The sequence below is a fragment of the Pleurodeles waltl genome, chromosome 4_1 (assembly GCF_031143425.1).
Source record: "Pleurodeles waltl isolate 20211129_DDA chromosome 4_1, aPleWal1.hap1.20221129, whole genome shotgun sequence".
Classification (NCBI taxonomy): domain Eukaryota; kingdom Metazoa; phylum Chordata; class Amphibia; order Caudata; family Salamandridae; genus Pleurodeles; species Pleurodeles waltl.
The window spans coordinates 475,241,027-475,385,205 of record NC_090442.1 but is presented as its reverse complement, the minus strand read 5'-3'; positions in this window follow the sequence as shown (position 1 = coordinate 475,385,205).

The following is a 144,179-nucleotide window of genomic DNA, read 5'->3' as shown; positions in this document are numbered from 1 at the left end:
TTACATGGACAATGTACAACCAGCTTACATTAAAAGTATTTTTATTAAATTCAGATTGGGGATCCTGCCACTGAAGTCCTTTATTTCAGGCTGGAACAAGGCCAATTCCACTCTGGGTTTTTGCCATTTTAGCCCAACGCAACCTGAGACCTTGGCCCACTTTGTTTTTTTTGCCCTAGATATTTGATCCCTAGGAGGAAGTGGATTATTCCCCTATGCAGACTGCTTGGAATAAGGAATTATAGAGAATCTCTTCGGATAATGATAAGCGATTCAAGTGATAAGGTAGCGTTCGCAGTAGCAAGGTATCTTCAATGTGCTTGGGCAGTAAGATCCAGAGAGCCCTCATCTGATTGACTTGTAGCCCTAGAAAGAGGTGTGACTGACTATTGATTTGTTAAGATGGCATAGACCGACAGGTCATTAACTGTGTGACACTACAGATTGATCTTAATTAGTTTTATTCTTTTAAGATTTAATGTATTTATGTATTTATCAATTTGTAAATGTCTTAGGGCTTCGGATTGCTTACTAATTGTCTGATATTTTAGAGCCCTTTTTAAGCTAAGTCTTATTTTTAAGACTAACGTTTACATGTATCTATTTTCTTTTTTCTTTGAATGTTTTTATGGCTTTTTATTAGCTGAGATGGCATTACAGATGCCATTCAGAGCATCTGTTCCACTACTCTCTAGTTGTGCTTATTCAGAGGTCAGTTGCAAATTAAGCTAGTAGTTAGGCCCGGAGAACCATTACCAGATGGTAGACTTGGCTGTATGGACATAGAGCTAAGGCCATCACCCGCGTCTTGGGATAGCCGTTGCTCAACAAGGTAATTTCTTTAGAAATTGTACCCACTGCCTGGGCTAAGTAAGAATCCAATGTGTTCCTGTTAGAGATCTAGGCAGCAGCATTCTTGTCCACATAGAATTTTCACTTGCCCATACTTCTTAGTTTTAATAGCCACAGTCTAACGCACTAAAGTGTTAACAGATAAAGAGTGACCGGGCTTTAAATAACCATGCACGAAGCCTAGCGCACTAGTTTAAAAATGCTCATCAGTCGTGCCCTGGAACAAACTCAAGAGGTATGGCCCAGCTTGGCTTCTTCTAGACACTGACAGGCCCGCCCTTGGCCTATGCTTTGCTCAGGCACAGCCCGCACATGTCCCGCGCTGCGGGAACAGCATGCACACTATAATTTGCAAGTTAATCACAGGTAGCAGCAATTGACAGGGCCCTCCTTCTCAGACCCAGCAAAGATGGGACACGTACTCCCACTCAACTGGTGCAATGCTGGCACTGCTGTCAGCTTGGATCCCCAAGCTGCGGGAGCAGTGTGCATGTTATATAGCGCAAGTTAGTCACAGGTGGCAGCAATTGACAGGACCCGCCTCCTCATCCCAGGGAAAGCTGGAACACATAGTTCCTCACCACTAGTGCAATGCTAGAATGTACTTTCCAAAATTGGCAAAAAGGTCCTGGAACATCAACCAAACCAAATGAGGATTTTTTCTTTGTTTATTTATTGTGGATGTTATTACTCAAATTCCTTTATGCTGCAGATTCGACCGATAAGTGGTGCCAATGTATATTTTACCCACCGTCACAACCTGACCATTCTGCAATATCTGTGGATTATTCACTTGCAAATACCTGGATTGTGTTTGGCGGCCATCATTTCAATCTGTGTGGCATTGTTGCACATGTTTGATTATCAATCCAGGTGAAGTAATTACCTCAGCAGGACATTGAGCTCCGTGTTTGTGTGCAGCGCTGTCTGCATTGATCCGTCCTAATGTTAAAGTATTTACTTGTGATGTAATTATGCATTTAACATACTGCGTGCTTTTGTCATGTGTTTTAAACAACATGCCACCATCTTTACTTGGGAAGTCTTCTTCAGTGAGGAACATTTGTGACACTGCCTGCAGTTTAAAGTTTATTTGTTATTGGGAAAAGCTCTTACCAGAATTTCTTTTGAGAGTTTGGCTTATTTTCCTTGGGCATACCAGCTTGTCACATCTGAGTTACTCATTTATTCACCCTCTCAAATCTGTGGGAAAACAAATATCTCTGTGATTTTCGATGGCTCTTTCAGGGGTGGAGTGCAGACAGTAGACAAGTCCCCTGTGGGGCACTGAACTAGACTACTGTTGTCTTTATTTTTTGTTTTATTCCCACAACGTCTTCTGAGAACTATTTACTAGCTCCACCACAATCTTTCTGGCCTGCTGGTTGTCAACAGTGTGTGACGTGGGCAGAATGCAAAGCATATTTTCTTAATAACCTAGAAGCCATTGATGAAGATGGTAAAATGGCCCCTAATCAGAAGAAAACAATTTGTTACACTTAATTGGGCCAGAATGATGAAAGGTTTATGAACATATGTCTAAGAATATAGGAAGTGGGGATACGAATGTGTTTGTGGGAGCTATTCATGATTTTAATACCTCTTTTACCCCTAATATTTGAATTGGGATTATATGGTATTAATCTTTTAACCAGACAGAGGAGAAAAATGAAACAATTAATGAGCATATAGCTGGTCTCAAGAATTTATCACTCAATTGTAATTTCAGCAACTTATATGAGAACTTATTGGAGATCAGGTTGCTGAGCACTGTAGAGATCAAACTATTCACAACTGGATGTGGATAAGTGGCGATGTAGAGCACAAAGGAATGTTGGTATTAGAAATGGGGTCTCTGGTTGGCAGTCAGTTTGCACTCTGTCCAAGCAGGGACCCTCACTCTAGTCAGGGTAAAGGAGAAACACACCTGGTTAACCCCCGCTCACCCACTTGGTAGCTTGACACGAGCAGAAGGGCTCAACCCCAGAAGCAATGTGAAAAGTATTTGTACCAACACACACAGTAATACAGTGAAAGCACTACAAAATGGACACCACACCAGTTTAGAAAAAAGGTAATACTTATCTAAACCAAACAAGACCAAAACGACAAATATCCAACATACACAAGTCAAGATACAAATTTTAAAAAGATTAAGGCCCTCATTACAACCCTGGTGTTTGGTGTAAAAGTGGCGGTAATACCGCAACAGGCTGGTGGTAATTACCACCAAATTATGACCATGGCGGAAAGATCTCAGATAGACAGCCACTTTACCACACCGACCACCAAGGCAGGAACAACAGGATTCACGGCGGTAGCTGCCTACAGCCAGGTGGAACTCAATGTTCCGCCCACCATATTGTGACATGCCAATCCACCACTTTTTCAGGGGCTGTACCAACGACATCAAAAGCCTAGCAAAAAACACATCACAGAAGTGAAAGGACTCACCATTGGAGACACAGGGAATAACCACGCCACCATGGAGCCCGAGCTGCATGTCTTCCCCATGGTCTTCTATGTGTTGCTCCACCACGAACACCAACGACAGCGAAGACGATAATGGTGAGTACAGCCGCATAGCACACAAGGGAGGGGGGAGGAAAAAGAGAGTGACACACACATGGACAACACACACCTAACATACACACCCCATACGCACAACCAGATGCACAAGAAAACAAGTTAATCCCCCTAAATTGACTGAATAATGCAAGGACAAAACGAATTTACTTAAGTGAGTGTAATAAGATCAACACAGTATAAAAAATAATTTAGCCAATGTAACAGATATTTCCAAATGTACAGAACAAGGGACACTGCTGAGTCCTCAGTTCACGTGGGCCACGGCCCCACTTGTCACCTGCATCAACACGGAGAGAACACTGCAGGGGCATCATTTGGGAAATAGACAGGAACCTCAGGGGGATGGGAGACGCGGGGCACCTCAGCCGGCAGCCGGATCAAGACCACTGGTTCTGGAGGGGGCAACATGCCCTGTGCATGGTTCTGGGGAGTGCAAGGCCACAGTCTCTCAAGTGGGTGATTTTCCCACATGCTCTGGAGGGGGCAACATGCCCTTTGCTTGGTCCTAGGGAGTGCAAGGCCACAGTCTCTCAAGTGGGTGATTTGCCCACATGCTCTGGAGGGGGCAACATGCCCTGTGCTTGGTCCTGGGGAGTGCAAAGCCACAGTCTCTCGAGTGGTTGTCTTAGCGACTGGTTCTGAAGAGGGCATTGTGCCCTGTGCACTTGATCCTGGGGAGGTTGTGGTAGGTGGTTGTCTTACCCACCGGTTCTGGAGGGGGCATCATGCCCTGTGCTCTTGATCCTGAAAAATGCTACAGACGATTTTCTGTCTAGAATGCCTACAGATATTAAGAAAACTACAGAAAATGACTGGAATGATTTTTATTTTGTTTTAGTACACACTCAAGGAATGCCTGCTTTAATGACTGTAAATGGAAAGAGGAGTGCATGAAAAATGTTAGAGCAGGTGTTTTTAACTCAGAAAATAATGAATGAGTGTTTATGTAATTTGAATAATGAGTAATGTGGAAAATGAATAACGTTCAGAAAAACAATGCAGCGTTTGAAAATGTGACCTCGGAGAATGGCCACTAATGTTCATGAAAGGTACAAATTAATGATTAATACTTATAAAATATGGAAAACACATTAGGTTAATGTAATACAATGTCATATTAAGGGTTATAAAGTATGCTTTAGCTTTATTAACTGTAGGCCTTAACTTGGCAAGTGTCTTGCCCTAGTTTTGCCACGCCTCATGCAAAAGCTGTATTTCTTAGTGGTTAATAAAAATGCTGACAGAGTGAACTAAACTGTGAAATGTCCATTGTCATGTTTAAGGTGCTTAACTGAGATTTCTGTGGGAACCAACCGACAGAAGATGATGTCCCTAGCAATGTAACAACTTGTGTGTAATGTGTGTGAGATGTACTTTACCAGGACGCGAACAATGAAGATGCTGACTGGAGAGGAAGGTGCAACAAAGTTGTTACCTGACGGGCCGGATGCTGAGGACATCGTAAAGTGGACCATTCAACTTCGTGTGAAGAGCGAAATATTAGAATTCATAGATTTGGTATAGAAATATTATTGGGTAGTGTATAAACATATGATTGACTGACCGATAGGGAATTAGGGGATAGTTTAGGTGACTTTGATATAACAACGCAACAGATTAGAGACCTATGCAGATTTTTGGAGAAGAAGAAACTTTAGAAAAGACTCAAGTTTTTGTCATTGGGCTCATACTCTCTGACTGAGAGCCTGATGTTTTGCTGATCGATTGATGACCTGGGGACGAAGACTGATTCTGCTTGCTGACCCATATCGAGGATAGGTAGATATGACAATGTGACTGCTACGCATTTTATGCCTTTCTTTCTAGGTGCCAACCATGTTATTTTTTAGAAGACTCATAGTTAGATGTTTTTCTAAATTGTTTTACATGAAGCCCACATGCTGATGCTAATCTGATGTTCGTTGAGGGCACTCAAACTTAACTGACGAATATAGGGACTAATGATTGACGAGTTATCTTGCTGAATTCTATCTATCATAGATCTTTATTGCAGCTGATTATGCTATTGATCTGCACCGCAACTTTAGAATGTGTTGTGATTCAAGCTTTGATTAGATTGTTTTTTTATGCCATTTTGCTCAACCAGTATTATTTTTATATGTATTCCATTTGATTTTGAGATTAATTTACATGACTTTAGCATTGTTAATATAAGGGAAATAAAAGTACTATTTAAGGTTCGATGCGCTAGCAGATATGGTAGCGGACTAATGGTTGTCTCTTTAGGAGCGCATCGTAGATGTCTGATATGGATTGATAGGTGTTAACAGTTGTGGTAGAGAGACTGATGGATAGGTGCCCCTAGTTATGGTGATAGTTTAAAAGTTGATTCTTTTGAGAATTCAGTATTATTGAGATTTTGATTTTGATTTTCAATGATGATATTTGGAGGGAAAATGATGTTCCCTTAAGCCTAGAAATGACTTTCCCAGATCCTGGATCCTGTTAGTGGTGTTGGGTATGTTCCTAGTGTTCCAGTGATAGGGTGAGTGAAATAGGTTGCGCTTGCACAGCTTATGCAAATTGCTGGTGAATTGTGATGTATGCAGGTGAATTGTGATATATGGGAGAATTTAGGGAGTTTGCGTAATCCAGATGAATTTTTTGTAGGAGTGTGTGTACTCTGCAGTATGAGACTAGGGAAGTCGTCGAACATCACTTGTGTGTTGCGCTTTGTGCTAAAAAATTGTCCACGTGGTTGTTGATGTACGGACTTGCATTGGTCTAAGACTGCGGAGTATATTGAAAAGTGTATGAGACACTTGCTTATATGTTGCAGTTTGTCTGGTTTAGTAGGTTTATCAGGCGTGGTCAACAAGTCAGTGTGTGAGTTAAGGTGGGTGAGAGGAAATTGCGACTGGGATCTGGTGAGTCCTATGTGCACCAGGACAGACCCATTGATCACTTGAGAGTAAAATGTGCGTCATTGGAGCCGCTCTGGGATATGTTGAATAATGAGCACGGATCAGCAGCCGTCCGTGAGCGGCAATTGATCACGAACATGGGTGAAAGGAATTTTGGGAGTAAAAGTAATTTCCTGATTTGATTTGAATAAACAAAAAGTAGAAAAGATAAAGTTTTTCAAGGCATTGAAAAGTGCCCTAAGGGCAGATATGTACATTAGAGCGAGTGTAGGAGAGCCTACTCTGCCAGAGAATACACCTGCTTACATTGTAATGGAAGAGAGAGGTGTCGCGCCGTGTCTTTGACTAAAGCAGTCGTGCAAATTGACAGAGAAAAATGGGAGCTTAGCATTTCCTGAGAATTGGACGTTCAATTTGAGGATTTTGGAGCAATTACGGATGGCGCTATATGAATCGAAGCCCCTTCCGAGACCGGCACAGTTTGAGGCGTTAGCAGATTTGGAGCTGGTAGCTAGACAGCAACCGCAAATGAAATTAGAGAGAAGAATAAGAAGGGTAGAAAAAACTTTAGCGGAAGCAAGATGGGATTGGGAACAGAAGAAGTGGAGATCAGTGACTTTGCAGGATGTTAAGTTGTTTCCAGCTATTACGCAGGAGGAAGGAAAGAAAGCGACTAGAAAGACTAATAAAAGTCCGTCTGAGAGTAAGGAAGCTAGAAGGTTTTCCGTAGTGGAGGAGGAATCAAATGCCGAAGATCTTGTTACACAGATACAGAGAGACTGGCCACCACAGTATACGGTGCATGAGAGTGGTCCGAGAACTAGTGCTGATCCGACAGCCCCAGGACAGGCAATGGGGACAGTGAGTCCAGTACAGGTTAATGCCAACCTGACACAGAGTGCGGTGCAAAGTCGTCCCAATGTGCTGACTACGTCAGTAGTTCAGACACAGATGCAGCCACCACAGATACAGAGAATTTATCTTGATGTGCCTATTCTTGAGATGACTTTGAACTTAGTGGTGCCTACGGAGCAGGTGGTTCCGAGATGAATGCTGGTCCAGACTGAGCCGACTCCAATTTTATTGCCCCAAGTGCAGCCACAGGTAATGCCAACATTTACGCCATTGATAGAGACACAGTCAGACTTGACTCCGGTAATGAATCAGAGTATGGGAGTTACTCTCCCACAGAGTGTAGGTGTCAGAGCAGCCCGGATGCAATATCGCTACCGATTACTGATGGTCCAGCGGTACCATTATTTGTACAAAATAAACAGATTGTGAGTGAACAGGGAGAAATGTCTCAGGGTTTAATGAGGAGGGGACCAAGTGAACAAGTTCAGATAGTTTCCTCCATGGGTCAGACTTTTGATGGATCAAGATCATTGTTATATCTTAGTCCACTTGTTGCACTACCAGATGCTGTGACTGGACCAAATGTAGGTCAGAGCTTGAAATTTTTGACACCACAGACACTGAATACAGTGGTACAGCAGGTGCCACCGGTCCAAGCGAATAACATTTCATTACAGGGACTGACAGTTCAGCAGTTGACTGAATGGTTAGACTAGCTGAATACCCCACAGAATGCTTCTAACGGTGAGGAGCAATTGAATTGTGCCAGATTAAGCATGGAAGCAAGTGAACTAGTTGAAGGAACAATGGGGGTGAATAGATTAGAGTCCTACACAGAAGCAGAGTTGAGATACTTATGCCCCAGGATTACAAAATAGGTGGGCAAGGTAAACAGAGATTAACAGATTTGGCAGAGAAACATGGCATAGAAATTGAGAAAACTAAGCATTTGAAGAGAAGTTACAGATTAGATTTTGAGGCAAAGGATTTTAAACCCTTGACCCTGCTTCTAGAAGGCAGGTCGCTCCTCTCACCGCTGCCTCGCGCCGCCTCCACTCTGCTGTTTCGTTTTTGTTTTTAGGCTTCATGGCCTTCGTCCGTTTCCCAAACCCAGCGGCTGCGTCCCTGCGGCCCCACCCCCCTCCCTCCACCTCTATTCTGTCTCCTTTCCCGCCGCTGAACCCTGCGACCCCACCCCCCCAGCCTTCCCATTCGCTTAGCCCTCCCTCCTCCCAGCTGCCACTCCCTCCCACCTCCTCTCTTATGGCAGCCGCGGCGCGAACGCGTGCAGCTGGCACGCCGCTGGCAAGCCCGTCTGCGCCCGTCCACGTCTGGACCGTGCCCAGCGCCACTCCCCCTGGCCCGCAAGGCCCCCACACCTCCCCACGCCACTATACTGCCAGTGATCTCCATACCCTCAATCCAGGACGCCCCTCCACCTGCTTCCAGTCCTCCCCAAAGAACACCAAGGGACCTTTCTCCTGCCAAGCCTGCCGCTTCACCTGTACCCTAAAGCAACACGACAAAACCTGCTCACAACCACCTCAGCTGCATCCTACTCAACACCAGCTCCATCCACAAACACGCAATAGAACTCTGGGACCTACTGACCTCAACCTCACCGAACATCGCCTTCCTAACCGAAACCTGGACACACTCGGCCTCAGAACCTGACATAGCCATAGCCATCCCTGAAGGCTACAAAATCACCAGAAGAGACCGCACCAACAAACCAAGAGGAGGAATCGCCATAGTCCACAAAAGCACCATCAAAGTCTCAAGCAGCACCCATGATACCCTCAACATCGCCAAGCACCTCCACTTCAGAATCCACATCAACGCCAACACCACCCTCAAAGGAACTCTGATCTATAGACCCCAGGCCCCTGCTCTCAATTCTGCAAAGCCATCGCTGACATCATCAGTACCAATGCCCTCGACTCCACAGAATATATCCTCCTTGGCGATCCGAACTTTCACCTAGAAAACAACAACGACGCCAACACCACTAACCTGCTAGACAACCTCGCCAACCTCGGCCTCAAACGACTTGTAACTTCACCCACCCACTACGCAGGCCACACACTCGATCCCGTCTTCTCAGCCAGCAACCACATCTTTATCAGCCACACCACCGAACTCAGCTGGACAGACCACCGCTGCATCTACTTCTCCTACCAGAAACCAGTCACCCACCACCACCGCACACAACCCCCCCGACGCAACTGGAGCAAAATATCAACGGATCAACTGATTTCCACTCTCGCCCGGGACCCACCCCCGAGACCCCAGGCCCCAACACAGCCGCCACCAACCTGAATCGCTGGATAGAGGTCTGCGGCAACAACCTCGCACGGCTTGAAAAAAAAAAAAAAACACCCTCCACAGAATCAAGGCCAGCTGGTTCACCCCACACCTACAGGAATCCAAACAGCTATGCCGCAGAATGGAAAAAACCTACCAACTCCAACCACATCTCGTTCAAGGATGCCATACGCAAACATCACCAACTGATCCGCACCACCAAAAGGACCCACTTCAAAAACCGCATTGACACCAACACTCACAACAGTAAAGAGCTCTTCGGCATCATCAAAGAGCTCTCCACTCCCAAAACCTGCTCCAACGAACCCCTGCCATCACAGGAGTTCTGCAACTCACTCGCAACCCACTTCCATCGAAAGATAGAAGAAATCCACAACAGCTTCAACCCCCAGGCCCACCAGCTGACTACAAACACCCACGAACCCAACACCAGAAGCAACACCCACCTCCTCCACACCTGGACCCCCATCAACAAAGAAGACACCACCAACACCATGGCCTCCATCCACTCCGGATCACCATCAGACCCCTACCCACACCATATTTTCAATAAAGCAAATATCATCATCGCTCCCCACCTCTACAACACCATCAACAGTTCCTTCGAGTCAGCCACCTTCCTAGAAAGTTGGAAGCACGCAGAGGTCAACGCCCTGCTGAAGAAACCCAAGGCAGACCCAGACGACCCCAAGAACTACCGACTGATCTCCCTCCTCCCATTTCCAGTCAAAGTCATCGAAAAAATCGTGAACACCCAATTATCCCAGTTCCTGGAAGACAGCAAGGCACTCGACATCTCCCAATCCGGATTCCGCAAACACCACAGCACCGAGACCACACTCATTGCTGCCACAGACGACATCAGGACCATGCCTGACGAAGAAGAAACAGTAGCACTCATCCTCCTGGACCTCTCCACAGCCTTTGACATGATATGTCATCACACTCTCCACACACGCCTCCATAACGCTAGAATCTGCGATAAAGCACTCAACTGGATCTCATCATTTCTTTCAGGCAGAACCCAGAGAGTCCGCCTTCCACCGTCCCTATCAGAAGCCTCCAGAATCATCTGTGGCATCCCCCAAGGATCGTCACTTAGCCCCACGCTCTTCAACGTTTACATGGAACGACTCCTGGTGGCCCACCTTCCTAGGATCTGCACCATCTCCCACCACCCATGTACGTAACCTGGGATTCATCTTGGATTCCACACTCAGCATGACTCAGTAGATCAACGCCATCTCCTCTTCTTGCTACAACACCCCCCGCATGCTCCGCAAAATCTTCAAGTGCATTCCAGTCGAAACCAGGAAAACTGTCACCCACGCCCTGGTCAGCAGCCGACTGGACTACGGAAATGCCCTACATGCAGGAACAACAACCAAACTCCAAACAAAGCTGCAAAGAATCCAGAACGCCCACGTCGCAACCACATCACCCCCCACCTCAGGGACCTACACGGGCTACAAATACCAAAGAGGATCACCTTCAAACTCCTCACCCACGCACACAAGGCCCTCCACAACACAGGCCCAGCCTACCTCAACAACAGACTCACCTTCCACACCGCCACCCGCAACCTCCCCTCCGCCAGCCTCGCCCTCACCTCCGTTCCCCGCATCCGCCGTACCACCGCCGGAGGAAGATTCTTCTCCCACCTGGCCGCCAAGACCTGGAACTCCCTACTGCTCCACCTTCGCCTGACCCAAGACCTCTTAACTTTCAGGAAATGCCTAAAGACATGGCTTTACGACCAGTAGCTTCCCCCCCTCAGCGCCTTGAGACCCTAACGGTTGATTTGTGCGCTTTATAAATCCTGTGATTGATTGATTGGTTGAACACATGAAGTCAGCCAGAATGAAGGCTCACCTTAAAGAACTATTGCAGAGTGCTCAGGTTTGGGGAGCCTTAGAGAAGTGGGAAGGCAGATGGGTAAAGAAAAGAGACAACAGGAAAATAGATTATCTAGAAGTGACTGATAATGTAGAGCAGGACAAGGATCCAGTGAAGAACTTTCCAATGAGGGAAATTCCAGGGGGACATTTTGTTCATGTTCCTTGGAGTATGAGTGACATTCTATCATTTAAGAATAATTATCCAAAATTGAGGGAGAAGCAAGTAGATTGGTATCAGCAGACAGACAGGTTTATGAAACTTGCAAAGTGTCTGTGGGAGGACTTGAAAACATTATTGGAGATAGTGGTTCCAGCCAATTTATGGGTCAAGTGTAAGAGGACTGTAGACTAGCCAACAAGTGAACCGGAGAGAGATAAGAATACAGACACACCGTCTCCTGAGATAATGAAATATTACTATAAGATATTTGAGTTTCTGAAAACAAGGATTTCACCCAAGAATATTGATTGGAAGAGGATTGACAGGATAGTGCAGGAAGCAAAAGAGTTGTTATGTGAGTACTATGAGAGATTGTTGAAGGCGTTCAAGGAGTACAGTGGTATAAGAAGCAATACAGCCAAAAGACATGTTGCATTTTGTGTTCAGTTTTGTGGAAGGACTGAGACCTTAGATAGGTCCGATGATTAAGAGTCATTTGATTTGCTGGCAAGCAAAGCCGATTGATGAGGTGTTGCAGTATGTGAAATACTGCAGTGATGAATTTGAGTTGAAACAGAAGTTGAAAGAGAAGGTGATGGTGATGCATATTAAGGTAGCTCAAACAGGAGTGCAAGGAAATTTTGAGCAGCAGATGCTGCAGCCGCAGGGAAATGCCATGTTTCAGCCTCAAATAAGAGGGAGAGGTTGTGAAGGCAATATGAGTTGTGGTCCAGATTTGAATACTGTAGTGGTTCAAAATGATGCTCAGGGGATGAAGAAGCTATTGCTGTGTCACATCTGCCGAGCTGTAGCACATTGGAAGCGGGAGTGTTCCATGATGGTGCAGGAGGGTGTTGTTCAGCAAGGTAATGACATCAATTGATTTCAAAATGTGAGAGGACTGAGAATAAGGGGTCCCAATACAAGTTTTTAGAATAACATAACTCAAGTGCAGAATTTCCAGCCTATTCAACAGGTGCAAATGCCTCGTGCACAAGTGTCACAATTACAGTCAATGCAGCAGCAGGTTCCTATGGTACCTAGACAGCAAATGCAGATACCTTAAGCCCAGATGGAGCAGCAACAGATGATGCTTTCTCAACCGGTCACATGTCACAGACAAGACAGAAGTAATAACACAGTGCACCAATTCGCGTTACACAGTAAGAATGAAATAAATGGTGAATGGATGAAGACAGTTCAGATGAGAAGCCAAGGGTGCTTGCAACTTTTTTAGAAGTAGATCAGAGAGGACCCTATGTGAGGGGAAAGGTTATGGGTCACAGAGTTTCATTCTTGGTGGACACGGGAGATACAAACTCTACAGTGAGAAGTGCAGAAGTTCCAAATTTGCCCCTTTCAGGAAGAACGGTTCCGGTTGTGGGGGTAGCAAACCAGTACTTGACAAATCCAATCACAGATCCAGTTCAAGATGAGATTGGCAATTTCCAGGGACTGCATACATGTGTAGCCTGCAATTCGAGTCCAGTATCCCTGCTGGGAAGAGACTTGTTATGTAAGACAAAGTTTTTGACTACTTGTTCAAATGATGGAATTGAGATTCAGACAAATAGTGATGATGAGGAATACCAAACCCCAGAAACTGAGTGTATTTACAATGAAAGAGCTTCATTCTGATTTGCAGGTAACAGTACAAAAGAACATGTGGGATCTGACAGGAAAAGAAATAGGTCTGATTAAAGAAGTGGTGCCAATTAATGTTACTCTAAAGCCGAATGCAGTTTTTCCCCAGCTTCCACAGTACAAAACGACACAAGAAGTCTTGATGAAAGTGGTTCAGATAAATGCAGATTTTGTGAAGCAGGGAGTTCTAAAGGAAGTGTTGAGCAGCCCATGTAATTCACCGATAATGGGTTTGAAGAAGACCTGTGGGAAGGTTCAGATTGTTCAGGATTTGAGAAAGAAAAAATTAGATTGTAGTTAAGTGGTGTCCCATGGTGCCCAATCCATCTGTGATAATGTTCCAGATTCCATGTGATGCAGAGTGGTTTACAGTTGTTGATTTGTCACAAGTGTTCGTTTTCGTACCTCTTCATGAGGATAGCCAATTTCTCTTTTGTTTCAAATTCCTGGATTGAGTCTATTGCTGGTTTAGGCTTCCTCAAGGGTATGCAGAATCACCTTCCTTGTTCAACCAGATCTTGAAAAGGAATTTGGAGTCATTAGAATTGCCTTTCCAATCAACTCTGGTACAGTAAATTGATGACTTATTGATTGGGTCCAAGACAAGGGACGGGTGTAAGTATGACTCAATTGCCCTGTTGAATCATTTGGGAAAATATGGTCATAAAGTGTCACCATTGAAATTACAGTACTGTCAGAAGGTAGTGAAGTATTTGGGTCACCAGATTGAGAAAGGGTTGAGGATAATATCCACAGAAAGGATTACAATGATACTGCAGATAAGTCCCCCGACCACACAGAGAGATGTCAGGATGTTTCTGGGAATGGTGGGTTATTGTTGCCAATGGATACAAATTTTTTCAGAAATTGAAGACCACTGCAGAAGCTGACCCACAATGATGTTGCAGATCCCATAGTGTTAGATCAGGATGAAATGAGAGTGTTCACTGAGCTCAGAGAGAGTTTGTGCAGAGCTCCATTGTTGGGTATGCCTGACTACACGAAGCCTTCCACATTGTTTTGTCATGAGCGTGATGCATGGTCATTGTCCGTCTTGACCCATGTCCATGGAGGTGCTCATCGCTCAGTAGCATATTTTTCAGCTACTTTGGACCCAGTTGCAGCAGCCTTACCAGGTTGTTTGTGTGCAGTTGCCGCAGTTGGTCAGAGTCTTTCACAGTGTGAAGGCGTGGTGATGGTATATCCCCTGACTGTAATGGTCCCTCACTCAATTGAGATTTTACTGACCCGAATGAAAACCCAATACTTGACTGGTGCTAGGTTAACTAGGTATGAGACAAGTATTTTTGGGGCATCAGAGGTAACACTGAAAAGATGTACAGTGCTGAGTCCGGCAACTTTACTTCCAAGTGAAACTGGAGAAATTGAAAAAGAGGAAGATGTTGAACATGATTGTCTCAAAGTAACTGAGTTGTGCACAAAACCGAGACCTGACATTAAAGATAGCCAATTGGAAGAAAAAGACCAAATTTTTATTTTTTATTTTTCTTGTCTGAGAGAATACACAGGGACACTAAAAGAGCAGGATATGTTGTGTGCACAATTAGGGGTGCCTTGGAAGCTTCTAGACTTCGAGGAGTGCGTTCTGCTCAAGTAGCGGAATTAGTTGCTCTTACTAAGGCGTGCCATGTTTCTGCTCGATTGAGAGTGACTATCCACACGGATAGCCAATATGGATTTGAAGTAGTTCATGATTTTGGTCAATTGTGGTCACAGAGAGCTTTCCTGACCTCTTCTGGATCACCAGTGAGAAATGGTGAAAGAATACACGTAGTTGTTATATGCAATTCAATTACCTGAAGGAATTGCCGTGGTAGAATGCAGTGCACATTTAAAGTCGCAGGACTACTTGTCACTTGGAACTGGATATGCGGATCAAGCTGCAAGGTTTTGCGCATTGAACTGTATCTCATTCAAGGACAAATGGGAATTGTTACCTGAACAAGAAACCACATGTACAAGTTATGCATTGAAAGTGATTGACACTTTGGAAGAATTAAAATCTTTGCAGAGTAATGTTGACAAAGAAGAGAAACGGTCATGGAATAAAATGAAATGTGTTCAAAGACAAGATGAATTATGGGTTTCTGAGGAGGGTCAATTGATTTTGCCAAACAGCCAGTTTTCTCAATTGGCAAGGTACTATCATGGTCAGGCACACATTCGGAGGGATGCCATGGTTTGTCTGTTCAAAATTGATTGGTCCAACCCTAAGTTTAGACAAGCTGCTAAAGCAGTTTGCCATCGTTGTGTCATTTGTCAGCAATTAAATGTGGGGAAAGGGACAGTGGTTAATTTGAGCCACATTGGAAGAGCAGGAGGTCCATTCAGCAGAATGCAGATGGATGTTATTGAGATACCTGTGTGTGGAGGATTGAGATATGTGATGGAGATTGTTTGCATCTTTAGTCACTGGATAGAAGCGTACCCTACACGAAGAAATGATAGCCTCACAGTAGCGAAACTGCTGCTTAGGGAACTGATACCACGCTTCGTGTTTCCGATCTCTTTAGAATCAGTTAGGGGAAGTCACTTCAACAATGAAGTGATTAAACTACTGTGTGCAGCATTGAACATTGAGCAGAAGTTGCATTGTAGTTACTGCCCTGAAGCATCAGGTCTAGTGTCGCAGATGAATGGTACCTTGAAGTTAAGAATTGCAAAAATGTGTGCAGCTACGAATTTGAAATGGCCTGATGCATTGCCTTTGGTGTGATGTCAATGAGAACTAATCCTGATAGGAACACAGGAATGTCGCCCCATGAGATCCTCGTGGGGAGAGCAATGAGATTGCCAGCAGTACCAGCTAATGCACTTGTCAACATTACAAATGATATGTTGTTGGATTACTGCAAGGGTCTAGCTGATGTAGTCTGCTTTTTTTTTCAGCAGGTGGAGGCCACCACACTGCCACAGATCAAGAACCAGGGCACAACCTGAGAGCTGAAGTCTGGGTTGTTGTCCGAAAGCATATGAGAAAGACTTGTTTGAAGCCTTGTTGGAAGGGACCATACCAGGTGGTCCTGACAACTACGACAGCTGTGAAGTGTACTGGGATCCCAAACTGGATTCACACAAGTCACACGAAGAAGGTGGCATGTCCATTGGATCATGAAGAAGCGTTGTTGAGAGTACCAACAACTGTAAAACAAATCTCAGAGCCAGAAGGAGAACAAAGGGGAATTGAAAAGGGAACGGAGCTCGTTAAGGACGGTTCAGTTAGTCCTGTGAGAGACGAGGGTGGAGACCTCCAGGAGAGTATCTGAGAACCTATCTCAACCGAAGCGGCAGGAGAACCTAGTCAAGAGAAGGTTCTCCTGGAAGCAGACGATTCTGAGAGACAAACAGAGCAATTGCCAGACCCAGAAGGGGAAGGATTTGAGGTGGATCAAAGTCAAGGTGATCTGACTCCTCCTGAATCGGTTGCAGGTCCGTCAAAAGAGAACACCACAGAGAAAGATAGGAGCTCGAGTTCAATCTTGCAGAGAATACTGACAGAAGGTTCACTAAAAGGAGATAAATGGCCGCATTTGCAAGTGGAGAAAAGGGAAGGAGGTGGTTGTCGAACCAACTATAGAGGAAGAAGTAGATACTATGAATAAAGAGGAACTAAGTGAAGGAGAGTTGAATGGTGATCGAAAGTTGCAAAGAAAGAGAATAGCAAGTTGAAGATACGCGGTCCTGAATGAGTGTATGCAACTACAAACGAATGGCAACAAGAGTTTATGGCCCTCATTACAACCCTGGATATTAAAGTGGCGTTAATACTGCCAACAGGCCGGTGGTAAAAAAAATGGGATTTTGTCCCTGGCGGTAACTGCCATCATAGACCGCCACTTTAACACACTGACCGCCAGGGTGGTAACGGCCGCTGTCACAATCCCACCCTCAGGATTATGATCCGGCCTACCGCTCTGGTTTTCGTGCCAAACTTACCGACACGAAAACCATGGCGGTAGGCACTATAAGTTACTAACTATAGTTACAGCAAATGTTGTAAGGAGGTCCTATGTCTTTTTGTTATGATAGGGAAGTTCCAAGTCAATATTTTGAGGTGACGTGAAGAAGACTGATGTACTGAACTGTTAAAACAATCTGAGAGAAATATTTTTGAGAAGGAGACTGTTGAAAGTAACTGGAAAATACATTGATAACCAGATTTGACTTTTGAAACCTGATTTTGACAAGGAAGAAGGGTTCCTGGAGTGAAACTGAACTGTTGAAATAAGAGCTATTCATTTTTTAGTTTTGATTTTGCTGCAAATTTTCCTAAATTCCTTTTTGATTCTTTACAGATCATGGCTGATTTAGATAGACAGGTCAGAGATGCTAGTTGCTGTAAATATATGAGCATTGGTTTGGCAATCATGTGTGGGATATTGTTTATGGTATTGATTGTGGGTATGTCTGTTCTTGATGTGAGAGGAGCCAACCATACTTCTGCCTTTGAGACTCCTACAGTAACGGCTGTAGAGATATTTAAGTTAGATGAGAAGTATTTGCATGATTATACTAATGCGCAAGGAGAACTTTCTTCTAACGTTTTTTATTGCTTATTGAGTTAGTATGTTGAGACAATGGATGTGAATGATTGTCTTGAATGTATGCAGATTCCGACATCAGTCGAGGAAGGAGTCACCTATCATAACTTACGATTAACATATGGGATAAGTTATGGTCTGCTACTAACAAGGTTCTATAACCAGGAGTATATTCAGTATTTCTATTCTAATCATGATGTTGTGTTTTTGTTTGCTCCTATCATTAGGTGCTTGAGTAGAATAGCTAAGGATAATGACATAGGCCCTCATTACAATCCTGGCGGTTGGCGGAGAAGCGGGGGTCTTACCGCCAACAGGCTGGCGGTAAAAAAAAATTGACTCATTACCATGGCGGTTACTGCTATGGTCATCCGTCACTTCTCTGAACCGACCGCCAGGGCGGAGACGACCGTTGAGCTGGAGACTTGGGTCTCCAGCCCGGCAGCCATCACAAGACCGCCGGCGGTTCATGACCAGGCTGACCGCCATGGATTTCATGGGGTTGGGAACCGCCACTATCAGTGCCAGGGAATTCCTTCCCTGGCACTGATAGGGGTCTCCCCCACCCCCCACCCCGAGTCCTTCCCGACACCCCCACCCCCCTACAAACCCCCCAAAGGTGGCAAGACACCCCTCCCCACCCCCAACATCACTATACAGACTCACACCCGACATGCACGCAGACACCACCAACACACATACCCGCACACACACCAACAAACATGCCAACAGCCACACACACAGTCATACACGCACACCCACATTCAGACATACACGCACACATCCATACAGACATACATACAGACAGACATGCACACATTTCCAAACATACAACATACCGCATGCATACATGCACTCACACACCCAATCTACATACTCACACGCACACCCCCATGCACGACCACAACATACAACACCCCCCCACCCCTCTCCCCTAACGGATGATCAACTTACCTGGTCCGTTGATCCTCCGGGAGGGAACAGGATCCATGGGGGCTGCTCCGCCGCCAGCACCCTGTCAACAGAACACCGCGATGCCGAATCACGTAACGTGAGGTGGGCGGTGTTCTGTTGACGGGGCGGTGGAGGTGGAGCAGCCTCCACTTCCCCACCGACCGCCAGTATGGCTGCTGGCGGCTCTCCGTCCGGAAAAGGACAGAGGGCTGCCAGCAGTCATAATTCGCCGAGCGGAAAACCGCGCACTGGCGGTCTTCAGCACAGCGGTCCCTCTGCGGTCTTGAGAAAAGACCCCCAAGGTTGAAATGACCACCATAGTGTTAGTTAGAGGATTCTTTGAACCTACTTTGATGTTTGGCACAACATATGCACACAAAAACAACCTAACATGCTTGCTTACACCTTTAGAGAAGAGCTTCTTAGATCATACAGACGACAGGAGAAAGGCACTAAAAGAGAAATTAGAACAAGGCTTAGAGAAAAGGACTTACAAGAATGATTATGCTTATACTGCAATTAAAACGCAAGGGAAATTAGCCTTAGATGCACTACACATAGGGAAGCTTTGTATATACAGGCCAAAGTCACGCACTGACACTTTATTTGTGGGTACAAGTGAATGCAGGCATGTGTTTTTGTTTCTGAGTAAATGGACATTTATGTTGAATGGGCAGGACCCTGCGATTCCGGGGCTATATTATATTTGTGGACTTAATGCTTATCACCGTCTTCCAAGGGGATGGTACGGACATGTTATTTGGGGATAGTTTTCCCAAAGATTTACCAGATGGAGGATTTGAAAAAGTTTCCGAAAATGACAGAATTACATCATAAGAGACAGAGGAGGGAGTCCTCTTCTGCTATAGTGGGAGATATATTTGGCGCGGTGATTCCTTCAGTGGGAGTCATCCTGAATTCAATTAAGATTCCAAAGTTGTCTACTATTGTGGATAACATGCTGACACATTTCTCGGGGGCTATACTCCTGATAGATACTGAATTAGCTGCGGATAGAGCTATGACTCTTCAAAATCGTCTTGCTTTAGACATTCTTTTAGTGAAGGATGGCGGAGTCTGTAAAATGATTAACTCTAGGCATTGTTGCTCATATATTCCAGACAATAGTAAAGAGATAAAAGACTTAGGGCCATATGTACGAACACATTTTCCCATTGACACAGAATGGGAAAAACACTTTGCTACATCTGGACCTTACTTACTAATCTGACTAATGCAAGTAGTGATTTGAAAGAATTGAAAGAACCAGGTGTTTAGGAAAGGTTTGGCAAAGGGTTTGCTTCAGTGGGAAATTGGTTCAGCAACATTTGGAATGGGGTACTTTTGGAAATATTACAGGGAATATTAATTGTCGTGGTTTGTCTATTAGGGATATGGGGATTATGCAAATTATGCAAATGGATTACATTGGAAAAGTCTAAAACTAATCAGAGGAGGGAAGGAAAGAAAAGGGAAAGAATTTACAGGGAAAATTCAAGGAGAAAACAACATTTTGAAGAAATTTAATTATAAAATTGTGGGTGGTAATTGGTGTGATGACACATTTAGTCATCAGAGGAGGGATTGTTAGAGCAGGTGTTTCAACTAAGAAAATAATTAATGAGTGTTTATGTAATTTGAATAATGAGTTATGTAGAAAATGAATAATGTAGAGAAAAATAATGCACATGTTTGAAAATGCGACCTCGGAGAATGGCCACCAATGTTCACGAAATGTACAAATTAATGATTAATGCTTATGAAATATTGAAAACATATCAGGTTAATGTGATAGATATGTCATATTAAGGGTTACAAAGTATGCTTTAGCTTTATTATTTGTAGGCCTTAACTTGGCAAGGGTCTTATTCTAGTTTTGCCAGACCTCATGCAAAAGCTGTTTTTCTTAGTGGTTAATAAAAATGCTGGCAGAGTGAACTAAACTGTGAAATGTCCATTGTCCTGTTAAAAGTGCTTAACCGGAGCTTTCTGTTGGAACCAACGGACAGGAGATGATGTCCCTAGCAATGTAACAACTTGTGTGTAATGAGTGTGAGATGTACTTTCTCAGGACGTGAACAATGAAGACACTGACTGGAGAGGAAGACGCAACAAAGTTGTTACCTGACGAGCCGGATGATGAGGACATCGTAAAGTGGACCATTCAACTTCGTGTGAAGAGCAAAATATTAGAATTCATAGATTTGGTATAGAAATATTGTTGGGTAGTTTATAAACGTATGATTGACTGACCAATAGGGAATTAGGGTATAGTTAGGGGGAACTTTGATATAACAAAGCAACAGACAAGAGATTTTCAGTTTTTAGGAGAGAGACTTACGCAGATTTTGGGAGAAGAAGAGACTTTAGAAGAGACTCAGGATTTTGTCATTGGGCTCATACTCTCTGACTGAGAGCCTGATGTTTTGCTGATCAATTGATGACCTGGGGACGAAGACTGATTCTGCTTGCTGACCCATACCGAGGATAGATAGATATTGCAATGTGACTGCTATGCACTTTATGCCTTTCTTTCTAGGTACCAACTGCATTGTTTTTTCTGAGACCTTGTGGTATTGTTTTATTGTAAATAGTATTTCCTTTTATTCTTTATGTTATTGTACTCTTTTCCAGCTGTCCGTGCTCCAGCAATTGTACTTGCTGGAATGTTGGAGAGATTGTGGAGGTAGCTGGAATCAGGAGTGGCTGGGGTTTCATGTCCCCTCTCATCTGAAGAAATAAAGAAGACTTTGCTGCAGTATTTTCTGGTATCCTTGTGACATTACTTCATTTTTGGCGACGAGGCTACGAAGAGTCGGGTTGACTTGGACTCCCAGGGATGATGCTTGGAAAATCCGGTCACCCAGTATCGGAAAACCGCTCTGCGTGGGGTTTGCGTCGTTATCAGCCTCTGTAAGCAGGTGTTGCGCATCGTTTCTCCAGCCGCGATGCATTGATCTCCCAGCCCTGATGTAGGTGGAGCATCAATTTTAGCCGCAAAGCCGGTGGCGCAAGGTTTATCAGATGCTTTGCGGAAGGTGCGTTGAACATTTCCCTGCACGGCGTTCTGTACGTCGACTTTCAGTTCTTGTCTGCCAGCTTCCCCTTTCAAGGCCCAAGGACTGAAGAGGGCACAAATTGGCAGGCCAGGAGTCTCAGCAGGGAGTCCTGATGCTGGCATGGGAAGACTTTGATGGCCCTGAGACTTCAACAACAGGAGGCAAGCTCAGTTTAAGCCCTTGGAGATTCTTCTCAAACAGGAATGCACAACAAAGTCTAGTCTTTGCCCCCTTTCACAAGCAGAAGCAGCAACTGCAGGATAGCCCAACAAAGCACAGTCACAGGCAGGGGCAGCACTTCTCCTCAACTCTTCAGCTCTTCTCCTTGGCAGATGTTCCCCTTGAATCCAGAAGTGATCTTGAAGAAATCCGAATTTCAGGGAATTTGGGTCCACTACTTATACCACTTTCTGTCTTTGAAGTAGGCAAACTTCAAAGGAAAGTCTCTCTTGTTTGCCTTGTCCAGGCCAGGCCCCAGACACACACCAGAGGGTTGGGTACTGTATTGTGAGGGCAGGCACAGCCCTTTCAGGGGTGAATGACCATTCCTCCCCGCCCTCTCAGCACAGATGGCTCATCAGGATATGCAGGCAACACCCCAGCTCCCTTTGTGTCACTGTCTAGAAGAGAGGTGCAAATAGCCCAACTGTCAAACTGACCCAGACAGGGAATCCACAAACAGGCAGAGTCACAGAAGGGTTTAAGCAAGAAAATGTCTACTTTCTAAAAGTGGCATTTTCAAACACAGTCTAAAAACAACCTTTACCAAAAGATGTATTTTTAAATTGTGAGTTCAGAGACCCTAAACTCCATATTTCCATCTGCTCCCCAAGGAAATCTGAATTTTGATTATATTTAAAGGCAGCCCCATGGAATCCTATGAGAGAGCTAGCCCTTATGCAGTGAAAACTGAATTTGTATCTTTTGTGTGTTCTGCTTTTCAGACTGGATTGTTTTTTCTATTTTGAAAGCGGAAGCACCCGGCACTAGGGACAAGAGCTTTTGAAAGTTGGATGGCAAGGAGATACTGATCCCCTGCACTAGTATTTGTACATGGAAGATTGCAAAGACTGGAGGTCACCTACTTCCAATGCGTCTGGTGCCACTCAACAATCAGAGGATTTAACTTACCAAGGAATATGGTGAGCACAGTCCTTTTTTAACTCATACCCCACAATGCCGATGTGGCCCTTTAATGCCCAGAGCATCCGGAGACAGGGGCACCAACTATGAACTTTCCCTGACACACAGAGGTACTGTTTGAACAAATAATTTTTTTACTGTTAGTAATGGTGCAGGCATTTAAAGATGTGCACGCTGTCAACAGCAAGAGAACACTAGCAATAATTTGCGCACGGATATCATGAGAGTGACAGGAATAATGGAACTTTACTAACTTTGATTATTACTGTGAGACTCATGGCGCCTGCACCATAATGAATTATGCTTTCAGCAGTAATTGCAACTACATATCCCATAATGCCTTATGCGCCTATGAAATGGGCTGGAAACCAACAATGTGCTAACAGGTTGATACCACCTGAGCAGGAGAGAATGTTAAAACGTGTTGTGATACCTGACCCTGCTGCCTGCCCTTGAGATTCAAATCTGCCCATCTTGTTTCTGGGAGTTCGATGTTTCTTTGGCTTTTGTGAAACATTAAATGAGAGCTGTGGTCTTAAACCCTGACACCTGCACTAACAGTTGTGTGCTCTGCTTTTCAGACCGGATTGTTTTTTCTATTTTGTAAGCGGAAGCACTCGGCACTGGGGACAAGAGCTTTTGAAAGTTGGATGGTGAGGAGATACTGATCCCCTGCACTAGTATTTGTACATGGAAGACTGCACAGACCGGAGGTCACCTACGTCCAATGCACCTGGCGCCACTCAATAATCAGAGGATTTAACTTACCAAGGAATCTGACAAGCACAGTCCTTTTTGAACTCATACTCCAGAATGCCGATGCTGCCTTTTAATGCCCAAAGGATCCGGAGACAGGGTAACCAACTAGGAACTTTCCCTGACATGCAGAGGTACTGTTTAAACATGTGATTTATTTACTGCTAGTAATGGTGCAGGCATTTAAAGATGTACATGCTGTTGACAGCAAGAGAACACTAGCAATAATTTGTGCAAGGATATCATGAGAGTGAAATGAATAATGGAACTTTACGAACTTTGATTATTACTGTGAGACTGTTGGTGCCTGCATTATAATTAATTATGCTTTCAGCAGTAATTGAAAACTACATATCCCATAATGTCTTGGAGGCCTATAAAATGGGCTGGAAAACAACTAGGTGCTAACAGATTGATACCACCTGAGGAAGGCGGAATGTTGAAACGTGTTGTGGTACCTGATTCTGCTACCTGCCTTTGAGATTAAAATCTACCTATCTTTTTTCCTGGAGTGCGGTGTTTCTTTGGCTTTTGTGAAACATATATTTAAGGTATTTTGTAATGAAACAAAGCTGAATTGAATTGAACTAAAATATATATATATATATATATATATATACACATGGATATATTCTGTCGAAGGGTTCCAAATGCTTAAGTACTCTCTCCTACCCTGGGGACGGAATCCTTGAATGCACTTACCCCATTCTGAGCCCCCACACCCATTTCATGTTCCCTTTCCTCATTAAAAGAGACATAAACTAATTTTTGAGCAAATAAAGGAAATTGAATAATATGTTAAAGGGGGTCAAAAGCTATGCAAACATTGCTGACATAATTAGACCTTAAAAAAACAAGAGAAAAAAGTGCCCTCCAGGAACAAAGCAAATTTAGGGGCAGATTTACAAAAAAGCCTTGTAACACAGCACAGCAACCAAAAGTGCTATGATTTGTTGCCTGAGAGGGTAGAGCAGGATAGCACCATATCTTCAGAGATATGGTGGTGTTTCTGTCTACTCTTGCTCTGGTGCTCTTTGAGCCTGCATTGCACCACACACTCACCCTTGCATTATTGCACCCTTCCAGTGCAAAACGCTGTTCTTAAACTATCTTTAAAACTGTTCCCACACTGAATGTGTCTTATAGTAGTTGTAAAAAAATGCTGGAGCATGAAAACATTTAGAAGAACAAACCTGAAGACCCTATTCAAACAGGGCACTATGAAAACAGGTAGACATTATAGGAGTCCTCTGTAAATGAAGGATACCCAGCATAGGAAAAGTTTCCATATTTAGGTGTCTATGCAACTCAAACAAATCAAGCATGATCAAACATAAGGCTTTACAATGAGAGAACTTCACAGAAGCAACTCGTTTCCATGAAACCATTACAGATTTGAAAAAACTGAAAAGCAAATAAGGTAGTGTTATCAATGAAATCAAAACTTAGGGCCTGATTTATATTTTGGCAGAAAGCGCTACTCTGTCAGAAACGTGACTGACATCCCGTCCGCTGTATTGCCATCCCATTATAGCCTATGGAGACCAAAATATGGTGGATGGGATATCCGTCACAAATGTGACGGAGTAACCCGTCCGTCAAATTCTAAATCAGGCCCTTAGTCAGTCTTCAGGTACTCACACACTGAGGAGTTTTTGTTTACCATTTGATGCCTTCATTCTCACTTTCTGAGCAGTGTGATCCATTTCTCACTTTCCCAAAATTGGGTGCATTGCTTGCGTGTAAATAGTGACAAATGGTAGGAAATACCTGCAAAAGCAATAGGAAGAGAAATCCAAAATGGCTGTGTGCTTCTATAGTGTATATAGCTATTCCAAAAACACATGTCTGCCTCTCGATAAACCAAACTAGACCATCTCATTCACAAAGGAATTTTGACACCTTTTGATATCACCTTTGTTGGGCATTATAGGTGGAAGAAAACTAATGTGTCTGTGAAGCTATCCCAGTTGAACGGGCTTAAGAGGACCTGCCAACTCACATGTTGACAACGTGTGCCACACGATACTGGCTCCTTTACCAGTCACCCGGTGATGAACCGATATCACACTGTGGCAGGCAAGAGTAAGAAACCTCTGCAGAGAGTGTTTCTGACATTGACCAGAGGCTGACCATGGCTGATGTCTAGAGGGGGTTTGCAAACTCCTAGGACATCAGCTGCAGCCCTTGAAACCTCAATTTTTTTTAAGGGGGTTTACAATGGACTTATTGTCAGTGTCCTGGACTAAGCCTTGCCCCTCTCCTTGGCCACACCCTCTCTGAAACACTTTTAGGGCTTGGGAGGTAATGTTCACAAGGTCCCGCCCCTCCAAAGGACCCACCCCTCCTAGTTCCCTCCTCTCACACTGTGAGGTTTTCTTTGGGCTGCTATAGGTCTGCTAAAGTGATAGAAGACAGGCCCATCCTTGGGGTTTTGCTGCCATAGTCAAAACTGCTGGCGTGGCACAATCTAGCACTTCATGAATGCATATATCATATGTGCACGTTATGCTATAACCCTATTAATCTGTGTGGGCCACATTAATTGAATAACTGTAGGTGTGTATATTTACTTGTAGTAAGAACCACACCTGTAACTGAATTATAATACATGTATTCACTCATGATAACTGTACCTGTCTAGTCACCTTCTTTTTCCTTCAGAACAGTGATCTGACTTGTGCTTAGGCATCAGTCACTCGAATTATCTTATAAATAGGTGCATTGAAAGTTTCATGTTTCTTTCTCCTCTGCTCATGTGGCATCAAGAATCGTTTAGTAGTTGTAATAAGGCCTTGTTTGTTTTTGGGACTGTTAGATTAGCGGGCATAGTTGGAATTTGGGAGTGTATGTGCAATGCTTGGGGATAGGACACACCTCATGTACCAGGCTCACTGAGCTGTTGCTGACTTCAAGGCTGTGCATCTATGTACTTCTTTATCTGACCCTGGGAGCTTGGGGAGTCTACCTGCTCCCAGAGAACATTGTCTTCTGATTGGACCATCTAAAAAGAGTTGATGGAAAGAAGCTTCCAGAACCTTCTATTGTGTATCAATTGTGTGTGCCTTAAAAATAGTTAGCAGATTCTATCCTGAGGTCTTTGAGATACCTTTAACTCGGCTGATTTCCCCTGCCCCGGGTGCTGAGCTTCATGACTGAATGGCTATGTCTTCCCTAAGAGCCTTAATTTGGTTCTTCTGATGCTTTTCACTTTTTAATTCTCCTTGCCACTATTGAGGGTTTATTTAGAATAGAGAAAGTCCTTTATGAAACCAGTTCACCTTATAATCTGTGTTCTTTACATTGTTATATTTTGCACCTTTTGATTTATAATATGCACATTCAGATTGCATAATTATATAGATACCTATGCGTTTTGGATAAATTGTTTTACTAAATCATTGACTTGTAACCTTTTACTTAATTTGCTCATAAACGTTCATGGTTTGGTCACCATCCTCTCTGTCGTTTTTTGTGAAGTAACATTGGTTACCATTGAAATGTGTTGTAGATGCTAGCTCCTTTTGTATGCTTTTCTCCCAAGTGCGCCCCTCACACCTCCTCCTTATTGGTGAGCACATTCGCACACAAAATACACGCCCAGACCCGATACTATTTTCCTCTATTGTAAAGTATATCTACATATTTCATACTATAACAAATATTTCATCTTAAAACTCTGTTACGGTGAAAACATTTTAAATCAAAGAGCATGTTACCATGGTTAGTACATTTCAACCTTTCATTTTTCACTCTCAATAAGTGAATGAAACGTATTGCTTACATTTTTTTTTTGTTTTGCTGTTCTTTTATTGAGGAGTAAGCATGGGAAGGTAACATCACACATGGCAATGACATTTCAAAAAGAACATCGCTAACTTTACATACACAATAATAATAATGATGATAATGTGCGCCCAGTGTGATAATAACTACAATCGCCAGATCCAGAAGTGTAGGAGTGTACTCAATGCAGGTACCCTTTACTGCGGGAATGTCCATAGTTATTAAGAACTTGCATACCTGGTTCCGTGAATGTAGTCCCTGTTCAGAACCTCCCTCCGTGTTGGGAAACCGGTCACCATATGGGAGTGTGTCTGAGCAAGCCGGAATAGAGGGCATGCCAGGGTATCTCAAGATACCTCTATAAGGTTCACATTTGCAGAGATCTGAGAGGCCTGTGCATAGTCAGAGGGTGAGCACTCTACCTCAGGGACCTGTAGTAGGTAAGAAACAGGGGACGCAGCAGGCCATGATAACTTCGTGAAAAGAGCCAGGACGTCAGGTAGGCAATAGTAACCATGTAGAGCCCTCATCCACAGATAACGGGGCGTTGAACCGCCTTGTGTGTGTACGACGTTGAATGTGTAATTGAAGGTTCCAAGGCAATTGTGGAGAAAATGGTAGAGGTGGAGGGATGCGAGGAAGAAGAAGGGGAAAGTGCGTCAGAAAGGAAGTAGGGATATGTAAGAGGGGAAAGGGAGGGAAGGGAGTGGTCATTACCAGTGCAAGGGGGGGTTAGAAGGTCTAGGGATAAAGATCAGGAAACCAGGAGCCAGGGAGAGGAAAGAGAGTGTTGCTCCAAAGAAGGGGAGAGAGGCAGGTGGTGAACTCATTGAGAGGGGGAGAAGGAGCATGAGGTTGTAGGGGGAATGGTAGGGAGGGGAGTGAGTGGGAGATATGGTAAAAGAGAAAAATAGCAACGAGGGTAGGGGCAAATGCAGAGAGTAGGTTGAGTGGTGGGAGATCAAGGGGAGGAAGGAGAAGGGGGGAGGCGTATTGGATGAGTGTGGCGTTCAGTGGTCTGCAAGCCTTAGGAAGGGGGTCCATGTTTGCCGAAACAGCTCTGACTGATTTTCAAGGCATAAATCATGCGCTCGTGGGTTGCAGTTTGGAACATAGAAGAGAGCCATTCATCATGGAAGGGGGGAGTTGTGTCTCTCCAGTGCTGTAGGATACAAAGTTTGGCCGTGGCCAGTGATGTATAGCGTAGACGCGCTTGGATTTTTTAAACAATCGCTTTATATTTTAAGAGGGATGTATGGCACAATACTTTTTTCAAATGCACACATTACATTTCTAAAATAAATGCAACCAGCACATTTTATTTACTCAGTGGCATAGCAGAAGGCTGCTTATGAGACGGCGAAAGGTTGTTATTGAGGTGCATATATATGACTCAATAACAGTCTTCAGCGTCTTTCTTACTTTTTTTGCATGTTCTGTTAGAAGCAGATACCCTGGCTGTTAGGCAAACCAAGTGAATGGAAGTTATTTCATTAAAAGAAACTGTCGGCCCCAGCAAATGTTTGCGTGTGTCAGATAAGGTCGGTACTTACATCAGTTATATTCCGATCCAGAAGACAGAGCAGGCAGCCCAAGCCAAATCCTTCTACCATTCTGAATGTAGTGCACAATATTTTTAAAACCTGGATTGGGGGAGATGCTCAGCCAGGACTCTTTTCATGCGGTAATGGGAACTGTATCCTGTTTACTAGGCTTAATTGCTTTAACCAACGCTCGTTACAAAATAAATAATCACTCATAAATTTAATACCAAAAGATGCTACTTAATTCTGTTTTGGGACTTGACTATTGTCTGTGAATATTGCACAACTCTAGTGATTTTAGAATAATTTGCCATTGGGCACAGGATAAGAATGTATACCCTAAGCATACTTTTCTTTACAACTGAAGCGTGGCAGCATGGCTCTCAGCCTTCGACAGGACGCATGGTACCATTTGGAGCAAGCCGGATGATTCTGAACACATGTAACTGGTCCTTCATGATCATGATTAACCACCGTGTAGGTATAATGTGCTGCTCTTCTAGGGGCATATTTTCAAGAAAGTGTTGCATCATATATGTTGGGCCACTTTTCTTGCACCCCCTACCGGCATCACCATGGTTGTGCCGTATTCCCAATGTGGTGCACCATGGCGGCCGTTAGGCCAATAGCATCAACATTTTTGGAGCTATTGTGGCGCTTTGCTACAGTGGCGTAAAAAAGGTTTACTCTAGTGAAGCAAAGCACAGGGAGGCGCATTGAACATAATGGTTGCATCATTTTAAAGCCTCTTCTGACTAGGCAGTAAAAATGATGCATTAAATGAGGCAGTGAAATCTTCTAAATTTCACTGTGCCATTTTTTTGGGCCACCCAGCACCGGAACGTTCCCCTTGCATACATTATGCCTGGTGCGGGCATAATGTGGCGCAAAGGGTTACAGAGTGGTGCAATGCAAGTTAAAATGGGGTGTCAGAAATGCCTACCTAGCGCCACATTAGCGTAAAAAAACTTACGCTCTTGTGGTGCAAGGAGGCACAAGGGGCTTGTTAATATGCCCCCTAATATTTTACCCACCCTGTTGTCAGGCTAGTGACATAAATTACAATCAAGTCAATCCCACATTGAATTTAGAGACTGAACACTGAGAGACTACTGCTGTACTGTGTTACGCATTGCATTGGTAACACGAGGCACAGGAAAACCTCTGGGAGGCTGTATGGCAGTGAAGTGCTCTGGGCTGATGCTGTACATGATCCGTAGCCTTTCCAGTCACCAAACCAGCCCTTGGATGAGCTACGCACAATTTCCTCATGGGCACCTTCATGATTTGATGCAGCTGAGAAATGGTACTCATGGATACTTTGCCTGATGCCAAAGGAATTGAGGGGCATATTTATACTCTGTTTGCACTGAATGTACGTCAAACATTTTGATGCACATTCGGCGCAAACCTTGCCCCATATTTAAACTATGACACCCGACCCGCGGATGTCAAAAGACCTCCGTGTGTGTCATTTTTTGGATGTGGGAAACCACCTTGCGTTAATGACATGCAAGGTAGGCGTTCTCGTCCAAAAATTGACTTTAAGGCCTGTGCACCTTATTTATACTCCTGCGTCATTTTGACGCACAGGAGGGGCGGGCCTTAAAAAACGGCACACAGCCTGATGTGCGCCATTTTGTAACGCCTGGGTGAGGGCAGGCGTTAAGGGACCTTTGGGCTCACTTCCATGGTCTCAGACCATGGAAGCAGTCCAGAGGTGCCCTTCCCTGCCCCCAGGGACACCCCCTGCCACCCTTGCCCACCCTAGGAGGACACCCATGGATCGGGGGACCCATCCCAGGTAAGTAGAGGTAAGTTGAGGTAAGTATTATTTTGTTATTTTTTAAAGTGGCATGGGGGGCCTAATTTGGGCCTCCCTACATGCCACTGTGCACAGTGGCCATGCCCAGGGGACAGGGGTCCCCTGGGCATGGCCATTGGGCAAGGGGGCATGACTGTCATTTCAATGGGGGTTGTGCGTCAAAAAATGGCGCAAGTCCGATTTGAGCCATGATTTTTGACTCAAACCTGACTTGCACAATTTTTTGACGCAGAACTCCCATTTTCCCCTACGCAGGCGCTGCCTGGTTTGAGTCATTTTTTTTTTACTCTGACCAGCCCGCAGCGCCGGCTAACGTCAATCCTTAAATAAGGCGCCTGAATGGTGCGTAGGAATGGCGTTAGCCAGCGGTAAAAAATTGTACGCAAACCAGCGCCGGCACTGCTTTGCGTTAAAAAGTAAAAATATGGGCCTGAATATTTTATGAATTTCTCTTAAAGAGCTGGCTGCATCCTATGTTGTATGTACTGCAAATTGAACAGTTTAGCTCCACTTAAAATGAAACGTGTAAAGGCGGGACGGACACCTTTTCTCCACCTCAACAAAACCCAGAGAAGATCAACGGGGTTGCTCCTCGCCCTCTCTCCCTTATGTGTTGGTCCGTCAAGCAATTTCCAGGGCAGCTGTGTACTCCCAGTTCAGCTGTGGGTACATCCACGCTTTCGCCGTTCTTCCTCCTGCCTCATTCATTAATAATGCTCTGCAATGTCTGAGCCTTATTTGTCACCGTGTGGGCTTGTCACTTAGCGTTTCAAGAGGTGGCTCAGTCTGATCGGCTCCACGTTGGCCACACTCTCACCTCTCGTATTACCCGCTGCCACTGGAACACATCAACGTGTGCCTCAGAGGGACAATAAGTTTATACCCTCCCCCCCCAGAGAGAATCCCTTTCAACACAAAAAATGTTAATTGCATTCTCTTTCTTTTCCATGAATTTGCCATTTCCATATTGATCATAGTCTCACACACTGCATTTCATCCCTGGGTGATCTCCAGGGGATTTGGTGAATTCGGCTTCCGGATTGCAGCAGCAATTGAACTCTGAATCACTTCATCCCTCATATCACTTTGGCTTTGATTCACTGTCCCTCCATGACAGTGTTGTTATAAATAAATCCACATAAGATCCTCATGCTGTCTCCCAGCTTGGTTTACGTGCCCGCCGTTAGCGTTGTTGACATATATAACATTTAGAACGCACAACTGTGTCGAGCACGAGATACTTGGTGAGAAGCAGCACCACATATGTTTTAATAATAGTTTACATGCCTGCGCTCACCTCTGCCACCTATTTACAGCAATAACACATAAAAAGAATAATGACTTTTTCTAGGTTTTGTTTCTTTCTTTTTCTGTTTTTGATCTCGTTCCATAATATCATGCTGTAACCTGCGGATTTTACCCAAATTCCACTTAAGTTTACAAAATGAAGCAATTTGAAGTCTAAGCAGTGCGCACGTGTACTGTAGTCTCAATTCCTATATACAACCAATCGCCAATAAAGCCAATAGATCTGACTTGCATTTTGATTCGTAATTAAAACAATGAAAAAGCCCGAGGCTGAGAAATAAAGAACAAAAAAAAATTTCTGCATACAATGCATCACTGAGAAAAAAAAATGTATATGCGATGATTCAATGCTCTTTTGAGATATAAAATAGTCCCTTGTGCATTACATTGCTAGCAATCTGGTGAAGGTGGAATCATCCAAACAGCTAATAGCATGATGTCAGAGATTTATACTTCTCTGAGCTGAGCCAGATCACACTCCATGGACATTTTGAAGCACTCTTAAAAATAAGACAGGGAGACAGCTGCGCTGTAAAGTGAGACCTAAAACAAACTTATTTTGACTTTTGTTGTCCGATATTTGTCATAGATATTTAGGTGCTATAATTGTTTCAGATGGATAAGTAGTCTATGACCTAGACGTATGAACACATTTTCTAGTTTTCACAGGGTTTGTGAAACACAGTACGTTTTTCGAATGCACTAAATTCATTTAGCGATTTGTAACGTTTTACCAAATCGCTAAAAGGCTTTAGGAAAGCCAATAGCAATTGCTACATAAAAGAGGCCTCTTTAGGGCATCCCTTCCTAATAGGAATACCGTATGGCATGTATTAGTTTTGCGACTGAAAAATGGATGCAGAACAGTGATGTTTTACCACCTACTGAAAGGTAATTGTAGCCCATCTGCAAACGGAAAGGGGTCCTCTGGGAACCCTTTCCCCTTTGTGAATGGTCAAGAACAATTTTGTAGTACTCAGTGGTTAAAAATATATTTTTTAATTCTCTTTTTTTAATGCACAGCGTTTTTCTTACAAGATGACATGTTGCATAAAAAAAAAAGCTTTATTTCAAAGCAATCACAGACATGGCGGTCTGCTGACCGCAGCAAGTCCAACGTCCACGTGATGGCAGCGAATGGTAGATTACAATATGATGCTTTTCTCATTATTATGCATCATCTAGCTTGAATTGCAACCCACTGTGGTTCAGTATTTTGTGAACTGGCCTATTAGTACATAGGACAGTTTGGAAAATACCATAGGATTAAAAAAAAGTTGGTGCACACATTGCAAATAATTTGGTGAATCCTCTCATACTACGTCTGGTCCTATATTCTTAAAATAAATCGTGCAAAACCATTTCCTAGAAGCCTCATTACAGTGGAAGTGGTTAAGTAAAAGGAGCTATGAAAGAAATATGTTGTGGAACAATTAGACTACACAAGGGTCCAGTGCTAAATCCTCATTACATTAAACCCAGTTTTTCTTGTGAATCACACTGACTTGCAAATCCACTTCTGCAAACCACAAAAGATCGCTCGTGAAGATGTTGGTGGCCCTGTGTAAAAAGACCTAACTGAAATGAATGAAAGTTTTGCAGGTGCTCACGTGGTTTCAGAGGAAGATTTTTGAAACAAGTCAACGCATTTGTAAATAGGAATGGGTGATCATTTCCACCCCAACCCAAGGTACAAGTAGATAATATGAATTTATGGGACAGCTAGTATCAACCAACCGGGTACTCGTCGTGCACCCGCAATCCTGTCACCAATGTCATTGTGATCCTTGTCCGTTCAAGTGACAGGAGTTTCAATAATTGTTGCTTTGCACAACAAGCTCCATGGGCGGAAGCCTATTGACTCTTTTAGGCTTCTGTGCACCCAGGCGCAGTGGAGGCAGCTCAAGTCTGCAAGTTACCACTCGAGGCTCAAAGCTATGCATTCGCTAGTCCTTAATATCCGAGGATGCGTGTAGCTATTCGAAACATACACAGCCCAGTCTCTAGAACTGAACAAGCACCGCAAAAACTGGCAGTAAGTGAATAATGTGCTGTGCAATAAACCATGTGACATTATTAATCAATATATATAAAATATCTTGAAAACATATTTTGCCAAAGTAATGTGTTATATTTTACCCATCAGTAACATTTAACGAAACAGTATAAAAATGTTATTCCTCTGAGGTTTTATGAGGAGCATAGTGCCGTGCAAAACAGAATTGTATTGTAGTTGCACTTATATAGCACTTCCTGCTCCTGACAAGGAGCTGAAGACTTTGAGGATAGGTAGCATGCTGCTCAATGGGGTTACAGAAGGATGGAAGTGTACGTGTTATATGGCTTATGTGGCAGTGTAAGAGGCTTGAGAGAGAGGACAGGTGTTAGGCTCTTGCTTTGTTTGTCGCTGCGCCTAATGGGGCATCGGGGCTTAGGCATAAAAGACACGGTTATGTGCGCGATCATGCCATATCTCATGCAACTGATCCTGCAAGTGGTCAGGCTAACAGCCAGATGTGAGTGAGGTCTGGTAAGCGCTCATGCAAGTGTTCAGTTGTCAAACCAGGGGTTATGTAAAATTGCCACGACTAGGATCCTGTGAGCGCTCATCTAAGAGGTGAAAGTGGTACTGCAAACGTGATGGAATTCTATCATGCACACGTTTCCCTACCACGTGATATTTCGATCTGGGACCATTGTTATAGCTCTGTTGGACAAAGGGACTTGGGCAAAAAAAACTAAGCAGACCATATACACCAAGAGCATTTTTAACACAACCTATTCTGGGTATTAAAAACATTATACAGATATACATAGTAAAAATTTCTACATTGGGTACAGCTCTCTCAATGACCCAGTTAAATGCTGATGCTTTAATTATATTCCAGTTTAACTTGGCCTGGGGGAAGTAGATGTAGTGTTAATGGAGTACAACTTTGCCATTTTCAGTAATCCATAGGCCATTAACTATTTAACATACAGAGTAGATTAATTACATTCCAGTTTTAGAGCCCTATCCAGAGATAGAGTAATAATAGTATAATAAAATGTAGGTTGATCAGAGGACTGGTTCATGCAGACATTTGAATTACTTTAAGCCCTGGAAGGCAGAGCAGTTTAAGTAGCGTTTTCAAAGTTGTTAGGTTCATATAGGCATTCTATTTATGTCTATTTATGGTAGACATTAACACAGTGTCCATAGTAAGTAATGGCATTATTTGGGATTCTTCTTTGTTAGGAACAAGATACACTGATTAAACATGCCATTTTGTTGAAGAAGTTGAGGAAACCCAGATAGCTTAGAATACTTTTCCATTATAGCTAGGAGTGTATGATGCGTTTCTTTCGAGTAGTAAGCATGTCTGTATGGTTCTAGCCAAGATCTGGGTTTCATTTTGGGAAGTTTGCAGTCCTATCTGGAGAATGTGAGATAAGTGGTTTGTCTAGCCAAAGTGGTGCGGAATAGGGACTAACCAGGGCTATGCAGGGCATTAGGGTTCTCGCTCATTGTTGTTAGTGTTGGGCAAATCATGCAGTCATTGTGTAGTATTCAAGGAAATAGCCAAGTCTTTGCGGTCCTCTTGAGTTTCAGGTGGTTGTTGATCTTTCTTATATTCATCAGAAGCATTCCCAGCGTGTTAGCACTTGAAAGGAGAAAGTGGCTCCCTGTATGTACTTTTTGTAAGGAGGTATTACCAGTTGTGGTGAAAGTCTGGATAATAGGATTCTATTTCGAGAATACATATGGAGGTTTACTTGTAGGACAGTAGGACCTTTTGCAATTGATCGCCTTACGCATTAAGAAGACAATGGATAGTTACCTAGCTTGCACTGAGGAAATTATGATTTTTACGGCACTACCAGTAGGTGGGAATTATATTAATCTCTTTCCTATTGTCAATTAGCTCCAGAGAAATCATGAAGCCTAAGCAATGTCAGTCCTATAGTACATGGAGGTCTCTTTGAATTGCGAGTTGCTGCAGAGAAGCACACTCTCTCATTCTCTTCTCATAACTTCCACTAATTCACCTTGTCCCGGTACTGTTTTACTCTGTCTTTATCAATTTTTCAGGTAGTCTTTTTTTTCCATTACAAGTTGTAACTTGAATGAGGTTATCTCACTCATCCTTGGCCTCTCTCCTAACTCCTTTGCAAGCCCTCTTCATTTATCTCTCTTTCTCCTCCTTGTAGCCAATCATAGCAACCTATTCTCATTCTGGCAGCCTCATATTTATGTTCCCTTTAGATTCCCTCTAGTTTGGAGCTGCTCCCAGTGTCCTCACTATGCTCCTCCCTTCACCTCTATCTGGCTACTTTGCACCCCTTTTCTCTTTGGCTTTGTTAGACTTTTCATCCTTGGCGTTGTCTCCCTTAACTTTTTGCCTCTGTTCCCCAGGTTGTTGATGTGTGCTGAACTCTGATTTTGCTGTTTTTGTTACTCTGGGCACTTTACCACTGCTAACCAGTGCTAAAGTGCAAGTGCTCCTTTACAGAATGTGTATGTAATTGGCTTATCCATGATTGAAATGTTTGATTTACTAGTAAGTCCCTAGTAAAGTGCACTGGAGGTGCCAGGGCCTGTAAATCAAATGCTACTAGTGGGCCTGCAGCACTGGTTGTGCCACCTACATAAGTAGCTCTGTAATCATGTCTCAGACCTGCCATTGCAGTGTCAGTGTGTGCAGTTTTAACCGTAAATTCAACTTGGCAAGTGTACCCACTTGCCAGGCCTAAACCTTCCCTTTTCTTCCATAAAAGGCACCCCTAAGGTAGACCCTAGGTAGCCCCAAGGGCAGGGTACAGTGTATGGTTAAGGTAGGACATATAGGCGGTCATTCTGACCGCGGCGGTCGGCGGTCGCCGCCCGCCAAGCGGTTTCCGCCGAAAGACCGCGGCGCGGTCAAAAGACCACGGCGGTCATTCCGGCTTTCCCGCTGGGCCGGCGGGCGACCGCCCGAAGACCGCCGGCCGGCCCAGCGGGACAGCCCCTTCAACAATGAAGCCGGCTCGGAATGGAGCCGGCGGAGTTGAAGGGGTGCGACGGGTGCAGTGGCACCCGTCGCGATTTTCACTGTCTGCTAAGCACTGTGGGGCCCTGTTAGGGGGCCCCTGCACTGCCCATGCCAGTGGCATGGGCAGTGCAGGGCCCCCCAGGGGCCCCACGGCACCCGTTCCCGCCATCCTGGTTCCGGCGGTGGACACCGCCAGATACAGGCTGGCGGTAAGGGGGTTGGAATCCCCATGGCGGTGCTGCAAGCAGCGCCGCCATGGCGGGTTCCCTGGGCCAGCGGGAAACCGCCGGCTCCCCTTTTCCGACCGCGGCTTTACCGCCGCGGTCAGAATCACCAAGGAAGCACCGCCAGCCTGTTGGCAGTGCTTCCGCCGCACTCCGCCATGGCGGTCATGGACCGCCAAGGTCAGAATGACCCCCATAGTAATGTGTTTTATATGTCCTGACAGTGAAATATTGCTAAATTCGTTTTTCACTGTTGCAAGGCCTGTCCCTCTCAAAGGTTAACACGGGGGCTACCTTTAAATCTGAATAAAGTGTAGATTCCCTTTGGGAGCAGATGGACATGTGGAGTTTGGGGTCTCTGAGCTCACAATTTAAAAATACATCTTTTAGTAAAGTTGATTTTAGGATTGTGTGTTTGATAATGCCACTTTTAGAAAGTGAGCATTATCTTGCTAATACCATTTCTGTGACTCTGCCTGTTTGTGGATTCCCTGTCTGGGTCAGTTTGACAGTTGGGCTGGTTGCACCTCACACTAGACAGTGACACAAAGGGAGCTGGGGTGTAGCCTGCATATCCTGATGAGCCATCTGTGCTAGGAGGGAGGGGAGGAGTGGTCACTCACACCTGAAAGGGCTGTGCCTGCCCTCACACAATGCAGTCTCCAACCCCCTGGTGAGTGTCTGGGGCCTGGCCTGGGCAAGGCAGGATTTCACATTCACAAGAGACTTTGCTTTGAAGTAGGCCTACTTCAAAAGAGAAATTGGATATTAGAAGGGCACCCAAAATCAAAGACTTTAGAACACTTCTGGAAACAAGAGGAACCTCTGCCTGGAGGAGAGCTGCAGAGCTGAGGAAGAACTGCCATGCCTGTGACTTTGCTTTGTGGAGCTATCCTGCAGTTGCTGCTTCTGCCAGAGTGAGAGGGCAAAGACTGGACTTTGTGTGCCTTCCATCTTGTGAAGAAATCTCCAGGGGCTTCATGTAGATCTTGCCTCCTGTTCTTTGAAGTCTCAGAGACAGCAAAGACTTCTCTCTGCCAGCACCTGGAGTCTCTGGAGAGACTCCTGCTCTGACCAGTGGTGCCCTATCCAGTCCCTGGGCCCTTGGAAGGAAAGCTGGTGGAAATTCAAGGAAATCGACTTCGGATGACTTCGGACCGACGCCGCTGCTGAATCGGGTGACGCCGCCTGCACCCGACTCCGTGATCTTCCCTGGAACGCGAAGACCTTCACAGGCCCACCGAAGTCCATGACTCCGTGGAAGTCGCGGCACCACGTCGTGACCGACGCCTCTCGAAGTGCGTGGATTCAACGTTTCGCACAGACGCCGCGATCCCCGACTTCGCGCATCGGCTTGCTTTCATTTCTTCACCAAGGTACTGTACCTGGGGGTCTACGCGACTCCGTGTCCAGTGCCACTGGTGTCGGATTGTTGGGAACGACTCCGTTACGATGCCGTGTTAACACCTCATCGAAGCATTTTGTGTTTCTAAGTGCTATTTTTGAGTTAATCTTTAAAAATTCACAACTTGACTTGTGTATGTTGGATTTTTGTTGTTTTGGTCCTGTTTTGTTTAGATACATATTTCCTATTGTTCTAAACTGGTGTTGTGTCATTTTGTAGTGTTTTCATTGAGTTACTGTGTGTGTTGGTACAAATACTTTACAACTAGCACTCTGAAGATAAGCCTACTGCTCTGCCAAGCTACCTAGGGGGTAAGCATGGGTTAGCTGAGGGTGATTCTCTTTTACCCTGACTAGAGTGAGGGTCCTTGCTGGAACAGAGGGTAACCTGACTGTCAACCAAAGACCCCATTTGTAACAGGCTTCAACTGCCACCATGCAGATCTAGAGGCCTTGCAATATTAGCAACTCTGTATCAAGTAGCGACTGGGGCAGTGCTGCTCTGATGTTTTTTAACCCTTGTTTAAGAGCAGTATTAGCTGCTGTATTACAAAACTAGGTTGAGGGGAGGGGTGAATTCAAAGGGGTAGTACGTTTACAGGGATCAATTGGAAGACTCTGGGATCTAGGGGTTTCTGAGCTTCTGAGGACATGCTGGGACTAAGGGTTAGTCAATAGGCAATAGGGTTTTACTGCACACCTCTTTTCCATGGGGAACTTGTTCCATAATCCCGGTTCCTGGGCCTTTCTTTAAGCTCAATGCCCAGGTCTGCATTAACTGCCCAGTGTTTATTTTTTAGTACTCTTCCCTTTTTCACACCATAACATGTTTAATTTCTTCTCTCATCTCAATTATTATGACTCAAATAACCCTAAAGATGTCTCCAGGTCCTCATCTTTCCCCTTACCTCCCTTTCCACCCTCTCTGATGACCAAGTTGTAAAAATTATAAAAGTAACCAGCTCACTTAAAGATTCATTTGAAGCTGCCCTTGAGCGTTTAACCATGTCCTGGCTTCCCTTTCTGTACCAAGTCCTGTTCTGCACGGAGGCATGGCTACTTGAGATTGCTTCTGAGGTGATCACACCTGAGGTGCCCGATGGGACCTTCAACCATGTCTTCAACTCACCTAAGTGAAAGTAGTTGTGTACTCAGTCGATTACATTCCAGAAAAACAGTGCATAAGGTCAGTCCCCAGCTTAGGTTCATTTTAGAGAAGATGCTAGGGAGTTCAGTCTCGCTCCTACCTGATAGTGTCGGGGCTCTCACTCACTGTAGTTAGAACTCGTTCTTCTCTTGACTAAAGTTAGTAGAGGCACAATCCCCCTTGATCATCCAACCTCCTCTGCAATAGATTTGTTCAATGGAAGGAATAGCCCCAGGAGAGGAGGGTTGAGGTCAAACCATTAATTAAAGCAAAACCTTGAACCAACAAAGAAAGTTGCAGGTTCACCTGCATGAGAAGGAAAAAAGGGAGCCATTGCCTTCCTTACTCTATTGACTTTATGGTCAGTAGGTCTCCACCTACCACTTGATATGGAGCTGGGTTTATGACACAGTCGTGTAGTGTCCTAAGTCATGGACAGTCTAAGAACATGTTTTTTTCTCTTGGAAAATAAACCATTATCAGATATTAATGTTTTTTATAGCCTCTCAGAGCTCTATTGTCCCTTTGACCAATGATCTTATCTGAACATCAAGAAGGCTAGAAATCAGAACTGCACTAAAACGTTCTGACTGCATGTGTACAGTTCTTTATCCTGCTACTTACTCGTGGAAGCACGCTTCTCACAAGCTTTAGAAACATCATTGCATTTAAATCCTTAACAGAAACTTAAGATGAGCAACTTGTGTTGTGCATGCAAACATAGAAATGAATATACATGAACTGATTATTTATTCTGAATATACATAACATAAAATATCAATGGAGAGTAACACATGATAAATATAAAAGCTTAACATTCACATCGCACAATCAAATAAGGCACACACAGTCTCATGGGACTGAGGTTGACTGCAGACAGTGTGCTCCTTCTGTAGACTGCAGTAAGAGTTCCAACTTGGTGTGTTCAAACGAAAGTCAACAATAACCATAATACTTGGGGACTAGATAGTGTGGGTGGGAGTCAAGGACACAAAATGTACAACATCCATAAATGCCTCCTAGCACACAACCAAATGACTTGTATCTGTACAGGTGTGGTTGTTTCTGTTCCAGTGTTGGGCTCCACAAGTGTTGATCAAAAAGATGAAATCAGACAAATTAAAAAGCTAGAGAGAGACAAATCGTAAGGTCTCCAAGAATTGCCGCCTTCTCCAAAGGTTCTCATGGCAAAGCCTCAAGAACCAGAGGGGTGTGGCGCACATAGGCAGAGATCCAAGATGGCTGTCATGACTTTCAAGTCTAGCCATATCATCCAAAGTTTAAGAGGTCTAGAAATCTCTGTGAAATGGGACACTTAGCAGACAGCGGAAGGTAAAAACTCTTCCTGTCATGAGTTGGATGTCTGAAAAAACAAATGCGAGGAGGCACACATATCCATTAGTAACAGAAAATGTGTCCCCTGAATCTGATGAACATGAAATATTCATGCGAAATTGTGACATTTGATTCCTCCACCTCTGTTTTAGATGAAAACCTAACACAGTGCAAGAGGGCACAACAAAACCTAGAAAGCACTCACCAATTCTGACAGGCACAGACCCTTAGCTGCTTATGTCGCTATTAGGTTTAGACCTACTGTGCCTTATTCTGAGGACCTTAATTCCTCACCTCAGGTGACCAGCGTTGAGATGATTTCACTTTCTCTGATGAGGTGCTTCTTTTGGCTTTCACTAGTATACCTCTATCAGCTCTCATCACCTTCTCAGCCTTCATCATTCAGGTCTGGATGGTGAACCTATTTTTGATCCAGTCAAATTTCAGCACCCTAAATCTAGGGTCTCCCTTCCTAGACAGTACATCAGTGGCCATTAAGATCCCACGACTCCAGACAGGCACAAAGTCAAGCCAATACTAGGCATAGGTTAATCTAGTTTGAGTGAGAGGATCTTAACACCTCTTGGTGACCAGCGAGAAGGTGAATGCTTCCTCTTTCTCAGATGCAGAATCAATTTTGTCTTTGCCTAGTTAAAGGTCCATTAGAGCTCCTCTCAACCTTTTAGCCTCCACTTTTTAGATCGTATGGGGAGCCCATTTTTGATTCAGTCCAACTCTAGCACCCCACTATCTAGGGAGTAGTATACCTTCCAATTTGTGGTCCAGTTTACAAGCTATAGTCTAGATTCAGAGCTTTAAGTGAGCCGGGTCCCTTCAGGTTTCAGATCTGTTAGTGTTTAAAAATAAACACTGAGGAGGAGTGGCCGGGGACACATGGAGGCAGCAGTTAAAGTGCTAAGCTCCAGCGCTAGGTACCCAGAGAAGCCCTGAGGGCGGCGGGGACATGGAGTCCCCCCCATCACTGCTAAAGGTAGGACTCAGATTGTAGTGCTGTTGATGACACATTGAGAGAAGCTGTGTTGTGCCGTAGTGCAGCCAGCCTCGGGGGAAAGGGTGGTATCCAGAAGATATTGCCTTTTGTTAGAAATGGGGTCTTTGGTTGGCAGTCAGGTTACCCCTTGTCCAAGCAAAGAACCTCACTCTAGTCAGGGTAAGTCACACACAATCCACATTGTCCTGTGCCCACCCTCTGGTAGCTTGGCACTGAGCAGTCAGGCTTAAGTTAGAAGGCAATGTGTAAAGTATGTGTGCAATAAATCATGCAATAACACAGTAGAACACCACAAAAATACACCATACAGTGTTTAGAAAAATATATAATATTTATCTGAACAAATACAGGTCAAAACAATTAAAATGCAATAAGTATATGTTAAGATCTCACTGTAAAAATAATATTAAGGGGGTCATTCTCCGCCAGGGCCAACGACCGCGGGAGCACCGCCAACAGGCTGGTGGTGCTCCCGTGGGCATTCTGACCGCGGCGGTACAGCCGCGGTCAGAAACGGAAAACCGGCGGTGTACCGCCGGTTTCCCGCTGCCCTGGGGAATCCTCCATGGCGGCGCAGCTTGCTGCGCTGCCATGGGGATTCCGAGCCCCATACCGCCATCCTGTTCCTGGCGGTTGTGGCTGCCAGGAAGAGAATGGCGGTATGGGGTGTCCTGGGGCCCCTGGGGGCCCCTGCAGTGCCCATGCCAACGGCATGGGCACTGCAGGGGCCCCCGTAACAGGGCCCCACAAAGATTTTCAGTGTCTGCCATGCAGACACTGAAAATCGCGACGGGTGCAACTGCACCCGTCGCACCCCTTCCACTCCGCCGGCTCCATTCGGAGCCGGCATCCTCATGGAAGGGTGTTTCCCGCTGGGCTGGCGGGCGGCCTTCTGGCGGTCGCCCGCCAGCCCAGCGGGAAACCCAGAATACCCGCGGCGGTCTTTTGACCGCGCAGCGGTATTCTGGCAGGCCCCGCCAGGCCGGCGGCTTCCGCCGCCGGCCGGGGTCAGAATGACCCCCTAAGTGTCTTTAGTCTCTTAAAAGCAACACATGTCTCTTACAAGCACAAAGGACCTGGTTTGGGTGCAAAATCGCTGCAAGGAACTGCAGAGGAGGAGATTCATGGAAAACCAGAAGGTGTTCGTCGATTTCTCAGGCCGCACACGGCAATGCGTTGTTTATTTTTCACGTAGGGAAGGCTTTGCATTGATTTCCAACACTCGGTCTTGGATCCTCTTCAGGTTGCGGGGTTTTTGTATGCCCCGGGGACGATGCGTTGAAATGTTGAGCTGGCAGGACGAAGTCACGGGGCTACGTCCATCCTGTGGGCAGTGCGTTTATATTTCTACCGCACGGCAGGTGCTACATCGATTCCTCTCTGGAAGTCGGGCTGCGTCATTCCGGCTCGGCTGTGCATCAATCCAGTGGGCTGTGCGTTGGATTTCCAGTTGCTATGCTGGCAATCTTCTCGCAGCGAAGTCGGGCTGCGTCATTCCAGTTCGGCGTGCAGTGAATTTTTCACCGCAATGCAGGCTGTGCGTCGTTTCTGGCAGGCTGTGCACCAATTTTCACCGCACAGGGAGTTCTTCTTATAGAGATGAAGTTTTTTTGATCCTGAGACTTCAGGGAACAGGAGGCAAGCTCTAACCAAGCCCTTGGAGAGCACTTCTCAGCACAGCTAGAGAGCAGCAAGGCAGCAGGGCAACGGCAAGGCAGCAGTCCTTCACAGAAAGCAGTCAGGTGAGTCCTTTGGGCAGCCAGGCAGTTCTTCTTGGCAGGTTGCAGGTTCTGGTTCAGGTTCTCTTCTCCAGGAAGTGTCTGAGTTGGTAGGGCCAGATGCCCTGTTTAAATACCCAAATGTGCCTTTGAAGTGAGGGGAGATTTCAAAGAGTGGCTTAGAAGTGCACAAGGTCCCCTTTCAGTTCAATCCTGTCTGCCAGGGCCGCAGTAGGGGGTGTGGCAGTCCTTTGTGTGAGGGCAGGCTACTGTCCTTTGACATGTAAGTGTCAGGCTCTCCACCCTCCCAGCCCAGGAAGACCCATTAAAAATGCAGATGAATGCAAGTGAGGCTGAGCATCCTGTGTTTGGGGTTTCTCTGAGTGAATGCATAAGGGAGCTGTCAACTGAATCTAGCCAGACATGGATTGTAAGAAACAGAAGGATTTAAGGGCAGAGAAATGCTCACTTTCTGAAAGTGGCATTTCTAAAATAGTAATATTAAATCCAACTTCAACAGTCAGCAGGATTTTGTATTACCATTCTGGCCATACTAAATATGACCTTTCTACTCCTTTCAGATCAGCAGCTACCACTCAAACAGTATATGAGGTAGTCATAATGTTAGTCTATGAAAGGAGCAGGCCTCACAGCAGTGCAATAACAAATGTAGGAGTTTTACACTACCAGGACAGGTAAACTACACAGATACATGTCCTGCCTTTTGTCTACACAGCACCCTGCCCTATGGGTTACCTAGGGCTTACCATAGGGTTACTTATATGTAGAAAAAGGGGGGTTTTATGCCTGCCAAGTACTTTTAAATGCCAAGTCGAATTGGCAGTGGAACTGCACACACAGGCCTTGCAATGGCAGGACTGAGACATGGTTAAGGATCTACTTAAGTGGGTGGCACAATCGGTGCTGCAGGCCCACTAGTAGCATTTAATCTACAGGCCCTGGGCACAAATAGTGCACTTTACTAGGGACGTACAAGTAAATTAAATAATCCAATTGGGTATGATCCAATGTCATCATGTTTAAAGGGATAGAGCATGTACACTTTATCACTGGTTAACAGTGGTAAAGTGTGCAGAGTCTAAAAACCAGGAAAAACAGTATCAAAAAGTGGAGGGAGGCAGGCAAAAAGTTTGGGGTGACCACCCTAAGGCTGTCAGGTCTAACATGTGTCCCCCCCAGCTGAAAGTGGGGAGTGCTACCCAACCTCCTGGCAGCTCTCATCGCTAAGGTGGAAATATCTGGAGAGACCATCAGCATTGGGGTGGTCAATCCCTGGCGATGTTCCACCGTAAAGTCCATCCACTGTAGGGAAATGGACCACCTCAAGACTCTCGCCCCTTATCTGCATGAGCCATCTGAGGGGGCCTGTGGTCTGTCTGAACCCGCAAGTGAGTCCCAAACAGGTATGGTCTCAGCTTCTTCAGTGCCTAGACCACAGCAAATGCTTCTCTCTCAATTGCACTCCAGCTCTGTTTCTATGGTAATAGTCTTCTGCTAATAAAGACTACTGGTTGGTCTAGGCCCTCCTCATTTAACTGTGCTAGAACAGCCTCTATGCCATGCTCTGAAGCATCTATCTGCACAATAAATTCCTGGGAGTAGTCAGGGGCCTTGAGCATGGGGGCCGTACACATGGCTTCCTTTAGGGAGTCAAAGACTTTCTGACAAGCCTCTGTCCAATTCACCAACCTAGGTTGCTTTTTGGAAGTAGGTTCTGTCAACTGTGACACAATGGATCCATAGCCCTTGACAAATCTACGGTAGTATCCGGTGAGGCCTAAGAAGTCTCTCACCTTTGTCGGTGTTCTAGGTGGTTGCCAAGCCTTGACAGTTTCAATCTTGGCCTGGAGTGGCTGCACCTTGCCACCATCTACTAGGTGTCCCAAGTACACCATGGAACCCTGCCCAATCTGGCACTTACTAGCCTTGATGGTCAGGCCTGCCTGTTGCAGAGCCTGATGCACCTCCTTGAGGTGGAGCAGGTGTTCCTCCCAGCTGGAACTATAGACGGCTATGTCGTCTAGGTAGGCTGCGCAGAAGGCATCCTTGCCAGCTAGGACCCCGTTAACTAACCGTTGAAAGGTAGCAGGGACATTTTTCAACCCAAAGGGCATCACCCGGAATTGGTAATGGCCCTCAGGTGTGGAAAATACAGATCTCTCTTTAGCCCCCTCAGTCAAGGCGATCTGCCAGTACCCTGATGTGAGATCAAAAGTACTGAGGAATTTGGCAATGCCAAGTCTGTCTACAAGCTCATCAGCTTGGCGGATGGGGTGAGCGTCAGCTTGTGTGACTGAGTTGAGACCCCGGTAGTCCACGCAGAACCGGAGTTCTGGCTTGGCACTGGGTGCAGCAGCATTGGGTACCAGCACCACCAGGCTGGCCCAGGGACAACTAGACTTCTCAATAACCCCTAGGGCCAGCATCTTGGCGACTTCCTTCTTGATGCTGGCCTTCACCTTATTTGACAACCTGTACATTTTGTTCTTTACAGGGGGACTGTCTCCCGTGTCAATATCGTGGACAAACAAGTGGGTGAGTCAAGGAGTAAGGGAAAACAGGGAAGAGAACTGCTCCAACAACTCGTGGTAGTCTCCTCTCTGATCTAGAGTCACAGAGTCAGAGAAATTGACACCCTCCACTGATCCATCACCTTATTTGGCAGAGAGGAGGTCAGGGAGAGGCTCACTCTCCTCTTCCATGCCCTCATATGTCACAAGGAGCATACTGACCTCAGACCTCTCAAAATGCGTCAGTTGCGATGGAGAACCCTTAAGGGATGTCTAGGAGTCCTGAGGTCCACTAGTTAAGAGGCCTACCCCTTCCGCTCCTTGATCTCAAATGGACCAGTCAAGGGGTCCTGGAGAGCCCTAGGCTCTACTGGGTCCGTTACCCAAACTTTCTCACCAGATGAGAATTCAACCAGAGTTGCCTTCTGGTCATACCACTCCTTCCTCACGTCTTGACTGGCCTCAAGGTTACTTTTGGCCTGCTTCCAGAAGCGTTGTGTCTGGTTGTGGAGGGCCAGCATGTAACTGACCACATCCTCGGGAGGTGTCTCGGGAGCTTTCTCCCAGCCCTCTTTCACTATGCTTAGCGGTCCCCTGATATGGTGACCATAGAGAAGCTCAAAGGGGCTGAACCCCACCCCTTTCTGGGGTGCCTCCATATAAGCAAAGAGGAAGCATGGCAAGAGGACGTCCCACTTACGCCTCATGGCCTCAAGTAGGCCAGTGATCATGCCTTTTAGGGCCTTGTTAAATCTCTCAACAAGCTCATTGGATTGAGGATGGCAAGGGGTGGTAAACCAGTAGGTTACCCCATACTCATCCCACATGGACTTCATGTACACTGACATGAAGTTTGAGCCTCTGTCAGACACAACTTCCTTTGGGAACACTACATTGATAAATATTCCCATCAGGGCTCTGGTCACCACCGGTGCAGTCACTGTTCTCAGAGGGATTGCCTCTGGTTAGCAGGTGGCATGGTCCACCAAACCCAGGATAAACCTGTTGCCCAAGGCAGTTATGGGGCCCAAGGGACCAATGACGTCAATGCCCACCCTTTCAAAGGGGGTGCCAACAACGGGGAGTGGGATCAGGGGGGCCTTAAGCCTTTTCTCTGTCTTCCCACTAGCCTGGCACAGAAACTATCTGAGGCCACCTGCATTCTAGGCCAATGGAAGTGAGTGACAAGCCTGACAAAGGTCGTCTTAGCCCAATTGTCCTGCCAGGGGGATTGTGACAGGGATACCGTAATGATGACCCGTAGCCAGCGAAATATGATGAAACAATGTCTTTATTTTTAGATGCTTATTATGGTATAGTTTAGAGTCTCTTATTTCACTGTTTCTTGGAGTCACAGGTGGTTCATCTTCTTCTCTCTTTTCTTTACTTTGTAGATGTGGTCTCAGGAGGCACATGCAGGGAAGAACAGAGAAAAAACAGGGATGAGACGACTGGTAAGTTTCCTTCTGGTTTTTCTCTTTTTATGTTGTTTGTTCTCTCTTTTCCCTTTCTACACTGATTTTTTCTTCTGTTTTCTTTCTCATCTACTGCCCATCTCTGTGATCTGCTCTTTTCCTTTTTCTGGGTCTATTCTCTTCTATGTCTTCTGCTTTCTCAATAGGTTTGTCTTTCTTTCTTTCTCTCTCTTTTTTCTGTCTTTCTTTCTCTGTCTGTGATTCTCAGCACAAACTGAACAGATTACAGTAGACACTCTTCTCACTTCTCCCTTCTCTATGGGATTGTCTTTTTAGCACTCCATTCGAGTACTCGGTATTGGTAAGTCCATGCCTCTCTGTTACTATCTAGTTAGAACTCAAACTCAAAATAAACCAATAACCAATAGTGGAAAAAAAATAAGAATAAAGAAAACAAAACAAACTAAACCAATTGCTAGTGATCGTGTCTTATTGCGGCACAGTAGATACGTGGTCTGGTTCCTCCCGCTTCCCGCCCGTATCGTGGCAATATCAGACCCTTGTCTTCATACCTGGAATGGCCACACTCTCCCCTGAGCATGGCCGGGTTCAGCGGTTTTCTGCCTCCTGGCCCTCAGGTTGCTGCAGCGGAGGAAATTCTACCGTCGTAGGACGCCGTTTGACAGCTGCTGGGCTGGCTGAAATCCAGGCAGCTCGCCGGTGTCGAAACGTTTCTACTCAGTCCTCTGCTCCTGGATTTTCCACGGTTGTGGCCTCAAGGCTTACCGCTGTTGTGTCTGCTGGTACCACTTCCTTCCTTGGGTCCGGTGCTCCCGTCTCCCCTGTTCTCCTTCGTGCGACGCCGGGAAGGGTTTTACAGACCCCTTCGTCACTCAGACGTTGCTTCCAATTGGTTTCAGCCAGAACTGCTTCTGAGTCGGAGGAATTGGACTCCCTGACCCCAGGGGGACCGTGAGGCTGATTCCAGCACAAACTACCTGTCACAATCAACTCCCCTAGAATGTGGCTGATAGAGCCACAGAGCCGAAGGATAACGGGAGAAGAAATCTGCATTAGCCAGTTGAGAACCCGGAGAATGGCAAACCTGAAAGGAGAAAGATTGGAGTGACAGAAACCACTGGAGAACCCTAGCGTTTGAATCCTTATGACGAGCCAACCAGGCTAAAGGAGCGTGATCAGTAAACAAAGTGAAGGGGCACCCGGCCAAATAATACCGAAGGGATTCAACAGCCCATTTGATCGCCAGACACTCTTTTTCAAGAGTGGGATAATGACGCTCGCAGGACAACAGTTTGCGACTCAAATACACAATGGGATGATAAACACCGTCCGCATCCGTCTGCACCTGGAATGGCTTACGGAAATCAGGGCAACAGAGCACGGGTTCGGTGGTCAAGAGGGTCTTTAGTTGCTCAAAACTGTGTTGTTCCTCATCTGTGAGGGAGGAGATATGGTTGGGATTTTTCTTTTCCAATTAATCAGTGAGAGGTGCAGCAATCTCTGAGAAATGGGGTATAAAATGCCTTTTAATAACCTACCATTCCAAGGAAAGCCCTGACATCTTTCTTTCTACTTGGAGGGGGAAGGAGAGAGAGAGCCTGTACTTTCTCCACTCTGGGCCATACTTTCCCATTTCCTACTACGTATCCTAGATACTTAATGGACCTGTGGCCTAACTTACATTTCTCAGGATTGGATGTGGGATTGGCGGCGCGTAGGGCTTGCAATACCTGTTTTAAATGGACTATATGTTCTTCCCATGTAGGGCTATAAATTACGATATCATCCAAATAGGTGGCCGCATATTCCTAAAAGGGTCGTAGGATCATGTCAATAAGGCGTTGGAAAGTAGCTGGTGCCCCATGGGGCCCAAATGGCAAGACCGTAAATTGAAAAAGACCTGAGGGGGTGGCAAAAATTGTCTTGTCTGTATCCTCTTCATTAAGGGGAATCTGCAATAGCCCTTCGTTAAATCTAGTGTTGACATATATGTGGCTTGGCATAAACGTTCCAGTAATTCACCAATCCGGGGCATTGGATAAGAATCTAAATGAGACAGAGCATTCACCTGTCGAAAATCAATGCAAAATCTGGTGGTCTCGTCTGGTTTTGGCACTAAAATAGGGGAACACCAAGGACTGGAGGATGGTTCAATAATACCAGCTTGTAATACTCCTGACTTCCTGTTTTACAACCTGTCATTTGGCTTCTGAGCATTGTCGGGCCACTTTATCCCCAAGTGTACATATGTGATGCTGAATCAGGTGTGTTCTGCCTGGTATTTTGGAAAGCACATCTATGCATTTCTGAACTAAATCCCTTAGTTGGGTCTTTTGTTCTACCAAAAGAGTGTCACTCATTTGGGGCATTGTCATCTCAGTTTCATCATATGCGTCGGTGGGATAAACTGGTGTTTCACCCTCCCCTCCCGTGGTTACATGCAAATTCGTAGCGGATTCTGTGCTCTCATACCAAATTTTAAGCAGATTAATATAATATATTTGTTCTCTACCAGACCCGTTTGGTATTTCAATCTTATAGGTTGCAGGCGTGACCTGTTCCAGGACCGTATAGGGTCTTTCCCAATGGGCCAGTAGTTTATTCTCGGTAGAGGGTAATAACACCAATACTTTTTATCCTGTGGTCATGCTACGTGGGCTCCTGTGCGCATCATAATGCGTCTTTTGTTTCTATTGAGCCTCTCTCAATGTTTTGTGTGCTTCTTCCCATATTTTGTCTAGGTTTTCTTTGAGGTCCCTTGTAAAAGTGAAAACATCTTTTTTCTCATCCTCTGACTCTTCCCATTGCTTGGCCAACATTTCCAATAAAGTGCGCGGTGGTCTACCAAACAGAAGCGCAAAAGGACTCTGTCCGGTAGAGGACTGAATATGAGTAAATAGTGCGTATAAGACTAAGGGTAATTTTTTCTCCCAATCCCTTCCTGGGACGCTTATGACTTTCATTAACAATATTTTAATAGTCTTATTGTATCATTCCACTAAACCGTCTGTTTGTGGGTGATAGATGGATGTCCGGATTTGTTAAACCCAGAGAGTGTGACATATCTTGGACAACAGTCTGGACATGACGGTAGTACCCTGGTCATGAGGATTTCTTTGGGAAAACAAACTCGTGACAAGAACTCGATCATGGCTTGGGCTATGGTTCTGGTGGTCATGGTGGCTAGTGGGATGGCCTCAGGATATCTGGTAGCATAGTCTACTATCACTTGCAAAAACTAGTGTCCCTTTACGAATCGTGTGAGTGGACCCACCAAATCCATCCCTACACGGGTCACTATGCTTAGCGGTGCTATGCTTAGCGGTCCCCTGATATGGTGACCATAGAGAAGCTCAAAGGGGCTGAACCCCACCCCTTTCTGGGGTGCCTCCATATAAGCAAAGAGGAAGCATGGCAAGAGGACGTCCCACTTACGCCTCATGGCCTCAAGTAGGCCAGTGATCATGCCTTTTAGGGTCTTGTTGAATTTCTCAACAAGCTCATTGGATTGAGGATGGTAAGGGGTGGTAAACCAGTAGGTTACCCCATACTCATCCCACATGGACTTCATGTACACTGACATGAAGTTTGAGCCTCTGTCAGACACAACCTCCTTTGGGAACACTACATGGGTGAATATTCCCATCAGGGCTCTGGTCACCACCGGTGCAGTCACTGTTCTCAGAGGGATTGCCTCTGGTTAGCAGGTGGCATGGTCCACCAAACCCAGGATAAACCTGTTGCCCAATGTAGTTTTGGGGCCCAAGGGACCAATGACGTCAATGCCCACCCTTTCAAAGAGGGTGCCAACAACGGGGAGTGGGATCAGGGGGGCCTTAAGCCTTTTCTCTGTCTTCCCACTAGCCTGGCACATGGGGCAGGCCCTGCAGAAACTATCTGAGGCCACCTGCATTCTAGGCCAATGGAAGTGAGTGACAAGCCTGGCAAAGGTCGTCTTAGCCCAATTGTCCTGCCAGGGGGATTGTGACAGGGATACCGTAATGATGACCCGTAGCCAGCGAAATATGATGAAACAATGTCTTTATTGTTAGATGCTTACTATGGTATAGTTTAGAGTCTCTTGTGCTTATTTCACTGTTTCTTGGAGTCACAGGTGGTTCATCTTCTTCTCTCTTTCCTTTACTTTGTAGATGTGGTCTCAGGAGGCACATGCAGGGAAGAACAGAGAAAAAACAGGGATGAGACGACTGGTAAGTTTCCTTCTGGTTTTTCTCTTTTTATGTTGTTTGTTCTCTCTTTTCCCTTTCTACACGGATTTTTTCTTCTGTTTTCCTGTTTTCTTTCTCATCTACTGCCCATCTCTGTGATCTACTCTTTTCCTTTTTCTGGGTCTATTCTCTTCTATGTCTTCTGCTTGCTCAATAGGTTTGTCTTTCTTTCTCTCTCTCTCTTTTTTCTGTCTTTCTTTCTCTGTCTGTGATTCTCAGCACAAACTGTACAGATTACAGTAGACACTCTTCTCACTTCTCCCTTCTCTATGGGATTGTCTTTTTAGGACTCCATTCGAGTACTCGGTATTGTTAAGTCTATGCCTCTCTGTTACTATCTAGTTAGAACTCAAACTCAAAATAAACCAATAACCAATAGTGGAAAAAAAATAAGAATAAAGAAAACAAAACAAACTAAACCAATTGCTAGTGATCGTGTCTTATTGCGGCACAGTAGATACGTGGTCTAGTTCCTCCCGCTTCCCGCCCGTATCGTGGCAATATCAGACCCTTGTCTTCATACCTGGAATGGCCACACTCTCCCCTGAGCATGGCCGGGTTCAGCGGTTTTCTGCCTCTTGGCCCTCAGGTTGCTGCAGAGGAGGAAATTCTACCGTCGTAGGACGCCGTTTGACGGCTGCTGGACTGGCTGAAATCCAGGCAGCTCGCCGGTGTCGAAACGTTTCTACTCAGTCCGCTGCTCCTGGATTTTCCACGGTTGTGGCCTCAAGGCTTGCCGCTGTTGTGTCTGCTGGTACCAGTTTCTTCCTTGGGTCCGGTGCTCCCGTCTCCCCTGTTCCCCTTCGTGCGACGCCGGGAAGGGTTTTACAGACCCCTTCGTCACTCAGACGTTTCTTCCAATTGGTTACCGCCAGAACTGCTTCTGAGTCGGAGGAACTGGACTCCCTCACCCCAGGGGGACCGTGAGGCTGATTCCGGCACAAACTACCTGTCACAATCAACTCCCCTAGAATGTGGCTGATAGAGCCACAGAGCCGAAGGATAACGGGAGAAGAAATCTGCATTAGCCAGTTGAGAACCCGGAGAATGGCAAACCTGAAAGGAGAAAGATTGGAGTGACAGAAACCACTGGAGAACCCGAGCATTTGAATCCTTATGACGAGCCAACCAGGCTAAAGGAGCGTGATCAGTAAACAAAGTGAAGGGGCACCCGGCCAAATAATACCGAAGGGATTCAACAGCCCATTTGATCGCCAGACACTCTTTTTCAAGAGTGGGATAATGACGCTCGTAGGACAACAGTTTGCGACTCAAATACACAATGGGATGATAAACACCGTCCGCATCCGTCTGCACCTGGAATGGCTTACGGAAATCAGGGCAACAGAGCACGGGTTCGGTGGTCAAGAGGGTCTTTAGTTGCTCAAAACTGTGTTGTTCCTCATCTGTGAGGGAGGAGATATGGTTGGGATTTTTCTTTCCCAATTAATCAGTGAGAGGTGCAGCAATCTCTGAGAAATGGGGTATAAAATGCCTGTAATAACCTACCATTCCAAGGAAAGCCCTGACATCTTTCTTTCAACTTGGAGGGGGAAGGAGAGAGAGAGCCTGTACCTTCTCCACTTGGGGCCATACTTTCCCATTTCCTACTACGTATCCTAGATACTTAATGGACCTGTGGCCTAACTTACATTTCTCAGGATTGGATGTGGGATTGGCGGCGCGTAGGGCTTGCAATACCTGTTTTAAATGGACGATATGTTCTTCCCATGTAGGGCTATAAATTACGATATCATCCAAATAGGCGGCCGCATATTCCTAAAAGGGTCGTAGGATCATGTCAATAAGGCGTTGGAAAGTAGCTGGTGCCCCATGGAGCCCAAATGGCAAAACCGTAAATTGAAAAAGACCTGAGGGGGTGGCAAAAGCTGTCTTGTCTGTATCCTCTTCATTAAGGGGAATCTGCAATAGCCCTTCGTTAAATCTAATGTTGACATATATGTGGCTTGGCATAAACGTTCCAGTAATTCACCAATCCGGGGCATTGGATAAGAATCTAAATGAGACAGAGCATTCACCTGTCGAAAATCAATGCAAAATCTGGTGGTCTCGTCTGGTTTTGGCACTAAAATAGGGGAACACCAAGGACTGGAGGATGGTTCAATAATACCAGCTTGTAATACTCCTGACTTCCTGTTTTACGACCTGTCATTTGGCTTCTGGGCATTGTCGGGCCACTTTATCCCCAAGTGTACGTATGTGATGCTGAATCAGGTGTGTTCTGCCTGGTATTTTGGAAAGCACATCTATGCTTTTCTGAACTAAATCCCTTAGTTGGGTCTTTTGTTCTACCAAGAGAGTGTCACTCATTTGGGGCATTGTCATCTCAGTTTCAGGATATGCGTCGGTGGGATAAACTGGTGTTTCACCTTCCCCTCCCGTGGTTACATGCAAATTCGTAGCGGATTCTGTGCTCTCATACCAAATTTTAAGCAGATTAATATGATATATTTGTTCTCTACCAGACCCGTTTGGTATTTCAATCTTATAGGTTGCAGGCGTGACCTGTTCCAGGACCGTATAGGGTCTTTCCCAATGGGCCAGTAGTTTATTCTCGGTAGAGGGTAATAACACCAATACTTTTTATCCTGTGGTCATGCTACGTGGGCTCCTGTGCGCATCATAATGCGTCTTTTGTTTCTATTGAGCCTCTCTCAATGTTTTGTGTGCTTCTTCCCATATTTTGTCTAGGTTTTCTTTGAGGTCCCTTGTAAAAGTGAAAACATATTTTATCTCATCCTCTGACTCTTCCCATTGCTCGGCCAACATTTCCAATAAAGTGCGCAGTGGTCTACCAAACAGAAGCGCAAAAGGACTCTGTCCGGAAGAGGACTGAATATGAGTACATAGTGCGGATAAGACTAAGGGTAATTTTTCCTCCCAATCCCTTCCTGAGACGCTTATGACTTTCCTTAACAATATTTTAATAGTCTTATTGTATCATTCCACTAAACCGTCTGTTTGTGGGTGATAGATGGATGTCCGGATTTGTTAAACCCAGAGAGTGTGACATATCTCGGACAACAGTCTGGACATGACGGTAGTACCCTGGTCGGTGAGGATTTCTTTGGGAAAACAAACTCGTGAGAAGAACTCGATCATGGCTTGGGCTATGGTTCTGGTGGTCATGGTGGCTAGTGGGAAGGCCTCAGGATATCTGGTAGCATAGTCTACTATCACTAGCAAAAACTGGTGTCCCTTTACGAATCGTGTGAGTGGACCCACCAAATCCATCCCTACCCGGGTAAAGGGGACGTCAATTATAGGTAAGGGCTGAAGGGGAGCGGTGCGATCATGGGACGGGTTTATTAGCTGAGATTTTGGGCATACCTGGCAATGGTTCCTAATATCGCTGTAGACACCTGGCCAATAAAACCGTTTAAGAATAGCTTCCTCGGTTTTTTCCCTCCCTAGGTGACCTTCCCCATTCTCCCCGTGTGCTAAGAGGAGGACTTGTTCTCGGTATGATAGCGGTACTACTAACTGAGGTTTTTTCCCAGGGATCTCAGGGCATATTCTATACAATAACTCATTGGTAAGAGTAAAAGTAGGACCTACCAATGAATTATCAGGGTTCAATGCAATTCTTCTCTTTGAGCCTGCCGGAATCCTCCTGCTATGGACAATACAGTTTTTGGAAAAACAGGGACAGGGGTTGTAGTTGAAAAAATCTTTTCCTGTTCTTTTTTTAATGGACAGTGCCTGGCTATATGCCCCCACTCCGCGCAATGAAAGCATTGTAGACCTGTCATGAATTCTTTGGATGAGGCCGGATGAGGGATGTTGGACCTGTCACTAATAGGATTCACTATCGGTTTGGTATTGAGGGGCTTGGAAGTGGGAACTCGTGAGGATGTAGGAGTACTTTTTGGATGAGCCCCTCTGAATTCAGGGGCTCGATGGAAAGCACAGGTGAGATCTATTGCAGTACGATTACTGAGTTCAGGATGCTGTCTGATCCAATTTCTGGTGGTGGGAGGGAGAGCATCTAAGTATTGTTCCAAAATAACTACTTCAAACATTGCATCTTTAGAAGTCTTGGTTGGATTTAACCATTTCCCTCCTGCATGGTATACCCTATAATATAGAGTACAGGGATTTTCCTGTGGAATCCATTTCATTTGGCGAAACCGAACACAATAACTTTCCTGGTCCAACCCAATCTCTCTAGTATAGCTTTCTTGATTTCGTTGTAGGGAGTGACTCCTACCGGGTTGACGGCCCGATATGCTGCTTGTAAATTGCCCGTTAATAATGGGGCAATATATTGGCCCCATTTCTCGGCTGGCCAATTGGCTGAGCTGGCGACGCTCTCGAAATTTGTAAAGAATGAAACCGGGTCCTCACTTTCTTGGTACTTATGAAGAACACTGCTCGGAACATTGGGGTGTACCCTCGTATTAGCTGTGGTTTCAGTCAGTTTTCCCAGAGCAGTTTCATGTAGCAATTGGTTATTTGCAATAATTGTGCCCTGGCTCTTTAAAGCCGTCTGCAGGGTTTCTTGTTCGTCACCCGGACGTTGCTTCCAATTGGTTTCCGCCAGAGCTGCTTCCGGGTCGGAGGAATCAGACTCCCTGGTGCCCCAGGGGGACCGTGAGGCTGATTCTGGCACATACGACCTGTCACAGGGATGTCGTGAGCCAGGCCCAGTAGGATGGCCCGATGACACTGGGGGACCACCAGCACACATGCTGCCCCAATGGCCGGAGCTTTAGGCTCACTGTAAAGGAGATCATTCTCCCAATAGATATGGTGATCGCCAGAGGCTTCACCTGCTGCTTTGGCTGTGGCCTATTGCCTCAGACCCTCAAGAGTGGGGCGCTCTTTCTGCACCTTGCAGAATTCTTCCCTGGTTGGCCCACCCTCTAGTTGCCAGTCAGCAAGTTCAGGCAGGTTACCTAGGTCAGCAATATCTGCTCCAGTTGGCTCAGGGGCCTCCTCCTCTGGGACCCCATCCACCACTGTGGGAGTATCTGAGGTGGGTTTCCTGCGCTTCTTGCCCTTCCTCTGTGAAGCTGTCAGGGTCATTGTTCCAGACTCCAGGCACACTTGACTTCCTTCCCTTCCCGGGCAGCCATGGACCTTGTGGTCATGCAGACCCACTCAGGCAAACCTAACACCTCCAGGTGGGATCTGAGCTCTACCTCTTTCCAGGCAGTATGCTCTAGATCATTGCCTAAAATACAATCTACAGGCATGGGAGGACTCATAGCTACCTTTAGAGCACCAGAAACCCCACCCCAATCAAAGGGAACCAGAGCCACCGGTAGTTGACTCTCGCGATTGTCAGCAACCATGACCTGGTGGAATGTATTAGTGATTATCTGCTCTGCTGACACCAGTTGACTCATACTGGCTCCTGTATCATGCAGAGCCTCCACCCTTTGCCCATCAATGGTGACCCAATGCCTATACTTGGAAGTATTGGCAGGCATGTGGGCTTTTGTCACCATTTCCTTATCTTCCGTGATACTAGGGACACCTCTATCTGGTCCCAAAAACTAACTGGGACTGTCTCCCCACTGAGCGCTACATTAGCCAACCCAGGTGTCTGCCCTCCAGTGGTGGGCTGTGCCCTCTTGGGACAATGGATGTCACCCTTAGTGTCCATGCTGGTACCACTCCAAGCATTTGGGGATGAACTTCCCTAACTTCTTATCAAAGTACCCTGGCTTCTTTACAAATTTTGGCGTGGAATGGTTATCCCCCCCCATGGGAATTGTCTTGTGGGCCTTTTGAGAGTTCCTTATTCTTAGGTTCCCCCCCTCTTTCTTCTGGAGGGAACCCTGACCACCTTTGTGTGTGTGTCCCCATATACTTTTCTGGACACTGTGGTGCTATCTCAGAGGTCCACCTCCTCAGCAAGCTTCCTGGGATCAGTCAGCTTACTGTCTAATAAGTGCTGGCGCAACTCTGTAATACAAATATTGAGCATATACTCTCTCAGAATCAAATCATATAATCCTTTGTAATCATTTACTTTGCTGCCCGCACCCATCCATTCATGCCTTATTGGAGAAATCATAACAGTCTGCCTAAGTCTGTGTGGAAAGTTTGGTGCTGTCCTTAAACCTCTGACGGTATTTTTCAGGAGTCAGCCCAAACTTGTACAGTAAAGCAGCTTTCATGAGTGCATATGCCTTTTGATCATGTGGATGTAGTGTAAGGAGTGTGTCCCTCCCCACTGCTGGTACTTAAAACCACAACGCCGCCCCCCATTGCTCCTCAGAGATCCCCTGAGCCCTTAGTGCAACTTCATAGGCAGCCAACCACTTATCAATGGCATCTCCCACCACATAACTGGGCACCACACTTTTGGGTATACAAACCTTTTTCTCCCCAACAGGCCCTGCATGTATGCTGCCACCATCACTGCTGGACTCAGACTGTCTTGCCTTGATCTCCAGCTCCTTGAGACTCAGTTCATGAGCCAACAAAAGTTTATTCTCAGCCAAGGCTCTCTCAGCTGCAGCCTCAGCTCTTCTTTCCTCTGCTGCTCTTTGAGCATTCCTTTCTTTTGCTTCCATGTTTAACTTTGCCAATTGCAACCAAAATTCTCTCTCCTCTCTCCTTTCCTCTGTGGTCAGTCCAATGTTCAGAGACACTGCTCCCTGGTTTGTCAGGGGGCACAATTACAGTGGTAACATCCTCCACTGATGGCAAAAAATCCTCTGCTGGGCCATCCTCTGGACCCTCCTCCTCAACCTCCTCCTCTGATTGGGCTTCTGCCAAGGCCCTCGGTGCTATTTGGAATTCCTCCTTTCTGGAGGCACCTTGGGTGGGTACTCCCATATCCTTGTAGAACCCCTTCAGCTGTTTAACAGTGTAGGTCTCCAGCATGGCTAGATCAAAATCTTCATCTCCTGCTTGAGACCCAGCCAAACACATGTTGAGTGAGGAGTTTAGTTAAACTATATCAGGTAGAAAATGAAATTGCAGAAAAAGATAAAAAAATCAAGTCGACCTTCATCTGTGGGTAGGTAGTGAACGCTTAGCTACTGTATGTCACTGCACAAATACAGGCCCTATCCCATCGCTTCCACCAATGTTAGAATGGGGTCTTTGGTTGGCAGTCAGGTTACCCCCTGTCCAAGCAAGAACCCTCACTCTAGCCAGGGTAAGTCACACACAATCCAAATTATCCTGTGCCCACCCTCTGGTAGCTTGGCACTTAGCAGACAGGCTTAGCTTAGAAGGCAATGTGTAACATATTTGTGCAATAAATTATGCAACACCACAGAAATACACCACACAGTGTTTAGAAAAATATATAATATTTATCTGTATTAATGCAGGTCAAAACAATTCAAATGCAATAACTATATGTTGAGATATCACTGTAAAAATGATATAAAGTGTCTTAAGTCTCTTAAAAGCAAGCACAAAGTACCTGGTTTGCTGCAAAATCTCCCCAAGGAACCACAGAGGAGGAGATGCATGGAAAACAGGGAGGTGTGCGTCGATTTCTCGGGCCGCACACGGTCATGCGTCGTTTATTTTCCACGCAAGAAAGGCTTTGCTTCAATTTCAGGCGCTCAGTCTTGGATCCTCTTCGGGTTGCGGGGTTTTCGGACGCCCCGGGGACGATGCATTGAAATCCAGCGCTGGCAGGACGAAGTCACAGGGGATGCCTAAATCCGGTGGGCATTGCGTGGAAACTTCTACCGCACGACAGGCGCTGCATTGATTCCTCTCTGGAAGTTGGACAGAGGATAATTTGACTGCCAACCAAAGACCCCATTTCTAACATTGGTGATCAGTGGTGAGGATAGGACTTGTGTTTGTGTAGTAACATACACTAGCTATGTGTAAACTACCTACCCACAGTTAAAGGTCATTACGAGTTTTCTGCTCCTTTTTTTCTCTCCATTTGTTAATTTTTTGTTTTTAAATTTGAACCCTTCCTCTCCTTCATAAACTTGGAACTTAGTGTTGTGCCTGTGATACCTTAGTACAGCTTGGAAATGGATTTCAGCTTCACAGAAGACTACAATGAGTCACATTGTAGTCGGGTGTCAGACACCGCGCCTACAGATTCTTCCGACCGGCGCCGTTCGCGAGCGTCGGAGGAAGGCGTCTCCCGTTCCCATGGCGACATGGGGGCGGCACCAGACGCCCGTAGCTCGGATTTCCGGGTCCCAGTCAACATAAAGAGAAACAACGGACTCAGAGGACGGACGGAGGAGTCTTCGGATACAACGGACGCGAGAGGTGAACCAAAGGAGCCGGAGGACGTGGTTCCTGGATATCGAGGAAACGAGATTGGGAAGCCGGAGCTTCCCAGAGCGAGAACGGGACCCGAGGAGAGGTCCAGCCAGCAGGAGACGAGCGCTTTCGGCCACGTCCCAGGAGGGACGTGGCTAAACAAGGTACGGTCCTTGTTTCAAGGACAAACTAAACCCTTAAAAACAGCGAACAGGGGTGAGGGGAGTAGGGAGGGAGAGGGAAGTGGTAGAGGGGGGGATCAGGGGAGAGGGGTTAGAAGGGAAAACCCTGCTATTACTTAGAGGCACAACAAAGACTAAAACTCTAAACCGGTTAACCTGCAAGAATCTACAGGGGAGCACTAAGGGTGTCTGAGTGCAGCACAAGTGTTTTTTTTGCCCTCACACACACACAAGCGTCTCTCTCTCTCTCTCTCTCTCTCTCTTTCTCTCTCTCTCTCTCTCTCTCTCTCCCACTGCCTCTTCCAATCTTCCTTTTGCTATAGAGATACCTCTGCGCCCGACTTACCTTCCTTTTCGCTCCTTTGTTTTCCGGTACACCTGGGAGTCCACACCAAGTCAGCGCCGGTCAAGAGGGGAACCTACAAAGAACAACAAGAGGAACATTAAAGGAGAAGGCACACCAAACAACAAAACCCACATTTTGGCACAAATCCTTAAATAAATATCACCTGCACCTAAAATAAGTCTCAGAGTCCTTCGTACCACCCACCCACCCCGTAACAGTGGTGTCAGAAGTAGGATCTTACAAATAGGTGCTGCGAAGAAGCCAGCGAACATGGGGGAAAAGCCAACACTGGAGGACATGATTCAGCAGCTAGCTGAGAGTCAAAGGCACCTTCAGCTTGTATGGGAGGCACATCAGAGGGAGGCAAAAGAAGACCAGGAAGCCCTGCAAACCGCACTAAAAAGCCAAGCCACCATCATGGCTAATAATCAATTGGTACACGAAACTGCATTACAGAAATTAACTGATACCATCGCAGCAAGTAAAGTACATCCGAACGTCCCGAGTTCTGTTCTGCAGAAATTTCAAGAGGGGGAAGACCCCGACGCGTTCTTCACGAACTTCGAAACGTGTGGCCTCCTCGGCCCAATGGTCCGAAGAACGCTGGGGTCCATACATTGCCCCTCTCTTAACAGGCATATTACAAACAGTGTATCAAGCTGCCAACCCAGGAGGTACCACACCCTATAAGGATATCTAGAGCAGTATATTAGAAAGGGTAGGCCATGACTCCGAGTATTATAGAATGAGGTTTCGGAAGATTAGGTGGGGTCAGAGTGAGGATCCCAGAACCTTCTATTTTAAAGTTAAAGACCTCGGGTTAAAATGGTTGAGTCCGCTGGGGACCGAAAGGGAGGACGTAATCAAGGCGGTTATACTGGAGCAATATTTGGACTTGCTTCCCGGCTCTACTAGGAGTTGGATAAGGCAACACCCAAATGTAGAGACCGAAATGGCAGTAGAGCTAACCTGTGCCTATCATAGATCTGCTGAGTTTAAGAATACGGGGATCAAAGTAATAACCAAACCTCCTGTGGTAACCCCCCCCAAATATCCCCCACGACAAATGCAGTAAGAACCAGGACCGAGTCGGAGTGGAGAGGTGGCCCCCATGCAACAGCCTCAATGTTACAGCTGTGGAGAGTGGGGCCACATCGCCAGAGTGCGCCCAAGGAAAGGTGACAGGGCAGAGCCCATGGAAATCGGGGTCACTAGGGGTAGAGTGTTGTGCACCAGCAAGGGAAACCTTAGGTTCAAACAAACCATCAAAATAAATGGGAATCCCATACAGGCTCTTATGGACTCGGGTGTAGTCAGTCGGTGATACGAAGAGACCTATTAAGTTGTATGGACCAAAATCCCAACCAATGGGTTTCCATCTGCTGCATCCACGGGGACAAAACCAACTACCCTTTGGCTCTGGTACAAATAGAGTGGGAAGAGCATCAGGACTTTCTACCAGTAGGAGTCATGGATCGGTTAGTAGAGGACTGTGTCATAGGTACAGACTATATAAGATTCTCTGATCTGTTAGACAAGGTGAGGTCCCCCACAATTTCCCCAAACTGGTGGACTGAAGCACCCTTTCATAGCAGTCATATTGAGGAACCACCAAACTGTGTAAAACTGACTAGACGGGAAAAAAGACAAGGGAAACAAAATTATCAAGTCTCAAGACTCGGACAGATCCCCGAGAAAGTGGTAGCCAGCACAACTACTCCTTCCTTCTCTTTTCGAGCTAGTCAGCGAGAAGACCCCACACTATATCACGCGTGGAGAAGTGCAAAATCCGAATCCACAAACGAGGTGGGTCCCTATTTTCTAATTCACAAGAACCTTCTATATAGAGTCATCAACTCCAACCACGGGGAAAAGAAACAGCTCGTAGTACCAAAACCCTATTGTAACCAAGTCCTATTCCTAGCACACAACCAACCAGGGGGCGGGCATTACGGTAGGAAGAAGACAGAGGAATACCTACTAAGACGATTCTACTGGCCAGGGGTTTACGCCCAACTCAGAAAGTATTGTGCCCAGTGCCCTCAGTGTCAAATGATAGACCCAGGATCTCTTAGGAAAGCGCCTTTACAGCCACTCCCCATTATTGATATTCCATTTTCTCGCATCGGTATGGATCTAGTCGGACCCCTTTTACCCTCTACAAAGGGGTACACATATATATTAGTACTAGTAGACTACGCTACAAGGTACCCGGAAGCGATTCCTCTCTCTAGTATGACCACGAAGGCAGTAGCCCAAGCTATGATCACCTTCTTCTCCAGAGTGGGGTTCCCACAGGAAATACTAACTGATCAGGGAACGCCTTTTATGTCCGCCCTCATGAAACAGATCTGTAAAGTCCTGGGGATCAGGCAGTTAAGAACCTCGGTCTATCATCCCTAAACTGACGGTTTAGTTGAACGCTACAACCGTACTATTAAAACATTGCTGAGGAAAACGGTTGAGGATTCAGGGAGGGACCGGGACCAAAAACTACCTTTAGTCCTCTATGCCATACGAACCCATGAGCAGGCATCCACTGGACATAGCCCCTTTGAGCTAGTGTTTGGGAGACAGCCATGTAACTTACTCGATATGGCTGCCGAGTTATGGGAAGAGGAGGAAGAAAAAGAAAGGCCCCTGTTAGAATATGTCAATAAATTAAATACCCAACTACAGTTCGTGTGGGACGATGTCCGAAAACATCTAGAGAAAGCTCAGAGAAACCAAAAGACTTATTATGATCAAGGGACCAGAATTCGTTCCTTCCAACCGAATCATCGAGTCCTAATATTACGACCCTCATCCGAAAACAAACTCTTAGCCAGGTGGCAGGGACCCTATAAAATCTTAAAGCCGTTTCCCCAGTCACATATCTGATTGAATTATCTCAACACCCTAAAAGGACACAAATATATCATGTCAACTTATTAAAAAAATGGGAAGAACCAGAAGAAACTACAACACCCACCGCTACAGGATTTTTAGTAACCCCGGCAACAGCTTTAGGGAGGGACCTATTCCCTACAACCAATGATGAGGTAGGGGAAGCCCCACATATCAATAGCGCCCTTACAGAGAAAGAAAGATCCCAACTCACAGCCCTCTTAAACGTACATTCAGAGTTTTTTTCAGGTACGCCGGGGAGAACCAATTTAATTCAACACCACATTAGAACCCCTGAGGGAAAAACCGTCCGGTTACGACCCTACCGGATCCCGGAAGCACGGAGACACCTCATTGAAGAGGAAGTGCAAAAGATGCTAACCCTCAAGGTTATTGAACCATCTACCAGCCCATGGTGCTCTCCTGTGGTCATAGTACCAAAACCGGACGGTTCCATCCGGTTTTGCATCGACTTCCGCAAACTAAACGAGATATCCCTCTTTGACACATATCCCATTCCGCGGGTTGACGATTTACTTGAGAAATAAGGGAAAGCCCTGTATATGTCAACCTTAGACCTGACGAAGGGATATTGGCAAATTCCACTCGCTCCTGCAGACAAAGAGAAAACAGCCTTTTCCACACAGTCAGGGCTCTATCATTTTACAGTTCTTCCCTTTGGTCTCCATGGGGCTCCAGCCACGTTCCAACGCTTAATGGATCAGCTCCTAAAACCGTTCCAAGCGTTTGCCGCAGCATATTTAGATGATACCGTAATCTTCAGTGATACATGGGAAGATCATATACAACACCTACACAAAATATTCCACACATTGTATGAGGCGGGCCTCAAGGCCAATCCAAAGAAATGCAACCTAGGAAACAACCACATCACGTATCTCGGATACTTTATAGGAAACGGATTACTACAGCCCTAAAAAAACAAAGTAAAAGCTATTTTGCAGGTATCTGTCCCCACGACCAAAAGAGAACTCCACCTTTTTTGGGTCTTGTGGGGTACTATCGCCGGTTTATTCCCCAATATGCCACGCTAGCTGCTCCCCTCACTGATCTCCTTAAAAAGCATTATCCTCAAAATTGCCCATGTTCTCAGACTCCCAACTGTCCAGCTTTCATCACCTGAAACAGTCCCTTACGACGGAACCGGTTCAGAGATGTCCTGATTTCTCCAGAGCATTCCATTTATATACCGATGCTTCTAATGTGGGGCTGGGGGCTGTCCTTACTCAACCTGACGCTGAGGGCCAGGACCATCCTATTGTATTTATTAGTAGGAAATTACTTCCCCGGAAATGCAACTATCCGGTTATCGAAAGGGAATGCTTAGCTATCAAGTGGGCTATCGAAAATCTGCAATATTATCTGCTGGGCAGACCTTTTGTCCTCTTCACCGACCATGCCCCTTTAACTTGGTTGGCTTCGCATAAGGACTCTAATGCTCGGGTGCTACGATGGTTTCTGGAACTGCAACCCTTTACATTCAGATCCGGCATATCCCTGGTGCTCAGCAAGGCCCGGCCGACTTCCTGTCCCGTTTTCCCGGTCCTGCGGTACTCTATCAGTCCCGATCATGGGATGGGGTATGTAGCCGGGTGTCAGACATCGCGCCTACAGATTCCTCCGACTGGCGCCCTTCGCGCGCGTCGGAGGAAGGCGTCTCCCGTTCCCATGGTGACATGGGGGCGGCACCAGACACCCGGAGCTTGGATTTCCGGGTCCCGGTCAACATAAAGAGAAACGACAGACTCAGAGGACGGACGGAGGAGTCTTCGGATACAACGGACGCGAGAGGTGAATCAAAGGAGCCGGAGGACGTGGTTCCTGGATATCGAGGAGATGAGATTGGGAAGCTGGAGCTTCCCAGAGCGAGAACGGGACCCGAGGAGAGGTCCAGCCAGCAGGAGACGAGCGCTTTCGGCCACGTCCCAGGAGGGACGTGGCTAAACAAGGTACGGTCCTTGTTTCAAGGACAAACTAAACCCTTAAAAACAGCGAACAGGGGTGAGGGGAGTGGGGAGGGAGAGGGAAGTGGTAGAGGGGGGGATCAGGGGAGAGGGGTTAGAAGGGAAAACCCCACTATTACTTAGAGGCACAACAAAGACTAAGGCGGTGATTCTAACCGCGGCGGGCGGCGGTCGCCGCCCGCCATGCGGTTACCGCCAAATGACCGCACCGCGGTCACAAGACCGCGGCGGCCATTCTGGCTTTCCCGCTGTGCTGGCGGGCGACCGCCAAAAGGCCGCCCGCCAGTACAGCGGGAAAGACCCAGCAACGATGAAGCCGGCTCCGAATGGAGCCGGCGGAGTTGCTGGAGTGCGACGGGTGCAGTAGCACCCGTCGCGAATTTCAGTGTCTGCTAGGCAGACACTGAAATTCTTTTTGGGGCCCTCTTACGGGGGCCCCTCGGCACCCCCTACCGCCATCCTGTTCCTGGCGGGAGACCCGCCAGGAACAGGATGGCGGTAGGGGGTGTCAGAATCCCCATGGCGGCGGAGCGCGCTCCGCCGCCATGGAGGATTCTGTAGGGCAGCGGAAAACCGGCGGGAGACCGCCGGTTTTCCTAGTCTGACCGCGGCCGAACCGCCGCGGACAGAATGCCCTGCGGGGCACCGCCGGTCTGTCGGCGGTGCCCCCGCCGACCCTGGCCCCAACGGTCTGAGACCACCGGGGTCAAAATGACCCCCTAAAACTCTAAACTGGTTTACCTGCAAGAATCTACAGGGGAGCACTAAGGGTGTCTGAGTGCAGCACAAGTGTTTTTTTTGCCCTCACACACACACAAGCGTCTCTCTCTCTCTCTCTCTCTCCCACTGCCTCTTCCAATCTTCCTTTTGCCATAGAGATACCTCTGCGCCCGACTTACCTTCCTTTTCGCTCCTTTGTTTTCCGGTACACCTGGGAGTCCACACCAAGTCAGCGCCGGTCAAGAGGGGAACCTACAAAGAACAACAAGAGGAACATTAAAGGAGAAGGCACACCAAACAACAAAACCCAAACTTTGGCACAAATCCTTAAATAAATATCACCTGCACCTAAAATAAGTCTCAGAGTCCTTCGTACCACCCACCCACCCTGTAACACACATATAGTCCCCATTGAATCCTTCACCAAGGCTGAGCTGAGGGAGCTCTGCAAAGGCTGTGTCAGAGATCCACTAAGCAGGAACTGCAGGATGCCTTTGTAGACTTTGAGGAAGCATGCTGGAAAGAGGAACGGGCAGCCAAGGACCAAAGGGGTGATGGCCCTGAGAAGGATAATGAGGATGAGGAGAAAAATGACTTAGCAATGGCTCCGGAGGAGAAAAGGGAACCCACAGAGAGTGAGTCTCCTACTGGATACTATGCGGGAAGCATTGTCTCCTCCTGTGCCCTGTCCCCTGAGGAGCTTAGGGACAGATAGGCTGAGAGGGACCTGATGCTGCAGCTAGCTCAACTGGCTGCAGAGGAGAAAAGAGCTGAGGCTGACAAAGCCCTGGCAGAGGAGAGAAGAGCTGAGGCTGAGAGGGCTTTGGCAGAACAAAAAATGCCTCATGAACTGAGTCTGAAGGAACTGGACTTAAAAGCACAGCAAGTAGAGTCCAGTGGTGGCAGCAAAACTACAATGTCCCGTGCTGAGAAAGACAACAACCAACCCAGAGATTTTGTACCTGACTTCAGAGAGGGGGAGGACATAGACAAGTGGTTTGAGGTGTATGAGGTCACCCTAGTAGCGCACAGGATCCTTGAGTAGGATTGGGGGGCTGTTCTATGGGGGCATATACCTGATAATGAGAGGGATGCCCTTCTGGCCCTAGATGGGAGAGACAGATTGAGGTATCCAACCATGAAGAAGATCCTTGTCAAAAGATGTGGCTTCACCCCAGAGGAGTGCAGGTTGAGATTCAGTGGCAGTAGGAAACTGCCTCACCAGTCATGGGGGCATTTTGTAGGACACTTTTGTGAGGCACTGGATGGCTGGATGAAGGGTAGTATGGTAAACACTTTTGAGGGGCTGTACAATTTGTTGACCAGAGAGCACATGTTCAGTCACTGTTTTCCAGAGCTACACCAGCACTAGGTTGATTGTAAGTTCTCTGACCCCAGGGAACTTGCAAAGGAGGCAGACCTCTGGGTGAGTACCAGAGTGTCTGAAAAAGGCATTTGGCAGTGATCCTAAGGAGAGTGGTTTAGGTTCCCTTCAACAGAGTGGGGGGGAGGTACACAGTGACCCTGATAGGTCCCATAATGGTAAGGGGGAAAAGAGTCCCATGTCCCTTTTAAAGATAGGAGGAGAGGTGGGGTGGGCAGAGGCCCAGGAAACCCTATTCCCTGCCCCATTGCTTAGACTGTTCCCACAGGGGACCCAAGCAGGGTAACCTAGTCTGTACCAAGAGACCATCCCCTGATGGGTGCTCCCCAGTGTCAGGTGAGCTGAGAGGGATGACCCCAAGGGCCCGCTGACAGTTCAGTTGTCTGGCAGCACAACCCCTCAGAGGAGGGCACGAACGTCCAGAGGGAGGTGCAAGATGAGAAAGGACTCACCCTTGTCCCCTGTTCAGCCTCAGGGTACAGACCCTGGGCTGAGTGACCAGTGTCAGGGTACCACACATGAACTGGTGGGAGGTATAATGGAGAAGGGGTGCAAGACCCCTGGGGTTACTGCCCCCCATTCTGAGGTGCCTCAGGAGCCCCATGGGAGCCTCCTACCAGTCCCTCATCTGGAGGAGGAGCTCATCCAAAGGCCCCACTCAGGGTCTCCACTTAACAGTGGATGGTCTGGGGCCTGGCTCTTGACACTGACAGCTGTGGCCTCTATGTGTCACTGTCCTTGGTAACAGAGTTTTCCCTGGGTTGGGGACAGAAATCAGACCCAAGGAATGGAACGGGCCATATCACTTTATTGGCACTGGCGGTACTATCTACCTAATGGGATGCATCTGTGAGCAAATTAAAGGTAGGAGCTTCACAGATGGGGTCCTCAGATGAGGAGAAGGGTTCCCCAGGGGCCAGTTCATTGGCCCCGAGAGTATAGACAGAGGAGCCTCCTTGAGTCAGAAAGGCGTAGAACTAGCAAGTGCCCCTGCAGTCATGGGCCATTGTCCATGTTCTATCATCTTAAGCAGTGAAGTCAATCAGAGTGTTGATTATCCTACCCTGGCTTTAGGCAGGAAGGGGGATATGTTAGAAATGGCCTTTCTGCAGGGCCACCGCCAAACCTTTTGCCTTCCTCCTTCTCTTTTTCTGACCTCATTTTTGCTGGCTTTAGGACTTTACCACTGCTAACCAGTGCATATGCTCTCTCCTTAAAACATGGTGAAATTGGCTCATACCCAATTAGCTTATTTAATTTACTTGTAATTCCCTAGTCAAGTGGAATACTTGTGCCCAGGGCCTGTAAATTAACTGCTACTTGTGGGCTGCAGCACTGGTTGTGCCACCCACATACATAGCCCCCTAACCATGTGTAAGGCCTGTCTCTGCAGTGCCTGTGTGTGCAGTTTCACTGCCACTTCGACTTGGCATTTAAAAGTAATTGCCAAGCCTTAAACTCCCCCTTTTCTACATATAAGTCACCCCTAAGGTAGGTCCTAGTTAGCCCATAGGGCAGGGTGCTAAGTAGGTAAAAGGCAGGACATGAACATGTGTGTTCTATATGTCCTGGTAGAGTAAAACTCCTACATTCGTTTTTACACAGCTGTGAGGACTGCTCCTTTCATAGGATAGCATTAGGGATACCCTCACATATTGTTTGAGTGGTAGATCCTGATCTGAAAGGAGTAGCCAGGTCATATTTAGTATGGCCAGAATGGTGATACAAAATCCTGCTTAATGGTGAGGTTGGATTTTATATTACTATTTTAGAAATGCTACTTTTAGAAAGTGAGTGTTTCTCTACACTTAAATCCTTCTGTGCCTTCCAATCCACGTCTGGCTAGGTTTAGTTGCCAGCTCTTTTGTGCATTCACTCAGACAACCCCAAACACAGGATGCTCAGTCACACTTGCATACATCTGCATATTGAATCGGCCTTCCTGGGCTGGGAGGGTGGAGGGCCTGACATTTATATGTCAAAGACAGTAGCCTGCCACACCCTCTACTGGGATCCTGACAGACAGAATGGAACTGAAAGGGGACCTTGTGCACTTATAAGCCACTCTTTGAAGTATCCCCCACTTCAAAGGAACATTTGGGTATTTAAGCAGGGTCCCTGACCCTACCAAAGCAGACACTTCTTGACAAGACACTCTTGTCACAGACACTTCCTGGAGAAGAGAACCTGAACCAGAACATGCAACCTGCCAAGAAGAACTGCCTGCCTGCCCAAAGGACTCACCTGACTGTTTTCTGAGAAGGACTGCTGCCTTGCTGTTACCCTGCTGCCTTGCTGCTCTCTGGGTGTGCTGAAGAAGTGCTCTCGAAGGGCTTGGATAGAGCGTGCCTCCTGTTCCCTGAAGTCTCAGGACCAAAAAGACTTCTTTCCTGCAAGAAGAACTCGAAAATCAACGCACAGCCTGCCAGAAACGACGCACAGCCTGCATCGTGGTGAGAAAATCACCACACCCAACCGGGACGACGCAGCCCGACTTTGCAAGGAAAAGATCAATGCAGCACCAGTGTAGCGACCGGAAATTCAATGCACGGCCCACTGGATCAACGCAAACCTGAGCAGAAATGACGCAGTCTGACTTCCTGAGAGGAGTTGAAGCAGCAATTTCCACGCAACACCCACCAGATCAACGCAGCCCCTGTGACTTCGTCCTGCCAGTGCCAGATTTCAACGCATCGTCCCCGGGGCGTCCGAAAACCCAGCAACCCGAAAAGGATCCAAGACTGAGCACCCGAAATCGAAACAAAGCCTTCCCTACGTGGAAAATAAGCGATGCATCACCATGTGTGGACTGAGAAATCGACGCACACCTCCCTGTTTTCCACGCATCTCCTCCTCTGCGGTTCCTTTCGGAAATTGTGAACACAAACCAGGTACTTTGCGCTTGCAAGAGACATTTGTTGCTTTTAAGAGACTAAAGATACTTTATATCATTTCTACAGTGATATTACATATACTTATTGCATCTTAATCGTTTTGACCTGCATTTATCAGATACATTTTATATATTTTCTCTAAACTTTGTGTGGTGTATTTTTGTGGTGTTCTACTATGTTATTGCATGATTTATTTCACAAATACTCTACACATTGCCTTCTAAGCTAAGCCTGACTGCTCAGTGCCAAGCTACTAGAGGGTGGGCACAGGATAATTTGGATTGTGTGTGACTTACCCTGACTAGAGTGAGGGTCCTTGCTTGGACAGGGGGTAACCTGACTGCCAACCAAATACCCCATTTCTAACAATACTAATGTAAGAAAATAGATAATTTTTATCAGAATAAAACCAGACCAAACTAACACAAATCCAATATGCACAAGTCAAGATATCACTTTTTAGAGCTTTAAGTAAGTCTTAATCCATAGTATTCAATGGATTTATCTCTTTAGCACAAAGTACCTGGGATGGGTCAAGAATAACAATGCAGCTGGCCACTGAGGAGGTGAGGCGATGTATCGATTTCTGCGGCACAGCGGAGGTAATGTGTGATTCCTTCCGCACGGTGATGCATGGATTTACCAGCACACAGCCTTTGTTCCTTACTGTGTTGTGTGGAATAATTGATGCCCAGGGATGATGTGTGGAAAATCCAAGTGAGTAGTGATGACTAAACATCGATTCTGTAGGTGATGCAGTGATTTTTCAGCCACAAGACAGGTGCTGCATTGATTCTGCAGGCAATGTGCTGATTTTTCCTGCAGGGTGGATTTTCTCCCTTAGGAGAAGTCTTTGATGACCCTGATACTTCTTAACAGGTGGCAAGCTGACAAGCCCTTAGAGATCACTTGTGAGGAGAATGCAAATACCTTCCAGCAGAGTTAGGGAGCAGCAGACAGCAGGGCAACGGGCAGGAGAACAGTCGTCCAGAAAAGCAGTCCAGATGAGTCCTTTGGTCAGCACGGCAGTCTTTCTGACAGAGTCCTGTTGTAGATCTGGAAGTGTCTGATTTTAGAGGGTCACAGACCCAGTAAATATAACCCAAATGTGCCTTTGAAATGGAGGAAGCTACAAATAGTGGTTTTGAAGAGCACTAGTCTTCCTAGCAACCCAGTCCTGTCTCCCAGGAGATTCGGGGGAGGAGGGGATTATTAGTCTTATGTGTGAGGTCAGGACACTTGCCTTTGAAGTGTAAGTGAGAGCCCCTCTACCCTTCCTGCCCAGGAAGACCCATCAATATGCAGATTAATGCAGATGCAGCTGATTATCCTGTGTTTATGGCTATCTGGGTGAAATGCACAAACCAGGTGTGGACTGGAGACTGGCTGTAAAACACAGAGAGCAATAAGTTCAAAATAATGCCTACTTTCTACAAGTGGTATTTCTAAAACAGTAATGCTAAATCCAGCTTCAACATTAAGCAGGAATTCTCACTATCATTCCAGCCATACCAAACATGACAATGCCACTCCTTTCAGATGAGAAATTACCACTGAAAAGTATATAAGGGAATTTCCAATGCTGGCCTATGGGAGGAGCAGGCTTCACAATAGTGAAAAACAACTCTGGGTGTTTTCCATGACCGGAACATGTAAAATGTTCAGGTACATGTCCTGCCTTTTATTTACATGGCACCCTGCCCAATGGGTTACCTAGGGCCTACCTTAGGAGTGACTTATTTGTAATAAAAGGGTAATTTAAGGATTGGCAAGTTGTTTTAAATGCCAAGTTGAAGTGGCAATGAAACACACACAGGCCTTGCACTAGCAGGCCTGAGACATGATTAAGGGGCTACTTACGTTGGTGGCCCACTAGCAGCATTAATATTACAGGCCTGGGACACATCTAGTGCACTTTACTATTGGCTTGTAGGTAAATTAAAAATGTCAATTCAGTAGGAGCCAATATTAACCTGTTAAGGGGAGACAGCACAAGCACTTTATGTCAACACCAGGACAGTGCGCGCTCTACGGGCATTTAGAATGCAAAAACCCAACACTCGCAAGATAAAGTAATTTATGCATTGTGATGATATGTTATTGTTTAACCTTTTGCATTGCAGAATTCCATCCAAAAGATTCATTTTTAAGGTGCTTATAAATACTGTACATTTACAATGTGTTGCTGCAGACATTCAGAGTGTGTTAGGGTGTGGTCCCTTTCCAGGGCCTTCTGGAGACTTTCCCTGCAACATGCCTGGGCGTGGTTCTAGGCTGGGCCAAAACTCTATAAAAGAAAGTCAGCCCAACTTCCAGTGCTCACTATTCAAAGGTCCTGGGGCAGAGCAGCAGCTTCTTCCTGAGCTCCTGTCCCGGCGGCCTATTTGGATTTTCCACTCTTCTGCACTCATCTCTCATTGGTGATCACTGTTTCCAGGCGGTAAGACGGTGTTTGGAAATTTCCCAACACCGTAATTGAGAATCTTCATATTCTTGATTTTAATTCTTAAATGAATAACAGATTACTTGTGCGCTGACATTTTTTGACATTTGTATGGTGATTTGCAAATAGGGAGGACGCGCAATTTATTCCATAAAGATTTGACTTCGTTATTATATTATTGTTCATTGCGCGCTGATATTTCTTGACATTTACATGATGTTTTACGAGTTGGCAAGACGTGCAACTCGTTTCATGAGCATTTAACTTTGTTGTTCATTGCGTGCTACCTTTTCTTGACATTTACATGGTGGCATTCGAATCGGCGAAACGCGCAATTCACTTCACGTGTGTAATTCATGCTGTTCATTGTGCGCTACCATTTTCTGGCATTTACATGGTGGCATTCGAATCGGCAACACGCGCCATTCTTTCCTTGAGTGTTTTTTCATGTTATTCATTGTGCGCTACCATTTCTTGGCTTTTGTATGGTGGCATTTGAATCGCCAAGACGCGCAATTCTTTCCTTGTGTATAAATAATGTAAGTTACTGTGCGCTACCATTCTAAGACATTTTCTTGGTAGCATTTCAAGTTGACACGTCACATGATTGATTCCTTGAATCTACGTTGTGTGATTTCATGGTACACAAACCTTTATGGTGTTTAATACTCATATAAAAATCTGCAGTGTGCGCAATTTACTTCCCAATGTTTTTTCTGAGATGAACACAACACAATACCAGAGTTCTAGAGGTAATTCTGTGTGTTCCTGATATGTATTCCTAAAAGGAGATTCATATGGTTGTTTAGAAATTGCTCAGAGTGTTTCCTGATTCTCATGCTAAAGAAAGTACTTGAATCTGAAAGTCCTATTTAACTTTTCCTGTTTCCTCCTCAGGTATTCGGTCATCTAAAGCCTAGTCAGTTTTAGGATTATTCTAGGGTTGTTCATGTTTTTCGGAAAAGACGAAGCTTAGAGTTGTAGCATGGTACTGATTTCTTGAGATGTAATTTTGATGTTGTGTTTTAACCTTTTGCTTCCTACAGGTCTCCTTCCCAGCTGTTCCCGTCCTAATCCCGTTTTCCCCACTTGGACTCTCTTAGACTCTGTGATAAATCTAATCAGAGTATTGGAGCTGTCTTGTGGTGGAAGTGTTGGGAACGTGCACGGACCCCGAGGATCTGGTGACTCTGACAGAATAGTGAGCCCACAAATTATTATCCTCCTGGTTTGTGTATGTTCTCAGCATGGCCACACTGGACGAGCTAGTCAAGGTTATCACCCAGCTCCAGTCAGAAGTGGTATCATCAAAGGATTTGACAAATAGTCTAGCTGAGAGGGTGAGTCAGTTACGGAATAAGGTTGAGAAGAAAGAACAAAGTCCCACAGGTGTGTCTTGGCCAGGTACTTCTTCTCAGACTTCTGGAGGTAGTCCGATTAACATTTCCCTCAATGTTCCTTCAGCCATTCCTTTAGCTCCCCCAGAACGCTTCTCAGGTGATCCCTTGAAAGCGCAATCTTTTCTGGTTCAAGTGGAACTTCACTTCACCTGCAGACCACATACTTTCCCCGATGCCCAGTCTAAAGTAGCTTTCTTGTTGTCATATCTGTCTGGAGATGCAGCTACCTGGGCTATTCGGCTTGTGCGTAAAAATAGTCCCCTGTTGTACAACTGGAAAAATTTTGTTCGTGAATTTGAGAGAGTTTTCGATCGTAGAACTGTAACACAGTCAGCAGATCGTGAATTATTAGACTTACGCCAAGGGAATCAGGACTTAGTGTCATTTTTAGCCAACTTTAATCGGCTGGTCGCTGAGACATCCTGGCCTGAAGAAAAACAAGCGGCCTTGTTTTACAGGGGACTCAAAGAGGAGCTAAAAGACATCTTAGCGCGAATCGACCCACAACCTGCAAACTGTCAAGATTTAATAAACCTTGTCTTGAGGCTTGATCATCGTTTAAATGAACAAAAAGGAACGCGTAAAAAGACTGAAAAACATTCTTGGCATGCTCATGATAACAAAGACTCAAGAACTCCGAGAGAAAGAACGCCGGAACCGATGGAAATTGGAACCATCAGGAGACCTTTGACCAAAGATGAAAATAATCTAAGCAGAAAAAATGGGCAATGTCTCTATTGTGGGCGGAAAGGTCATTTCACCAAAGATTGTCCAATCAAAACAAAGAGCAAGCGAGGCCCAGTTCAGAAAGTTGCAACCAATGCATCAGTCGAGTCGGAAAATCTAAAGCACCCAAGTTGCAGAGAAGGGTTGCTCTTCGGTGTCACCGTGGATCCTTCACAATCCAAACATCTAAAATTGGGAATAAGAGTTCAGGTCAAGAAAAAGACCTATTTCAAGAAGGCTCTAGTCGACTCTGGGGCTACCGGAAACTTTGTTGACGCCCAATTGGTTCGTGCATGGGGGATCTCATGTATTGAAAAGAAAACTCCAGAAACCATCCAGGCAGTTGATGGAAAACTCTTGACTGGAGGTCCGATAACTCTTCAGACTGTCCCCTTGACAATAATTTGTGAAGGTAAAAATCAAAGAAAGAAACATAAAGAGGAACTCATCCTTGACGTGATCCATGCTCCCCAGTATGGGATCATCCTTGGCTTGCCATGGTTAACTCATCACAATCCAGAGATTAATTGGGCTGAACGAAAGATTGTGTTCTCATCAGTGCTATGTAAAGAACATTGTCTCCAAAGGACTCAAGAATCGGAAGTTCACCATTCTTACATAGCTACCGCCGCAGAGAAAGAAGTTCAGTTGCCCAAACAGTATTCGTCTTATGAAGATGTATTTGATGAGAAGGAAGCAGAGAACTTACCTCCTCATAGATCTTATGACTGTCAAATTGATCTAGTCCCAGGGGGAATACTTCCCAACTGTTGTGGGTATGCCCTGTCAGAACATGAAAATCTACATTTATGAAAATACTTGGATAAATTCTTAGAGAATGGTTTCATCCGCCCCTCTAAGTCTCCCACAGCTTCTCCTTTGTTTTTTGTTCCAAAAGCGAATGGAGAGCTTCGAACTTGTATCGACTATAGGGGCTTGAATAAAATCACCATCAAGAACAAATATCCTTTGCCTCTAATTCCGGTCTTACTGGAACAAGTAAAGAAAGAAAAATCTACACGAAGCTTGATCTTCGAGGTGCTTACCATTTGGTCAGAATGAGAGAGGGTGACGAATGGAAAACGGCATTCAAAACAAGATATGGCCTTTTTGAATACACCGTCATGCCTTTTGGTCTGTGCAATGCTCCAGCAGCATTTCAATTTTTCTTAAATGACGTTCTTAGAGAGTACCTTGATATCTTTGCCATAGTTTACATTGATGACATTTTGATCTACTCAGACAATGAGAATGAACATGTTCAACATGTCAAGAAAATTTTGGCAGCCCTTCGTAACGAACGAACGAAGCCGAACAGAACTATGTCATTGCTGAAGAAGAGCTTCTGGCGATTCGTGACGCCTTTAAAGAATGGAGACATCATTTGTTGGGAGCTAAATATACTGTCACAGTATATACTGATCACCGCAATCTTCAATTCATGAGTTCTGCCAGACTTTTGACTCCTCGGCAATTACGCTGGATGCTGTTTTTTGGCCGAGTTTGATTTTGTGGTAACCTTCCGGCCTGGTAAAGATAATCGCAAAGCTGATGCCTTGTCCCGCCAAGAGTCTACCACATTGCCTGCAGTTCAAACCTCCAGAGCTATCATTGCTCCTGACAAGGTCCTATCTATCATAAAAACAGAAGATTTCTTTGAAGACATCCGCAATTCATTCACTGTTGAAAAATGGCAGGCGTGGGCCCAAGCAGATCCGAAAAGATCAATCAAGCAAGGATTACCCTTTTACCATGCTCGTTTGTTTGTGCCCACTACCAAACTTCGCAAGATAGTGTTTCATTGGTTGCATGTTATACCTACAGCAGGTCACCCTGGTACTCCTAAAACTCTTGAATTAATCCAACGCTATTTTTGGTGGCCTACCTTAACAAAGGATGTAAAAACAATGGTAAACAACTGTGAAGTCTGTGCTTGCACTAAAACAAGTCATTCAAAACCGAAAGGGTTGTTACACCCACTCCCAACTCCAAGTCGTCCGTGGGAACACATCTCTTTAGACTTTATTACAGGTCTGCCAGTGGTACAACAGCATTCAGTAATTCTGGTGGTAGTAGATAGTCTCACGAAATATGGACATTTCATTGCCTGTAAGAAATTACCCACCTCTAGTGAACTGGCAACTATCTTACTGAATAGAGTGGTTCGTTATCATGGACTGCCAAAAGTGATCCTCTCCGATCGGGGATCGCAATTTGCCTCCAACTTCTGGAAGACGTGGTGTAAAACACTCCAAGTGACATCTACCCTATCTACTAGCCACCATCCTCAAACAGATGGTCAAACGGAGAGACTAAATCAGACTTTAAAGCAATACCTACGTGCTTACGCTGAAAAAGCACTTTATTCATGGACATCAATGCTCTGGTTAGCTGAGTTAGCCTACAACAACTCCTTCCACACTTCTACTGGCGTTACACCCTTCTTTGGTTTGTTTGGCTATCATCCTGACACCTTGCCCATCACAATTCCTCAAGAAAGCTCTCTCACTCCAGCTGTGTCAGAAATCATTCAACATTTGCATCAAACTCAGAAATCGATTCAACAACATTTAGAAAAAGCCAAACAAAAATACAAAAAGCATTATGACAAGAAACATTGTGAGGGACCGCAGTATCAACCTGGTGACAAAGTGTGGCTTTCCACAAAACATATAGGCGGTCATTCTGACCGCCGCCCGCCAAAGTCCCGCTGTCAGAATACCGCTGCGCGGTCAGAAGACCGCCGCGGTTATTCTGAGTTTCCCGCTGGGCTGGCGGGCGACCGCCAGAAGGCCGCCCGCCAGCCCAGCAGGAAACCCCCTTCCATGAGGATGCCGGCTCCGAATGGAGCCGGCGTAGTGGAAGGGGTGTGACGGATGCAGTTGCACCCGTCGCGATTTTCAGTGTTTGCTTGGCAGACACTGAAAATCTTGGTGGGGCCCTGTTAGGGGGCCCCTGCAGTGCCCATGCCATTGGGCATGGGCACTGCAGGGGCCCCCAGGGGCCCCGCGACACCCGTTACCGCCAGCCAGGTTCTGGCGGTCAAAACCGCCAGAACCAGGCTGGCGGTAAGGGGGTCGGAATCCCCATGGCGGCGCTGCCTGCAGCGCCGCCATGGAGGATTCCCATGGGCAGCGGGAAACAGGCGGGACACCGCCGGTTTCCCGTTTCTGACCGCGGCTGTACCGCCGCGGTCAGAATGCCCATGGGAGCACCGCCAGCCTGTTGGCGGTGCTCCCGCGGTCGTTGGCCCTGGCGGTCCATGACCGCCAGGGTCAGAATGACCCCCATAGACTTCAAGACGAAGCACATGTTCAACCCCAAATTTATAGGTCCTTACACTGTTCTTCAGCAAATCAATCCTGTGACCTATAAACTACAATTGCCAAAATCATTACGGATTCATCCAGTGTTCCATACTTCCCTCTTAAAAAAGGCAGTCCAAAAGGTCCGCCCTCATCCAGCTCCTGTTCTAGTACAGGGGGAAGAAGAATATGAAGTCAAGAAAGTGTTGGACTCTAAACTGAGAGGGCGTAACCTATGGTACTTAATCTCATGGAAAGGTTATGGCCCTGAAAGTAATTCATGGGTTTCCGCATCTGATGTTCATGCTCCAGTACTTGTGAGACGCTTTCATCGCCTCAATCCAGATAAACCAGGCCCTAGAGCGCGCCTGGGAGAGGGGAGTACTGTCAACACCAGGACAGTGCGCGCTCTACGGGCATCTAGAATGCAAAAACCCAACATTCGCAAGATAAAGTAATTTATGCATTGTGATGATATGTTATTGTTTAACCTTTTGCATTGCAGAATTCCATCCAAAAGATTCATTTTTAAGGTGCTTATAAATACTGTACATTTACAATGTGTTGCTGCAGACATTCAGAGTGTGTTAGGGTGTGGTCCCTTTCCAGGGCCTTCTGGAGACTTTCCCTGCAACATGCCTGGGCGTGGTTCTAGGCTGCGCAAAGACTCTATAAAAGAGAGTCAGCCCAACTTCCAGTGCTCACTATTCAGAGGTCCCGGTGCAGAGCAGCAGCTTCTTCCTGAGCTCCTGTCCCGGCGGCCTATTTGGATTTTCCACTCTTCTGCACTCATCTCTCATTGGTGATCACTGTTTCCAGGCGGTAAGACGGTGTTTGGAATTTTCCCAACACCGTAATTGAGAATCTTCATATTCTTGATTTTAATTCTTAAATGAATAACAGATTACTTGTGCACTGCCATTTTTTTACATTTGTATGGTGGTTTGCAAATAGGGAGGACGCGGAATTTATTCCATAAAAATTTGACTTCGTTATTATATTATTGTTCATTGCGCGCTGATATTTCTTGACATTTACATGATGTTTTACGAGTTGGCAAGACGTGCAACTCGTTTCATGAGCATTTAACTTTGTTGTTCATTGCGCGCTACCTTTTCTTGACATTTACATGGTGGCATTCGAATCGGCGAAACGCGCGATTCACTTCTCGTGTGTAATTCATGCTGTTCATTGTGCGCTACCATTTTCTGGCATTTACATGGTGGCATTCGAATCGGCAACACGCGCGATTCTTTCCTTGAGTGCTTTTTTTCATGTTATTCATTGTGCGCTACCATTTCTTGGCTTTTGTATGGTGGCATTTGAATCGGCAAGACGCGCAATTCTTTCCTCGTGTATAAATAATGTAAGTTACTGTGCGCTACCATTCTAAGACATTTTCTTGGTAGCATTTCAAGTTGACACGTCGCATGATTGATTCCTTGAATCTACGTTGTGTGATTTCATGGTACACAAACCTTTATGGTGTTTAATACTCATATAAAAATCTGCAGTGTGCGCAGTTTACTTCCCAATGTTTTTTCTGAGATGAACACAACACAATACCAGAGTTCTAGAGGTAATTCTGTGTGTTCCTGATATGTATTCCTAAAAGGAGATTCATATGGTTGTTTAGAAATTGCTCAGAGTGTTTTCTGATTCTCATGCTAAAGAAAGTACTTGAATCTGAAAGTCCTATTTAACTTTTCCTGTTTCCTCCTCAGGTATTCGGTCATCTAAAGCCTAGTCAATTTTAGGATTATTCTAGGGTTGTTCATGTTTTTCGGAAAAGACGAAGCTTAGAGTTGTAGCATGGTACTGATTTCATGAGATGTAATTTTGATGTTGTATTTTAACCTTTTGCTTCCTACAGGTGTTTCCGTCCTAATCCCGTTTTCCCCACTTGGACTCTCTTAGACTCTGTGATAAATCTAATCAGAGTATTGGAGCTGTCTTGTGGTGGAAGTGTTGGGAACGTGCACGGACCCCGAGGATCTGGTGACTGACACTTTAGCAATGGTCAGCAGCGGTAAAGTGTGCAGAGTCCTAAAACCAGCAAAAACGAGATCAGGAAAATGAAGAGAGGCAGGCAAAAAGTTGGGGGAAGACCACCCTAAGGCTGTCAGCCCTAACACCACTGCTAGGAGTACCTTTCAGTTAAAGACCCCTCACCCACCAACCTAGTTGGTGGCACGCTTCATCATAGCGGTCCCACCCTTGACGCCTAGCGCTTCAAGGGTTTTGCTTCAATGCCTGATTACAGTAGAGCGGGCATTAGTATTGTAAAGAATCAACACCAAAGAAAAGGGTGATTTAAAATATTCTAAAGGGTGCCCACCAATATGGTGTATTGCAATACTGGTACTCTTTTGAAAAGATTAAAACAATGGTGGATGCACTTAAAGGCTCTTTTTCCTAACACAGCCTCAATTTTTATAGTTCACTGTTGGAAATGGCCTTTTTGCAGGTTTATCACCAAACCTTTTGCCTCTAACCTCCTAGTTTTGACTGTGTGCTGCAGTTTATTGTTTTGCTGGCTTTAGGTCTCTGGGCACTTTACCACTGCTAATCAGGGCTAAAGTGTAAGCGTACTCTGTCTAAATTGTATTGGTGATTGGTTTCTGCATGATTGGCATATTTGATTTGCTAGTAATGCCTCAGTAAAGTGCACTATGTGTGCCCATGGCCTGTAAATCAAATGCTACTAGTGGGCCAGCAGCACTGATTGTGGCGCACACACACAAGTAGACCTGTAAACATGTGTCAGAACTGCCACTGCATTGTCTTTGGGTGTAGTTCTGAGCTACCAATTTTACCCACTTGCCAGGCCCATCCCTTCCCTTTTACTACATATAAGTCACCCCTAAGGTAGGCCAAAGGCAGACCCATTGGCAGGGTACAGTGTATTTAAAAGGTAGGACATGTACTGGTGTGTTGTACATGTCTTGATATTGAAATACTGCCAAATTCGGTGTTCACTGTTGTAAGGAATATCTCTCCCAAAGTGTAACATGGGGATTGCTCGAAATATCTTTCAAGTGTAATTTCATATTGGGAGCAAATATGGGGTTTAGTGCCTCTAAAAATATACATCTTTTGGTGAAATTGGTTTTAAAATTGTAAGTTTGAAAATGCCATTTTTAGAAAGGAATTTTTCTTGCTTAATCATTCTGTGCTTCTGCCTGGCTGTGGAATACAAGTCTGGGTCAGAACGACAGTTGAGCTGTTTGTGAATTTGCTCTAGACAGTCACACAAAGGGAGCTAAGGTGTGTCCTGCATATCCTGGTGGGTCTTCCTGAGCTAGAGTAGTGGGAGAAGCTGACTTCAACTTGCACCTGAATATGGCTGTGCCTGTCCTTACACAAAGCAGACTCCAACTCCATGGAGTGTGTCTGGGGCCAGGACAGAAAAAGGAAAGGTCTTGTGCACAACAAAGACTTTTCTTTGAAGTTTGCCTTCTTGAAAGGCAGAAAGGGGTTTATGCACTGGACCTCTGACACCACATAGTTAGAACCCCTCTCGACTGATGACATTGTCCCAGGAAGAAGAGTTGAATGCTTTAGGAAGGACTGCCACTTTGCCTGTTGCTTTGCTGTCCTGGCCTGCTGCTTGCTATTTCTGTCCTGGGAGTGAAAGGACTGGACTTTGCTTTCTACATCTTGTTTCCAAAGTTTCTCCAAGGGCTTGGACTGTATCAGTGACATCAAAGACTTTATCTGCCAGCACCTGGGCTCTCTTGCTAGAGTTCTGACTTGCCAAGTGGTGCCAAATCCAGTTCCTGGGCCCTTGTAAGTGAGTTCTGGTGTACTAAGAAGAAGCCAAGTACATCGAGTCAAGAGCAACTTCGGAAGTGGTACCTTTGTCCAACTCCGTGCTGCTTCCTGCACAGGAACTGTGGTGCCTGCTGAGTGCAACTACCATGACCAATGCCACAGGCCCGATCCCACCCCAGTGCATCTGAAGCCTCTCACAGTGTGAGTCCTGAGTACAGTGTCACTGACGCCCCTGACACCCGACTCCGCCGCAGCAACTGTTGCCCCAAGGTGTCCACATGACACCACAAAGTCGACACTACGCATCTTGACCTTCTGGATTCATCAACCCCGCCGTGTCTTAAGGAACTGACACCTCACCACCAACACCGCATCACCTCTACTGCGACTGTAGGGAGCCAACACCTCACTTTCCCTGCCTAATATTAAGAAATCATCACCTCACCTCCCCAGTAGCAGAAAGGAACTAATGTCGTACAAGCTCCAGCGATGCCTCACCTCCCCGACTCTGTGCAACTTCTTTGTTTCCTCATAATTTTTTAAAGGTACTGTACCTGAGGTCTGTGCGACTCTGTGACCGGCTCACACTCCCTTGTGAGTGGTGTTGGACTATTGGGAACGACTCTGCCAAAACATCTTGATAGCCCCAGTTGGAGCTATTGTGTTTCTAAGCACTTTACTAAGATGTAGGCCCCCATTACAACCCTGGCGGTCGTGGAGAAATGGCGGTAATACCGCCAACAGGCAGGCGGAAAAAAATGGCATCACAAGCTTGGCGGTGACCACCATGCTAAACCGCCATTTCTCTGCTCCAACCGCCAGGGTGGTAACGACCGCTGGGCTGGAGGCTTTGGTCGCCAGACCAGTGGCTGTCACAACACCGCCGGCGGTATCACAACCCTGCCTACCACCATGGATTTCGTGGGGTTTTGTACCGCCACAAAATCCATGGCGGTAGGCACTATCAGTGCCAGGGAATCCCTTCCCTGGCACTGATAGGGGTCTCCCCCACCCCCCTCCCGCACCCCTGAGACCTCCCCCTGCACCGATCCCCCTACAACTCCCCAAAGGTGGCAGGACCCCCCTCACCGCCCCCCCAACATCGACACACACACCCCCACATGCACACAGACACTACCACTACACATACCTGCACACATACTAACAAACAGTCCAACAGACACACATAGTCATACACGCACACATACATACAGACGTACACGCACACATACTCACAGACATACAAACAGATAAGACACGCACACATTTCCAAACATAGAACACCCCCGCATGCATACACGCACTCACACACCCCCTCTACACACTCACACTCACACCCCCATGCACGCACACAACACACAACACTCCCCCACCGCCTCCCCTAACGGACGATCACCTTACCTGGTCCAGTGATCCTCCGGGAGGGAATGGGATCCATGGGGGCTGCTCCGCCGCAAGCACCCTGTCACCAGAACACCGCCACGCCGAATCCTGGGATGTGATTCGGTGGGCGGTGTTCTGATGACATGGTTGTGGAGGTGGAGCAGCCTCCACTTCCCTGCCAACCTCCAGTATGGCTGCTGGCAGCTCTCCGTCCGAAAAAGGACGGAGGGCTGCCAGCAGTCATAATACGCTGCGCGGAAAACCACCTGCACTGACAGTCTTCAGCACAGCAGTACCTCGGCGGTCTTTCAAAAAGACCGCTGAGGTCGAAATGAGGGCCTTAATCTTTAGAAATCCATATCTTTATTTGTGTATATTTGATTTTTGTTATTTTGGTCTTGTTTTACTCAGATAAATATTGGCTTTTTTTCTAAACTGGTGTGGAATTGTGTTGTTTTCACTGTGTTACTGTGTGTGTGTGTGTGTATCCAAATACTTAAAACATTGCCTCTGAGATAAGCCTGGCTGCTTGTGCCAAGCTACCAAGGGAGTGAACAGGGGTTATCTTAGCTGTAGGGCTCCCTTATCATGACAAGAGTGAGAGTCCCTAGTTGGACAGGGTGCAAAACACTGCCAACTATAGACCCTATTTCTAAAAGTCAACATGTTTCAGCCAAAGTCTGTTAGCTGCCCCTAAGGGTCAGTTTGGATTTTTTTTAGGACCTGGAATGCATGCACCCTAAGGCATGTGAATGAAAATGCAATACATCACTCATGGGTTTTAATTGAGTCACCACCCTGTTTGAGTATACTTTCTGGTCAGTACTTCAGTGCCTCATGGAGTTTCTAGGGGCCGTGCCCTGTAGTCAAACATTCAACAAGTATGGACGTCCGCCGATGCACCTACTCGAGTCCCCGGAGCTTCCTATGTGTATAAGCAGTACACAGAGCCTTTCAAAACAGGGATGAACTGAAACTCTCAGTCAGAAATGAAAAACAAATGCGGACCGTGTGGACCAAAGATGTCAGAAATTAAATGTTACACCCCAGTCTTAGTGGAAGGCTTTCTTTAGAAACAAAAGAAGCCTTAGTCAAGGTATCTCCAGTGACCATGATGACCTGCTATCTTTCTAATATAAGCAGATCAGCAATAAAGTCTGTAGGTATAATATGCCAGGTTCAGGAGCTACAGAAAGAGGAAGAAGCTGACTAGGGGGTTTGATATGGTGGACTTTCCCTTCAACTCAAATTGGACAAGAACCGACATAGGAATGTATATCATTCTTACCCATTGGCCACCAAAAGAAGTGCAGTACCAAATCTACTGTGGATCTTACTCCACAGTGCCCAGAAAAGTCAGAATCATGACATATGATTAAAACTTATAGTAAGTCGGTGAAATGTTAATTTGGGTGGATGGTAGTCCACCACAAGTAATGAAGCTACTAGCATTTTAGGTCCAGGCAAAGGTTTCAAAAATGTAAACCTGAGGTCAACCGTTGGTACCTACACACAGAGCAGAACGTGCTAATATACAGAAAATGTGTGAAGTATCTAGAAATTCCAGTCCAACCTATGAAAATAGAAAACAATGTAATCAAATTGACACCAAAACAACAAAAGTCCAATCAGAATATTCATAGGTATGAATTTTTAGAATATTTAATGAAAAATAGTGCCAAAAAAACAATAAGTGCCAATGATAGTCAATGGTCACAGTAGACCAAGACTTAGGTGTTATTTGAAGCAGGCCACAATGGAGCATGGGTCAGATACTCCATTAGGTTAATTGCGGTTGAAGAGTTTACCTTGAGATTTGGGCCCTCATTATGAGATTGGCGGCAAATGCCGCCTACCGCCACGGCGACAGCCACCAACGTGCCGTGGCTACCGAACGTCCATGCCATTATGACCGTAGCCGGAATATATGAGAGGTTGCAAGGAAGATGGAGTTTTTCCTTCCTTTAAGGACTGTATATCATATCACTTTACTATTCCATACAGGGATGAAAATAAGTATGTTTTAGGACTGTGAGAGATTAAGCAACCATCTCTTACATGTGGATTTTCTAGATAGTTATCAGCGATTACCACATGGTTCTCAAAATAAGGAGAGGAATGTTGAACCAATAATTTACGTTTAATGTTCAATGTTGAGTGTTTCTTATATGTGTTGTGTAAATAATTTTTTGTTGTGCACATACCTTTTTGTTTATGTAATATATTTTTGTAATTTGATTGTTTGTCTTTTTTGTCAGGAGTTTAAAAAAAATTAGTAGACTAAAGAGCAATTAAATTGCGAACTCAATGACAGACTTATTGCTTCATTGAATGTAACTCAAGTTTATATATTTTTTCCTACTACTGACCAACTATTTCATATATTTTTGTGCAGCTGGAATTCCGCCAGAAGGCTGACAGAATTCCGGCGACGTTCATGGCAGCGGACGGCAGTAAGGTGGCGCTGCTGCCAGCAGCAGCGCCACGCCAGCAAAACACCACCTACCATATCATGTTCCATGATACGGCCTAGCGGTGTTTTCCTGGCGGACGCTGCTGCTGGCAGCAGCGCCACATCCCGTCTCCTGACGGAGGACCCACTGCAAGCAGGTAAGTCAGGTTCTCCAAAGGAGAGGGGGGTGGGGGGTGTTGTGTGCGTGTGTAGGTGTGTGTGTGACTGTGTTTGAATGCATGCATGCATGTGCAATGTGTGTGTGCATGAGTGTGTGTGTACTTGCATGTTGTGTTGTATGCTTGTGTGTGTGCCTGGATGTATGTGTGTGAGTTTTGCAGTGAGTGCGTATGTATGTATGCATGCGTGGGTGAATGTGTGTATGCATGTGTGTATGGGTGTGTATGTATGTGCGTGTATGTGTGGATATGTGGGGAGAGGGGTCGGGAGAGGGGAGGAAGGGTGGGGGAGGACTCTGGAGAGGGGGGCAGGGGAGAACCACATCAGTGCCAGGGAAGGGATTCCCTGGCACTGATAGTGCCTACTGCCATGGTTTCCATGGTGGTACAGAAACCATGGCGGTGGGTGGGGTCAAAATGCCATGGGCGGCCTAGTGACAGCAGACTGCAGTCTCCAGCCCAGCGGTCATTACCGCCGTGGCGGTCGGTGTGTTGACTTGGCGGTTTGGCTTTGGCCAAATCACGAATGTCATAATAGTGGAGGTAGGTACTGCCAGCCTGTTGGCGATAATACCTCCACTATAGCACCCACCGCCGGGGTTATAATGTCCCTCTTAGTCTCTGAATGGAAGCCAAAATCCTTCAGCATAGCAACGTTGCACGTTGTATCTGAGAAAGTCCTGTTGAAGTCTGATAGCCTTTGGTCGAGGTCCTGTTGAATCAGTTGGCTTTAGTAGGAAAACCTCTGTGTGGTAAGATTCAAATTTCATGCCTAAGGATGTCCTTGCATGCGCCAGATACTTTTAACACCTTTGCCTGGTCAAGATCTACACATTCAAACTTAGGGGCATTTTTATGAGAGTCTTGCACCGCCGTTGGAACTGAGGTGGTGCAAACCTCTCAACCATATCTGAGGCCATGCTAAGCAACTCTGTGCCAGGGAGGTATTGCTGCGGGTATTCCCATGCAACACCCAGGGATTTTGATGCATCCCCAGACCTACGAGAGCCTGTAAACTTGGGAATTCACCAAAATCTTATGCCTTCCCAGGGGAGACACAACAATGAGAAATATCTTCCTTTCTCTTTGTTTTTATCTCTTTCTCTGTGTGCTGCATTCTGCAGTACACGTAGAAAGAGCAAAAAGCCTCCTGGAAAAACAACTCCTTGCTGCACAAAAATAATCCTGGCGACAAAGTGGACACCTTATACTATGGTGTAAGGGTGCCTTCATTGGCGCTAGGCAGACAAAATGGCACTAGAGCAGTTGGAAAAGAGAGGAATGTGCTGTATTGCATAGATACAGCACATTCCTGACCTTTTCCTTTTGATGCAGGGCAGCACAGCAAGATGTCTCTGTGGATTGTTTCTGTGCAGGAAGGTACCCCCTTCCTACATTTAAACAATCCCGCTGACAACAGAGATACCGTTGAACTATGGTGCATGGGTGCCTGAGTTGGTGCTAGGCTACTAAAACTTCGGCAGCGCAGGGGATTAGGCCAAGAGTGCACCGTATTGGATAAATATGGTACACTCCTGCCCTTTCACTTTGAATTGCTGTGCTGCTCCATAAATGAGGGCCTTAGTCTCCTTTTAGAAACTCAGAATCTTCCAGTGGGACAAAGTTGCAGGCTGTATTTGATGATGGGTTCCACAAGGCTGTATGCCTTCCTACTCAGGGTCTGCTGCAATGGAATTCCTGCTATGGAGAAGCGCTATTTGGAAGAAAACTGTTTGTTCAGCCAAGCAAAGTTACACCTTGGGCAAATTGGCTTGAGGTGCTGGTTCCAGCTCTCTGGAGGTCTGAAAGACTAAGGGGGTGATTCTAACCCTGGCGGTCGGTGTTAAAGTGGCGGCCAACCCGCCAACAGGCTGGCGGTCCAAAAAATGGAATTCTGACCCTGGCGGGAACCGCCAACACAGCCCGCCAACTTAACACTCTGACCGCCGCGGCGGTACAGACAAAAAGCGCGGCGGTCACCGCAAACAGGCAGGCGGCAGACAATGTACCGCCCACACTATCATAACTCACCAATCCGCCACCTTTTCCGGGGCGGGAGCACCGCCGATAAAAACACGGCGGAAACAGACTACGAACGGGAAAACGCTCACCAAAACACACTCCACGAGTACGGAGGACAGCATGGAACCCGAATTAAACATCCTACCTGCTCTCGTCTACCTTCTCATCTACCACGAGTACGAAGTCCGGCGCAGACGACAACGGTGAGTACTGCACCTACGACACACGGGAGGGGGAGGACGAAAGGTTACGGGCACACACATATGCGACCCCCCCCCCCCAATCATGTACTCACCAATGCAGAGCACCAAGTCACAGTGACACCACCCAAACACCCCTGAAAAATGCTAGGACATAATCATATTTGGAATAAATATTTATGTACCAAAAAGCTCCAGAAAATTAGCGTACAACCATGAAAGATATCCACAACAAAACAAATGACATACACATCAGTGTATAACTGAAGTACCAAGTCCTGCACATCCTACGAATTCAGCATGTCCGTGGGCCAAAGTCTTGAGAAACAAGGGCAAAGCCCACACAGGAGACCTGAGTCCTTTGGAGAGAACACTGCAGGGGCATCAGATGAAAAAACTACAGGCACCTCAGGGGGAAGGGAACGGGGGGGCACCACAGCCACATGAGTCCACGACGCCAGATCCACGAGGAGCCACCATGCCCACGGGACCATCCTGGGGAGTGCAAAGCCACAGTCTCTCAAGTCTCTGCAGTGGGTGGATTGCCCACTGGACCATCCGGGGGAGTGCAAAGCCACAGTCTCTCAATGTCTCTACAGTGGGTGGGCTGCCCACTGGGCCATCCTGGGGAGTGCAAAGCCACAGTCTCTCAAGTCTCTGCAGTGGGTGGATTGCCCACTGGACCATCCTGGGGAGTGCAAAGCCACAGTCCATCAGGTGGATAAATGTCCCCACTGGACAAGGAGGATGCATGGTGGGCACAGTGAACCCTGAACAGTGCCTGACAGGAAGGGCCCAGCGGAGCGGTGCTTGACAGGAAGGGCCCAGCGGAGCGGTGCTTGAGACGGCGGGGCCCAGCGGAGCGGTGCTTGAGACGGCGGGGCCCAGCGGAGCGGTGCTTGAGAAGAAGGGCCCAGCGGAGCGGTGCTTGAGAAGAAGGGCCCAGCGGAGCGGTGCTTGAGAAGAAGGGCCCAGCGGAGCGGTGCTTGAGACGGCGGGGCCCAGCGGAGCGGTGCTTGAGAAGAAGGGCCCAGCGGAGCGGTGCTTGAGACGGCGGGGCCCAGCGGAGCGGTGCTTGAGAAGAAGGGCCCAGCGGAGCGGTGCTTGAGACGGTGGGGCCCAGCGGAGCAGTGCTTGAGACAGCGGGGCCCAGCGGAGCGGTGCTTGAGACGGCGGGGCCCTGTTCAGCGGTGCTCTTCTCCACCGCGGGCCCTGTTCAGCGGTGCTCTTCTCCACGGCGGGGCCCTGTTCAGCGGTGCTCTTCTCCACGGCGGGGCCCTGTTCAGCGGTGCTCTTCTCCACCGCGGGCCCTGTTCAGCGGTGCCTATCTCCACCGCGGGCCCTGTTCAGCGGTGCTCTTCTCCACGGCGGGGCCCTGTTCAGCGGTGCTCTTCTCCACGGCGGGCCCTGTTCAGCGGTGCTCTTCTGCACCGCGGGCCCTGTTCAGCGGTGCTCATCCAGCAGGTCAAGGGAGCCAGACCTGGCCTCGACTCCCTGCTCAGTCGCCCTCGGACCGTGACGTTTCGGGACCCTTCGGGGACGGACTCCTGGCCTCCTTAGTGTCCTCCTTCCCAGCTGGGATGTGGCATGTGGGGTCCACCTTCTCCGCGCTCCTGCTGCCCTTCCGCTCCTTTGATGGGGCTCTCGGGCCCTTGCCTCCCCCAGATGGTGTGGGTGGTGAAGTGGCCGCACATTGCTCCTTGGGGGCAGCCCTGTCGGTCCTCGCACGGCGGTCCTTGGTTTTGCGGGTCCTCTTGCCGGGGGGGGGGCTGGACGTGTCCTTGCTGCAGCTCGATGTGTCACTGCTGGCAAAGGGTGGGCTCCAGAACCCAGGCACAACAGTGACACCCGAAGCTGGGCTGGTGGTGGCTGCGGTGCTCTTGGGACTCTTTGAAGATGGATGGGGGAGGTCATCGGGTGGAGAGAGGTTAAGGTTAGCCAGGAAAAGGTTTTTAGGGCCAAGGTAAAGGGTAGGAGGAGTGGAGATGGAAGTGGAGGTAGAGGAGGTGGTTGTAGGAGAGTCAGGTGTGCTGTCATTGGGTGAAGGTGCTGGTGCTGTAGGCTGTCGTGAGGTGGACGGCTGTTGGGTGGGTGTCTGCCTGCGTTTGTGTGTCTTGGAAGAGGGGGTGACAGACACAGTGGGAGAGGACACAGGGGACGTGTACATGGCAGTGGGGGTGGTGACTGCACGAGTGTGGACTGTACTGGAGGGTGAGGTGGTGATGGAAGCACTGGCTGATGTTGGGGTGCATGCAGGTGTGAGTGTAGACGTCACAGGGAGGGAGGAGGGAGACGAGGAGGAGGGGGACACAGGGGTGGCAGTGGCTGTTGGCATGTCTGCATCTGGGTGTTGCTCGGGTGAGTGTTTGCGGGATCTGTGGTGCTTGTGTTTGGATGAGCTGCTCTTGGGTGTTGAGGTGTGTGCAGGCTGGTCTGATGGTGTGGATGGGATAGGCTGAGGAACAGGAGACAGAGACAGGCTGGAGGCAGTCAGAAGAGGGAGGCTGGAAACAGGGACAATGGCTGAGGCCAGAGCAGTGAACGCTCGTTGATGGGCAGCCTGACCCGAATGAATGCCCTCCAGGTACGCATTGCTCTGTTGCACCTCCCTTTGCACACCCTGGATGGCATTCAAAAGGGTCGTCTGCCCAACAATGAGCGTCCTTACCAGGTCAATGAGCTCCACACTGAGGGCAGCAGGGGCAACAGGGGCAGGGGCTGAGGTGCCTGGGGCGAAGGAGACGCGCGCCTTCCTGGGCGAACCGGCACGGAGCGAAGACTGAGGGTCTGCTGGGAGGGCGGGGCTGGTGCGCTGGGTGGCGGCTGTACCTGTAGAGGCGGGGGGCACGGATGTTGCCGCCACCCCTAGGGGGGGCTCCCATCCGAGGACGTGTCGCTTTCGCTGCTCTCACCAGCGGTCCCCGTCGTGGTGCTCCCCTCGCCCTCCGGATCACTGGTGCCCTCGGTGTCTGTTCCTGGGCCCACCGGGGCCTTGTGTCCTGCAGCTCCCTCGTGCTCCGATGCCATATCTCCTCCGCCTGATGATGCTAATGCACACATGCACAAGAAGATGAAGAGAAAGGGTGGGGGGAGAAAAAAGAAGACCAGGTTGAGTGCATGCAATGTCAACACCGTTGGCGGAGAGGACAGACACAGGTGCCTAATGCACTAAGCCGCGCATTCGGGGTACACTACTCAGTACTACTGACTAAGACAACAGGCCAAGAGACGTCAAACGCGCACATGGGAGATGCTGGACCTTCAATGGCTGTACTTGTCACCCTACAGAGGTGGGGGCTGGGGGCACAGGGCCATGCCTAAGGGAGAGGACTACACTACAGAAAGCGCCCTGGCCTAATGTCACCCACAGCCCTCCTCCCCCACCCAGACGCCTCCACTGCGCAGAAAGATAGGAGAATGTGCTGATACTCACCCCCTTGTGTCTGCTGTGATGTCTTAAAGCGCCCATCCAATTCAGGGTAGGCCACCGCCAGGATCCGGGACATCAGGGGGGTCATGGTGCGACTGGCACCCCTCCTAGGTTGGGAGGCCATCCCCAGCAGTGTTTCTGCGGTCTTCCTTGTTCCGCGGCGGATGTCCTCCCACCTCTTGCGGCAGTGGGTGCCCCGTCTGTTGTGGACCCCCAAGGTCCGGACTTCCTTGGCGATGGCACGCCAAATCTCGATCTTCTGATGGGCGCTGACCTATTAGACATGTACAGGGTGGAAAGGAGGAAATCATCAATGGCCTGCATGTTAGATGTAATTGGCCCCCCCCCACCCACTTTGCCATATGGCACATGCTCTCATCTGTCGGGCGTTGCACTCCTCATTCGCCCCCCACCCCACCAACTTAAATCCACCCCAATCCACACAGGCATAGCCCATTCCATTAGCACCCGGGGTACTCACTTGTTGGTCTGGAGGACCGTAGAGTAGCGCATACTGGGGGAGGACCCCATCCACGAGCTTGTCCAATTCTTCAGACGTGAAGGCAGGGGCCCTTTCCCCAGTCACAGCAGCCATTGTATCTTCCAGACTGAGGTCACAGCAGCACTTGCAGTATAGGTCCTCTCCTGTGGATGATCAGGTCTCGAGTGATTAAGCAGATAGAAAATGGCGGTCACGTCCGCGGCGGTGCGTACCGCGGCGGTGCGTACCGCGACCGCCGGCGCACTTCGTTATTGGCTCCTGAAACCCATAGGCTTCAATGTTAACCAATGCAGCTTTGCGCCGCGGTCTTCGACCGCCTACCGCCACGGTGTGCCCCGCCAGCGCAGTGACCTCACATCCCATTGTCCCACTTCACAGGTCAGGCAGCCGCCATTTCAAGGGCCCACATGGCTTAATTTTGACTGCGACACACAGGCCTAGGCCTTGCATTGCCACACATACACGCCTTTCAACCCATTGCCATTCTTTAACTGTGCAAGCTGTCTGTACGTACCTGTGGTTTGGCTGACTCTGTGCTCCATGTTGTCCTTCCTAGGCACCGTCCGCTGGGACTTGGGATGAGAAGGAGGAATCCTCGCGTGTACCGACCGCTGGTGGACCTGTCGACAATGGAAGAACGCCATATAATCCTTCGATACCGACTTGACCGTGCCACTATCCATGAACTGTGTGCCCAGCTGGAGCCAGCCCTGATGTCCCCCATCCGCCAACCCACAGGGATTCCCCCTCTGGTGCAGGTTTTGTCAGTCCTCCATTTTTTGGCCAGTGGGTCATTCCAGACCACAGTGGCCATGTCATCTGGAATGTCTCAGCCTATGTTTTCAAAGATTTTGAGCAGAGTGTTGTCTGCCCTGATGAAACTCATGCGGAGCTACATCATTTTCCCCGAGGAGGGTGACTTGCCCACAGTGAAGGGTGATTTCTATGCCCTTGGACATATCCCCAACATCATTGGTGCCATTGATGGGACCCATGTGGCTTTGGTACCCCCAAAAGACGATGAGCAGGTGTACCGAAACAGAAAGAATTATCATTCGATGAATGTCCAGGTGGTCTGTTTGGCTGACCAGTACATCTCCCATGTAAATGCCAAGTTCCCAGGGTCAGTGCATGACGCGTATGTGATGCGAAATAGCAGCATCCCCTATGTGATGGAGCAGCTACAGAGACAACGTGTGTGGCTAATAGGTGACTCTGGTTACCCCAACCTGCCGTGGCTACTGACCCCAGTAAGGAATCCCCGGACAAGGGCAGAGGAACGCTACAATGAGGCCCATGGGCGTACAAGGAGGGTGATTGAGCGAACCTTTGGCCTCCTGAAGGCCAGGTTTAGGTGCCTGCATATGACTGGTGGATCCCTAATGTACTCACCAAAGAAGGTGTGCCATATCATCGTGGCGTGCTGTATGCTTCACAACCTGGCTTTGCGACGCCAGGTGCCTTTCCTGCAGGAGGATGGTCCAGATGGTGGTGTTGTAGAAGCCGTGGAGCCTGTGGAGAGTGAAGAGGAGGAAGACTCTGAGGACGACACAGACAATAGGGACAGAGTGATACAACAGTATTTCCAGTAACACCCAGGTAAGAATCACCCACGCCATTTCACAATTGCTTCTAGCCTCCTGCATCTGTGCATCTGTACTTTCTGTAGTTCCCCACAGATGTTTTTTATTAATTTATGCCTTTCCCTTCCCTTCTCAGTGCTGTCTGACTCAGTACCTGACTTCTGCTTGGTTCGCCCATGAAATACAGCGTATTGACATTGGTATGCTGTCATGACTAATTGACAGAACAGAAATTGAACAGTAATATGTTATCCCTTTGTTAATAATACAGCATGACTCAAAACAGGTTTGTGTGCAAAATGTGATTTATTTACAGTGCTAGATACCGGTACATGTGATTCTAAGGGTGATGGGTGGGGGTGGAGGAATATCCATGGCAGAGTCCAGTTCTCAGTCTCACAGGTGCATTGTTCTTTTGCCTGTGGAAGGATGGAGCATAGGCAGTTCATGGTTGGACAGGGTGGCAATGTGGGACAGAGGGGGTATGTCCTGCTGGCGGGGGTCTTGACATCCTACTCTGTCTTTTTCTTTGGTCTCAGGCTCCTCTTACGGGGTGGTTGTTCTTCAGCAGGAGGTGGGGTTCTGGGGGGCTGTCGAGGTGTTGGGACCTCCTGTCCACTAGCGCCGGCGGAGGTGGTAGGCTGTTCCTGGTCCGGCCTAGTGACAGGGGCCCTGTGTGGTGCACCATGGTCCCGCAACGCGTCCTCTATCCTGTGGAGGGCCAGGACGATGGTCCCCATTGCGGTCCCGATGATTCTCAGCTCCTCCCTGAACCCCATGTAGCGTTCCTCCTGCTGTGCCTGGATCTCAGTGAACCTGGCCAGTACCGTCGCCATCGTTTCTTGGGAGTGGTGGTAGGCCCCCATGAGGGTGGTGAAGGCCTCTTGGAGAGTGGGTTCCCTGGGCCTCTCCTCCCCCCCCTGTCGCACAGCAGCCCTCCGAGCTGCCCGGTTTCCCCCGGCCTCTGTCCCCTGGCCGGTGTGCCCGCTCCCACTGCCCCCAGGTCCCTGTTGTTGTTGGGGTGTCGGGTTAGCCTGGGTGCCCTGTAGTGGCAGACACACCGCTGATTGAGCTGTCCTAGAGACAGAGGCATGGGCCCGCTGGGTGGGAGCTGTGCTGGTGTCGGCAGAGGGGGTCGGGTCTGGTGTGGCCTGTGTCTGGGTGAGGGGAACCGACTGCCCAGAGGTCCCCGATGGTCCGGGCTGGTCATCAGGTTCACTGTCGACAGAGCTGCTATCCTCAGTGTGGGCCTGTTCCGGTGGTGGGATGGACACTTCTGGACCCTCCTGGCTGGTGTGTTGTCGTTCGGGTCCTGCATGGGGTAAGAGAGTTTGGTTATTGTTTCTGTGTGTGCAATAGCATGCGTGTTGTGGGTGCCCTTGTCCCCCAGTGCAGGCATTCCCTGGAGGGAGCTGTTGTGAGGGTATTTAGTGGGGGGGAGGGGTTAGTGCAGTGGTCATGCTTAGGTGATGGGTGCCCATGGTTTGTGTTGGCATGCAGGAGTTGGTGTTGGGATGGGTGGGTTGTGCTGGTGAGACATTGTCAGGAAGGATGTGTGCTGGGGGGTTGGGGGTGAGGGTGGGGGTGTGGGTTGGCATGCTGGTGGGGTGTGGGGGATATAGTAGTTGAGATGGGACTTACCAGAGTCCATTCCTCCGGCTACTCCTGCGAGGCCCTGAGGATGCAGGATGGTCAAGACCTCTTGCTCCCACGATGTAAATTCGGGAGGGGTGGGTGGGGGTCCGCCGCCAGTCTTCTGGACCGCGATGTTGTGCCTGGAGACCATCGACCGGACCTTCCCCCGTAGGTCGTTCCATCTTTTGCGGATGTCGTCCCTATTCCTGGGATGCTGTCCCACCGCGTTGACCCTGTCCACGATCCGCTGCCATAGCTCCGCCTTCCTGGCTATACTGGTGTGCTGCACCTGCGAGCCGAAGAGCTGGGGTTCCACTCTTAGGATTTCCTCCACCATGACCCGGAGTTCTTGGTCCGAAAATCGTGGATGCCTTTGGGGTGCCATGGGGTGGTGTGGGTGAGGTGTGGGGTGGTGTATGTGATGAGGAGTGTGTTGGTGAGTGGTGCTTTGTGCTACTATGTGGTGTGTGTGATGGTGTAGTGTGCCTCAGTGTGTCTTGCTTTGGATTGTCTGCTGTGTCTCTCTCTCCTTCTCTCAGTAATTGGGGTCGCAGGGGTTTGTGGGTGATGTGGGTGTGTGTTTTATAGTTGGTTGATTGTGTGGGAGTGGTGTGTGTATGTGTATCAGGTGTGTGTTTTTCAAATTGTCCAATGTGGCTGTGTTTTGGTGATGTGTGTGTATTCTGACCGCGGCGGTGTGTAGCGCCAATGGAATACCGCGTTTGAATGACCGCCGTGTGGATTCGTGGGTCGTAATGGCATGGGCGTATTTCTGTTGGCGTGACGGTGGAGGTTTGGTCATCTCCAGTTTATCGCTGCCCGCCGATGTGGCGGGCTGCAGTGGAGGACGGATTTTTGGAGGTTTGGCCGTTGTGGGTCAGAATGACCGTGGCGGTTGACCGCGGCCGCGGCGGTGTTATGGCGGTCTTCTGACCGGCGGTAAGGGCATTTTACCGCCGAGGTCAGAATCACCCCCTAAAACATTTGGAAGTCCCAACTTTTCAGAGTTGTTCAAACAGGTCCTGTTAGACACAGATAATGGTCCCATGACCTCTGGAATAGCACTTTAGTTGAAGATTGACTCCTGCAGAGACCACAAGCAGGGTCCAGTCCAGGTTCAGTGTCCACTGGTCAGCAAGGCACTTCAGAGATGAGGGCTCTTGCAGCTTTTGTAAAATTGTATGCAGAGCTGACTGATCCTTTGAGTCGATTTCTTTGCTCTGCATGCACAGGCACATGCCTTACAGTCTCCTTATGAGTATCAAGGAGCAGGTGCAGTCCTTCTTCTGTTCTTCCAGAGGTCCAGAGTATTTGGAGGAAGGTGCCTTGCGGTGTCACATTTACACTTAGCACAGGCTAGTGGGTGAGGTGATGCCTAGCTCCTCCATAACCAATGTGGTAAAAGTTCTCAGGGTATACCCTACCCACGATTGCAGCAGTACCTATTTGCTCTACTGTAAGGAATCCCACTTTGCACCTTCCTCCCAAAACCCAGAATTGGGGAACCCTTCCGCCCTTGTGTAGAGCCTGTGTGACTATCCAGAGGTATAGCAATGGATATGAGCAGACCCCTCCTCTGTAGGCACTCAAAACCAATCTTGGGGGTAGCTCTCCTCCCACTGAGTGTAGTGCCATTGTGGTTGGGGGAACACAGGGTTGCCTTCTCCAGGTCTCACCTTACATTTATTTGTAACAAGTTAGTGAAGTTCATGGCTTCACCCTAACTGGTCTTCCCGCAAAGGGGAAAAAAGACCTCCCCAGTCCCAGGTCTCACGGAGAGGTTTTTAACCATATTAAGACCATGTTCTGGCAGGGTAGCTGCTGAAAAGCTAATGTAAATCAGCCTCTAGGAGCTTTAAGCTAACTTTCTAAATGTTACTCTTCATGAATAATATTAAGAATCCAACTTTAATGTTGAATAGGACTTTTAATGATTATTAAAAATAGTGGTTATCTTTCTATCCGGTCCCGAACCTGAGATAGCACAATTGATATTTTAATCTGTCCTCTAAATTTTGTTATTGGACAGACAGAATCTTCCACAGTGAAAATAGTTTTTGTGGCTTTTAAGGCTTTGTCACTGTAGGGACAATTATTTTTCTAGCCTGTCCCATTCCAAAAATAGCAGAATTAGTATTTTAATCTGTATTCTAGTTTTGTAAACAGAACAGCAAAGCCTACCACAGTGAAAATAGTTTTTTGTAGTATCTGAAAACCAAAAATATAAGTCTGCAAAGATGGGGGTAATCATGCAAAAGGGGCATTTTCCCCATTTTTATTCATGAAGTTCATCAGCCTTTTGAACTGTAAACAGTCAATTTTATAGTGTTGTAGGTATCTTGAACACTATCTCTTCTGAAACGGAGGGCTCAAAATTCTTGTGGGCACCCTTCACCCTATCCAGCAATGGCTGTATAACTCCAATAACTTGATTGCTAGTAATAAAGTTTTGTTCAGCGAGAGAAAGGTTTCTGAGATATCAGCATGATGAGGAAGCAGGAGCATTGTTCCTAAATCCTGTTACATAGGTGATATAAATGTTTTACTAGGAAAGAATAACCCAATAGGCTTGATGACTATTATATTTCGGTTAGTTTCAAAGTCATTACAAAGTTTGAATGTCAGTTTGAATTTCAAAAGATTCCAGTGTTCCAAAAAGCAAATATATTTATATCTCTGGATTGTTTCTTTGACATTGAGTTAAAATGTAGGAACAATTGCAAATTGATTGTTCTGAAACATCACCTTCCTATGTTTTTCTTACATCACCATCCCTACTTTCTGAAACTTTGTTCTCAACAACACATTTTGTAAGAGGAATAGTGTAAGAATTTAGCATTCTGAATTCCAGATCCAGCAGAAGCGAAGAGCTGTTCTACACTTTTCAGAATCCATGGCCAACTATGCACTGTAGGAACATGCTGGTAAGGAGTAGAATGAGAAAAAGAAAACATAGACACTGGATGTCACCACTGACTTATTACTCAAGTTGGTGCTGAAGTTTACTGGGTCATGGTGGATCTCTAAAAACAAGAATGATATCTCTGATATCATTATCTCTCTATTGAACCATTGAACATTTGCTATATCAAATGATACCCTTCCAGAATATCTGTATGTGTCAAACTCTTTGGGACATTGGTAGAACTTTCACATCTACAACCTATCTTCCTCTCTTGTGAGTCATTGACTTTATGATCATCTTTGACCATGTAGAGGACTCCACTGCCTTTTGACTAGGCTTGCATTACTGAAATACAATATACATAGATATGCACATACGTGCATACACAAACACACACATACATACCTACAAACATACATACTTTGAGTTTCCTGGAACGAAAACAAAGACAAGGGCCCTCATTACAACCCTGGCGGTAAATCCCACGTACCGCCGTGCCGACGGCTGCCAACATAGCGTGTCCGCGGCGGGAATCCGCAACGGGTATTATGACCCACACTGAGAATTCCGCCACTATACAGACACCCACACATGTCCGCCACACCAAAGGTCAGTGATAAACTGGCGATAGCAAAACCCACACTGTTACACCAACAGGAGTACGCCCACAATATCATGACCCACGAATCACCGCAGTGGTCTTTCAGACATGGTAAATTATTGGCGGTACACACCGCTTCGCTCAAAATACACACACACGAACAAAACTTCACCAGATTGGACAATTCAAACTACACACACCTGACACACATACACACACCACACCCACACACTCACACCACTATAAAACACACACTCACATCACCCACAATGCCTTACAGCCAAATATTTTGAAGAAGCAGAGAGAGCGAAAAGCAAAAACCACACCAGCATCCAGAGGCACAGAACACCATCACTCTTACACCATCCACACACCTCACTCCGCACACCCCAACACATTACCCTACACATCACATCAACCATCACCTCACACATCACTCACACCACATCATGGCATCTCAAAGACACCCCAGGTTTTCTGAGGAGGAGCTCAAGGTCATGGTGGAGGAAATCATCCGGGTAGAGCCACAGCTATTCGGATCACATGTGCAGCGGACATCCATTGCAAGGAAGATGGAGCTATGGCGGAGAACTGTGGACAGGGTCAACGCAGTGGGACAGCATCCAAGAACAAGGGGTGACATCAGGGAGAGGTGGAACGACCTACGGGGGAAGGTACGTTCCGTGGTATCAAGACACCAGGTAGCTGTACAGAGGACTGGCGGTGGACCCCCACCTCCTCCCCCACAACTAACAACATGGGAGGAGCAAGTCTTGGTGATCATGCATCCTGAGAGCTCCCTCAGGAAACACCACCACAGCACCCACCCAGCGGGCCCAGGACACATCAATCAGCAGTGTGTCCACCATTACAGTAACCCCAGGCAACCCCAAAAATACAGGACGATCAAGGCCCTGGTGCCAGTGGCAGTGGACACACGGTTCAAGGGACAGAGGCACAGGACAACAGGGAAGCTGGGAGGACTGCTGTGCGACAGGGGGAGGACAGGCCCAGGGAACCGACCCTCCACGAGGCACTCTCAAACATCATGGGAGCATACCACCATTCCCAGGAGACCATGGGCTAGGTACTGGCCAAGTTACAGGGGACCCAGCGGCTGCAGGAGGGACAGTACCTGGGGATCAGGGAGGACCTAACTAAAATATACGTCACCATAGCAGGGGTGCTGGCTGACATAGGCAAGACCATGAGGGATGCAGTGGCACAGCAAAGGGCCCCTGACACTAGCCAAACTGAGGAACAGCCTTCCACCTCCGCCGGCTCTAGTGGACAGGAGGCCCCGCCACAGGACCAACGGCCACCAGCACCCCACTCCCTGCAGAAGGAGAACCACCCCGCAAATGGTCCCTGTGATCCAGGCAGAAGACAGAGACCATTGCCAAGACCCCGCCAGGAAATAAGACTCTCCTGATTGTCACCCTTCTGTTCCACTATGTCACCCTGTCCACCTTGAACTACCATTCCTCCCCTGACAATGCCCCTGTGATACCAATACACTGGACTCTAACTGGACAGTCCTCCACCATCACCCCAGCCCCTTGAACTTACCGTCATACTATTTTGCACAAAAAATAAACACCCTTGAAACAGAAACCATACTGGAGTCAGTGTAATGAATAGAAAGATGTATTATTACAAATCAAATCAAATCATTAACATTTATAAAGCGCGCTACTCACCCGTGCGGGTCTCAAGGCGCTAGGGGAAAAAGGGGGGGGTTATCGCTGTTCGAACAGCCAGGTCTTTAGGAGTCTCCGGAAAGCGGAGTGGTCCTGGGTGGTCCTGAGGCTGGTGGGGAGGGAGTTCCATGTCTTGGCCGCCAGGAAGGAGAAAGATCTCCCACCCGCCGTGGAGCTGCGGATGCGAGGGACAGCAGCGAGTGCGAGGCCAGAGGAGCGGAGGAGGCGGGTGGGGACGTAGAAGCTGAGGCGTCTGTTGAGGTATTCCGGTCCCTTGTCGTAGAGGGCTTTGTGTGCGTGGGTGAGAAGTCGGAAGGTGATCCTTTTGCTGACAGGGAGCCAATGCAGGTGTATCAGGTGTGCGGAGATGTGGCTCCTGCGGGGTATGTCGAGGATAAGGCGGGCCGAGGCGTTTTGAATGCGTTGCAGGCGATTTTGGAGTTTGGCTGTGGTCCCGGCGTAGAGGGTGTTGCCGTAGTCCAGGCGGCTCGTGACGAGGGCGTGGGTCACGGTTTTTCTGGTGTCGGCGGGGATCCAGCGGAAGATCTTGCGGAGCATGCGGAGGGTGAGGAAGCAGGCGGAGGACACTACGTTGACTTGCTTGGTCATGGTGAGAAGAGGGTCCAAGATGAAGCTGAGGTTGCGGGCGTGGTCTGTGGGGGTCGGTGCGGTGCCGAGGGCCGTGGGCCACCAGGAGTCGTCCCAGGCGGACGGGGTGTTGCCGAGGATGAGGACTTCCGTTTTTTCAGAGTTCAGCTTTAGGCGGCTGAGCCTCATCCAATCTGCGACGTCCTTCATACCCTCTTGTAGGTTGGTCTTGGCGCTGGCGGGGTCCTTGGTGAGGGAGAGTATAAGTTGGGTGTCGTCGGCGTAGGAGGTGATGATGATGTCGTGCTTGCGTACGATGTTGGCGAGGGGGCTCATGTAGACATTGAAGAGTGTCGGGCTGAGTGATGAGCCTTGGGGTACGCCACAGATGATCTCGGTGGGTTCTGAGCGAAACGGAGGGAGGTAAACTCTTTGGGAACGGTTTGAGAGGAAGGAGGCGATCCAGTCCAGGGCCTGGCCTTGGATCCCGGTGGAGCGGAGGCGGGTGATTAGGGTGCGGTGACAGACGGTGTCAAAGGCAGCCGAGAGGTCGAGCAGAATGAGGGCGACTGTTTCACCGTTGTCCATCAGGGTTCTGATGTCGTCAGTGACTGAGATGAGGGCGGTTTCAGTGCTGTGGTTGGTTCGGAATCCGGTTTGTGAGGGGTCGAGCAGGTTGTTGTCTTCCAGGAAGGTGGTCAGCTGTTTGTTGACGGTCTTCTCTATTACTTTGGCTGGGAAAGGCAGAAGAGAGATGGGGCGGAAGTTTTTTAGGTCACTCGGGTCAGCCGTAGGTTTCTTTAGTAGGGCGTTGACTTCGGCGTGTTTCCAGCATTCGGGGAAGGTAGCAGAAGAAAAAGAAGAGTTGATGGCGGTCTGGAGGTGCGGGTCGATGATGTCGTCGGCTTTGTTAAAGATGAAGTGCGGGCAGGGGTCCGAAGGGGCACCGGAGTGGATAGAGTTCATGATGGATTTGGTTTCTTCTGTGTTGATGTGGGACCAGTTGTTGAGGGTGATGGCCGTGAATGCCGGTTCGGTGGTGTATGGTTGGGTCTGGTGTCCGAAGCTGTCGTGGAGGTTGCTAATCTTGCGATGGAAGAAAGTGGCGAGGGATTCGCACAGATCCTGTGAGGGCGTGACGGCGTTGGCGTTGGCGCTGGGGTTGGAGAACTCCTTGACGATGCTGAAGAGTTCTCTGCTGTTGTGTCTGTTTTTGTCCAGTCTGTCGGTGAAAAAGTTCCTTTTGGCAGCGCGGATCAGGTGGTGGTGTTCGCGGGTAGCGTTCTTGAGGGCGGTCATGTTGTCAGCGGTGCGGTCCTTGCGCCAGGCTTTCTCAAGGGCACGACAAGTTTTCTTTGATTTTTTGAGGGTGTCAGAGAACCAGAGAGGTTTTTTGGTGTTGGTCTGTCGATGCGTGCGTTTGAGGGGAGCAAGGATGTCTGCGCAGTTGGAGATCCAGTTTGTGAGGTTGAGGGCTGCGTCATTGGGGGGATAATTACAACGTTATCAAAGCATTGCAACGTCTATGTTCAGTGAAATAAACCGCAGGATGACCTTTGGTGGGCAGCAGTACATATAGCAGTAGCCAGAATGGGGTACACAGATCTGAAAATATTGATTCCAAAGGGAACAGTCAGTGTCCATAGACAGAGGGTAAGAGGCTGCCATTTAAAATGTCCAAAAGTTTACTGCAATGTAAATTTGAGTTACAGTCTCTTACCTGTGTGTCACTGGAAGTACTGCTGTACAATGTTTGTTCTGTTGTCCACATCTTCTTCATCTGCCTCCTCTTCCTCACTGTCCACAAGCTCCACCGCTGCCACAAGACCATCTCCAGGTTCATCCTCCTGCGGAAAAGACACCTGACATCTCAAGGCCAGGTTGTGCAACATACATCATGCCACGATGATCTGGCACACCTTCTTGGGTGAGTAGTACAGGGATCCACCAGTCAGATGGAGGCACCAGAGCCTGGCCTCAGGAGGCCAAAGGTTCTCTCAATAATCCTCCTTGTACACCCATGTGCCTCATTGTAATGTTCCTCTGCCCTTGTCCTGGGATTCCTCACTGGGGTCAGTAGCCATGAGAGGTTGGGGTAACCAGTCACATGTAAATATCGATGGACAACTCTTAGACACACACTAACCCTTAGGGAAAACGCCATACCCTTCTAATAGTGGGTGGGGACCTGGGGCTCACCTATTAGCCACACCCGGTGCCTCTGGAGTTGGTCCATCACATGAGGGATGCTGCTATTCCTCAAGATATAGGTGTCTTGCACAGAGCCAGGATATTTGGCATTCACATGGGAGATGTACTGGTCCGCCAAACACACCATCTGCACATTCATCGAGTGATAGCTTTTTCTATTCCTGTAAATCTGTTCATTTTTCTGGGGGGGAATAAATGCCACATGTGTGCCATCAATGGCACCAATGATGTTGGGAATATGTCCCAGGGCATAGAAGTCAGCTTTCACTGTGGCCAAATCTTCCACTCCACCTGGAGGAATACGATGTAGCTGTGCATGTGTTTCAGCAGGGCAGACAACACTCTGATCAATACGTTGGAGAACATTGGCTGAGACATTCCTGATGCCATGGCCACTGTAGTTTCAAATGAGCCACTTGCCAGGAAATGAAGCACTGACAGAACCTGCACTAGAGGAGGAATTCCTGTGGGCTGGTGGATAGCTGACATCAGGTCTGGCTCCAATTGGGCACACAGATCTTGAATTGTGGCACGATCAAGTCTGTAAGTGATAGTAATGTGTCTGTCCTCCATTGTCAACAGGTCCGCCACGGGTCTGTACACCGGAGGATGCCGCCATCTCATCATCTGCATCAGCGGTTGTAGCCTATTGAGGAGAACGGTGAGCAGAAGGTCCTATTTCCACAAAGAATGCACAACTGTTGCTGAAGTTAGGTCACAACAGCAGTATGTGAAGTTGAGAGTCAGTTGATGGGCCAATGTCTGCTGTGACGCAGTTAGGTGCCATGCCATGTGCCCCCCTGAAATGGCGGCTGCCTGACCTGTGAGGAAGGACAAGTAGAAATGAGGTAAGCGCGCTGGCGTTGTGCGCCATCGCGGTAGGCGGTCGATGACCGCCGCGTAACTTCACATTGGTTATCATTGGGCCCTATGGGTTCCATGAGCAAATGGCGATGTACGCTGGCAGTGACAGTAAACACCGCCGCCGACGTGACTGGCATTTTCTAACTACTCACTCACTTGCTACCTGACCGTCAACAGGAGAGGACATACACTGCAAGTGCTGATGTGACCTGAGTCTGGAAGCGACAATGGCTACAGTGTCTGGGGAAAGGGCCCCTGCTTCACTGCGGAGGAGTTGGAGAAACTGGTGGATGGGGTCCTACCTCAGTACACGTCACTCTACGGTCCTCCAGACAAACAGGTGAGTACACTGAGAGCATAATGTGTGGGCAATGCATGTTTTGAGTGGTGTGGATGTAAGCCACATGTTGGGGGGTGCTGAGGCATCCTGGCCTGAGTGCTGCATGAGAAGTAGTCAGTGTATGTGCGTCAGGGCATGGAAGGGAACTGGGGGGCAATGAGTATGCCAGTCCAGACAAGTGAGTAATTTCCTTTCCTCCTGTTTTTTCCCTCTAGGTCAGCTCGCACCAGAAAAAGGGTATTTGGCGTGCCATCGCAAAGGAGGTGTGGACCCTGGGGGTCTATCACAGGCGGAGCACCCACTGCTGCAAGAGATGGAGGACCTGCGCTGCTGGACGAAGAAAATGGTGGAGGCCCAGCTTGGGCTGGCCTCCCAACGTGGAAGGGGTGCCATGACCCCCCTGATGTTCTGCATCCTGGCGGTGGCCTATCCGGAGTTGGATGGGCGCTTAAGGGCATCACAGCAGCCACAAGGGGGTAAGTACAGATTCTGATTCCTGACTTTGTTCGCTTTAGGAGATAGCTGGGTGGGGTATGTGGACTGTGGGTGACCCTAGGCCAGGGTGATCATGGCAGGGTAGGTCCCTTGTGTGTAGGCTCTGAAGCACTCCAAACCCAATGGTGTAAGTGGGCATATACTATTGGGCAGGGTCCTGTGGGTGTCAGGTGTGCAGATGCTGGTGTTAGCCATTGTACCCCATGGGCTTGTGACTACCTTAGTGACTGGTTGGGCATGGCCTAGTGCATAGGGCTGATCCCTGTGTGTTGTGTACGCCAACGGTAGTGGTGTTGCTGGCATTGACCAAGTGTATCCTCTATCTCTCCCCCCTTTTTGTTTTGTCACCCTGTCCTTGTGTGCATTAGCATCATCTGGTGGAGGAGCAGAGGCACCGGCGATGGAGGGAGCTGTATCATATAAGCCCATGAGTGTGAATCCACTGAGGGTGAATGCACCAGTGGGATTGAGGGCCAGGGGATCACCATGACGGGGACAGGAGTTGAGACCAGTGACAGCGACTCCTCCTCCGATGGAAGCTCCCTGGTGGTGGCGGACACCTCTCTGCCCACCCCAACAACAGGTACAGAGCTACCCCCCCTCCCAGCACCTCCCTCCCAGCAGCCCCTCAGCATGTTTCCCATGCCCACTCACCCAGGAAGGTGGGCATCTCCTTCACCCCAGGCACCTCAGGCCCTGCCCCAGTCAGCCCTGCTGCCCTCACTGAGGAGGCTATTGACCTCCTGAGATCCCTCACTGTTGGGCAGTCAACCATTCTGAATGCCATCCAGGGTATCGAGAGGCATTTGCAACAAACAAATGCATACCTCGAGGGCATTCACTCTGGCGTGGTTGCCCAACAGAGAGCATTTTAAGCTCTGGCCTCAGCACAGATGGCAACCATTGTCCCTGTGTCTAGCCCCCCCCCCTCCAACTTCCGCTACACAGTCCCAATCCCCTCAACCCCAGCCTATCCCAAGTACACCTTCAGACCAGCATTCACCAAAATCAACACACAAAAGTGGCACAGGCAAACAAAAGCACCACACCTCATCTCACAGGCACTCACACAAGCACTATGCCCATGCAGACACAGCAACATCCACTGCCTCCACCGTGTCCCTCTCCTCCTCTTCATCCACCCCCTCCCAGTCTCATCTCCACTCACATCTGCATGTACTACCTGCATCACCAGCATGCCCATCACTACACACCCCTCACAAGCAGTCACCACCCCCACAACCATGCACACGTCCCCTGTGTCCTCTCCCAGTGTGTCTGTGACCCCTCCTCCCAAAGTACACAAACGCAAGCACCCACCCAACAGCCATCCACCTCACAACAGCATCCAGCCCATGCACCTTCACCCAAACTCAGCAGAAAGACACCTCCTGCAACCACTCCCACTTCCTCCACTCCCAATCTCTCTCCATCTTCCCATCGTAGTGTGTCTAAAAAACTTTTCCTTGCAAACTTTGACCTCTTCTCTATGCCTCCCCCCGTCCTTCCTCTCGGGCCAGGGTGTCAAGATCCCAGGCCAGCACCTCAGCCACCAATTCGGCATTCACGGTGGTACCTGCAAGTCCCAGGGGATCAAAGGGGGCACCCATCAGGGCCGCCAGTGTGCCAGCGACCCCTGCAAAGGACCAACCCATTCCGCCACCTGCCAAGGTGAAGAGGGTGCCAGCAAGCAGCACGGCCAAAAAGCAGGACCCACCCTGCAAGGCCTCCTCCAAAACGGCATCTGCCAGTGCCAAGTTCCCAGTAGCGTCTGGCAAGGTGGGGAAGGGCAAAAAAACCCAGGGCAAGGTACTTCAGGCCTCCGACCCTCTAGGTGAGGGACTGGTGCCCACAATAAGTACTGACAGCCCAGCAACCTGTACCGCGGAAGGCACCACAGCAGGCACCGCCACTTGCACCACCATCTGCCCCGCCACATGCACCGCCACCTGCACCGCCACTGCCACAACAACAGTCAGCAGCACCATCCCCAGTGGGTAGCCGTCCGAGGCTGCAGGAGACGGCCTGGTGTCTCCCTCCACTACTACCAGCACCTGCACCATGGCCGGCAGCATCTCCGCCGCAGACACATCCGCAAGCACCGCCACCTGCGCCACCATCTGCACCACCACATGCCAAGCCAGTGCCACTACATCTGTCATCAGCAGCATCCCCAGTGGGAAGCCATACGGGGATGCAGAAGGCGGCCTGGACCTCCACCCACCACTTGAAGCACCGGCACTACCAGCAGTTTGCATCCTAAGTCGCTGCAGGATGGAGTGTGGCTCTGCCTTCATGGAGTATCATGCTACCTGTTCCCTGCACATCTTGTGGCTCAGACACCCAGGTGAGGGAATGGGAACTGCTGCACCCCAGGTGCAGCATCACTGGACACAAGGCCCCCTCCAGAACCAGTGGAGATATGCATCCACTATCACTTTCCGTGGCAGGATGAAGCACACTGGGAACAAAGCCCCCTCCAGAACTAGTGGAGATATGCATCCACTATCACTTTCCTTGGCAGGATGAAGCACACTGGGCATAAGGCCCCCTCCAGAACCAGTGGAGATATGCATCCGCTATCACTTTCCTTGGCAGGATGAGGCACACTGGGCACAAAGCCTTCTCCAGAACCAGTGGAGATATGCATCCACTATCACTTTCTTTGGCAGGATGAGGCACAGTAGGCACTAAGCCCCTTCCAGCACCAGTGGAACATGTCACCCACTTGAGAGACTGTGGCCTTGCACTCCCCAGGATCAAGCAGTGGGCAAACCACCTACTTGAGAGACTTTGGCCTTGCACTCCCCAGGACCAAGCAGTGGGCAAACCACCCACTTGAGAGACTGTGGCTTTGTACTCGCCAGGACCAAGCAGTGGCACTCCCCAGGACCAAGCCGTGGGCAAACCACACACTTGAGAGACTGTGGATTTGCACTCCACAGGACATCGCTGTGGGCATGTTGCCCCCTCCAGGAGCAGTGGCCTAGTACCATCTTCCGGCTGAGGTGCCCCCCCTTCGCTTCCCCCTGAGGTGCCTGTGTGTTTTCGACCTGATGCCCCTGGATGTGTTCTCTCCCTGTTTTGAGGCAGGAGTCAAGTGTGGGCTTCGCCCATGTTTTTTTGGCCCACTGGTCCACGGACATTTGCAAAGGACAGTGTACGGCCCTCTGTACATATTGTAAATATTTGTATATACTGTTGTTTACAATCGTTAACTTTATCTGCATTTTCTAAATATCACTCATTTGACTCAATTCCTTTTGTCCTTGCGTTCTTCCAGGGGGTTACGGGGTGTACATGTAATGTTGCTGCATGTGTTTGTGTGTATGGTGTTGTGGGTGAGGGTGGGGGTAGGTGTGTTGAGTGTGTGTGTCACTCTCTTTTTCCTCCCCCCTCCCCTGTGTGCTAGGTGCAGTACTCACCGTGGTCGTGGTCGCCGCCGCCGCCGCCTTCTTTGATGCTCCTGGTATATTAGCAGATACACCAGCATCAGCAGGACTGTAGTTCGGGCTCCATGGCATCCTGGTTCTTTGTTGAATGTGGAAAGGTGAGTGGTTTCCCTTCCAATACTGTTTCCGCTGTGCTTTTGAGGTCGTTGGTACCGCCCCGGAAAAGCTGGCGTATTGGTGCCTTGTAATAGCGTGGGCGGTACATTGTCGTCTGCCTGTCTGTTGGCGGTGACCACTGCAGTGTTAGTTGCTACCGCCGTGGCAGTCGGAGTGTTAAAGTGGCTGTCTGTGTTGGCGGTTTCCGCTGTGGTTGTGTTTCCATTTTTTTTACCACCGGCCTGTTGGTGGTATAACCGCCGCTTTCACACCGACCGCCAGGGCTGTAATGAGGGCCTAAATCAAACTCCAACTCAATTAAAGTTTCAAAGCTTTAATACAATCCGAAAATCAATGTTACATAAATGATGCACAAAACTGAGTTATAAACATACATGAAAACCATAAGCTGATTGAAATTTCTGAAAGGATTTAGCCTACTAAACATCAATATTGTTAAACACTCCAAAAGAATAATGTAGATTAGTAACAACACAATAGGCACATTGGGGGTCATTCTGACCCCCGCGGGCGGCGGGAGCCGCCCGCCTGGAGGGAGCCGCCATATGGCCGCTACGCGGTCGAAAGACCGCGGAGGCCATTCTGGCTTTCCCGCTGGGCTGGCGGGCGACCGCCAGAAGGCCGCCCGCCAGCCCAGCGGGAAACCCCTCCCCACGAGGAAGCCGGCTCCGAATGGAGCCGGCGGACTGGGTAGGTGCGACGGGTGCAGTGGCACCCGTCGCGTATTTCAGTGTCTGCAAGGCAGACACTGAAATACAAAGTGGGGCCCTCTTACGGGGGCCCCTGCAGTGCCCATGCCATTGGCATGGGCACTGCAGGGGCCCCCAGGGGCCCCACGACACCCCTCACCACCATCCTGTTCCTGGCGGTCGGAGCTGCCAGGAACAGGATGGCGGTGAGGGGGTCGGAATCCCCCATGGCGGCGCAGCAAGCTGCGCCGCCATGGGGGATTCCCAGGGCAGCGGAAAACCGGCGGGAGACCGCCGGTTTTCCTGGTCTGACCGCGGCCAAACCGCCGCGGTCAGAATGCCCTGCGGGGCACCGCCAGCCTGTTGGCGGTGCTCCCGCATCCCCGGCCCCGGCGGTCCTTGACCGCCGGGGTCGGAATGACCCCCATTATTTTTTGAATTCGAAGCAGATGATGGCGACATCATTAAATCTTCAAAAAACAGTTTAACATACAATTTCAGAGTTCAGGTTTCAGCTTTTTTAGAAGGGTTTTTCACACACAGAGTGTAACCAAACCAAACTGTGCCACCCTAACTGTTTGAAACCAGAGTGGACATTTGTATTTCCTGGATTGCTTTTGTTCCTTTTAGTTTAACCCTATGCATGCAGGAAAGTTACATGTGATATAATTAATGCCCATGTTTGACTTACTTGTGCATGATAAGTGCAACCACAGTTCTAATTGTAGTGTGCAGCAGTGAAGCTCTGTGAAGCCAGCCCTAGTGTCGCAGTACCTATTGTTATGGTATTCAGTTTGGGTTTTTGGTAATGCAGTGTTAGTAATTGTGCCAACAGCTTTTTATTATACAAGAAAAGTGCTGGAGCATCCCGGTGTTCTTCTACCGCTCCCGTGCCCATATCAGAAAGAGAGATTCTGTTCCAAGGAAGTTGAGTGCACTAACTCTACTATCACTCTGTCAACAACAACCTGCCCCCTCGAAGATACAGGGTGCGTGGCTGGACCGGCAAGACGTGGCAGTGTTTTGTCTCTTTCTCTTCACTCCCCTTTCCTTTTGGGACACCTGCCGGGGATTCTGTGTCCACCAAGAAGTTCCAGGAGGTCGGGGCATACCATCGCCCCTGCAGACATCCTGCCTTTCAGGTGAGTGGCCCTGTCTCGACAGCCTCGGCGTGCAGAGCTCTGGAATCACACAGCCATGCTGCACTGCGGCCACACCACGCCCCGTGTTCATCGTATTTAAAAATATGGTGCACTATGGCGCAGGGTAGTGGGCAATAGTGTCATTTTTTTTCGCTATTTATGTACTCTGCAGGAGTAGTGCCAACAGTTTGATTGGAGTCCACACCTAGTTCAATGGCACCAGTGCAAATTCAGACAATGCCAAGGTATACACCTTTAAGAATATTAGAATTATAATTAAATGAAATGATTGAGGAAACACTTGAGTTAAATAGAGCTGGCTCATATAATGAAGATAAGTTATGTTTCATGTGTAAAAATGTGACAGAGCAGGATTGACACACCAGAAATTATCAGAGCTTGCCATGAAATATGAAATAGAAATTGAGAAATCAAAACCGTTGAAAAGAAGTTATAGGTTAGAATTTGATTCAAAAGATATTGAGAACGTGAGAATACCGGAAATGAAAATTCATATTAAGGAATTAATTCAAAATATTTAAACATGGGGAGCATTAGATAAATGGGAAGGCAGATGGGTAAAGAAAAGAGATCAGAAGAGTAAGGGCAGGAGTGATATTTTGTCATTTACAAATTACTAGTCGAGACTGAGAGAGAAACCAGTAGAATGGTATCCGAAGGCAGATAGATTTGTGAAGCTCGCATAATTCCTGTGGCAGGATTTGAATACCGTGTTAGAAATAGTGGTTCCAGCTGATTTGTGGGTTAAATGCAAAACCCACAAAAGGAGTGTTGACTGGCCAACAAGAGAAAGTCCATGAGATCTAGTTACATGTGCACCATCTCCCGATGTAATGAAATACTATTACAAAGTGTTCAAATTTTTGAAAATGAGAATGTCTCTTAAAAGTATTGTCAGATAATCAATAGGACAGCCCAGGAAGTAAAGGTGTCAATATATGCATATTATGAGAGATTGTTGCAAGCATTTAAAAATACAGTGGTACAGAAACAACTGAGCACAACAACATGATTCATTTTGTGTTCGGATTTGTTGAAGAGTTGAGCCAGATGCTTAAAAGTCATTTGGTTTGCTGGCAAGCAAACCGTTGCTGAAGTGTTATAGTTTGCTAAATACTGTAGTGACAAGATTAAAATGAAGCAGAAGAAATTGAAGGAAAAGGCAATGGTAATGCACATTAAAGAGGCGCAATCAGGAATGCAGGAAACTTTTCCACAACAGAGAAACAGGCAGGGTTTTTAAAATCAGGGACAAGTGAGAGGTAGAGGTCATGGTGGAAATGGAAATGGAAACCATGGCGTCGATTTGAATACTAATGTTAATTCAGGTGATATGCAGACAATGAAAAGGATGGTACCTTGTCACACTTGCCGGGGCCTCAGGTATTGGAAATGGAAGTGTCCAATGATGGTGTAGGAAGGTTTGGTTACGCAGATGAATGAAATTTATTTTCCCAAAATTTGAGAGGACCAAGAATAAGGGCTCCTAATGTAAATGTCCCACATATGAATGATCAAATGCAGATTCCTCAGTAAATGCAAAGTCCCCAACCAATGCAACAGATACAGGTGCCAAGTTTTCAGGTGGTGCAGTCACAGCAAATGCAGCTACAAATGCAAAGGACACCAAATCAATAAACGCAAAGACCTCAAGCTCCAACGGCACAGCTGCAGGTGATGCTTCCTCAGCACTCAGCAGAACACAGGTCAAAAGTTAAATCAAAGTAATCAGATGGTACAACAATTTACACTTCATAGTGAAGATGAATTGAATGATGAATTGATGAGTGAGAGTTCGGATGAAGAAGAATGTGCATTAGCAGCTTCATTAGAAGTGGATCAAAAGGGTCCTTATGTAAATGGAAAAGTAATGGGTCTTCAGGTTTCATTTTTAGTTGATGCAGGAGCTACATGCTCTACAGTAAAAACTGCAGATGTTACCAATGTGCCACTTTCTGAGAAAACTGTGAAAATTGTAGGAGTTGCAAATGAATTCCTGACAAACCCGATTACTAAACCGATTCCCATTAAAACTGGCAGTTTTGAAGGGTTGCACAAATTTGTAGTCTGTGAATCAAATCCAATTTTCTTACTGGGAAGAGATCTGTTCAAAACAAAATGTTTGATGACCTGTACAAATGATGGAACTGCTATTCAGATGAATAGTGATGATGATGACGATTCATCTATGCCAACTGAATGTGAATTTGGTTAATGAGGAATTTCTACTGATTAATTTCTATCCTGCATTTACAGTACAAGATCTGTCAACTAACTTACAAGGTACAGTTACTTTAAAAGTTTGGGATTGTAACAGGATCGTTGAGGAAGTTGGAACCATCGTCCGGAGAGATATCATGTACACCTAATGAAAGGGACCCCGGGGGTATGACACGGTGAGAGGTTAGCAGTATAATCTTTCTGAAAAGCGATACCCACAGTCCAGATTGGCCAGAATCAGGGTTGCAGACAGGAGGGATTATGAAGGTGGAGCAACAAATTCAAGAGGCACAAGTTGTGAACGGGAGAGACGGGAAGACGAAGCAGATTCGAATTGAAATAGACAAGGAGAAGAGTGGAACAAGACAAGCAATGGAGATTAAGAAAAACACACCATCCCGCCACGTCTCAGAAGTGACATGGCTATACAAGGTACAAAACCGTATACAGGACCACAGATGCTGGTTTTTGCAACAAGGGGGAGACAAGGATAAGGAAAGAAAAAGAGAGTGGGTTGCATGGCACTAAGCGTTAAAAGGAGAGCATGCGCGGGTACAACCTTCCCTACACCATGGACATTCACTTCTCCCTTTTAATACATTTTCCCTCTCTTTTCCTCACAGCCTTTATTGATAAAAGACGTCGTCCATGTCACTTATCAGCTGTTTACCTTCTTTCCTACTGACGTAAATTAAAGACTCAATGCTGAATCTGCATTGAAGAAGACAAGAAGACAAGAATTAGTGACTAATTAATCAGAGGAACGAACAGGAAGAAATAGACACTGATGCCCTTTGACCTACAAGAAGAAATATAGAGTCAATTAAATGTTTTAAAAACCCACCAGTCACACCTCTGTGGTTCCTCTAGATAGAATAGCGGGACTTCGGACATTCACTAACACCTTGTCCCCGCTACAGGGATCTTTCTGGAAAATACATTGGTCTGATCAAAGGAATTGAACGAGTTAAAGTTACAGTCAAACCTAATGTAGTCTTTCTGCAAACTCCGCAATATCATATGGCACCAGAATAATTAAAGATGTTACTCCTGTAATTGCAGACTTTGTGAAGCAGGGAGTTCTAAAAGAATTGCTGAGCAACCCATATAATTCTCCTATTATGGGATTGCGAAAACCAAGTGGGAAAGTTAGAATAGTTCAAGATTTGAGGAAAAGTATTGACACTGTGGTCAAATGTTGTCCAGTGGTCCCTAATCCAGCAGTGATTTTGTTTCAGATCCCATATGAGAAAGAATGGTTCATGGTGGTGGACTTATTACAAGCATTTTACTCAGTGCCTCTTCATGAGGCTAGCCAGTTTCTTTTCTGTTTTAAATTCTGCAATCGTATATATAGTCCTGGTGTCCGATCCCCAAGGTTTTTCAGAATCTCTGTCCATATTTAATCAGGTGTTGAAAAAGAATTTGAAATCATTGGAAATGCCTTTCCAAGCAGCATTTACGCAGAGTACATTGATGATCATTTGGTTGCTTCAAGGAGAAAAGAAGGGTGCAGGTAAGATACTATTGCCTTATTGAATCACTTGGGTGAGAATGGACATAAAGTATCCCCAGTGAAATTACAGTACTGTCAGAAAGAAATTTAATACTTGGGCCACCAAATAGAAAAAGGTGCAAGGAACGTGTCCAGAGAAAGAGTTACAGCTATTTGGCAAATTAATCCTCCAGTTATACAAAGAGATGCCAGGATGTTTCCAGGAATGGTGAGCTACTGTCACCAATGATTTGCCAATTTTTCTATATTTTCAAAATCATTTCACAGACTGACCTACAAAGACGTAACTGACCCCAGTGCCCTTTAATGAAGCTTGAATGAAAGATTTTACTCAGATGCGAGAGAGTCTGTGCTGAGCGCCATCTTTGTGAATGTCTGATTACACAAAACCATTTTTGTTGTTTTGTAATGAATGTGATTGTTGTGCACTTTCTGTCCTTACACAGGTACATAGTGCTGTAAACCACCTAGTAGCATATTGTTCTACTACTTTGGACTAATTCGCAGCAGCTTTACCTGGCTGTTTGTGGACTGTGGCTGTGGTTTGTGCCAGCCTTACTCAATTTGAGAGCATTGTGATGGGACATCCTTTAACTGTTTTGGTCCCACATTCTGTCGAGGTTTTGCTCACCCGAACAAAAACCATATATTTGACAAATGCAAGGCTCACGAGGTGCGAGCTTTTGATTTTAGGCTCTCCTAACGTGTCCTTAAAGGGGTGCACTGTGCTTAACCCAGCAACCTTGCTTCCAATAGACAAAATTGAAAATGAGAAATTAAAAGAAGTTGAACATGACTGTCTGGAGGTTACTGAATTGTGCCCGAAACCTATACCTGACATTCAGGATACCCCGTTAGAGAAAAATGATCAAATAATTTTTGTTGATGGTTCCTGTCTAGGAGATAATGCAGGAACATTGAAATCTGGATACGCTGAGTGGACAATTTCTGGTATACTCGAAACTTCATGGCTTCAAAGAGTATTTTTGTGCAAAAGTGGCTGAATTGGTGGCTCTTACTAGAGCATGCTGTATTTCTACACAGCTTGAAGCTACATGTTTCACATACTGTCAATATTGATTTGGTGTAGTGCACAACTTTGGGCACTTGTGGTCACAGAGAGATTTCATGACCTCTTCTGGCTCACAAATTAAAAATGGTGATAGATTTCATGATTTGATACAAGCCCCACAATTACCTGAGAAGATTGCTGTATTTAAATGCAATGCATACCAGAAATCGAAATATTTTGTTTAAATGGGAAATGCTTATGCAGATCAAGTTGCAAGGTTTTACGTGTTGAACTGCACCTCTTTTAATGAGGAATGGAAAGAAGGAAGGCCCTTATTATGAACACTGCAGTAATCACCGCCGACTGCCATGGCAATGGTGAACAGAAGACCGCCATATAATGATACAAAAATCACCCGTCCACCAGTCTAAGCCAGGATATTGTCGGCGGAAATGCTGGACCTCCCACCCCACCATCGCCGAGCACACCAACACTCCGCCCTCCAAATAATGATGCACAAATCACCTTGGCGGTCAGTGGAAGGCGAACGACCATTGCAGAGCAGACCGCCACGGGAACAGTAAGAAGTGCACACATTGGATAAGTTAGAAACCCACACACCTGACACAGATCCACAACACCATAAAACACTCACAGACACACCCCACAATCCTTTGCAATGAAAGTAGGCTAACGAAGACAGAGAACACCAGAAGCAGACACCGAACGCCACAATCCATGACACTCACACCCAACCACACAAGAGCACCCTCACCTAGATCCACGCCAGACACCATTCATGACACTCACCATGGCACTACCCAAACACCTACGCTTCACAGAAAGGGAGCTAAGGACTATGGTGGACGAGATCCTGAAGGTCGAGCCACAACTATTCTGAGCTCAGGTGCAGCACACACCCATCACCAGGAAGATGGAGCTATGGCAGACCATTGTCAACAGGGTCATTGCAGTGGGACACCAGCTACGCACCAGGGACGACATCTGCAAAAGAACGGGGGAAGGTCAGTGCCATGGCATCTAGGCACCACATTGCAGTCCAGAAGACTGGGAGAGGACCTCCACCAACACCACCCGACTACACTGACTGGGAGGAAAAGGTACTGGCCATCTTGCACCCTGAGGGCCTCACTGCCTCACTGGAGGAATGGACTCAGGTAAGTCGTCTACAATTGTCCATTCCATATCCATCACACCTGGAATGCATGCACCACCCCACCCCTCCAACACCCACCAGGACCACTACCCCACCCAGCCCAAAGGCACTGAATCCACTCCCCCTGCATGCCTACAAACCCACTTACAGGCCCACATCCCTCCCCCATGCACAGCCACCCACCCCTGCAAGGAAACACAATGGCCTATAACACCCACAATGCACCTCCACATCCTAAGCTAAAAGCAATGGCAACCTCACCAAAGCATCCTGTATGGCCCCAAATTGTGTAAGCTGCACAAACCCGCCCAGGCCTTTGCACCCCATCTGATCATGCTAATGTAACAGACATGTCCATTTCCCCCAACAGGCACCACCACCCATGCCACCCTGACGGACAGGACATGGAGTGCCAGTGCCTCACAGGTAGACAGAGGCACCTCACGGGCAACTGGGGATGGAACCCTGGAAACTGAAGATCAGTCTGGCCCCTCACACAGTCCTGGACTGTCATCATCCAACAGCCCCAGTCAGGATACCACTGACGGCCCTACCACCCATCATCAGCCCAACATCAGCCCAAGGGAAACCGTCCCCACAACTGTATATCCAGGCCACAGACTGGTGGAACACAAGTACAGAGGCCACAGTAACCCCATACTAACAGGCTGGAAGACGATGGCCCCAGTACAAGTGGTACTGCCAGACCCGTGCAGGGGACACAGGCATAGGGGGCTAAGCCCAGTGGGAGGGCATCAGTGGCCCAGGGGGGAGGCCACAGGATAGATGCTGCAGCCCAGGATGTGATTTTGGAGGTCCTGGGAGCCTACCACCATACCCAGGACAGATTGGCACAGATAGTATCCGGACAACAAGAGTATCAGCATCAATCTCACATGTACTCCCCTTTGAGGAAATAAAGGGGACATCCATCTCAACCCCTACAGGCCAACAACAGGTGCCCAAACATACCCTCAGGCCTAGATATGGGACAGGAACTCCTGCCAAGAACAAGGCCCCCTATAAGAAGTGACTATGCTAAAAACTGTCCACCAAGTGGCCCACTCAATCAACCAACAAACTGTGCTACAAATAATGAAAACTCATGTAAGCATGGATAGACCTACCAATACTGCCAACAATGCTGCCACCATGTTGCCATTTTGGCTAACCACCATTGACCCACTCCCATCACTCTAACCTGCAGAATTTTATCCCTGCACCAAATAAAACACATTTGCACCTGTTACAATGTCCCCTGTCATCACGTGTGAACAAAGTGAAGTATGGATGCAACAGGTTGATAACTCCTTTATTTGTACCTGAGTAACATGAAAAGCACCACACGCATTACATGTTGTTGTGCCTGAATATGTGTTGAAATAATGGACTCAATTGTAATCTGTCCTATGCAGACCTGGTCACAGTGGCAATTAGTACTGATCCAACCCCCCTGGATGACAAGGCACACTGACAATATGATGCACAGACACCAATCTCAGGCAATTGCCCCACATAGTTACTGGAAGTAGAGTTGTATCATTTGGATCCTGGAACTTACATCTTCCCCTTCCTCATCATCACCATCACTCTCATCCCCTCTCTGAGGAAGCTGCTCTGGATAATACAGCACCCTCCTCCAAGAGGGGTATAGAATTTCTCACAGCCATGTTGTGCAGCATGCAGCAGGCCATCACTATTCTACACACCTTTTCAGGCCCATAGGCCAGAGAACCGCCAGAGATATGTAGACAACAAAATCGAGCCTTCAGGAGACCTATTGTATGCTCTATCACCCTCCTAGTACGTCCATGGGCCTCAATGTAATTCCTCGCTGCATCTGTTCCAGGATTCCTCACTGGTCTCAGGAGCCAACGCAAGTTGGGATAGCCAGAATCACCTAGAAAAAGGAAAGGTGCACAACACAACTTTAAATGACAAGCCTCAAAGGCAGAGAGCCAGGCTGTGTGCTAGGTGGCAATAAGTGACAGAAACACCTACCTATGATGCACCCTATGTCCTCTTGTAGTTGTTCCATCTTGTGTGGCACACTACTGTTTCTCAGCAAAAATGAATCATGGACTGAACCAGGCAACATGGCATTCACATGTGTGATGTACTGGTCTGCAGTACACACCAATTGAATGTTCATGGAATCAAAGTTCTTCCTGTACAACTGTTCACTGACTCTTGGGGGGATGATACCTATGTGGGTGCCATCAATGGCACCTGTCACATGGGGTATGTTAGCAAAGGCATAGAAGTCCGACTTGATGGCAGGGAGGTCAGCACTTTGGCGAATCCTCACATAGGACTGCAGGTGTCATACAAATGCATTCAGGAATCTTGTCAGCAGAATGCTAAACAACGGCTGTGCAAAACCTACACCCATGGCCACTGTCACTTGAAATGAGCCCGTGGCCAGGTAATGGAGTTCAGAAAGCACCTGCACTTCACTAAGGATGGCATGCTGATTATGATTTGCCAGAGTCAGTGCATGATCCAGTAATGCACAAAGTTCAAGAATAGTTGCACGGGTGAGTCTGTAATTGATAATGATGTGACACTCCACCATGGTCCGGAAATCCACAAGTGGTCTGTACACCAATGGGGCCCTTCCTCGCCACAAGGGTCTGTAGCTAGGAGGAGTTGAAAGCATGTGTGAGAAACACACATACAACAGCACACATTGTCAGTCATTGAGTACTGCTGGCATTATTGTCGTCAACACAAATGCATAGTGTGTATGACATAACAGCAACTTGCCCACAATGAAAGATCAGGGCTTGTCAGGTGCGGTAATGTTAATTGCCACATGCCTATGGGTGTTTGGGGAGCAATAGACCTGCATTGTGCAGATGTGAGTTTAAAAAATGTGTAGTGTTTTTGCCAAAATGTCTGCCCCATGTAATCCACTACTATCGTTTTGGAAGTGACCTCATACCGCTAGTGGTTGACATACCAGCCTCCTCTACCCTTTCCAGCACCCCACTCCCTGCACCTGTCCAAAGCACACATTCTGACACGCAGACACATACCTCAACACACAAGAAGCACACTTCAAAAAACAAGCACCACACCTCCCACCACAAGCATTGACACGGCCAACATACGCATGCACACACAACAACATCCACTTCCCCCAGTGTGCCCAACTCTTCTGCCTCCCTGTCTGTCCCCTCTACATACACACCCCCAGTCACTGCTCCTTCATTCACTGTTGCTGAGCCTATTCCTGCAGTCATCACAATAGCACACATCCATACATGCACCCCAGACACCACACCTGCACCCACCACAACTACTTTAGTTGACACATGCAGCACACTCACCAGACTTGCAGACACCCACACAACATACATTCTCACTGGCAGCCTGTCTTGTCCCACTGTGTCCACCCCCCCTCCTCCCAAGACACTCAAACACACCAAAACACCCACCCATCACACATTCACCACACCTCAGCATTCTGTCCAGTCACCTGCACCCACATCACGCACACCTACACCACTTACGACCACTCCCTCTACCTCCACTCCCACGCCTTCCTCCAGGCCCAACCCAATTGCACCAAAGAAACTTTTCCTCTCCCATGCTGACCTTTTCCAACCAACTGGCCCACCCCGTCTCATCCCTAAATGTGCACACCTCCTTGCCCTATCCACTCCTTCCACGTCACAGCCCGCCCCTGTCCACCCTTCCCATTCCAGTGCCCATTCCCCAGAGAGGAAGAAGCCCCCTGCTGAGCCTGTTCCATCTGCCTCCACACAGTCCAAGCACACTCCCCCACCTTCAAAGGCCAAACCCAAACCCCCTCCACCTTCCGAACTTACATCTAAGCACCACTCCCGTCATAAATCCCCACCCCACCACCCCCTGCCCCTGTTCGCTGAGGTGCTTGGATGCCCCATTGCTGCCCTATGAGGTGGAGTACCATAGCACTTGTGGGAGTCAGGTTGAGGCTTTTGTGGCCCATCAGACTGGTGTTCTGATGGACTGGCCATTGGCCTTATATCCACTTCATTTGCTCTGTGACCACACTAAAAAGGTAATGTGTGGCCTGTGTTTTTGGCGGCACACTCTGGATCCCTGGTCTCTTGTTTCATTGTTTGTGGGTGTAGGGCACATGTATGTACTTTGAACAGGTTGGATTTGCCTTGTGTCGGGTAAGTCCCTCTTGCTGTGGGGTGTATGGCTTGTGCTGCTGTAAAGGGTTATGGGAGCGTTGCAGGAAGGGTGGATTGGGTAGGTCTATAACTGTGCCCTTTCTTGCCTTGTTTTGTAGGTTGCAGTACTTACCGTCGTCGTCTTCGTCAGCTTTCTCGGTCGTGGAGGTATATGGCAAGGAGAAGGGCTGGCATGATCTGCAGCTCTCTATCCATGTCTGCCTCGGCATGTTGTGTGATCCTCTGGTGAGTGTTTCCTTATATTTGGTTCGTTTCAGCCTGGCTTTGCATTACAGTGGTTCCTGCCCCGGAACTGACGGCGGTCTAATAGTTCATTATTTGATGGGCGGGTAGGGCCTTTCTGTCGGCTTGTGGGCGGGCTCTGCCGTTGTTGTCGGCACTCCTCTGCTGGTGGTGGGTGGTTTTCAGGATGCCTGTGTTTCAGTTGGTTCATTATTTGGTGGTCCGGACCGCACGTCTGTTGGCAGTTTTTACCGCCGCCAGCGGTACGGTGTTTACCACCGTGTTCATAATGAGGGCCTAAATGTTGATGAAGTAAACCCAAGTTATTCATTAACAGTGATTGATACATGGGAGGAAATCAAAAATTTGCAAGAGAATGTTTCTGAAGATGAAAAGAAAAGTTGAATAAAATTGAAATGGTTTCAAAGAGACAATGATGACATATGGATTTTAAATGAAGGGCACTTTAAATGAATGGTACTTTGAAGGCATGACTTGCAAAAATGTGTGGACCTACAAATCTGAAGTGGCCAGATGCTTTGCTTTGGTTCTGATGAGAAACACACCTGACAGAAGGACTGGTCTCTCTCCCCATCAAATCCTCATGGGCAGAGCAATGAGATTACCAGTTGTTCCAACAAATGTTCTTGTGAATATAACAAATGATATGGTGCTGGATTACTGGAAGAGTCTGGCTGATGTGGTTTGCTTTTTCTCTCACCAGGTGCAAGCTGCAGACGTGCCGCCATCCCATGACCAGTGTCACAGTCTGCGAGCTGGTGATTGGGTGGTCGTCAAGAAGCACGTGTGGTAAACCTGTCTGGACCCTAGGTGGAAGGGGCCATTTCCAGTTGTACTCATACCGATAACTGCTGTGATATGTGCTGGGATCCCGAACTGGATTCACGCCAGCCACACTTGTAAAGTGTCCTATCCTCTGGATGACGAAGAAGAGTTGTTGAAAGTACCAACAACTACTACACAGTCACAAGGAGCAAGAAGAGAAACTGTGGAGACAGAAACAGAGACAGTGCAAACTGGTGAAGATCCAGGTACACCTGTGAGAGATCAAATAGCGGTTCCTGATGTCGCTCAAGCATCAGGAAACATAGCAGGAGAGTCAAGTCAGAGGAGGACTCTCCCAGAAGCAGACGTTTGGGAAGATTAATTGAAACAAATCAAGTTTTCTGAAGCAGCTGAGTTGAATCATAGTAATGCAGATTTGACTCCTCCTGATTTAGCTAATGTTGCAGGTACATCAAGTCAAAGTCAAAATCCAGCTGATCAAAAAGAGTTCCAAGTCCAGTTTTGCAAATGACACTGTCAAGAAAAGCTGTGAAAGGAGATGAGTGGCCCAAACTGCAAACAGTCAAGTATAAATGAGGAGCCAGACACAATAACAAGGGCAGATACAGATGAAGATCAAAATGAAGGAGAAATAAGTGAAAATCGGAGATCAAAAAGAAACAAAGTCACAAGTCAAAGATACTCAGGTCCTGAATAGGTGAGCACATCAGTGGCAATGTGAATTTTTGTCCGTTTGTTTTGATCATGAAATTCCAGCTCAATATTTTGGAACTTGAAATTGTTTTTGGACTGAGTTTTGAAAATACATTGCCAACTGAACAAGAGAGACATTATACACTAGAAGTGATAATCACTGTACAATAGAATATGATCTACAGAAAATACTTTATAAAACCTGATTTTTGACTAGCTGACAAACTGATTTTTGACAAAGTTCTGGAGACAAGTCTGAAAGCTGCTGTAAATAACTGCAAAAAATATTGAAGATTATTTTTTGATTTTTATTTGGCTGCATAGGTAAATATTTTTTTTGATTCTTTATAGGTCATGGATAACAATCACAATCACATTAAAAACAATAGGTGTTGCCAATGTATATGTGTTGGATTAGTAGTTGTATGTGTGTTCATAAGTTTGTTATTGATTCTGAGTATGAGTGTTTCTAGCAAAGCTGAAACTAATTATACACCTTCTTCAGAGACTACTACACTTTCAAAGTTAGGAAAGTGTAACAGGGATGAGAAATACTTGCACTAAAATAACTTACAAGGAGATCTTTCTTCTAACGTTTTCTATCACTTGCTGTATGAATATGTTGACGATGGATGTGAGAGAATGTTATGTTTGCACGTAGATTGCTTCATCAGTGCAGGAATGAATTACTTACCATAGCTTGCCACTAACATATAGAATTAGTTGCAGTCTTTTACTAACAAAGCCTTATAACCAAGGCTACATACAATATTTCTACTCTAACTTTGACATACTGTTTTCATTTGTTCCAATTAGCCAACACTTGAGTAGTATAGCTAAGGAGAGAAATATTGACATTGTGGGGCGTTCCTTGGAGCCTGTACTAACATTTGATACTGCTTATGCTCATCGAAATAACTTGACATGCTTGCTTTCGCCAGTAAAGAAATATTTTCTAGATCAAACTGATGACAGGAGAAAACCATTGAAAGAGAAAATACAGAAAGGGAGGATGAAGAGGAGATTTAGAAATGATTATGCATACATATAATGAGACTAAAACACAAGAGAAGCTTGCTTTAGATTTTCAACATCTAGGAACGCTTTGTATTTACAGATCTCAATCCAAAATTGATACTAAGTTTGCGGGAATGAGTGAATGGAGACGTATTTCTTTTTAAGAGTGCAAGGGATTTTAAGTTAAATGGACAAGATCCTGTGATTCCTGGGGCATATTACAACTGTGGAAAGAGTGTTTATTATTTTCTCCCAAGGGGATGGTATGGGACTTGTTATTTGGAAGTGGTCTTCCCCAAGGTTTACCAGATTGACAATATAGATGACACACATGACACAAATGAATTGCAAAGACCAAGATCTAAAACAGCAACTTATTCTGAAATAATTGGGGATATATTTGGAGCAATTATTTCTTCTGTGGGAGTTGTTCTGAATGTCAGACAAATTAGAATCTTTCTACTATTGTGGATAACTTGCTAACAGATTGTTCTGAAGACATCATTTTAATGGATACTGAAATGGCTGCGGTCCATTCTATGATTCTCCATAACAGACTTGCGTTCAATAGTCTTTTAGCAAAAGAAGGCCGAGTCTGCCATATGCTGTAATCGAAACAATGTTGCACGTATATATCTGACAATAGTAAAGGACTTAGAAATTTTATTAAGAACCTGATAGATTCAAATTCTGATTTAAAAGATCTGAAGGAGCCAAGGGTATGGAAAAATATTGGCAAAGGTTTTACTGAAGTGAAAAATTGGCTGGGTAATCTTGGTCAGGGTAATGTAGGAAAAATATTGAAACCATTATTATTTTACAAACTGATAAAAAGACAAAAGATGAAAAATGAACAGAGGAGGGAAGAAATTAAACTAGGAAAGATGAGAAGCAGATACTTCCATGATTTGAGAAAAAATGAAAACTGGAGAAAACCAAGAAACAATAAATATTTTAGACAAACTAAACTTTGAACAGACTCACATGTATCAATACTTTTTTTTGTGACAACACATAGTCATCAGGGGAGGGATTGTTGGAGTGCAAACATTAGTAATAAAAATGATCTCATTAAAAAATAATGTGAAATAACATGTATTAAGAAGCCTAACTGAAATCATGTATTAGTTAAAAATAATGTGTACTGGAAAAATGAGTATTAATATGTTCTAAAAGGATTAATAGTTTAAATACTATGAATGTTCTATTCTTTATGTTTTAGCATTAGTTTAAAAAGCCTTAAATTTTAGTAATTTTCCAGAGGCAATGTTTTAAAAGTGTTACCTCTGCATCATGATGTTCCTTTTAGCATCCTGTGTGACTTGCTCACTGTGGAAAAGTTATGTTCTTTTTGTAACATTTGTTTGTCTTCCAAGGATGAGATAATGTGTCCCCAGGTACAGTAGTCTTCAGTGCTCATGTATAACCTGCAACAATTGTACTCTACTGCGGAAACTGGTGATCATGAGCAGGAGAGGTTGAGCCAATCGTGGGTGGAGAAAATGAAGAAAGATACCTCTGAAGCATGGATCAAAGGTTATTGGTTGAACACTAAAACGCCACTTAGTCTGACCAATTGAAACTTAGCTACTTGCTTTCTAGGATTTTAATATAGCAAAGTTTGGATGAAGTAAGTTCAGTTCCTTCCAGTTCTTAGCAGCATGCAAGATTCCATTTGACTTCAGTGCTGTCTAGATGTCTTTGCTCTTTGTCTATGACCCTGTCAGTTCAGATGCATTAAGGCCAAACATTACTGAACTGTTCCCTATTATGCCATTACCCAATGAAGAAGACCAGAAGATGCTCCACTGATGAAGACGTTGCTGCTAGCTGATCCATTTAGGAGAGGTATAACCAAATGTGCAATTGTTTTCCTTGCAGATTTTTATGATTTCTCTTGTTAGAAAATCCAACCTCTATTTTTGGTTAGCATCATAGTCAGATGTTTTCCAAATTACATTTTTTGTCTTCTTTTCTTTTTGCATGACGTCCAAACATGCTTATGGAATTCGAGTATTACTTAGAGATGTCAAATTCTAAATTCGACTGATGTATATAATTCAATTGTAATCAATTCATCTGTGATAACTAAATGTATTCTGTTTCCATCATTCATTTGTTATTGTTGTTATTCTGCATGGTGGTTCTTTGAATGTTTAATTATAAATATTCTATCTAGGTGAAGATTCTTCCGAAGATTTGGACAGCCTGTGTTATTCTTGTACTTATATCATTTGATCTTGCATTTGATTTAGGTGATCTTAGCACTGTTTATCTAAAGGGCAATAAATATTTGAACTTTATTAAAATGATGTGGTGATTCATGGACACATAGGTAATGGTGCGTATAAATTACTGGCTCCAAAACTGAAATCAATGTTTATTGATTTGATATTGTTAATGTTGTTTGTTAGGACATTATCACACTCCTATCTGAGTCTAAAGATTTGTGCTGAACTCTAAGATAAAATAAAATATCAAAAGAAATATAAGGCTGGGTATGTCCACAGTAGTCCTAACTTAATATAGTCAAACAAAGAAGCCAGAAAAAAGAGGCATTTTTTTTATTTATTATTTCTTCTTTTAGTCCAATTCAAAACAAACTTATTTGGGTTCTCCTCACACAATTAGTTTCACTTGCCAACTGACAAAACCTTGCAAGGTAAGGTAGCGCTTTAAAATGTCCTTGTTGAATAGCACTTAGTTCTTCTTTAGTGGAAAAGTCTCTGTTCTCTCAAACGTCTTCTGAAAAGTAAGTAAGACCATTTGGTAATCTTCGAGACAGGGATCGGTGGAGGAAAGAAAAGGATAGCCCAAGCCGAGGGAGCTCCTGAAAGACAGCCAATTAGGTTACCAAGTTTAGAGCAATCTGAGAAATGCTGGGTGGGACACCAAATAAAATGAATCAACAAATTATCTAGGAATTGTTTTAAGTTGACTTGATCTCCTGAAAAACAAAGGCCACCAGCTTCGACAAGAAGAAGGTCTCTGCCAGCTAAAGTCTGTTAAATGGCGGCATTTTGAGTCACAGTTGCTGTTGCCTATTGCTGAAGCATGCCTACCATTTCCTGACTAGGTGAGAGTGAGATTTGTGTTATGCCGCTGTAATTAGCATAGTTCTGTGTTGCTCTTGGTACCTGAAATTCTGAAACTTATGCTATACCGTCACATTTCATAATCATGCACTGTTCCCTGTAAAACAGCACCACAAATGTGGCATTCACTGTAAATATTTACAGCCAACACCCGGGAACAACACAGAGCCCGACCGGTTGTTGCTCGTGCTACGTTTGATTATTCGCAACAATTTTTTATCGCACTGTAAAGTCATCAGATAGATTGCTGCGGGTGCAGGGACCTGACTGGTGCAGCGGCGACAAAATCTCTTCATTAACCATGCAATAGACTCACGAGTGCCCGATATGGCGGACTGCCTTCTATTTGCTTCTGCACGCCAAGTGCTTATAAATAATGCTAATGTCATAAATTATCGTAAAATATTAAACACAAGCGAGTGCAGTTTTTAATTTCTGTTAGACGTACAATGATATATAGAGCTATAGAATTACATCATTTATTACAGAAGCCCTGCGCGCCGTATTTGACATTTTGTGCTGTATTTGTTTTTAATCCACCCAGCGACAGTGGTATTTCTGAAGCTGGGGACGGGAAATCCTTAAACCACTCTCTGTCTGTAATCTTAGTGTAGCTATCCCTACGTATATCACATAATTCATAAAACAAAATAGTATTTTATTATTATGCTTTTTGTTTCACTCGCTGCTAAAGTAAAGCCTTCCCCTGCCTCAAGGATTTCATTCATCAGATTCGGTCAGACCTGTCGCTGCACAGTGTCCGTTTCTCCCTTTATGTTGCAAGGCTATTCAATATTTAACGAAAAAGCACTATGGGGGCATGTTCAGCTTGCTACCAGAATGCGGAAACCCTGGAAAATATGGATGGAATGGACAAATAATTATTTGGCTGCATTGTTTTCACAGACCAAACAAATATTGTAATCATTTGTGCATAATAACCTGAGACTGGGTCCTGGAGGTTGTGGAGATAATTATCACACCATAAAGCCCGATGCTCTAGAAAATGATATTTAGAGTGCGTGAGTACTATCACAAATTATAACATAGGGCATTGTGTGCAGATTTTGACCCTCACTGCACCAAATCCGCAAGATCTGATATGTACTTAGTATTTCTCCCCCACAATCTATCTGCAGGTTTGAAAAGACAATATGTACATGCGGGAAATTGGGAGCTTTTACACATTTGGTAATTAGTGGTAGTAAGAAACTTCACTCACTCACTATTCGGCCATGGTGCTAAAATTGGTTTGCACAGTGGTCGGAATTATCGGGTCATTTTGTAATCAGGGCCTAAAAATGACAGGTATTACAGTATTTCATTGCACTTGGCCCCACAATTTTGTAATAATGTATGTGTAGCTCGGATCCCAGCCCCACAAATCGAAAATTCTAATGTGTGCTGCATATCCATTTATGGTGAAGGGCATCTAAATCTTTTTTTTCTTCTGGTAATATGAACATGTCAAAAAGACACTAGCTTTTTTCGGATCATGGTTCTAATAACATACGAAACTAGGACTTACTGTTCTGATTTCCTCATATTTTCCCTGGTATTCCACCCGTTGATGTGAGACAAGTGAAATCTCCAAGTTGAATACCAATGATAGTGGTGTGCTCTCCGAACTCACGTTTTCAGAATTAACAGGCCACTTATAATGAGGGCCTAATATTTATCTCTGCATCCTGTGCTGTAGGAATTAACAGGATAGCTTGCTCTTGAAAATATTTTCATTCTTCTAGGAGTTCCTGCCCCGGAATGAAATCAACTGCATCGAAATCCTTTCCTCTGCTCACCCCACCCCCAAAATGCAGTACACATAGAAAAAGAAAAAAACAGGGAGAAATACTGTTATTTCTTCCCGTTCCGCCACTGTAACACCACCCCTGAGATGACGTGAGAATCTGACACATTCCCAGCATTGTAAATCTGGGAATGTGTCAGATTCCATGGGTGTTGCATGGGAACACCCACAACAACACCCATGGGACGCCCCTTCGAAGGACATGAAAAGCCACGCATGGTGGCTTTGTGTGGCCTTGTAATATGGGCCAGCTCACTGCGCCACTGGAGCGTCAAAACAAATTATGCTCTGGTGGTGCACTGAGCCACTAGGGGTTGGTAAATGAGGCCCTCAGTGTACAGTTCCTTACCAGTACTTAAATAACTAAAAATGTTATCTCCTTCCTTGACTGAATTGACAAGGTTATTTCTCTTGATTTCTTTTGTCTTCTTTTAGTTTCATTTCACTCCTTTCTCTCTTGACCTTTCTTCTGCTCTGAACTGTTTATACATTATTGCTATTTATGTTCACTTATACTGACTTTATGGTTAAACGACTTGGTTTAATCTATTTCCAAGACTCTGTCTCAGGACCTGTTGCTCACTGTATAGTGCTTTGACACCTGATGGAGTCAAGAAGTGCTATTAAAAAAAACTTAAATAGTGTTAAAATGGCGTCTCTAGTTGGCAGAGGTAGACACCTGTGTCCAAATAGGGATCACAATCCTAGTCAGGGTAAATTACACACAATTCAAATTATCCTGTGCCCACCCTTTGGTAGCTTGGCACTGAGCAGTCAGGCTTAACTTAGAAGGCAATGTGTAAAGTATTTGTGCAATAAATCATGCAATAACACAGTGAGAACACAACAATAAGACACCACACAGGTTTAGAGAAATATAGGATATTAATCTGATTAAATTAAGGTCAAAACGATCAGGATTTGATAATCACAAGTTGAAATATCACTTTTGTAATGATAAGTAGAGTCTTTAGTCCATAAAAGCAACAATTGTCTCTTGCAAGCACAAAGAACCTGGTTTGCTTCAAAATTACACGCACGAAGATGACAGAGGAGGGGATGTGTGGAAAAAGGTAGGTGTGCGTTGGTTTTCCGGGCGCACACAGACAATGCGTCGATTCTTTTTCACGCGGCAAGAGCTTTGCATCGATTTTTGGAGTGCAGGCTTGAATCCTCTTTGTGATGCGGGATCTTTTGATGCCCAGGGACGATGCGTGGAAATCCTGGGCATGCGGGGCAATGTCACAGATGTTGCGTCAATCTGGTAGGTGCTGCAGCTGATTTTCTGATTCACGGCTGCCACTGCATCGATTCCGCTCACAGGAAGTCAGGCTGCATCGTGCCAGGTCGGCGATGCGCCGATCCGGTGGGCTGTGCATCGAAGTTCCGGTCGCAACGTTGGCACTGCATCGATCTCCAATCGGGGAGCTGGGCTTCATCGTTCCAGTTTGGCGATGCAGTGATTTTCTCACTGCTGGACATGCTGTGCATTGATTCCGGCAGGCTGTGCGTCAATTGTTGCCGCACAAGGAGTTTCTTTGCAGAGTTGCAGTCTTGTTGGCCCTGAGACTTTAGGAAACAGGAGGCAAGCTCAATCCAAGCCCATTGAGAGCACTTCTCAGCAGAGCCAGAGGCCAGCAAGGCAGCAGGGCAACAGCAAGGCAGCAGTCTTTTACAGCAAAGCAGTCCAGGTGAGTCCTTTGGGCAGCCAGGCAGTTCCTCTTGGCAGGTTGCAGGTTCTGGTGCAGACTGTCTGTCCCAAGAAGTGTCTAAGGTGGTAGGGTCAGGGACCCAATTTATATTCACAAAAGTGGGGGAGACTTCAAAGAGTGGTTTTGAAGTGCACAAGGTCCCCTTTCAGTACAACCCTGTCTGCCAGGGTCCCAGTAGGTTGTTTGGCAGTCCATTGTGTGAGGGCCAGCCACTGTCCTCTGAGATGTAAGTGTCAGGCCCTCCACCCTTCCAGCCCAGGAAGACCCATTCAGTATGCAGATGTGTGCAGGTGTGACTGAGTATCCTGTGTTTGTGGTTGTCTGGGTGAAAATGCACAAGGGAGCTGTCAACCAGCCCAGCCCAGACATGGAATGGACACAGGCTATAAGGCACAGAAGGATTTATGTGCAGAGAAATGCTCACTTTCGAAAAGTAGCATTTCTAAAATAGTAATATATAATCCAACCTCACCAGTCAGCAGGATTTTCTATTACCATTCTGCCCATACTAAATATGACCTGGTTACTCCTTTCTAATCACAATCTACCACTCAACCAGTTTATGAGGGTAGCCTTAATGTTAGCCTATGAAAGGAGCAGGCCTCACAGCAGTAGAAAACGAATTTAGAAGTTTTCCACTACCAGGACACATAAAAGGTATATATACTGTATATATACACAGATATATAGCCTGCCTTTTACCCAAACAACACCCTGCCCTCTGGTTACCTACAGCCTACCTTAGGGGTGACTTATATGTAAAAAAAGGGACGTTTAAGGCTTGGCAAGTACTTTTAAATGCCAAGTCCAAGTGGCAGTGAAACTGCACACACAGACCTTGCATTGGCAGGCCTGAGACATGGTTAAGGGGCTGCTTATGTGGGTGGCACAATCAGTGCTGAAGGCCCACTAGTAGCATTTAATTTACAGGCCCGGGCATATACAGTGCACTTTATTAGGGACTTACAAATAAATTAAATATGCAAATTGGGTATGAGCCAATGTCACCATGTTTTAAGGGAGAGAGCATATGCACTTTAGCACTAGTTAGCAGAGTCCTAAAACCAGCAAAAATGGGATCAGAAAAAGAGAAGGAGGAAGGCAAAAAGTTTGGGGTGACCTTACAGAGAGGCAATTTCCAACAAATAGATATGTGGCTGGCAAGCCACAGAAGCCCATGTCTTTTTGTTGAGGAAAGTAACAGTGATCTGAGTCTGTTTTGTAAACCATAGTTTTTTTAAGGACTTCTTTGTGACCCCCCTTGAAAATGACTGAAAAGCCATGTATTTTAATACTATATGTCTAATAATTTAGAAATAGCAATAAAGACCCTTTTTCGGGTTGACCCAGCTATCTGTCTAGTTTTGAAAGATATGCCTTGCAAAGTGTTAACCAGGATCTAATATTTATAAACTAAAATCTTTGGCTGCCAGTCTTAAAATGTTGAGGAGTTTTTGTCAACCATTTATGAAACATGTACTCTGGAAATACACTAGTGGATGAATTCTATCTGCATATTTACTATCGGGGCATGAAGGCCCGGAGAGTGGCACATTTTGTAAGAATCTTAGAGGAGAACCGAAAAGTAAGATTGTTATGCCTGAGATTACCAGTAAACACAAAGGATTTGGTGCAAATGAAATTGACGGAGATCAGGAAGAAGAGAATAATCAACATTCCATCAAAGTGGAGGTTAAGTTACAAGTAAGCTGGTGAGTTTGCCCATGAAGTCAAGGCAGAGAATTGATATGGAGAGGCTTTAAAGCACTTCGCTGGAATAAACCCAGACTTCAGAGTTTTTAATGTCTCAAAGTGTGTGGAAGCTATGGCTAGGCAGATGGCCAGTGTGCTTGGGAGCAACCATGGTAGAAGAAAGTGCAGAATATGGAAGCAATGATAAAATGCTTAAAAGATAACGATTTGTTCTCCAACGTGACACTTGATTTAAGGAGAGATGTCAGAAAAGGGAGAAACAAGTTGGAGGACCGGTTTCAGCTTGCTGAAACTAAAACACAGGGTATATGAACTTCTTCAGACCCCACAGGGCCGTATCGCACAAGGTGAGCACTGGAAATGTAAATTTAAGGTAGCTCTTAGCCACACTTTTGGCCTGACTCACACCTTGATTCTTAAAGAGAAAAAACAGCACTATTTTACCGCCGCCGATAACATTAAATGGTTGAGTATAAAGGGTATTTTAGGGCGATGTGCTGAATATTGGAAATATTGCAGTATTTGTTGCCATCTCTAAACTAACACAATACAATAAATAAATAGGGTAACGTAACAACACTAAGGTACAACACAAAAGATGAATGCAACACAAGAATCGCCGTACAACACCTTATTACATTGCAATAATGCAGCGGAAAAGCTCAACAGCTAAAAAACAACACAACACACCACTGCAACAAATTGCCACACAACAATTACACACAAGCATACTTGCCACACATTTCCACCACCAGCAATCTGCTTTCATAATGCAATGGTTAAAGCAGTTTGCACCAAACACTGCCTTAATTACCTCCAATGACAGTAAATAATACCAGTCCCAAATTTTTTTGTGGTGAAATGATATGCTGAAAGGAGACTGAGTAGGAAAGTGTAGTATTATGCAGTGAGACTGGTTAAGTCTCACTATTCAATACTAACCCAATTCTCCAAACTGGATCATTTGGATTCACACTAATAATTCCTTAACTCAGACTTGATAGTGTGGCAAAGGGCAGTCAGGCTCCACTAGAGGAGCATGTGTTAAGCATTTCAAAGTACTATCATGGATAATAAGTAAAAGACATGACTGGAAAGAAATCTGACACCAATTAATGAAATTAATTTTGAAACCAAAACAGTCAATCCAATACACATAACCGGAGTTATATATTTTAGAGTGCAACATAAATCAGTACTTTACAAAGCTGTTAAACTTTACCATTGCTGTGGATAGACAACATCACTAGTGATAATTGGTCACTTGCAGAGTGAGTTTAGTGGAATCCACTGGAAGTAAGGGTTATGCGAGTCCCAAGACCAAGCTTTGACAGTCAGACCAATTTTACCTGACTCATGGGGCCCAGGTGCAGAGGTGTCTTGGATGTCCTTGGTGCTGAACGCGGGAACTGCGGGTTCTGAATAATCACACTAGTAACACTCGGTCACTTGTAGATCAAGTTTAGGGAGCCCACAGGGAGTTAAGCTATTGTTGGCCCATGGCCCAGGATTCACCAGCAGAATTACTCCATCTACCTCTGGTGGCTCAGGTGCAGTGATGTGCTTGGCTATCAGTGGTGTTAAATGGTAGCTGCTGGTGTAGGCTTTACAACTGAGATGGTACTGGAGGGGAAACGTATGCAAAAGCTTGACAACTGAGCAACTGAAGTGGTTGGTTGAAGTCGCAGTGGTGTTCACTTGAGGTGTAGTGTTGAACCAAGGGTCAGTAGCCAGACTGGCCACCAACACACCTTCGCAGTGGCAAACAGAGTGCTTGGGTACTTCGACATCCTGGAGTCTGGGTGAAAGTGGTTGTTAGACTTGGCATCCTTGGTGTGGTCTCCCATAACCTTTTGCCTCTGCTTCCCTGGTTGTTTCTGTGTGCTGGACTCTATTTCTACTGGTTTGTTTGCTCTGGACACTTTACCACTGCTGACCAGTGCTAAAGTGTAAATGTTCCCTGTATAAACTCCATGTGTAAAGTGGCTCATCCCTGATTGGCACAGTTGATTTACTAGGAAGTCCCTAGTAAAATGCAAAAGAGGTGCCTAGGGCTTGTAAATCAAATGCTAACTAGTTGTGGCACCCACACTAGTAGCCCTGTAAACATGGCTCAGATCTGTCACTGCAGCGTCTGTGTGTGCAGTCTTAAACTGCCAATTCAAGTTGGCAAGTGTACCCACTTGCCAGGCCTAAAGCTTCCTTTTTTATACATGTAAGGCACCCCTAAGGTAAGCCCTAGGTAGCCCCAATGGCAGGGTGCAGAGTATGGTAAAGGTGAAACATGTTCTGATGTGTTTTACATGTCCTAGCAGTTAAATACTGCCAAATTCGTTTTTCACTGTTGCAAGGCCAATTACTCTCATAGGTTAACATGGGGGCTGCCTTTGAATATTATTAAAGTGCAGATTCCCTTTGGGAGCAGATAGAATTATGGAGTTTAGGGTCCCTGAACTCACAATTTAAAAATACATCTTTTGGTAAAGTAAAGTAGGCCTTTTCTTGCTTAAACCATTCTGTGACTCTGCCTGTTTGTGGATTCCCTGTCTGGGTCAGTTTGACAGTTGGGCTGTTTGCATCTCTCTTCTAGACAGTGACACAAAGAGAGCTGGGGTGTAGCCTGCATATCCTGATGGGCCATCTGGGCTGGAGGGGAGGCGAGGAGTGGTCACTTCCACCTGAAAGGGCTGTGCCTGCCCTCACCCAATGCAGTCTCCAACCCCCTGGTGTGTGTCTAGGGCCTGGCTTGGGCAAGGCAGGATTTTGTGAACCACAGAGACTTCTCTTTGAAGTAGACCTACTTCAAATGCAGAAAGTTGTATAAGAAGTAGACCCGAAACCCCGGAAAATCAGATTACTTCTGGAACCAAGAGGAACCTTTGCCAGGGAGAAGAGCTGGAGAAGCTGGAAGAGGAGTACTGCCCCTTTGCCTGTGACTGTGCTTTGCTGGGTTGGCCTGCAGTAGCTGCTTCTGCCTGAGAGAGAACAAAGACTGACTTTTGTTTGACTTCCCACTGGGGAAGAATCTCCAAGGGCTTAAACTGAGCTTGCCTCCTGCTGTTGAAGTCTCAGGGACAACAAAGACTTCTCTCTGCCAGCACCTGGACTTTCGGCTGAGAGTTCTGCCCTGCCAAGTGTCTCTGGGCCTTTGAAAGGTGAAGCTAGTGGAAAAGGAGATAAATCCACGCAAAGACCGCCGTGCGGGGAAACTTTTGATGCACCACCCGCCTGCTGCGGATAAACAACGTGCTGCCGGCTTCGTGGCTAAAATCGATGCTCTACCTGCATCATGGCTGGGAGATCGATGCAATGCAGCTGGAGAAATGACACGCAACACCCGCAGCTGCTGCTTTTAACAATGCAAGCCCGCACGTAGTGTGATTTCTTCACATTGTGCGACGGATTTCAATGCAACATCGCTGGGCTAGGTAAATCAGCGCAAAGCCTGCCCGGACCTGAGGTGTCGGTCTGGAATTGATGCATCACTCTGTTGCAGGAGAGAAGAAACAACGCACTCCGATCCGACCGGAGGAGGAATGACGCATGGTCTTGCTTGCAAGTGAAAAATCGACGCATCGAAGTCTTGTGGGAGATAAGAAACCACCCACGCTGACCCGACCAGAGGAGGAATGACACATAGGCGGTCATTCCGACCCTGGAGGTCATGGACCGCCAGGGCCGGGGACCGCGGGAGCACCGCCAACAGGCTGGCGGTGCTCCCAAGGGCATTCTGACCGCGGCGGTACAGCCGCGGTCAGAAACGGAAAACCGGCGGTGTACCGCCGGTTTTCCACTGCCCTGGGGAATCCTCCATGGCGGCGCAGCTTGCTGCGCCGCCATGGGGATTCCGACCCCCATACCGCCATCCTGTTCCTGGCGGTTTTGGCCGCCAGGAACAGGATGACGGTATGGGGTGTCGTGGGGCTCCTGGGAGCCCCTGCAGTGCCCATGCCAATGGCATGGGCACTGCAGGGGCCCCCATAACAGGGCCCCACCATGATTTTCAGTGTCTGCCATGCAGACACTGAAAATCGCGACGGGTGCAACTGCACCCGTCGCACCCCTTCCACTCCGCCGGCTCCATTCGGAGCCGGCATCCTTGTGGAAGGGTGTTTCCCGCTGGGCTGGCGGGTGGCCTTCTGGCGGTCACCCGCCAGCCCAGCGGGCAACCCAGAATACCCGCGGCGGTCTTGTGACCGCGCAGCGGTATTCTGGCGGCTCCCGCCGGCCCTGCGGATACCGCGGCCGGCAGGAGTCAGAATGACCCCCATAGTCTTTCTTGCAAGTGAGAAATCAACACATCGCTGGCCTCTTTCAATGCACACTCGCCTGTGCGGCTTTATTTTCACGCTACCCAGTTATTTTTGTGCACTAACCGTATTCTCTCTGTTTTCTAAGGATTAAGACTCTTATTCTTTTGTAAATTCATATCTTGACTTGTGTAGGTTGGATTTTTGATGTCTTGGTCTTCTTTTGTTTAGATAAATACCTATTTTTCTAAACTGTGTTGTTTCATTTTGTAGTGTTTTCACTGGGTTACTGTGTGTGTTGGTACAAATACTTTACACATTGCTTCTGAAGTTAAGCCTGCCTGCTTGTGCCAAGCTACAAAAGTGGTGAGGGGGGCTAACTGAGGGTGATTCTCCTTTACCCTGACTAGAGTGAGGGTCCTTGCTTGGACAGGGGGGAGCCTGACTGCCAACTAAAGACCCAATTTCTAACAGCAGTAGTTGACTGAAACTTGCTGGAGGTTAGGACTGCGGCTGCCAGAAGACAATAGACCATTTAGTTTTGGGCAATCCCAGGGCGGACCCGATGGCAAGAACCTTTTTGGTCCTGGGAGTGTGGTTTCTACCAACAGGATGCAGGAGACTAGTACCTCTAGTCCAAGAGAGTTCTGGTGATGACTTTCTGTTGCAGAGGGGCTTTCCTTCCTCTTGGAACTGGTGTCTAGTCCAGGACAAGTTGTAGTCATGCAGGTGTAGGGTGGCTGCCCCAGGTGCTGAGTTCCATGCCCTTTTCTTTGTGGAGTCCTGGGGCTGCAGACATGGGTCTCTTCTTTGTCCTTGGTCACAGTTCAGACCATATCTGAGGTTTTGGTGTCAGGGGTCCCCCTTAAATAGGTTTAGGGGCATTATGGAGGTGGGGACTAGTTCAAGCAGCTAATCCACCCCTGAGGTGACCACATCTGAAGGTGTATGCCACCTTTTCTACCCATCACCCTTTTAACCCATCCTCAGCTGTACAGACTAGGTAGGGGTGTGGCTACCCTTCTGGGGGTGCACGCCTCCAATCTAATTTTCCTACCTGCCCAGTTACACATGTGCCTCAGGGTGGGGGGGCAGATTTGTTCTCCTCTGGAGGGCAGCATACTTGCATATCAGAGGCTGTGTGCCCATTGAAGCTCCCTGCCTTGATGTGGCACTTCATTAGCTTTCATGCCAGGAAGGGAGGTGACATCTCCCGCCCCAGGATGCTTTTGTATCAGAGTCCTGGAAGTGTTCACACTTCCTTGTGGGGGGTCAGAAAGAATTCTCTGTAGGTGACAGCAAATGTAGGCTGTCAGCCAGAACACAGGAACTTCTGAGTCAACCAGGTGGGAATCCTCTAAGGGAGCCACCTGGGTGCATGTCATATTAACCTGTTCTGTGCCGTGGACGAGGTGACCTCGTCCAAGGCTACAGTTCCCCTGTGCCTTGGACGAGGTGACCTCGTCCAAGGCACAGGGGAACTTGGGGGAGCCCTAGCGCGCCCCCCGTGTACCCCCTCCCCCCCAAGGCGGGGATGGAAAGGGAAGACCTTCCCCTTCCACCCCGACCCCCCCCCAACCCCACTGTGACGTCAGCGCGCGAGTGTGTGCTGATTTGCCACAGGGGCCTCCCCCATCGCGCTGGAAGCTCTGCTTCCAGCGCGACTGAAAGAGAAATGCTTTGCATTTCTCTGACTGGGGGAGGCCCGGAGGGGCTTCAAAGGGAAGGAAATGTAATTCCTTCCCTTTGAAGTCTCTCCCAGGGTTACAAAAGCCGGATTGCTTGCAATCCGGCTTTTGAAACCCCACTAGACAACAGGGATTTTTTATTTTATTTTAGAAAGTGATTTAAGGGAGCGACCCCTTGGGCAAGGGTCGCTCCCAGGGGGGGGCATTTTTCAGGAAGGCCTTTTCTGCCCCCAGGCACCAGGGATAATTATTATTATAAATTTTGTTATTTTTTTTTTTTTTTTTTTTTTACGTGGGGAGCGACCACTTAGGCGAGGGTCGCTCCCCTAGAGGGCAAATTATAATTAGGCCATTTCTGCCCCCCTTGGGGGCAGATTGGCCTATTTTGATTAGGCCAATCTGCCCCCAAGGGGGGCAGAAACCACTAGACACCAGGGAGTTTTTTCTTTGCGTGAATTTCACGCAAGGGGAGCGACCCCTTAGGCAAGGGTCGCTTCCTGGGGGGGCAAATTTATTTTAGGCCATATCTGCCCCCAGGGGGGGCAGAAACCTCTAGGCGCCAGGGCAAATGTTTTTTTTGTGTGTTTTTTTGTTTTGTTTGTTTGGTTTTTTAGAGATGGGGAGCGACCCATCAGGCAAGGGTCGCTCCCCTGGGGGGCAAATTGTATTTAGGCCATTTCTGCCCCCCTTGGGGCCAATGTCACGCAGGGGGAGCGACACCGTAGGCAAGGGTCGCTCCGGGTGGGGGCTGGGGGTTGAGGGGGCAAATTTATTTTAGGCCATTTCTGCCCCCCCCGGGGGCAGAAACCTCTAGGCGCCAGGGCACATTTTTTTTTGGTGTTTTTTTTTTTGTTTTGTTTTTTTAGAGATGGGTAGCGACCCATCAGGCAAGGGTCGCTGCCCTGGGGGGCAAATTGTATTTAGACCATTTCTGCCCCCCTTGGGGGCAGATTGGTCGATTTTAGGTCAATCTGCCCCCAAGGGGGTAGAACCCACTAGGCACAGGGGATTTGTTTTTTGGCGCCAATGTCACGCAGGGGGAGCGACCCCGTAGGCAAGGGTCGCTCCCGGAGGGGGATGGAGTGTTGGGGGGGACAAATTTATTTTAGGCCATTTCTGCCCCCACGGGGGCTAATCGGCCTATTATTAGGCCGATCTGCCCCCAGGGGGGGCAGAAACCTCTAGGCTCCAGGGCAAATATTTTTTTGTGGTTTTTTTTTTGTTTGTTTATTTTTTTAGAGATGGGGAGCGACCCATCAGGCAAGGGTCGCTCCCCTGGGGGGCAAATTGTATTTAGGCCATTTCTGCCCCCCTTGGGGGCAGATTAGCCTATTTTAGGTCAATCTGCCCCCAAGGGGGCAGAAACCACTAGGCACCGGGGATTTGTTTTTTGGCGCCAATGTCATGCAGGGGGAGTGACCCCATAGGCAAGGGTCGCTCCCGGGCAGGGGGGGTTTGGGTGGGGTGGGGGGGGTCAAATTTATTTTAGGGCATTTCGGCCCCCTCTGGGGCCGGCTGAGCTGGAGGCCAAACTACACAGGTAGGCACTTTGCAAAAAACACCTCTGTTTTCTGTGCAAAAAAAATATGTTGTGTCCACGTTGTATTTTGGGCCATTTCCTTTCGTGGGCGCTAGGCCTACCCACAGAAGTGAGGTACCATTTTTATCGAGAGACTTAGGGGAACGCTGGGTGGAAGGAAATTTGTGGCTCCTCTCAGATTCCAGAACTTTCTGTCACCGAAATGAGAGGAAAAAGTGTTTTTTTGGCCGAAGTTTGATGTTTACAAAAGATTCTGGGTAACATAACCTGGTCAGAGCCCCAAAACTCACCCCATCATGGATTCCCCTGGGTTTCTAGTTTTCATAAATGCGCTGGTTTGCTAGGTTTCCCCAGGTGCCGGCTGAGCTACAGGCCAAAATCCACAGGTAGGCACTGTTTTCTATGAAAAAATGTGATGTGTCCACGTTGTGTTTTGAGCCATTTCCTTTCGTGGGCGCTAGGCCTACCCACAGAAGTGAGGTACCATTTTTATCGCGAGACTTAGGGGAACGCTGGGTGGTAGGAAATTTGTGGCTCCTCTCAGATTCCAGAACTTTCTGCCACAGAAATGTGAGAAACATGTGTTTTTTTAGCCAAATTGTGAGGTTTGCAAAGGATTCTGGGTAACAGAACCTGGTCCGAGCCCCACAAGTCACCACATCTTGGATTCCCCTCGGTCTCTAGTTTTCAGAAATGCACAGGTTTGGTAGGTTTCCCTAGGTGCTGGCTGAGCTAGAGGCCAAAATCTACAGGTAGGCACTTTGCGAAAAACACCTCTGTTTTCTTTCAAAAATTTGGATGTGTCCACGTTGCGCTTTGGGGCGTTTCCTGTTGCGGGCACTAGGCCTACCCACACAAGTGAGGTATCATTTTTATCGGGAGACTTGGGGGAACGCTGGGTGAAGGAAATTTGTGGCTCCTCTCAGATTCCAGAACATTCTGCCACAGAAATGTGAGGAACATGTGTTTTTTTAGCCAAATTTTGAGGGAGGTTTGCAAAGGATTCTGGGTAACAGAACCTGGTCCGAGCCCCACAAGTCACCCCATCTTGGATTCCCCTAGGTCTCTAGTTTTCAGAAATGCACAGGTTTGGTAGGTTTCCCTAGGTGCCGGCTGAGCTAGAGGCCCAAATCTACAGGTAGGCACTTTGCAAAAAACACCTCTGTTTTCTTTCACAAAAGTGAATGTGTCCACGTTGCGCTTTGGGGCGTTTCCTGTCGCGGGCGCTAGGCCTACCCACACAAGTGAGGTATCATTTTTATCGGGAGACTTGGGGGAACATAGATTAGCCAAACAAGTGTTATTGCCCCTTGTCTTTCTCTACATTTTTTCCTTCCAAATATAGGAGAATGTGTAAAAAAGACATCTATTTGAGAAATGCCCTGTAATTCACATGCTAGTATGGTCACCCCGGAATTCAGAGATGTGCAAATAACCACTGATCCTCAACACCTTATCTTGTGCCCTTTTTTACTCTTTATATTTCAGCAAATGAATTGCTGTATACCCGGTATAGAATGAAAACGCACTGCAGGGTGCAGCTCATTTATTGGCTCTGGGTTCCTCGGGTTCTTGATGAACCTACAAGCCCTATATATTCCCACAACCAGAGGAGTCCAGCAGACGTAACGGTATATTGCTTTCGATAATCTGACATTGCAGGGAAAAGTTACAGAGTAAAACGTAGAGAAAAATTGATGTTTTTTTCACCTCAATTTCAATATTTTTCTTTTTCAGTTGTTATTTTCTGTAGGAAACCCTTGTAGGATCTACACAAATGACCCCTTGCTGAATTCAGAATTTTGTCTACTTTTCAGAAATGTTTAGGTGTCTGGGATCCAGCATTGGTTTCATGCCCATTTCTGTCACTGACTGGAAGGAGGCTGAAAGCACAAAAAATTGCAAAAATGGGGTATGTCCCAGTAAAATGGCAAAATTGTGTTGAAAAATTGGGTTTTCTGATTCAAGTCTGCCTGTTCCTGAAAGCTGGGAAGCTGCTGAGTTTAGCACTGTAAACCCTTTGTTGATGCCATTTTCAGGGGAAAAACCACAAGCCTTCTTCTGCAGCCACTTTTTCCAATTTTTTTGAAAAAAACGAAATTTTCACTGTATTTTGGCTAATTTCTTGGCCTCCTTCAGGGGAACCCACAAAGTCTGGGTACCTCTAGAATCCCTAGGATGTTGGAAAAAAAGGACGCAAATTTGGCTTGGTTAGCTTATGTGGACAAAAAGTTATGAGGGCCTAAGCGCGAACTGCCCCAAATAGGCAAAAAAAGGCCTGGCACAGGAGGGGGAAAAGGCATGGCAGCGAAGGGGTTAAATATTAAATCTGACTTTGGATTTGAGTCAGGTCTAGCAAGACAAGTTGTTTGATACCAAACATGACATTTTACAGTGGAACCATAATGGAGTTGGCATTCTTGGAGGCACCCAGGTTGCAGTCCATGTTATCCTATGGCCAACTGCCCATTTATAGTAGTCTTTAATTGAAAACATTACTATTGGGACATACAAAATTGCACTTATCTGACCACACTTTTAATATAATGCACCCTGCCATCCGGGCTCAGGAGGCCTATCTTAGTGGTGACTTGCCTATATTAAAATCAGTGCATTTACCCTGCTACACATGGTGAGAGCAAAGTTGAGTTCAAGCAGTTTACATTGCTCCTGCAGTCTGTAATGACAGGTCTTCTGTCTGCTGTTTAGTTGGGTTATGCAGAGTGGCACAATCACGGCTTCAGAGCCTAGTGACCTCTTTAGCACTGTGCCCTGGCCACCACTGGTACCATATACTAGGGACTTGGAAGGGGGTTAAAGTCCTGGGCAATTGAGGATACCAATTTACACATATCAGATTTAGGGAGAGAACATTGGGGCCTGGTTAGCAGGCTCTGGTGCACTTTAAGAGTCATAATCAACAGCACTGTGGAAAAAGTGTGTGTGTGGCCATGCACAAAAGGGCACTTTCCTACACTAAGAGATTATCCAGGAGATAGATAGACTGGAGAAAGGCTGAGGAATTATGCAGAGGACAGACTGCACTGATTAGTTCCCTTCAATTGCTTCACAAGGAAACTGAAGTAATTCTGGTGCTCATTTAGAGTTTAAGGGAGAGGGTACTCTGTTGCAACGGCAATGGAATACCCTTTCTGCCAAACAGGAAGACTGCCCACCTGAAATATAGATAGGTCACCCTTCATTATGTCGACAGCAGACATAAACCTCCGACAGACTAAGGGCCATTGGAGGTTTGGCCATGTGTCTGCTGAACCAATTTAGATTAGATGAACACATGGCCAGTTTTCACTGTCTGTCAATACCAGGCAGAGAAAACTGCAAAATGACCCCCTTTCCATGCCAAAAAACTCCCATGGGGGAGAGGGAGGACGGTCATTGTGTTTTTTTATTATTGCCCAAAACAAAATCCAACTTTGAGTATTAGTTTTGGAAAATAAAAAACATTGTAAGTTTGTGTGCGGCTCCATCATGTTGATGGAGCCATCCGTCAAACTTACAATGTATTGACAGGCTCTACCTTGATGGTGATTCCCGCCAAAGCTAGAGATGTCTGCGGGCTATAGGACATCTCAAAACTCCATCCATCAAACTCTAAATCAGCCTGTTGGTTGCAAATGCAAGAGACATAGGGACTGATTTAGAGTTAGAGTTTAGAGTTCAGCGGGTGGGATAATGTATCACAAATTTGACGCATATCATGCCTGCAATATTACGAGTGCATTAAAGTCTATGGCAGACGAGATATTGGTCAAGTATCCCATTTGCCAAAATCTAAATAAAGCTCTTAGTCAAACCGGAAAGTAAAGCCAGAGAATAGTCAGTTAAATGCACTTTTTGGAGAGACAAATTAACGCATACAAACAAAAGTAAGGCTATGTGCAGAAGCGAGTCAGGGTGTCACCACTTCACACCAGTGTACAATGGGTAAAAAGTGCAAAATACAGGTGAAAATTCCACAAACTGCTGCATAGTTATCAGGTTGGGCTAGAAAGACAGTTTTTAAAAAATGTAATCGTGTTATTGAAACGAAGTAACTACACGTTCAATACTGACTTTGTTATATTAAAATGCATATAAACATAATTTAGTAAACTATGAAACCAACATTCAGCATTTCCAGTGCTTGGCCTAGATATGAAGAGGGGGGGCAGTTAAACATCTTACTAGTCATACTGGCTAATAAGACACTTGTTTTGAATAGTTAAGATGAAAGCATTTATCGTTCTGGAAAGTAGTTATTGTTGTAGCTCTGACAGAAAGTTCGTGTACTGTTCTCAGGTGGAATTGACAATAATGGATGTTCTAAGAAATGGACAAAGCACTGCTCTTAGACGTAATTCTCTGACAACTGTTCCTCAATTACATAAAGATTTTAAATAAGAAATGGATGATTTTAATGAACAGGTTTCAAGGACGACTAGTGATACATACTTATCACAAACTCGGGAAAACACTTCTACACACAGGCATTTTTAAGCTTGCTTCAGATAGAGAGTTAATACAACAATTTGTAGTATCATTGCCCTT